The 143,143-nt window shown below is 43.0% G+C and overlaps 4 protein-coding genes across 16 annotated transcripts in view; 3 read left to right on the top strand and 1 right to left on the bottom strand.

Annotated features, from left to right (window-relative positions):
* Nucleotides 1-3,265: 3,265 nt before the first annotated feature.
* On the top strand, nt 3,266-118,040 carry CEMIP (cell migration inducing hyaluronidase 1). 2 transcript variants are annotated; one of them, XM_030497052.1, is made up of 29 exons: nt 3,266-6,424; nt 63,189-63,296; nt 66,217-66,369; nt 67,042-67,180; nt 67,957-68,193; nt 68,577-68,756; nt 72,770-72,840; nt 73,581-73,676; nt 74,304-74,425; nt 76,606-76,747; nt 77,555-77,746; nt 86,914-87,089; nt 87,670-87,879; nt 92,663-92,868; nt 96,113-96,182; nt 97,044-97,172; nt 97,750-97,835; nt 100,540-100,671; nt 102,665-102,700; nt 102,790-102,945; nt 104,460-104,640; nt 106,350-106,565; nt 107,468-107,679; nt 108,134-108,319; nt 109,005-109,209; nt 110,038-110,124; nt 110,421-110,578; nt 113,534-113,634; nt 114,552-118,040. In XM_030497052.1, the coding sequence occupies exons 2-29, from the start codon at nt 63,221-63,223 to the stop codon at nt 114,677-114,679; spliced, it is 4,083 nt and encodes a 1,360-aa protein (XP_030352912.1). In that variant the 5' UTR covers nt 3,266-6,424; nt 63,189-63,220; the 3' UTR covers nt 114,680-118,040. The 2 variants fall into 2 exon arrangements, with proteins under 2 accessions (XP_030352912.1, XP_030352914.1); XM_030497054.1 differs by lacking the exon at nt 3,266-6,424 and adding an exon at nt 59,783-59,865.
* On the top strand, nt 6,421-56,054 carry LOC115612586 (cell surface hyaluronidase-like). Of its 12 annotated transcripts, none has more exons than XR_003993087.1 (25): nt 6,421-6,895; nt 6,966-7,106; nt 7,227-7,788; nt 8,008-8,177; nt 8,651-8,839; nt 9,178-9,347; nt 10,144-10,353; nt 14,044-14,249; nt 15,842-15,911; nt 16,533-16,661; nt 17,681-17,766; nt 19,125-19,256; nt 19,377-19,412; nt 20,234-20,386; nt 22,231-22,408; nt 27,591-27,806; nt 35,372-35,580; nt 46,841-47,023; nt 47,621-47,734; nt 47,891-48,018; nt 48,956-49,169; nt 49,918-50,019; nt 52,068-52,228; nt 53,520-53,629; nt 55,704-56,054. XR_003993087.1 is itself a non-coding variant. In XM_030497047.1 (24 exons), coding segments are annotated over exons 1-24 (3,936 nt in total). In that variant the 5' UTR covers nt 6,421-6,648; the 3' UTR covers nt 55,878-56,054. The 12 variants fall into 12 exon arrangements, 7 of the variants coding, with proteins under 7 accessions (XP_030352907.1, XP_030352906.1, XP_030352904.1 ...); XR_003993086.1 differs by lacking the exons at nt 47,621-47,734; nt 47,891-48,018 and adding exons at nt 48,380-48,564; nt 55,591-55,651 and having other exon boundaries at nt 55,877-56,054; XR_003993085.1 differs by lacking the exons at nt 47,621-47,734; nt 47,891-48,018 and adding an exon at nt 48,380-48,564.
* Nucleotides 118,041-123,958: 5,918 nt separating the features above from the next.
* Nucleotides 123,959-133,125, bottom strand: MESD (mesoderm development LRP chaperone). Its single transcript, XM_030497056.1, has 3 exons — nt 132,737-133,125; nt 128,322-128,554; nt 123,959-127,429 (listed from the first exon to the last, which is right to left on the bottom strand). The coding sequence occupies exons 1-3, from the start codon at nt 132,893-132,895 to the stop codon at nt 127,165-127,167; spliced, it is 657 nt and encodes a 218-aa protein (XP_030352916.1). The 5' UTR covers nt 132,896-133,125; the 3' UTR covers nt 123,959-127,164.
* An 8,929-nt stretch (nt 133,126-142,054) lies between these two features.
* The window catches only part of TLNRD1 (talin rod domain containing 1), a 2,985-nt gene continuing 1,896 nt past the window's right edge, over nt 142,055-143,143 (top strand). Inside the window, exon 1 of the mRNA XM_030497055.1 lies at nt 142,055-143,143. This exon is cut by the window's right edge and continues 1,896 nt beyond it. The gene's annotated coding sequence lies outside the window, so the exon portion shown is untranslated.

Here is a 143,143-nt window from a genome sequence, read left to right on the forward strand (position 1 = left end):
TGCTGCAGCAGCGGGTGTCGGTGCCCCGAGGTCCGCGCTGTACGGTCCCGGGAGAGGGAAGGAGCGTGGCTGTTGTCTGAACAGCAGACGGAAGGGGAACGCGGCTCTGGTTTCCAGTTTGACCTCCAGACGCAGACAGATGGCATGATTTGGCTGTGGCTTTGGAGGTGACTGCATGCAATGGGCCCTTAATCTGTTTTCTTCTTCAGTTCCTCGGGCCTTTTTTTAGTTTAAGGGCTGCCTTTCAAGACAAGACATTGATCCAAAGTTTTGTTTATGCTAAATAACGTTTTACACAGCAGTTTATTCTAGAAAGCTTGCAGACCTACTTAAAGACTTAACATTACTTACATTTCAAGCCACTCAGATGCAGCGGTGCCATTAGGTGCACTTAGGGAGGCTTTGGGTCTGCCCCAAAGCCTTTTCCCTTTGGGTCTGCCCAAAGCCCTTTCCCTTTGGTTCACTGGATGGCAGGGGTGCATGCACTCCTCCTTGGCATGGAGCATCCATCCCCCAACACGTCTGTGCAGGAGGAGGGGGTAATATGGACCCCATATTGCTGGGGTCCTTCTGGATCTGGGTCCTTCCTCTTCTGTCCTTGTTTGCTCCCCTCACATCAGCCTATCTGTAATCTACTGGAAGAGCTCATTGATCTTTCAGGAGTTTTATGAACAGGGCTCTTGCAATGACTATTGATTGCTTGGAATGAAAGATGCAGTGAAGATGCAAAATGCTGCTTTTGCTATGGCACGTCCCTGAGTTATCTACTGCCATCTGGTCATACAAGTCACATTTTGTAGTTTCTAAGTAATACATTATATTTCAGGGATGAATTATAGCTATAAATTAATAGTAGAATACTTCACTAATACAATTACAATATACAAGCAACCCCTGGACCATAAGTCACAAGTACTTGAAGCTGATAACCTTGAAGCAAATAAAAATAAATACCTGAAGCTTCTCAAACATGCTGGGCTGGGATCCACCTCTAGGAAATAGAAGAACATTCCTTAAAATCTTGTTCTCTGCTTAGAAATGAAATGAAGGCTGCAGGCGCATTCCAGGGCTCCCAGGACGCGACCTCCAGCCTTTAGCTGTTACGTTACAACATTAACTGTTTCAAATATTTCTGACAAGGTGCAGTTAAGTTTGGGGTTCCTTGTCTCTTTTAATTATTAGAGCTTTCTCGTGTGTTTGCAGCCCTGCTTCTTGTCAAGTCCCAGCCTACTTATGTTGCCTTTAATTGTTTTATTGATCAATTCTCAGAGTGTAAATTGAACCTTCAGGGTCAGCCTGGATGAGGGAGAGCTGAGTATGGCTCCAGAGAGTCCCGATTCTCCCATACCAGCACCTTTCTTGTCCATAGGATGAAGCTGCTGTGGCCTTGGAGCAGCCACAGCTTCGCCCTGTTACAGCAGGCTGTTGGCTTTAATCAGCAGGCAGAGACCGGAGACATCACCTAGAAAGCAAAACTAAGCCTTTCATTTAAATCCGACCTATATCTGTTGGGAACCTGGAGGCTGTGCTGGGCTCTGGGGCTGAACCCACAAGGCAAATGGTCCAGAAGGAATGTAAACATTTTCTTGCTTAGTCTCCTATCAAAAAGACTTTTGTGGTCTTTGATAGGACAATTATTTTTCTTAATGTTTTTCAGAAAGTTTCTATGGAATAGTACATACTCTTCTGGTGACTGAGGTTTGTTAGGAATCTGTGTACTCTGAAGTGCCTGTATGAGTAACAAAGATAGTTTTTCTGAGGATTACAGGGAAAAAATAGTTTGAATTAAAAATAACAAATAGTCATTATTACGCTATAGCATTTAAACCCCATCTATTGCAAATCGATTGATTTGGCCTGTCAAAACATTCAGTGAGCTTGTCAAAGCAGTGTAAAGATCTGCACTGTATCCAGGGCTACAGCAGAACACTGGTAAATGTGTGTATTTATATATATATTTTAAAGAAAGCCACTGGGATTCTTCGCTGTTTATGTTTAATAGGTTTCACTGTATTTATGATTATTCCAGAACACAGCCTGAATCCCAACAGTTCTTTGTGGGATATGGATCATGAAAGACTGTTCCACAGTAAGAAAACCCTTCCTGAGACTGTGGGCTCCTCCAGCCCACTCAGGAGCTACTCTCTCCTGAGCCATGAGGGAAGGAAGAGCTTAACTCAGAACCTGGGCCAGAAACCGCATGAAAAGCAGCTGTCCTGTGACATGCTCCTTAAACTTTCCAGATATATTTTAATGGATACCTTTGGATCTAGCTTGGCCTGGAATCTCTTTCGATTTTATAACTGTGATCAGGAAGTTAACCTGCCCAAAACCCGTATTGGTCCTCTTAAGGTGGCCCAGCACAAGGTGAAGCCATTCTTGCTGCAGAGGGTGCTGCAGCTCCTCAGGAATATGGGAGTGTTGTCCGAAGCTCAGCAGTCCAAGGCCTTCTCTCTGCTCAAGAAGCGAATGCTTAACCCAAGGAAAACACCGTTGAAGCCTGAGGAGGAACAAAGTGGTAGGTATATAAAGAGGAGATGTGGTTTTGTCATCTCAAATGCTCTGTGGTGAAGGTTGAGTGGGGCCGTGGGGCCATGGGGCCAGGCTCTGTGCTGCCAGTGTGAGGGGTGGACGTCACTGGGTGCAATTGGGTATGTAGTTGTCCCGGATCGTGCCAGAAGCTGGCAGTCAGCGTTCGGGCTGAGCTAGAGCCAGCCTCATCCCAAAGCAGGAGTTCTGGGATGGGGCAGGTTGGAAGCAGTTGCTGCCTGCAGAAAAGGGGATGCTAGATGAAGGCTGGTACGGCGTTGTGTTAGACAGTCTGGGGGGGTCAGTACAGGCACTAAAAGCCCCGTTGTGGTATCATGTGTTCCAAAGCATGGCTGTGCTGCGGGCAGTAGTGGTGCGTTGTCCATGGCTTCTCCATCTCTGGATGGAAGCTGATGCATTCCATCCCCTGCTCCAGGCTAGGGCTCTCCTGTGGAAACACAGCTGCGGTGTGCTGAGCAGGTGAAGGGAATTTGAAAGAAGAAGTGGGGAATTGCGGGACCTGCCGCTGGGAAGAGAAGGAAAACTAAATCTGAGTCGTTAATTAACTAATGTGGGAGCGCCGGTAGGGGGCGTGGCCGTGAGGGGCGGGCAGCGGCTGTGCAAGGGCGACCCCTCCCGGACGGCTGCGGTACCGCAGGGGGAGCCCGCGGTGCGCCCGACGTTTCCCGTTGTCCCCGCGGGCAAGCGGGGTTGTGCTCCGGGAAGCGGGGTCCGGGCGGCATGGTCTGAGCTGGACCTGGCCCTGGCCCTGCTGCGGGCGCCCCGGAGTCATCCCATGAAGCTTCCAGCTCCGTGGGAATGGGCGTTGCTCAGGGGATGCTGACTCCGCTTCTCCTTCCTTTCTCTAAATAGCGAGAAGGAAACGGGAAACTGACCAGCGAGGGAGTGTGCCCGGGAAAATCATTTACAGAGGAGGACCCGTCCTCTCCCTGTGCATTCGTGTGCGAGAGCTGTGTCTCCGGGAAGGGGCGGCTGTGCTCGGGAGCCTGACCCCTCCGGAGCTGCCTTGTTTTCGGCTATTTTGCTTTAAAACAGAACCTCGCCAGTCATCGAGGTGACTGAGCGTTTTGGTCGTGTTTGTAGGCAAAGTACCACAGTCACTGAGACACGGGGTGGGCGAGGTCACCTCATGCCTGGCAGCTCCTTACAGAAACTGGCCCAATTTTGTTTGTTAGAAAGGTGAACTTCAGTTTGTTAACCCACAATAATGCCCAAAGGAGGGGTTCGGTTGGTTATTTTTGTGAGGGAGAGTTTAACAGCTGTATGTTTGAGGCAGGATTAGTCAGGATTTCCCACTTGCAGGTGTGAGGATGTTTGGGAATGTTCTTGCGCTGCGGACGCATCCTGTAACAGAGCGTGGTGGTGTGAGCTTCCAACAGCCAGTGTACACTTCAACCAGTGCTGCTGTGAAGCAAAAGTCATCTTGCAACATGCAATCTGGGAAAGAGTGATAGGAAAACAGTTTAGCTCCCGAGCACCACTCTAGTGATAGGTGCTTCTGTGTTTTCCTTAAAAAGAGACAGGAACCTTCAGAAAAGCAGGATGACTTGGCCAGTCTCATTTACTCTGAAATTTTCTTCCTCAGGCCACTGAACACGTAATACAATGGGAAATGGCACTGAAATAATTCACCTGAAAGTGGTTCTTTAAGAAAAAGAATCCAACCAGTGTATTTCAGTGGATTTTAAGTCTAAAGAGGGAAAATATCTTTGAAGGATTTAAACAGTGCTCATATCTCAAAATGTGGGGCTCTTGTTCAGGAAAGCCCCATGTAAAACAGAGCGGCTTTGGCTTCACTGATCATTTCATGAGGCCAGCACAATGTTTAGTGTGAACCAAAGCCTGTGTGATGTTTATTTCCACTATTGCTATGTCGGATTAATTGTTGCCTTTTATTTAGATTGCAAGTCCATGAAGTCTTTTGCATGGAGTAAATATTCTAAAGAAAAGTGTTTGAGATTTCTTGGGCCCTGGCAGACTTAAAATAAAGGTTTGAGTCCTTTTCTACCTCACATTTTGCACTTCTGGAACTATTGAATTCAGAAAACTTAGTGTCTTTTAAGACAAAATACTCCAATTTGTCTTGTCTTGCCTGAAATTTCCAGTGGTAGATAAAATTTTCTGCAAAAGATTTGAGCACAGCCTCCTATACCTCTGATAACAGCTTCGCTTTCCCATGACCTGCATACATATGTGTCATATTCAGATAAGAATGAGGCATGATGCTGAGTAAGGCTGCTTTTTTTGGAAGGAAAATGACAAAAGCTATTTGAGACAGGAATAGAAGTGCCAGCACTAAATGATGGATGAACAGCCGGCAGCTGAGGTGGCAGCTCTGATGTTTCCCTGTGTTTATGGAGTATTGAAATGAGGAAGGGTTATCTGATGTGTTTCTCTAGGCTGGATGCTTGTCTTCACATTCAGCGATGCTCTGGGTCACAGGACAGGGTGTAAGAGAGTGGAGGGGTTTTGTTTAACACAAGTGAACGTTGCTCCCTCTCTGGAGCTGTTGTGTGGAGCGTGGGGCATGGCCATGCCCCTCACCCACCTCCTCCTTCCAGTCTGTTCCCATATTTTGTCTGACAGCACTTGCTCCTTATTAACATGACTATAGGCTCTTTGTGCCCTCTGTCAGAAGAAATCCTTCACCAGAATAAATTTCAGAGGTGACAGATTGGAGCGGTTTGGCCAGATGATGGCACACAAATGTCTCTGAGATCGGTGCCTGTGGCTTTTCACCCCTTTGCCTTTGACGCTGGGCAGGAGCAGTGGCTGGCACTGTCACCTGTCCGCTTCTGGCTTATCCTCTCAGGATGTTGGTCTCTGGAGTTGAGATGAGAGGTTCTGTGTAGACTCTGGGAGGGAGAATGGCGGTTACCTGTCCTTATGTGTCACCTGGAAGCTCAGTTGTGCTGTATTTTAGAGCCTGTAAAAAATGTGCTATTCTGGTTCATGGAAAACAAATCAGAGTGTGGTGGTCCTTGTTTGGGCAGTGTCATGTCTTCTGAGACTGGAATCCAGACAGGAACTTGCAATAGGCAGGAACGCAGTCCCAGGTCATGGGAGTTGAAGCAGATGGGTTTCTTTGAGGCTGTTTCTTGTCAGAGCACCTTCCAAGGCTTCCCCTCTCTTTCACCACAGGCTCTGACAACAGGTTGATTTGGCAGGTTGATGGGATAGTGAAGTAGCAGACACCCCTCTGCTCACTCATTGTCAGGGAAACTTGCAGCTGCTGGGTTACAGCATTCTCCATAGATCTGCCAGACATAGGCAACACAGGGCAAAACACCCCCACGGGAAGGTGCCAGAGGGGCCAGCTGCCTCCCAAGATGGGCCAAGGCATGCCAAGCCCTGGTGACCACATCAGGGGCTGGGGCACCTCAGCCCCCTGCCCTTCCTGGGGGGCAGCTGGCACCCCAGCCCCATGCTTTGTTTGGGGCTTTGAACGCAGCCGGGGCTCCGAGGGTCTGCACAGAGCCCCCAGGCCGAGACTCGCCCCGCTGCCCGTCACCCCGGAGCGTCCGGTAGGGACCCCGAGGGCTCGGAGCCGGGGAAGACCTTTGGGTGCGGGCAGCGGGACTCCCTCGGGCATGGAGCCGCCGGTCTCAGATATACGTCCAGGCTGGAAGGATCGTCCCCGGCTGGGAGGAGCCAGCAGCTCCGCCGCTGTAAACAGTGCGGGCACCGCCAGCGGTTGGGAGATGGATATAAAAAGGGAGACGGAGGGGAGGCAGCCGGAGCGGAGGAGCGGGAGCTGCCTGCGCCTGCCTGCCCCTGCCCACCCCTGCCTCCGCCGCCGGGGCGCCCGGCAGCACGGTTGGGAGCTCCCGAGAGGCGGCGAACAAAGTTCGAGGCTCGGCGCTGCCGGGTATAGGTAAGCGGTCTTTGCAGTTCAAGTTTGAAACTCGCTGTTGCCTCTCGCCCATCTGCCGCTGGGGTTTTCTCCTCGCCGGCTCTCTGTTCGTGCTGCCGTTGTGGTTGCCTGATGCGTCCGGGGTTGTATGGAGCTGGGGAGGGGGGGTTGCTGGTTTTGATGGTGCTACGTTAAGTGGAGAGGAAAAAAAGAGGACAAAAATCGCAAAACACATCAAAAGCAAAATGTGCCTTTGCGCCGACCCCGTGCGAAGCCGCGGGAAGGAGCCGGCCCGGCGGCGCACGTGTTGCGGCGGGGATGTCCGCAGCTGCGGGCGGCAGGTAGCGGTTGCGGGGGCTCCCGGGACGCGGGAAGCCCCGGGCAGCAGCGGCTGCTCCTGCCCTCCGTGCCGGAACTGGACCTGGAGCTGGTCCCGGTCTCGGCGCCGCCGCGAGACGCGTCGGGGAGCAGCGAGCGACGGCAGCGCACCAGGTTGGTACCGCGCCCCTCCGCGCCTTTCCGCGCCCCGCCGCGCCCCGCCGCTGCCGCCCGTCTCTTGCAGGATCCTGCCCGGAGGCCGCCGCGCACCTCGCCCCCTGGCGACCCGGCTCCGACACCAGGCGCGCCGCCGTGGTGGGCCGGGGGGCGGCCCTGCGCCTGGAGAGCTCCGCTGCCTTCCACTCCCTCGTCATCCGCGACGGAGGTAAGCGGGGCCGCCGGAGCCCGGGCGGGCGGCCCGGCTGTGCCTGCCGGTGGGTGGCACCTCCCGGCCCCGGCCGTGCGCACCCTCAGCCCCTCTCCCTGCCTCTCCCCTCGCCCGCAGGGATGCTGGTGTTCGCCGACCGTCCCCGCGGGCCGCCCATCACCCTGCGCGCCCGCTACATCCTTATCCACGACGGCGGGGAGCTGCACATCGGCTCCGAGCGCTGCCCCTACGGCTCGCGGGCCACCATCTCGCTCTACGGGCGGGCCACCGACGGGGCGGCTGTGGAGGGCTTCGGGCAGAAGTTCCTGGGCGTGGGGCGCGGCGGCGTCCTGGAGCTGCACGGCCGGCGGCCCCGCTCCTGGACCCTCCTGGACAAAACGCTGTACCCCGGCGGGCTCCGCTACGGCCCCTATTCCTCCGAGAAGCGGTGGGGCAGCCGCGGGCTCAACCTCCGCATCTTGGACGCCGGCACGGCTCGGGTGCTGGCGGCGGCGCGCTTCGACACGCACCTGCGGCACGGCGAGTGCGGGCGGCTGCGCTCCTTCCTGGCCATGCAGCCCCCCGGCACGGTGGTGGCGGCCGCCGTGGGGGACTCTGCCTCCCGCAGCCTCACGCTGGAGACGCGGCTGCTGCTGCGGGACCGCCTGGGCAGCGCTCACATCGCCCGCCTGCGACACAGGTGAGGGGCGACGGGCGGGGGGCCGCGGGCCGGCGGCAACACCATGGACAGCTCCGGCGCGCCGGGGCCGACGCGCCCGTCCCGGGGGCTCGGAGCGGGTGGGGAGCGGGGGGAACCGGGGGAAAGAGGGAAGGACACACCGCCCTGCACCCCCCTTCTGCCAGAGCTCCTCGGGGATGGAGGGTTCGGGGTGCCACAGGCTCCTTCCCGCTCCCTCAGGCAGCCCTGGGCGCTGGTGGGGATCCTCGGAGGGGATCAGCCTTCCGCAGCAGAGGATAAACGGGAGTACCACGGGAGTGGAACCACGGGGTTAGCAGTAGCCCGAAGAGAATTCCTCACCTACGACGGGACCCGGTTTACCGTTACTGCTTTCAGTGGATGGATAAAAGGTTCGATCTGCCCTGACAATTGCTTGTCTTCTGTTGCTTTGCTCTGCTTTTTCTGGCTGCTGTGAATCCAAACAGTGCAATGCTAGTCATAGAATCATAAAATGATTTGGGTTGGAAGGGACCTTAAAGCTCATTTAGTTCCAACCCCCAGCCGTGGACAGGGATGCTTTCCACTAGACCAGGTTGCTCAAAGCCCCGTCCAGCCTGGCCTTGAACACTGCCAGGGATGGGACATATACTAATACCATAGTCTTGCTTGCATGGATGATGACCAAGCTAACACGTACGCAAAGTAGCTCTTGCAAAGTAAAGTTTTAGCTGCCTACAAAGAGGTGACACTGGCATATTTAATGGATAGAGCCCTTATATTACACCCAGTTACCTACATAAAAATTAAATTGATATGCTCTTCTGCTAATTGCATGATTGTGTCATATACAACTGTAAAAATTATTGATTGCTTCATTTTTCAGGGGTGCCTCATAATGGATTTAAAGTGGAAGCATCCAGTGGAATAATTCTCCATTTGGTGGATGAAGTTACCAGTTGGTTACCTGGTGACCGGATCGTTGTTGCCAGTACAGATTATTCTATGCATCAGGCTGAAGAGTTTAATCTCCTTCCTTGCCCTGAATGTAAAAGTAATCAAGTGAAAATTGATGGTATGAAATATTTTTATCAAGCTACTAATTTGTGGTAAATATTTGCATTGTCTTGTCTTTCACATTCTACATTTACTTGTCTTTTTAGCTAGATTTTGTCCCATAAACACGTGGGCACATATAAGACTATTATATTGGGACTTGAAAGCTTGACCAGAGGCATCGGTCCTTTGTAGAAGTCAGGGGAAGTGCTGATCTCCTCTGGGATCAGATACTAACAACTGGGCATGTCTCCAGACTTGGTGACTGCTTAAATGAAAAGTGTGCATTTGCTTAGAACAAGGCAGTAATGAAGATGCAGTGCTCACCCTGAATAAAGAGGTTTCTGATTTTCACAGGCAGCCCACTTTATCTTCACATTGGAGAAGTCATAGATGGCGTCGATATGAGGGCAGAGGTTGGCCTTCTGACTAGAAATATACTTATTCAAGGAGAAATGGAAGACTCCTGTTATGGACAAAATCAATGCCAGTTTTTCTCCTTCGATACATTTGGAGGACATATTAAAGTGAGTTGTTTTTAATGCACATGCCTGCAGGTGTTTTCAGATGGTTCCTTTCCTGGTTTGTAAAACAAGCAATATAATGCATGAAACTACCGTAGTGTTTGGAGGAAAAGTATACTGGTCTATGAAGAAGGGAATTTTGCAAAACTAGACTTGAAATGAGTCTGTACCATTTTCTTCACTGTGTATGCAAAAGCCTTTTCCGGGTTAGTGGGGATTCCTTAGTGGCATTACTGTCAGTAGGTCTGGTATGAAGTTAGATGATAGTTCATGAGATGTCACTGTGGGACTTGTGCTTCCTGCAGAGCCTCCTGCACCCCTCATGGCTCAGAGAAGTGCTGGGTCTCACCCTGTTGTGCTCTGTCTCCTTTTGATTGTCCCATGCTTTCTTGGTGGAGGTGCAAAGCCTTGCTGTTGCAGGGGCTTTGTGTAGAGTTACTTATCTGTCAGTGGAAATCAGGGAGCTGGGCAGGTCTGAACTCACTTGACAGAGATAAAGCTGCCAGGAAATAGAGCCTGGTGGTAATCGCTGCCCCTTTCTGTAGCTGGCAGGAGTCCCTTGTCATACACCGCTGTTGCTAAACACTGCATATGCTGCTTGGCAGCTGGTCCTTGGCAGCCCCATGCCTGTAGGTGTGCAGCCTCTGGCATGCTACTCTGAGCCAGAGCATGGAGCTGGCACCTCCTTCTGGGATCAGGCCCTGTGTTACTCTGCAAGCTTATTGCCTAATGAGAGAGAAAAAAGGTGGTCTTCTTTTTGCATGCGTTTCTATTGTAATGCCTACGTTTGTCTCAACAGATCCTAAGGAATTTTAGCTCCGTTCACTTGTCAGGAGTGGAATTGAAAAACATGGGGCAGCAAATCCTGGGCAGTTACCCTGTGCATTTTCACTTGGCTGAGGATGTGGATGAGAGAGGGGGATATGAACGCCCTACGTACCTTGATAACTTGGCTATCCACCACTGCTTCTCTAGGTGTGTTGCCATACATGGGACTCATGGCCTTCTGGTAGGAGACATATTTTATTAGTACTGAGTTCATTTATTTGCTTAGGCACTGCTAAACAGCAAGAGCCTTTCGTGATGCAAAGAGAAATCAGAACATTGAAACAAGGCATATTTTCCCCCAGAAATGTCCGGACTTGTCAACTTCATTTGACTGGTGTTCAGGTTAGGACTGTTGCTCTGGTAGTGCAGCTCTTTGAAATGAATTTCAGGTTCTTAGTATTGCCTAATTAATATTATTAAAGATGTGATGAGATATACTGAAATCTTTGCCATGGTTATTCTGGACAGATTGTGATGATAGGAACTTTCATTTAAAATTAAAGCAATGGACTTTAAACAGACCTGAGTGAAGCAATGGGCCTTTAATTTGCAAAGGAGATAAAAAGAGACAGGGATTGTTGAAGTCAGAGCAATGTGAAATGTATACAAAGATATTCACATGACAAAGGGAATGAAATACGAGAGGGACAGACCCAAATGTCTGCTTCAGTGCCAGAAAAACCCTCAGGAACTTGGCTCTGACATAGATCCTCGCAAGGGCATTGTGGAGAGAAACTCAAAAAAAACCCCTAAAAAGCCATACATGTCCCAGCTGGAAAAGACAGATTCCTGCTCCAGTCCCAACACATCCAGCTGGTGTGTGCTCTGCAGGACCTTGAACAGTGTTTTGGTGTCTGTGGGCATTTCCTCATTCACCTGATGTGTGCTCAGGCAGAGACACTCCCTGAACTGTCCATGACCTTCTGTGTTTTTCCTGAGAACTTCTTCTCAACCCAGAACATAAAACTGTGTAAGACACAAGTTAAAGGCGCTCAGGAGGGACCCTTGTGTGAAAGGGTCCCCCCAAAAAGATGTATTCACAAAAATGTGATGCTGGACTTGTGTAACTGGGACATGGATAACCCAGTCCCAGTTTTCGTGTATCCTAAATTGCGTTTGTATTGTCCAGATCACTGAAAATTATTGATGGCTTTCTTGTATACGTGATTTGCTCTGACTGTAGAGCCTGCTTTTGTGTGCAGAGCCTTTAGATGGCAGGAGACTTGTCCAGTGTCTGAGGTTGTAGTTTAACTCCCCCTCTCCTCCCATTGATATTAAACCTCTGGAATTAAAGGAATCTGCCAGGGATGAAAAATTAAGCCTTATGCTAACGCTGGTCCTGAGAAGAATGGTGTATGGTCTTGCACTTTATCAAAAGTGAGGTTGTCAACGGTTTATCTGGATGTGTGGGATGCAGTAGCTGTGAGATCAAGGATCCAAGTGTGAGATCCGGCCCCCCAGCATGTGACCACTGAGGGCTTTGAGTCCATGAATCAGTGAAAAGGTTTTCTAGCAAAGGTTAAATATGTGATCCTGTGGAATAATCATGTGGTTTTGATACAGCCATTAAGATAGAGAGTAATTAAAATGTAATAAAAACCTTGCTTTGAAATAAATTACAATAAATTGCAGTTCCAGAGAAGAGCATGTATATTAGAGAAAGGCAGTTAAATAACATAGATGGGTACCAGATTTAGCATCATATTATGAAACTTCAGCCCTTGAGGCAGCATAAACCAGATAGGTGGGTTTATCCCACTCCTATCCTGAGGGTTTAGAGGATGTAATTTTAGATGTACATTGCTGGAGTGCTGTGGTTTGTGCTGTGTTGTGTACAGGTCACGCATGCTGTCTGCAAGGCCCTTCTCCCATCTGCTGCTCCCATGTGCCAGGCTTGCGCCGTGGTGCAGCGGCTTGGGTTACCCACCGCGATGGGAAGCAGGCAGTGGCATGCCTCTCACTGCCCTGGCACATGTCGGACGTACACTCGCTACTGTAGTCCTTCATGTCTAACATTGCAGCACATAAAGGTCACATATTGTGTTGCTGCACTATTTATAATTCAGTGTGTAGAGTTACCTTAATCATCCAGTGTTGGACAGACTGGCTGGGTTGTCACCTGTGTTGAGGACAGTGTTTCATGCTGTCACGTACAGTAATATGCCACTGTCACAGTGCCACAGGTGGGCTTGTTTCCAAGCATGTAGTTCCTACCTGTGATATGCCAGAATTGATCAGTTATTGGGGTTTTGATGTAATAGCATGGACCCATGTCTTTCATTCAGATGTAAGTGATCTTTAAATTACGTTATTTCTGATTAGGAGAGCGATCAATACAGTTTCATGTATGCAAATTTTCAGACCTGTCATGCGGTTCCAAAGCTGTGACTAATCATATTAATTAATCCAAGCTAAAATCTGGTTTTGGATGCAAGACGGGTTTTTAATGCAGCTGGCTGAAGCACAGATTAGCCAAACATCAGCTAAATTCAGCAGAATGAAAATCTACAATTGAAATGCTCTCTGAAGCAGCAAGCAGTTTGCTGTTACAGTTTCTTTCCAAAAATAGTCTTCTGTGGCCTCCTTAGCAGCTTCTGCCTGTCTTTTGGAAGGGTTGAAGTAGCCAAGCTTGCTGTTCTTAGCAGCTGGCAAGGACACTTGCTTCTTTATCTAAATCCATTTCCTATCTGTATTTCCAAGCTGGTAGGGACAAGCTGGTAGGGACCCCTGTGTGCAGGGTCTCAGTGGATTTCCCAGACTGTATCAGTTAGTGGTTGGGTACCTGGCTATGTTATGCCTTATTTTTAACTCTTTTGAACACCTCATCAAGGCAGAAACAAGAGCAGCAGATTACAAGTTTGAGAAGTGACTGCCAGGAAAACAATGAAATCCAGCAGAGATATACCTATGGGAACTATACTGTTTGTGACTCCAGATGTTATGTACAGTTGCAGCCTATTAAGGGGAAATCCCAGGATATTAATCTGGATTTAATTCAAGTATCCCTTAAGTATACAGAAATAACCACGTAGGTTAATATTAGTTAATCTTGCAGTCTTACACAGACATAACTCTGACGTCAACAAGAATTTTGTATGCCTGAAGAGTGAATAAATATGCTGACAGGGATTATTTGAGTACAAAGTTAGGGTTCCAGTAAGATTTAGTAACAAATTGCTGGTATTTTAACTAGCCTGATTTAGTATTTACATTTAAAAGAAGGATTTCTGAATTTTTATCTTCATAAGACTGTACATCAAAGGAGGCTTGTGCTAAGTCCTCTTGGTCAAATTAGGGTCTAATGCAATATCCCTCTGCATGTCAATTAATATTAAATAGACTGAAACAGTAAAATACCATCTCTGCCCAAGCTGATCATTACAGGAATGAAGTGGCCCTGCACCTTCTGAGAGTGGAGAAAGAACAGAAATCTCGTTAATATAAATTACTTCACATGGTGCATTTTAAAGAATTTCTTATTTTATTTGAGAAGTGTTGCAGCTCATGAAAATGTCTACATTAGCCATCCTAACCTGTTGGTTTATCATGCAAGACACTTGTCTTTATGCAGATATTTACTCCATGACACTGAATCAAATATTATCTCTTAGAGCTGAAGGCAGTTTTAAATCCAGTATTTTGCAGTTTTCCTTTAATTATGCATATGGTCTTTCCCAGAATAATTTTAATAGCAGTTTCACTGTATAAGAAGATCAGTCCAAAATTATGAGTGTAGTCTGGGTTAGCTCCAGGACTGCTGCCCAAAACCACTCCATGAGCGTTTTGGGCATTTGTTGATAAGCAAAGCACATCAGTTATAGTTCCTGCTGTTGTTAGCATTGCGGTTGACGGCTTGTATACTTTTTCCCAGGTCAAAGACACCATTGGCTATGATACTCTGGGGCACTGTTTCTTCCTGGAAGACGGGACGGAGCAGCGCAATACCTTCTATCACAACTTGGGCCTCCTCACAAGGCCAGGGACGATCTTGCCTTCAGATCGCAGCGAGGTGATGTGCCTCGCCATCCGCAGCCATGTCTATGGGAATTATGTTCCTGTGCCGAGCACCGACTGCATGTAAGTGCTCCGGGAGCTGAAGTCAGGTTTTGTGCTTTATAGCTGGGTCCCAAAGAATGCTGGGGTGAAACTTTTGAAAGGGGCTGCTTGATATTAAATGAAAAATTGTAGCTTTTTCTACTGTTTCTCATTTTAAAGTCACTTAGCTACTTGACCATGCTTTGCTTGTGATGATATCTGTTAACACCTGCATGAATCCTAAGTGAGGAATATTTGCTGCTGGTTATTCCTGTCACTGTTTCCTAAGAATCATAAATATATTAGAGCTCTTTGCTCATTTCTGAACCCCTTTCAATTATTTTTAAGTTGGATGTTGAATGCTCCATGAAATCTGTCTGAAAAATGCAAGTTGCTTCAGCCCAGCCCTGGTACAGGCTGGCAAAAATATCACTTACTACAAAGGGAGTTTTTGCCTTGTTCCACCAGGGCTGAATTGAGGCTGGGGTATCTAGAATAAATTGGTCAATAGTACATGAGTACATTAATATCTAGAGTACCTCAGGAGATTTAATGAGAATGCAGAGATTAGCCTAAACTACAGTGAGTGTCATTTAACAATAAACAATATCCTGATGTAGCTGACCAAAGTTAGCTTCTATTTTGGAGACTGATAAGCTTGAACACAGGGACCTAGGCTAGTGTTTGCAAGCAAAAACCCAGTTTAGCCAAGGAAATTTGTATTTTCATGTTTTCTGGAAAAGGATGCAGTACCCAAACTCTTCTTATTCTAATTTATATAAATAATCCAACTTAATTACCATTATTGTCACTGAAATGCTAAGGTTGCTGGTATGGTTAATACAGGTTTATTTTGCGCCTATTTCGTGGTTCTATTAATACAAAGGAGTGTGGATTCTTGATTGCATAATGGTTAATGTGGATAAAACATGATTGAGGTCTTCTGCTTAGGATGATCAAATTAATTGGTGCAGTCATGAGAAAAGGTTTACAGTGTTTTTACATGTGGTCTTTATTATTGCAAAAGATGTTATCAAATAAAGCAAGTCAACAGGTGACAGTGTTTTCATAGCTATATCTGGCTTCTGTTTGTGCCACTGCTCATCTTCCCTCTGTAGCAAACACTCGTTATTTGAACAAACATCAAAATAATGTGTCCTTAATCTCCTACTTAACGAGCCATTTGTGGTTTGCATGGACATTTGTTTAGTTTTCCACATAGGAGCTTCATAAAATCCATAGAGAATCCCCTACCTCCTGCCATTGCCCCTGAAGTTCCAAAACACAAACCAGAAGTTTACTTTTCAGCCGTTTTACAAAGCTGCTTAACTTGAAAAAATAAAAAATTAATTAAAAAAAAGAAGACATTGGGCTTCCTTCAGCTGCATTTAACAGAGCATGGATTTTGTGTTAACAGTCTCATATAATTTACAGAAGGTTCAGCATGTGGCTCCAGAAATGAACGTATCTGGCATTACTAGATGATTTCTTTCCCTTAAAGAGTATCATTAAAAGGTTGTGTGGAGTTTTAAAGTCAGTGGGAGAGTTGTGGCTCAAGTCCAGTGCAGTGCTATGAAAATGTATCCCTTCCTGTTTGGTAACTGCTTAGGATCATTTTGATTTTGATTTTTCAGGGCTGTCAGCACATTCTGGATCGCAAATCCAAACAACAACTTAATAGCGAATGCAGCGGCAGGTGCTCAGGTAAAATCATTTAATGGCAAGAGCTATGCTTTGCCTCTGGTTCCCATGTATTCTACTTTTATAGATGTCATTAGCATGAGGACAATGACTGTTTAGTAAGCCATTGTAAAATTGGGATATGTACTTCTGCAGCCTTTGTCTCTATTAAGAACAAGTATTTGCCTACAATTCTCATACTGATATCTCTCACAACTGTGGCTGGGAATGGTATGTGATGTCTCTTAGCAAATGTTGATTTTTATTAGTAGTTAATAGTTAAAAGCCCAATAAAATTTTTATGTGTATTTATAAATATATACTCTCTCCTTTTTTTAATCTTTGATGTTTCTGCAAATCATGTTTGTTTAATGTGCCTGTATGGAGAAGGTTATGTTTTCTAATAAACCATCTGAGTTTCACCCACAATATATATGCATTTTTAAAACCCAAGGACCCACCGTGCATGCCAAAGGATTAGTTGGGAGGTTTAAGAGTGTGGGCTAGTGTGTCCACCGTGGGACTTGCATGTTTGGCAGGCTCAGGTCAGAAATCTGGCCAGCATAGTGGAAACCCTAAATCCTCAGGATAATCTGTGTCATTAACTGCAGTGTCCCATTTCTCAGACCTTCCTTTGTCTTTTAGGATGTCGGGATATGGTACATCTTCCACCGAGTTCCCACTGGACAGTCTGAGGGGCAATATCCAGAGGGACAGGCTGAATATACTCCCTTGGGAGTATTTCACAACAACAGAGTCCACTCCAATTTCAAGGCACGTGTATGGTTTTTATATGTTTCTATCAATATAATTGTATGGCCTGCAGCTGACTGTGTGTGGTGCTCTGAAATCAGGTGATCATGGGTGTATTATGTTTTCATAAAGGTCTTTTAACACTATATCAAGGCACAGTTAACTTTTGGGGGTGATGCTCTTTCTAATGATCAAAGAAGGAGCTGAGCAGAATGGGGGTCCTGTTTCAAGCGCTTCAGTTTGGTGCCTGTATTAGAGGGGATGAGCCCAGGTCATGGGTACACCTACTACTAAGTGAGATTTAAGGAATGACAAGCAGGGCACTGAGCACTGCTGTTGGCCACAGTGGTGCAAGGGCATAGGGGGATGAGCAGAAGTTGTTTATGCTGGGGCCTGCTCATCACCTTTGAAAAATAAGACCCAAAATTCAAGGGTAATTCCAAGGAAAACACTTTCTCCCCCAAATATACTGTTGACATGAAAATTTTACCTGTAAGCTATAAAGAGCATTTTAACTTATTTCTCAGGATTCTAGATTGAAATCAGTGCTGTTCTGTGTCATGTATATTTTACATTTTGGTCCACGACAGCTGCTGCTCTTGCCCTGAGCCTTGAGGTTGGCCACAGCAGCTCATGTTCTCTTTTGACTGTTGGGAGACTCGTCACTCTTTATTTAAAATTTTACTTCTTAACAACGCTCTTTTTCCAAGAAGTTATCAAGACCTTGGCAAAGTCCCTTATTGCTTTCTGCAAGGGAGAGAGTGGGAGTTCAGTGCCTTGCTTTGGGTCAGAAGACAGCCCACGAAGCTGATGCATAACATATGGCAGGGCAGGCTCTGTCCTGACTTCAGCATGCTACATCCTGTGCTAATGTCACGCTGAACGGTGCCAAGTGACACCGAAAGGGAAGAGAAAGCCCAGGCTGCAGGCACTCCCTGTGTTTTCATGCACTGACTGCCCATGTTCTTTGATAAAAATCTGGGATCTTGGGTTTCTGTTCAGTGGTCTGTTAAAATAATCAGAGTCGCGTGCATTTTCAGGCCGGTTTGTTTATTGGAAAAGGAGTAAAGACAACGAGAGCCAATGCTGAGGATCCCAGAGAGTATCTCACTGTCGATAATGCCAGGTAAGCACATGCTGCATGGCTCAGTATTTTGGATGGTTATATTGCTTCTTGGCTTCTACACTGTATTTAGCAGATCATTAGTGGCTCATTATGGCTGGAGCATCTGAAGAAAACACACAAGCTATCTCTGATGTGCAGAGGCAAATACTTCATAGCTATGCACTTAATTGTTTGTGTTATTGTGGACCAAAAAATGATACACATACACTTGAGGTCATGAGGACTAAGTAGTGAAGCATGTGGAAGGGGATCCAGATCCCATTAGTCCATTAGCGGGTTTGTAATCGCCAACATTTCTTATTAATTACTTAAAAGAACTTACATCTGAATGATGATGTAAGAGACTGCGGAGTCTGGTCTAGGATTAATGAGGAAAGTCAAGTAGCCTCAAAGCTTTTTGTCAGCTGCTTTAAAATCTCTGAGCTTCCTTTCACAGTGTGGAAGCAGGTAAATTAAGGCCATTTTCTCACTTACTGCAGCCCTATGGATCTGTGTGAGGAGGCTGTGGCAGAAATTGGGCTCTGCTCCTGGTTGAGCTTTGGCTTTTTTCCTCCTCCATCATCTCCTATCAATGCCACATATGATGCTCTCATATGGCTGAAAGGGTGACTTTGTGTCCCTTTGTGAGACTTCCCCGCCAGGGTCATCCCCTTGGGCACTGAGGAGACATGCTCCGTAGTACAGCAGCTGGAAGAAGTAGGAGGTAAGGGCAGACTCAGAAAAAGCAATGGTGATATTTTTCCAAACACAGCACAAATCTACCATTAACAGCCAGCGTGGCAAGAAATAGCCTGCAAGTAATTGAGAAGCTCCCAGTTCCCAGGGCGAATCCTATTTTTATATCATAGCTTCTCTTTCGGCAGATACAGAAGCATATGGAGGTCTGGTCTGTACATGCAAGGAAAGCAGCTTCAATTACTCCATTATCTTTGCTGAATGAGATTCTTGAAAGTGCCTAATTGATTTTCTAGCATCAACCCAGGGATTCTCAATGGGCCTTGTAAAGACAATTACAAAAGGACCCAAGTGACTTGGGAAGAATGTTTTCTATGCCTCTAAATCACACTGGATCAAATTAGGGAGTAGATGTGGGCCTGTTGAAGTCTAGTGAGAAATCACTTGTTGATTTCACTGGTGCCAGAATTTCACCTTTATCAATGCTTCTTGTTTTCTGCTTTGTACCAAAGCACAGAAATGAAATCAAGCTAATAGCCTGACTCTGATCCAGGGCATATCACCTCTTTAGGCCCATCACGCTGATATGTGGAAGCCAAACAAGGTCTGCCAGGCACAACCTCCTCTGTCTGAGGCTGATTCCTATGTCTCCTGTGCTGCATTAACTAAGCTCCTTGCTTCAGGTTTCGCCCACATCAAGATGCTGATCCTGAAAAGCCGCGAGTTCCTGCCGTGATTGATGGTCTTATTGCTTTTAAAAATAATGACCATGGGGCCTGGGCCAGGGGCGGTGACATTATTTTCTGCAACTCGGGGTAGGTTACTTTAACTACGTGTTATATCGTTCCCCTCCTGGCAGGCATAAATAGGTCTGTAGGCCAAACTCACTGCAGACATTCCTCATCATTTACACCTCTGTGTTTCTTCTGTCCCAGGTTTTCAGACAATGGAATTGGACTCACTCTGGCAAGGTAATTTCTTAAAATGGACCTTGTTCCCATTTTTCCCCTCAATGTAACAGGCTGAAGAATGGAAGCCGAGACACTCCCCTGGCAATTACTGTAAGACGCAAGAAACCTCACATTTCCCTCCCAGACCACATCAAGTCTTCCCTGGGCAGCCATTAATACAAGGGGCAATTTAGCCTTTCATTCTCTTTGCCTCAGCCTGTCTGGGGAATACATGGTAATTGCCGAATATTTCCTTTTGGGCGGTAGGTCCTGAACCAGTAGACTAAACATCTGGCTCTGCGTTCGGGGAGGCTTTTCTTCTGCTCTATTCCAGTAGAGCAGCATTGCCTGCAGCTCGTGTGCTGCTGGGACAGGGTGGCTGGGATGGTCCCATGTGGTGGCACAGCAGGTCTCCTGCTTTCTCTGCTGGTGTCTGCCATGCTCGTGACGCTCCTGTCTGCACCCCTCTTGGAAAAGACCTGCAAATACAAGGCATATCCAAAGCCCACCACAGGCAATGAGAGTCAGTGATATTTGGCTCTCGTTTCAGGGATATAGCTAAAAATTTATAAAGCAACTCAGTATGGAGCAATTATATATACATAGGGTAGAGCTAGTGTTACCCAGGCTAAGTTACCCCTATTACTGATGCCTGAGCGCTAAGCTACCTCAACACTAACTTTCTGGTTTCTAAAGAGATTTCAAAGCACCCTCATACCAGTGAATGTATTTTGTTTTTACAAATTAAGAAAGAAATTTAACTGTGTCTGTAGTGTAATTAAAAATGTTAATTCGTCGATTGTGCAGTGCTGCATAGTTACCTGGTGTTTCTTTGCTTCTAGTGATGGGACTTTCCCGACAGATGAAGGCTCCAGCCTGGAGGTGACACGCTCCATTTTTGTGGGAGAAAGCAGCAATTTTGGGTCACAGGGAGGCCAAAACAGCTACTGGGGAAAAGGAGCAAATGGGGAATACAGAACACTACCCAGAAACAAGTGAGTTTTTCTTCTGCCATTTCTTCTTGGCATTAGCATAAGCTAGAAGAAAAGCCTCAGGAATGACTGTGACTACCAATAAGTAATTTATACTGGGTGTTTAAATCATTGTACAGGCCAGAAATAATAAGCATCCAAATAAACTCACTCTTCAGGCCAACAGCTTGAGAGCATTCTTGCCTGAATGTGTTTGATTTAATCTTCTGTTTAATTTATTAGTGACTGGAGAATGGATTAGAGAATCTGAAAGATACCAAATGGCTTTTCTGTAGTGCTTCAGTAGCACAGCATCAAGCTGATGGCGCAGCTCCCATACACCAAGCCATCATCCCTCCTGCCAGTGTAGCTGGGCAAACATGGCTGATTTGACAAAGGAGAAACCTTTTGTCATTATTACATCTTACTTCTCTTTCAGTAACTGTATGTTATTTTGTATTTTGATAGCAGCACAGCCTCCTGTTTAGCAACCATGGTCCCTACCCACTTCCGCATAGCAAGTTGTGCTTCCCTAAGCCTAAATTCTACTCTCATCTGTGTTTTCGGTGATGCTCACCAATTATTAAACCCTCTATGAGGAATATAAAATTAATAATACTCAGCATACGTACCATGCACACAGCCCTGACTATAATGTCTCAGCTGTAAGTGACGCAGGAGTGGGATCTGTGAAGGACAGCAAGGATAATCAGAGCTATCTTCAGTTATAATCAGCGTTGTTATTTTAATTGCATTGCAAAAAAAGCTCCTTTTCAGTACAAACAAGTTCTAATCATATTGTTAAACAATGTACTCCTGGAAAGGAGTATGTCCAAATGTCTGATACCTATCATTGCATTACACCATAGTGCAAAATGGGATGTAAGGGTTGCACAAACCTAACTTCTGAGATAACAGCTCTCGAAATTGAAGACAAATTATATGGTCAAGAAACACTTTTTGTATCTGGTGTTTTCAACTGGCAAAGTGTTTCTGGATCTCTGGAGCCAACCAGTAAGGAAAACATCAGGGCTGGGGATGGAAATCTGAGCCTTGGTGACCCCCAGGCTGGAGAGAGCCTGTGCGCCCACTTTGTGTGTCTGAACAACTCTTTCTGGACTCAGTAGGCATTCACCTACCCTTCCAAGCTGCTACTAGCCAGCTTCATTACCATCTGTGGAGCTGGTGCAGGCTACCCTTTAATCAAACACAGCCAGGGCCAAACAAAACTTGGCACCTTCTCGAAACAAACGATGGAAAGGGCAGGTCCTTACCTGTGACTCCAGTGGTGTCTCCTTCAACACTGATGCCTTGACAACACATCCATGGACTGATACTTCAGAAATAGCTTTTCTGTATGAAATGCTGTGTACTAGGTCTTATGGACCTCATGTGAAATGTCTTGTATGGAGAGGAGAAACTGCTGCACCACTTGGCACTTGCTTCCAAGGAGACACTTGCCTCCAGGGAGTCTGACTGGTATAATTCTTTCAATTGTGCTGATATTTTCCTGAGAAACCTGCCTGCTCTGGAACAGGAACCTGATGGCAATGCTGCCACACAGCCTTCGGGTCTTCCTTCTAGGGATGAGCTCCAGGGTGGCTGGGAACAAGGTTTTTGAACTGCTTTACCCCAGATTACAAGTCTTAGGCAAGCTTATGAGTCTTTTTTTTGGCACTTGAGCCTTACCCTGTAGAGGATGTTCAGCAGAGTTTCATCTTTCATTAACTGTGTGATGAGCGAGCAGATCCCGGTTTTGTGAAAGAAAAGGTGGTTTAGCTACTTGTTAATATCTCTCTGCTTTCAGGAGGGCTCAGAGTTTGCCCAGGCTTTTCACACAGGACTGTGCTTGTTTTTAAATCTCACAGGACGTTCCCTATTCGTGGATTCCAGATTTATGATGGGCCTGTCAGGATGGTAAAATGCACTTTCAAGAAGTTCATTCCAACTGTTGACAGATACTCAAGTGCCATTGGGTTCTTCATGAAAAACTCCTGGCAGATAAGCCCCCAGAATAATGTGTCACAGATCCTGATGGAGAAGAGTGTAAGTAAGAAAAGCAGAAATATGTGCTGTTAGCTGTGCAAGTTTCTGAAGTTTTTAGAAGCGGTAAGAGGTCTATCCTAGAGCAGGGATTTCCAAGCAGTGGTCCATGTTACATTGGTGCATACTACCAGTTCATTTTGCAACACCTTTTTTTTCAAAATTAAGGTTACTTATAAGCCACTAAAATGTGATGGTATATTATGCTTGGGCGATATACATAAAATAATCTGCATTAGAGGAAGGTTTCACCTTGTAACCATAAGAGCCAGAACACCACTCTTAGCTGGTGCAGCATTACCAGCTCACATGTGCCGAGGACCTGTTGAGGTGTCCCTGGTTGAGAGGTACACAGTTGAGATGCCAGAAGACAGTAAGATGCAGTACAATTCTTATACAGAAATAGAAAATGCACTTAGAAGGAAAAACATGACCCAGTTTCTGGGGTCAGCAGTGAAATTCCTGTTGAGCACAACAGGCACTTCCCTTGAGGAGTGACAGCAGAAGGGGGCTCTGTATCTCTGCCTTGGTAGGAACTGTAGGATGCTGACCAATTCCAGTCCTTGTCCTGGATTCCTACAGGGATCATGGCCCTGGGAAATTATAGATTCCACCTGGCTCTCTGTGAGGGATCATAAACTCTCCTTAGATTTTTCAAACAAGGTCCATGCTTATTACGATGTTCATGAATTGTAGTAACTTTGGCTTGAGGTTTGGCTTTATCTTGAGGAAAATTTCCATTGCTGTAGGATTGACCAATATAACTCCCTCTGGTAAGCAGTTACTTTGTCTGTCCCCTCTCTGGTGCACTCAGACCAACAGTAGAAGAGTATTTCATGAAAGGATGTTGTTCACTGCTCCTCTAAAGAAAACACAGTTCCTGTGCATTTCAGTAAAGAGATCTTAGTTACGTTAGATGCTTTAGGGAGCTTTGAAGCAAGAATAAGGGCTTAATTCGATGTACCTTCTTTATGTCCTCCCTTGGGGACATGGTTATAAGATGGTCATGGGGAACATGAATGAGAAAATCAACCTGGAACCGCAGAGGGGAGCTTAGAGAAAAACATGTGATGAAGAAGTTTTATCAGTGGAATGGAAGAGAGTGGAAATTTTTCTCCAGTAATAGCCATAGAACTCTGTCCAACAGAATTGCTTCAGGTAGATGATATGTGTGAATATTAGCAAAGGAATAATTACATCTTGAATGGCTGAAATGTGTCTCTTTAATACAGTTGCATTGTTTGAAGCCAATGAGCCTGTTAAATATCCCAGCATTTTTTGTTTGAGAGGCAGTTCAGTACAGCAACACCTTTAAGATCTGAGGTTTTCAAAGTAAAAATGGTCAGAAGACTTACTGAATACTTCTGCAAAGCAAATTAGAATAGTAGAGTGTGAGCTTATTACAAAAAACCTAATGACATTATCCCAATAATTATTTATTTTATGTACATTTCCAAGAAATATCTGATTCTGAAGTTGGTATTTTGCCAACTTAAAACCCATTTATTATTGTAACCACCTGCATCTCAGCACTTTTCACTTTGATTCTGTTTCATTTGGATTGAACCCAGATGTGCTAAATCTGATTTCAGATTTGAAGGACCATGGTTAGTCTATTGTTTCATTGCTAATTGCTATATAGGACAATATGTCTTTGACTAGTTAGGGTAGAGGTTGTAGGCTGTTGTAATTAATTTTCTGTCTCCAGGCTTCATTTTATGACTTTTTAAAGTGTAGCTAGGTACTAATTCCCTAAAGGACAATCATTTTACAGTTGTTTTTTAGGAAGAAATTAAACATTACCACAAGTTATATAGGGATGACAAAACTATTAGTTATGCTGGAGGAATAATTGTATAATTAATCAGACTAATCAGCAGATTGGTTAGACAACAAAATAACAAAGGCAGTCAGTTCTTGTTTAATTCCAGCATAAAAATAACAGTCAAGGAGAACAGAAGACCTAAACATTATGCTCCACAAAAAGTATTCTAGCTGCCTTTCCATTGACAATCCTAAATCTCACGTATTAAGATATCTGTGCATTTATCAATAGCAACATTATTGGTAGGCTTGTTTGTTTGTTTTGAAAAAGGTGCTTTTAAAAAGTTAGTTCAAAGCAGTGGAAGCAACAGTTGGTCTTAATCCAGCTGAGGGCATGCCTGATGGGTTGGTGTTTTCTGTAGATCTTGTTACTGTCAGCCAGTAGGACTTGGTAGAGCTTAAAGGAGATACCCCTAGCCCAGAACTGAGCCATGCCCAAACAGGACACTTGTGCATCATTTCTTAAGAAGACATGACATATCTCTTTTTAGTCATAAAATAGCAGCCTATTCATCTTTCTGCCCTTTTGCTGCACAGCTCCCGTAGAGTGAGGTGAGGAGCAAGAGGTTGTACATGGCCTTTTGGTCTCCCATGAACAAGGCCACCTCAGCAGGTACTGAAGATTCACAAACTGTCCTATTCGTATTCATTGTTAATATTCTCTGTGGTTATTTTTTCCCTGCAACCAGGAGCTTAGAGTGGATTCAAGCCTTTTCTACTCCTAGCTGTGCCAACACTATGGTGTCTCTGAAATTACTTGTGCCAAAGAAATCCCAGCGGTCTCTGTTGGGTGGGTTTGTGGTCCCCGGGAGACCTCAGAGGGGCCAGCACTGTTTCCTGGCTATGCGATTCCCATGGGATTCCAGTCCTGCCTAGCTAAGAGATGTCCGCTTCCTAATGTTGCCTTTACTATGTTTAGCCTGTGTTGTCTTAGTGCTCGGTTTCTGCGTCAAAGCAGAAGTTTGCTAACAGTTCATGGTGGGAAAAAGATGACACTAATTTAGAGGGCAAGTCTGTTATCCCCTTAAAAAGAGGGCAGAAAGAAAACCCAAAACCAGCCCTAAAGAGACTCCTGACTGAAGGGAACTTGGCAGGGTGAGGACTTGCATTACTCCAGCAGAGTAAAAGCCATGCTAATGAGGGCAGAGTCCCCGGGTAGTAAAATAGAGGAAGATTCACACTGGATGAAAGTTTCTTTAAAATTATAACAGTGATACAGTGATGTAGCTTTTGTTGGCAGCTTGTGCCAACACTTGAATTTTACAAGAAGTTGCGATTTATTGTGATGTTTCCCAGTACATTAGTAATTTTTAATATAGATAGTGTTTTCCACTGCAGACTACACTGCAGGTGTGTTAGGTGTGCTGCCTTTCGACAAGTTGAGTTAGCATATTCCTAAGAGATTACGTACTCCTATAACCATCATCTCCCTGTCAGGCTTCAGACAGGTAATTCAAGTAACCTTTGTACCATACCACTCCCAGGTAGTCCACGCCTAACGAAAATTAAGTGTCTGAATAGTACTGTGGTAGCTAGACATGACCTGTCTCTGCACTCTCTTCTAGCTCATTCCTAGCTCCACATGGACATACCTGATGAGCTGAGCCTTTGTTCATGTGTGTTCACTTAGAAAAAAATGTATATTGCCACTGCTGTAACTGCAAACTCAGTGCACCTCCATCCCACAGTGTACCACAGTAAGGTAACCTTGAGATTTATGAAAGACGTGACACTGCTCATTAACACTTGCATTTTGTTTCTGATTTTCAGACTTTTCAGAGGAGAATGTTAGAGATCAGATTAGCTTTAGCACCAAAACTGTCTGCTGCTAGATGGAAACACTGAGTGTTAATCAAATGTAAACAGGACTGGCTGTGCTTTAGTTTGTTTTGAAGTACAGATGATGGTGTTCTTTGCAGTGAAGTGCCCTTTTTCATACTCAACTCCTAACTTTGTGCACTGTCACAAAGTATTTATAATGGAACTTTGATCTGCAGCACAGTGTTTACATTTTATTTAATATCTCTTCTTTTATAAATCAAAATAAAATAAAAAAAACACCCCAACTTTTGGGATCCTTCTACTTTGCCAAATAGCCCCTTGGGTAAAAATTTATGAGTAAGAAAAGGTTTTAAATAACTTAAAAATACACATTAGACTTCCAAGCACCGGAGCCTCTTTTAAATGAGACTGCTTCAGGTGTTTGTTTATGAGACTCATACTCAGACAAGAAGGTGGCAGAAAAATGGTTCTAGGCTCTAATTTAATTTTAAGTAATAAAGACTTTTATTCTGCAAGTAGTTGTTGCTGCAGTGGCCATTCTTCTTAAGCCAATGGGACTTTCCATCTATTTCAGAATCATAATGACCCTTGTATTCTCCTAAGCTGTTCTGTTTATTATTGTTAAAATGAAGCCTTTAAAGCCCTTCATAAACTTGCAGCCTAATCCTGCTGACCCTAATTCTCACTCATTTGCACAGTCCAATTAAAATGAGTTGGGCTAAATGGAACAAATCAGAGTCTTTTGAGTCGGCGTGGTCCAGTTGCTATTTATGCTGTCTGTTTTTACACACATTGCTGCAGGATTCAGAGTGCTTGACCTAGAATAATTATTTTCTTGATTACTTCTGAACTTAATCATCACACACTGTACTAATTTTATCTGCAGACATAAAATATTCCATGCTTTTTTGCTGAACATCTACATTTTCCTTGTTTTGCTGGATTTTGTATCAGGACAGATTCTTTTACTTAGCTACTGAAAAATCTTGATAACAGAGCTATGCATATTGATGATAATGCTGCTTCCTGTTATTTCCCTTCCCTAAAAAAATAAATTCTTCAGGGAAAATATTAAAATGTTTACAAGAGCCAATTCTGAGAATTACTGTCACTTTTATGAGTTTTATAAGGTTTTAGGAGGAACAATTAGAAAACAATGGCCCTCAGAATCACTTAGAACAGCCATTGAAAATATATGAGGAAATTCCCAAATACCTAGCAGTTTTTGTTTCAGCTGTGATAGTCCTCAGTAAGTTTCATAAGATTATGTACTTCCATACCCTTAGAGTCATCCCCTTCCTTTTGCCACTGCATGATTTATTGCTGTGTGATTTCAAGGAATACATAGTTGTGTGGGTGCATTTCAAAGAATCAAAAGTCTCATTTTTGCGGAAATACCTCCTGGGATTAAGAAACGAGGGGGAAAGCCAATACAGTTGGGGATTTTTCTAAATAGACAAGACAAAACAAAACTGTTTACTTTCTAGTTCTAGCTGTTTTTCTCTTTTGGCTGTTAAAACACTGCAAACCCAAGTCCTTACTTAGAACTAACCAGTTTCTTCTTATTTTCTCCTGCTAGGTTGGACTGAAAGTGTTTTTTGGCAGATCAGGCCAGTGGTTTGGAAACAATGACAATGATGGTGACAAAATGTCTATCTTCCATGATCTGGATGGCTCGGTGACAGGGTATCTGGACACTTTCATAGGCAGAGCGGACAACTACTTGCTGCGTCATCCCGGGTGTCTCACTGTCCCATGCTGGAACGGGGTGATGTGTACTGGGAAATTCGCACAGGTAATTGGGGGTGGCTGCAGGCATCATCACTGGGTGTGTTGGGTGGGTGTCCCCAGATAGTCTGCTGAGGGGTGACAGAGTGAAGCCTACTCAATACTCCATAAGGTGGGAGGTGAATAATAAATTGAGTGTAAGTTTACTCTTCTGTGTGTTATCTGCCTAATTCCAAGGACTCAGTAAAGCTCCTATTGTGCAGTTGCCTACAATCTCTGGCTGTAAGGAGCCTCGTCTCTTCCCATTGCCCACAGGCAGCTGCAAGTTGAAACTGAGTTGCGGAAAAGTGTTGTGTTTTCTAGTTCTTGCTTCCAGGCATTTGTCCACTGGACAAAATTTGTGGAACTCTAGTGAATAAGTCTGGTGAACCAAGTTTCAGTAATGGAAGATTTTACTTCTCTGATACATCCCACTGTGTTCAGGATGGTGAAATGGGTGGTTGAGACAGAAACTCACACTTATTTCCCATCCAGACATCACTGGCTGAGGGGTTGTCAGTATTAGATCAGGATGGTCTTCAACCTTTACAGCAGTTTCCTTCAGCACACTTGAGTTAGAGACCTTAACTGATATGTCGATACCTTGGTAGAAAGGGCTGCAAATCCTAAGTAACCTCTAGGTAGGGAAAGAAAGAAAGAAGAGAATGGTAAATAGAAAGAAAATGTGTCCTCAGAATCAGATAGTGCTTCGTTGTGTGTTGTTCAAATCTCAACACAACCTTTGCGTGTGGATAGAGCATACTGTAAATGTGTGACTCACCACAGCTTTCACAGCCACCTGTAAGAGACTGCAGATGGCTCTCCTTGCTCCTCCACTTCTAAAGGATATTAATGTGTTTACTGGAAAGGTATCTAGGCCTATTTTAAAGCTCCACTTACTTGGACATCTTGTCAGGTCTCCTCTTTGTGTTGAACAAGCCAAAGATTAAGACTATGTGTGGTGAGCACATACAGCACCGCATGGTTTGAAGTTGGAGAGTGAGTGGGAACTCTCATGCAAGGTGTGGCTTTAGGAAGGACCATTATGGCCCCTGAGAACAGCTCTGCACTGTCAAATAAAGTTTGCAGTGGGGTGCAGAATGGATTATGAAGTGATGTTCAAACAAGATCCAAGCTCATAAGGTACAGCAGGTGTTATTTATTTATTTAATAGGGAGCTTGGGAGCATGCTGCAAACTCTCATCCCATTGAGAGTCCACAGACATTGCACTGACACCGGCAGTGTGGCACAGGATGAAACTCTTCCTGAAGTCACTGAAGACTGGGCAGTGTTAAAATTGCCTCAATTGGAGCAGGCTGTCAGATTTCCCTTTTTAACATACAGTTTTGTGAGCATGGATTTACCATATTGGGAGATTTCTGAGGGTGCTTTCTCTGTGGCTCCTCAGTAATAATGTGTGGGCTTGCACTTTGAGTAGTCAGGCACAGCTCTCTGCTCTTCTTTCTCCACGGAACTTTCTGCGTGAAACTTTTGGAAACACAGTTATCTTTGAGACCTCTATGCATACATAATATTTGCACAATCAGATCCAGATAAGCATATCTTCTTAAGCTAAACAAAATGACAAGCATTTGCTTTAGTCGTACTGCAAAGAGCAGGAGTTGCTATTTAAGTGTCTGGACGCTGGATTTAAAACCCCTGGTTTCCTATTGACTGAGCAGGAACGGGATTGGGCTCCTGTGAAACACTCCCATTGAATTAGGGTTTTGTCCTTGGCACTTAATTTTGCTCTGTGTCTTTAGAGAAATGACCCTCTGTGCTCTGGCAACCTAACAGTTAAGTTCAGAATTGTCAACAAGTAGGCATTTATATTTTTATTTCTATTAATATCCTCCTGGTTATGGCACTCAACATGGTGAGGCCGTTTTTCCACCATAGAAAATTTCCTTGGCTAGGTTTAGGCAAGCATAAACATTTGCTTCCCTGGGATCTGTTACTTAGCATTTTTCAACTAATCAGCATCCAGCAGGATGAGTAAAGTTCATATTAAATGCTTTACTTTATGGGTTTTGGGTCGGGAAGTGTATGTATGTGCATGGTAGAAGAAACCGGTCCTGTGCAGCAGGGTTTGTTTTAATTTGGGGGGTATAATTGTTGGAGTATTTCAGCTTAACTCTGATTCTCAGCACCTTGACTAACTGGTGATTTGTTTGTGTGCTAAATTCTGAGTGTCATACTTCAGATTAAAAGCCTAAAGGAATGAATCTAGTTATGGAGAAAGATGGTTTGCTTTGATCTCAGCAACTCTATTACAAAATCTGTTTTTCTTTTCCTTTCCATGTAGCTCTGGTAGAACTTTTATTCTTCCCTAGCGCAAGCAGGTGAAAATATCCTTTCCGTTCAAGGAAACAGTGACTCCTACATTACTGCTGAACTGAGCCCAAGATAGTCAGCCTAGGGATGGCTTACTTGGCATGGAGAAATGAGATCCAAGTCCTACAGCTAACATTACAGGCAAATCCTTTCTGAGTAAAGTGCTTAGAATTCAGTTAATTTCTTTCTGCTTGTTTTCTTTCATTCACTTTTCATGCTCTTCTTCTCCTGGGTGTAATTTGCCCAGGAAAGGAAATACCTGGGGAAAACCAATTTCTCCGGCAGTGTTTCTAGTTCCACAACATCCTGGGTGACAGACTTTCGTGAGACTGCTTTAATCTGGCAGCTCAGGTTGACATTCCCACCTCTCTGCAGTTGGTTCATGACCCTTCCTCCTCACCGTCTCTAAGAAGCATCATGCCACCTTTCCCACATGGTGTCCAAGATCTTCCTTCAGCAGCGAGCAATAAGAAATGCCTCCTGCTTTGGCTCCAGTGTTGCCTTTCACTAGCAAAGAAGGGTTCTGGGACCAGCTCAAAATCATGAAATTTACACAGGCAAGAAATATGAGGTTTTTACTCCTCCCCTTTTGATTCTGGAGCCTGCAGAGTTGGTGTTGTCCAAACAAGACCAACCGTTTTGCTTTTTAATGACAGCTGAAACTCTCATGTTGTAATGTAAATAAAGTGAGGCTTTAAGGAAGAACAGTAGAGGAAGACTCACAAGAGTTGGCAGCACCACATCCGGCAATCTGCGTGAGTCACTCAGGCTCTGTCAGCAGGGCACTGAGGTCCTCGGTGTTCCATCAACCTGACTTTCAGCTGTTGCAATGGCCAATAATAAAAGAAAAATGTAGGAGAGGCTCATTCCATGTAGGTGGGTAAGATTTCCAACAGCACTGAGATGGAGACTCCTCAACACCCACATTACTTGTTAAAATGCAAATGAGATTCCTAAGCCATTTCTGATTTTTATGTAAATTGTAAGACAAGTGCCTTGGCTCCCACCGGGCAATTGAAGCTGTGCACTTACCGCTTCCTTGCAGACTTCACAGCAGCTCATCAGGAGAGGCTGCGAAACTTCTCTTTTTTGGTATTAGTCCTTATTAAAATAAGCAGAGTTTTTGGCAGTAGGTGCTGTTTTCTTTTACAAGCTTAAAAAGGTGTTAGACATAAGAGACTGCCACATAGATAAATTAGTGTCAGTTTTGAATTAACGAAAGATTGATGCTTTGCTATTTTAAAATACTTTAGGAAATGCTGATTTTTCACCAGTTCACTTAGTCACCTCCATACTGCAGGTGGCTGAAATGAAATTATTCCACTCCTCTTAACTCTGTTCTTGCAGTGAATGTTTGCAATTGCACTGATCCTGCATCTCCAAGTTATATATGTTCAGCTGGTATTTTGTACATACTGCCTGTTCAGCTGGTTTTGTTACTGATGCTTCTAAATGTAAAGCAAGCAAGAGATGCAGTTGGTAGCGAATGGTGCTTTTCTAACCACAGGCAAAAACGTACAATCCCAGGGTATCTGTGATGCCTGAAGATTGTCAGCACCTCACAGACTGGGAAGAAGGAAAAGCCTGCAGGATATTTTTCAGCTAATGGTGTCTGTATTTGGACAAAGAGATCCAATTTTGATCTCTGATATACACCAATGGAAAATCAAAGTAATTTTGCTGATGTTGGGGACATCCTAGCATGTCCTAGCATGTCTTAGAGAAAGAAAGATAACTTTTTTTTCTTTCTGAAAGAATTTTAAAGTCTTGCCTCAGAAAATTCATAGATAAAATGCTTTTTTCTGGGTATTCACCTTTTTTGAACAGTCAAACAATCAGAAGGGGTGAAAGTATATTTCGAGCTTCTCATTTTTTAAGGTATTTTGCCACAGCTTAATAGCTGACAGCACAGCAGGACAAAAACAATGTTGAAGAAACTAGAAAGCAAAGCAGACTTCTTCTCAGAAACCAACACATTCTGTTCCAATACTTTGCATGTTGCTTATCTTCATAGTCCAGTTGAATAGCAGATCTCCCATGAATTGTAAAAGAACTTATCTTCTCATTTTCACAATCTACTTGGGAAAATTGCCATATAAGCACAGGAAATCTGACACGTCTTTTTAACATGAAGTGTTAAGCAGCTAAAATGACAACTGTGTCCATTAAACCATCCAGGAAAGTAGAAGGCTTGCATTTTATAACATTTTAACTAGCTTTTCTTCTCTTACTACATTAAGCTGTCACCACTTCTCATATTTTAAAGTATCTTCGTGACCCACTTTCTTCTCTTAAATATTTTGATAGAGCTAACCCAAAATTATGGAGGTGTTGCTAAGGAATTTTTCATTCTAAAAAAAAAAAAAAAAAATCTCTTCTTACTCTCCTTTTTGCTTTTCACCAGTGTTTTGCCCCTGCAGAAGTGGATACAAGGAAGAAAAGTGGTAAAGTTTTCCATGTTCAGTTCAAGTGAGTAAAGGTGTCACAGAGTAAAGGCTGAAGAAGAAAGAAGACATGTTGTAGCATCCCAAGAGAAGATAGAGCACTATTCTGAGAGTCTCTTCGTGTAGATCTAGCCATTCATGTAGATCTAGGCATTTACCTACTGTAGGCTGCTTTAGTGATAAACATTTTGCAAGAACCACCAGATACACTACTGTATTTCTGTGAGACAGAAAATCACATCCTTGGTGGCTTGCAATTCTGGAAGGCATTCACTCAGTGGCCACTGTTGGTCATTGCAAGAGACAAAATCAGTTTACAAATATTTCCATCAACACAGAAGTGGCATTATTCCTTGTTCTGGTAATTACTGTTTCATTCTCAAAACAGCTGCCACCATCATCCTTAATGTCAGACCTGTGACTTGGTCCCTAGGCCAAAGGAAAATGTTACCAAAAATCTCTGACATGCTTTCCTCATCATCTTGTTGAAGCATACTGCACACTCTTTCAGCGCTTTCTTGAACTCAACAATCATAGTGAGCAGCTTAGGCCATGCATAGCACTCACACTCTCTGTTTTTTAATTTTACACAAATACCTTAAAGTATATAGGAATCTTTGTTTCTTGGTAGTCTGTAATTTAGGAACTTTTGGGGCTCATTGAATGCATTTTTTTCCTTTCTTGGCTTATTTTAACATTGCTGTATTTAATTTGTAGTAAGTGCATACCAGCTACCACCTTAACATTCTGTGCTTGCTGGAAACACATATTAGAAGGAAATCATGTCAAAGTTTACAGTGATAGGACAGAAACTCTTGCCTCTTATCGAGAAAGACACAAGTGGGCCGTTATTTTGCAGTATCAGAGTTTATTTCAACCATTCTTTGTCAGAAAATGCTGTTTTGATTGAGAACAATTAATACATTGATGGGATTTCAAGTCTGAAGGTACCTTATTGATCGCCTGTTCTGACCTCAGCACTTCACCATCCAGGTGGGGACAAATGAGATTGAAATCTGGTTTATTGTACTGCATGTTACTGACTTTCCAATCGTGGTTTGACTATAAAGGGAAAAAAGGTTTTCCTCCTTGGTTTCATAGATAAAAAAGGTCTTTTATCAGATTGTAAAAATAATTTATTCTTCCTTTATCCAGCAAGAATGAGCAAATGGGCTGCTGCTCAGAGACTGTTTGGAGTGAATTACTATCAGTAGTTTTAGCCATCAGGAAGAATTTGTTTAATGAAATTCTGGGATCCACTTTAATCTTCAAGGGTCTGCAAATACCAATCAGGATAGGTTCTCATAATTAAAACGCAATGGTGTAAAAGGAGGAATGGACTGAATATCCAAGAAATATTTACAATCACCTTTGAATTACTTCTTTGACATGAGACCCAGATTTTTAACTTGAGCATTCAGCATAAGGCTGCTGAATTCAGGGGCGAGGTGAGGGTTAGGCAGAGATGGCCTCTCTTTTGGAGGTCCTGAAGAGCTCAAACTCACCACCAAGAGCAGGCACAAGCACAGTCCTTCTGGGCAGGAAACCGGAACTGAGAGCTGAACTGGCTGCAAACCCCAACTAAAATAAGCTCATACATAAACCAGTGAGAAATAGTCTGGGTTTGCAGGGTTTTTGGTCTGCATAGACAAGAGGAAGAGAAGCAGATGTGGAGATGTGAGGGGCCACGGTCTCACAGCCCTGCGTTAGAAGGTGGATATTCTGGTAGATGGAGTCTCGCCCCCTCTGCTAGTCTTGCCTGCGCTTGTATCCCTGCCTGCAGTATTAAAATCTGTTAAGAGACTACTGCCTCCGTTTCGATCTGCTCAAAGACAGAAACAGTTTCAAAATAATTTTGCTGGATGGATACTCATGTAGAAGCTTAGACACTTCTGGGCTAACACGTTTTTTTATGTTGGATATTTTAAGTTCTTGATGCAATGAGTGCAATTCTATACTGTGGGAGAGGGAAGGAAGCAAGATTATAAGTGTCCTCACTTGTCCTCGATGCATTCGAAACCCTTCAGGGAATATGACAAGCTGTCCTCTATAACCCTGCATGCCAAGATGGATTCTTATGACTAGCTGTGTGTCCTCCTTTTGCACTGGAAATTCATGCAGGTGGAAGCAGGTGAACATCACACGTTCAGCCTTAACTGATGTTTACCATATGAACTGGCCTTCGTTTGAGTGAGGACAGAAAAAGCATACAACTGGAGTATAGTTTTGTAATTGGTGTGTAGAGTTGAACTACAGGCCAAGGGCATCTGTTGGTCCCTGCACAGAACAGCTATCTGCTGAAGCCTGTGGAACATGGTATTTAGTCTATAAGGTCATATAGTCAGGCCATTGAGTTCTAGCACCTGAAATTCCAGCCCAGTCTGCTACTCGAGAGCAAAGATGTGGATTCCATTAGATAACTGGACCTAATCCAAAGCCTATTGAAATAACTTATGAGTTTTCTGTATTTTCAATGGAATAAGCCTGTTTTGAAAGTGCAGTTATTTGAATTAATAAAGAAGTTAATTTGCGATACTTCCCTGATTACCCTTCTCCCTTAAGATTTTAAATAGTGAACATTTTTATGGCACTATCCAATTCATGTCTCCCTTCATGGTGTCCCCGGGAATGGCTGCAGATGCTATTTCTGGTTTACCTTTTTATTTGAACTGGAAATGTTTCAGTGACTTTCCAAATGTTCTGAGTTCTTCATTGGCAAAAACTATTTACAGGCAAATGATGATCAAATGCACATGTTATGGCTGGGCCTGGCTGGTTTAATGGATATGTTTGTCATTTTCTTTTCACCCTCAGCTTTATATTCAGGCCAGACGCCCTGAGAATCTGACCTTATCCATTGCCAGAGCAGCATACCATTCCCATCCCTTGCGGTTGCAAGGCGTGAACAGAGGAGCACCATACCAGCAGTACCAGCCTGTCGTCATGCTTGAGCAGGCTTATATCATCCAGTGGGATGGCAGAGCACCTGAGGATATTATCCTGTACCCCATCAACTTCAACAGGTATGTTGTTAGAGATTACTCTGTTTTCAAAAGGACTGGAGCTTTAACAACTTCTCAGGTTGTTCACAAGTGACCTTTCAAATGTCAGCAATTTCTGAGAGCATGGAAGCAAACTGTTAATAGCTGGCACTTACTGATGCAATGAGGTTCCTCTGCTTTCACTTTATTCAGCTTTTTTTGATGTGCAGAGACGTTTCTCTTTCCAGAAAATTTTGAAGCAGAATCCAAGTAAGTCCTGGCCTGCTGTCCCTGAAATCTCTCCAGAAGAGCTCTGGCTCTTGTTCATTTGTTTGTACTAGTTACTGCACACATAATTTATCTCCCGTATATATAAAGTGCAGAAATACATCAGAATCTGCACAGAACTTTGCATCTTCTGTAATCCAAACAGCACTGCAGTCACTGTTTCTTTTTACATAACGTTTAAAAATCTTAGGACTCAGTACAGCCAAATTGAGTCTGTGTTGTATTTATTTCCGATGTTTTCTTCTAGCATTATGTAAAAGCAGAGTATATCCATTTCAGGTACTACTTTTCTCCCTTCCAATCTGTTTCATTTTGCATAATTTCATTTATGGTTTTTAGTACTATTCTTCTTATTACTTGCGTTTTGCACTGGTACAACTGTTAGGGGGGAGTCCTACAATCCAGGCAGCTTAGCAGTGACAGGCATCGCCGTGGTTTGCACAGAGAGATGAGCACCACAAAACCCCGTGCCATCACCTTGGGTTCTGCAGTTTATGTGACTCCTCAGTTAGTGATAAAACCACAACGCAATAAAAGGACAGAGGTGTGCAAATGCAATCTCCCATGATTACACACAACCCAGCCACGCACAGGCTCTGGTTTGCAAAGCAGGTTTTAGATAGTTGACATGAAAGAAGCCAGAGGCACTGAGGACGTGAAGCAGCATGTACCGCTGGTAAATCTGGCGGGTTCCCAAGCCCATCTGGTATTATCCACCAAACCCCACACCCATCTGCTGCTCCTGCAGCAGAGCGGCACTGCTGTGGTTTTAGCTTAGGATAGTTTTGGCAAAAGCTTGAGCTCTATTTGGTTCCCCTGAAATTTGGGGAAAAATACTGTCCTGAGTTCCCATTATGAAACCTCATAGGAATGCAGCTGAGAAGGGCAATGCTTCCTCTGTACACATGCCCATCATAGTCAGTGACATATACCTGGTCCTCTTGATTTAAAGATGTAGTAGCTATGGGGGCATGACCAAGTCACTGGATGATCAGTGTTTGGGCATTCCTGTCACAGAGGAATTATTAGAACTAAATCACTTTTTTCTGTATTAATATATCTTTGTGCACTTTAAGGAAGAGGAAACCCCATTAGTCTCTCACAGGCAAGCTGAGCTTTGCAATTATTATCTGTCTTAAAATAATTAGCTATTTCCTGGCAAATGCAGAGCTAAGTCTTTTGCTGGGTAACTCTATCACTGTGCCACTTAATACTTGCCAAAGCTTTGGCCCGTGGTCTTCAAACACAGATTCAAATCTGAAGGCAGCACTGGGTCTTTGGTAAAACTTGAAGCCTAACTTGAAGTTAGGCTCTTATTCAAGCAGCAACTTAACTACATTTTACTATTGAAAACCACAATGTGGTTGCGGTTCTTTTTGTCTTGTGTGAAACCAGTTATGTGAACAGGGCAAAGGTTTATAGATTTTTCTGATCCAGAAACAGTTGGCAAGGTATGTGTTTTGAAGAACTATAAACAAGAAATATATTGTAACAAAGGAAAACCACAGTTTAACTTAATTTCATTTAGATCATCTTGCTAAGAAATAATTGGGAATGAAACATGTGGCTGCTCTGTGTACACCTCAAGTATGCTGGATGCTAGCTAATGCAAGACTTCAGGCTGATGCAATAGCAATAGTGAAATATCCAGACTATGCAAAAACATGGAGAAGTGAGATTTCTGTGGAAGGGAAAAGGAACTGAGGTGAAAAACAGGATTTGGAAGTTGAAGGAAAATGAGTGGCTGCCTAAGCAGTTCCACGTATGACCTTTATTAAACATCGCATTCCAGTTGTTTCTGGAATGGAAGATATCTCAGATTGTAGAGTCCAGTGTAATCAGAGTTAGAATATCAGGGAAGACTTTTACCTGTCTCAAGTGGCTTTATGTTTTGTTTGTTCTTTTTAAATCCCAAACACTGAATAATCTGCCAAAAAATGAGCTTTTAGCATAGTAATGTCTGTGCAGAATATGTGACACAAACGCAAATATGTTAGATGAACTTTAATTGCAATATTCTGGGATTAATAATTTCAGGCATAACCCAAGTGAACAATTAAACTATTTTTAGTCTGGTCATTGTAAAATGATGGATAGATATATCCGGGATACCGGCTTTCCAGCTAGACAGCCCTCACGCTTCTGGAGCGATTTGCTGTACGCTGGCTAAAGGAAGGTCAGAGGGGAAATAAGGAATTTGACAGGGAGATGTGTACCAGGATTTGGATTTCTGTAGAGGTCAGGCATAGCACTGATGTTGAATACTTGCACAATTAACACTTTCCCTGCCTCTGAAGCACTGTAGAAAAACCCAATAGAACTCATGCCAGTTCAGACATCTATCTACTAACGGACTGGAATGTCCAGATTCCTGGGGTGGACAGGAGCTGGGCAGGGTGAATTCACATGACTCAGCTGAATTTGGCAGTGCTGCTTTCTTTGAGCTATGAATCTTCTCCAGTGAGTTCATAGGCACTGCTTGGGTGGATTTACTCAGCAGAGGAGGACACCAGTTGGAGCACCATCACTGAGCAGATCTTTTTCTTTGTTATGGGCACCTGAAGGGTTGCTGCAGTACTTGTGTCTTGCTCTCACTGATTCAAACTGGGTTTAGAGTAATTCTTCAGTTTCTTCACTTCCACCAAAATATGTAGCTAAACTAAAGTTGCTCTGTCTCCACATGCTGCCGTCTGCAGCCATGTGATGCAAATGAGCTGTTTAACACACCCCAATTTCCCTTCCTAAGAGAGATGTACTTGTTTGCATTCGTCTGGGTAACTGTGTTGCTAGCTGATTAATGGGCAAATATAAAGTCGTGGTGGAGACCCGCAGGCTGTGTTTTCAGGCTGCTGGGGAACATCGCTGTCTCAGCAGAAATGCCTTTTTAAGCTATAGATAGGGTCGTCTGTCTAATGGCTGGGAGTTTCCCTATGAGGATGGGGAGGTGGCTGGGTATTGATGCTTCTGGAAAGAGGTAATGCAGGACAAGTAACTTCTGAATGTTTTGGCAAGAGAACAGAAGGAGAGCTCCAGCTGGAATTTTAATGATCAGGAATGAAGAGTGCTTCAGAACCAGTCCAGATCTGCTGAGGATTGTTCTCATGAAGTATGTGCAAAACTTTCAGGAGTAGAGCCCTCAGACCCTTTCTCCATGGGCTTCATCTCTTGGTTGGAGCAGTTTCTGCCCCCTCAGAGCTGTTTGTATGTTTTCTTGGTTGTTTTGGTTTTTTTCCTGCTTCACAGAAGTATGAGAATTATCTGTAAGACTGATTTAAAGGCTTTCCTCAAAATTACCCCCCTGAAGCACAAAGGTGTGCAGAGAGCATCAAGCTTGTAACAAGAGTGGGAAAAGGCTGGTAAGCCAGGAGGAGAAAATGGAAAACATTATTTAGTTGCAAGTTAAGTGCCTCCTTTCAGGTGCTGGAAAACAGTACAAAGATCGGCCCTTCATACAGTAGGCAAAGTCAGAAATGAAGTTCTTCAATTTAATGACCTAGGCTTTGTGCCTGTGCAAATTTTCTAATCACAGAAGAAGCTAAGGCAAATACTATTATCACAGGCACAGTGCTGTTCAGTAAATCAGCCAGGCTTCTTTGTGCTATCAGCACATCTAAAGATAAGAATTAAATCTCCTCAAAGCACATATCTGGAGTATAGTGTAATAAGTTGTGTTGTTGAAGGAGCCTGAAAAGCAGTGGCAATTAGACTGAACATTCCTTGTTTTTAATGAGCACAGGAAAATATCTCTATACTTGGTCTGTTGAGGCTCAGAGGGAAGGGTTTTCCCTTATTAGAGCTCTCTGCTGTGGTTCAACAGAGAGAATTCAGGGAAATGTGAGCAGCTGATAGTATAAAGTGGATATTTTTTTGTACATAGATTGCCACAGTCCTGCAAGCAGGGGCTTTCCTTTGTACTGCACCTCTCCTGACAGATGCTGCCTCCAAGGACTGTGCAGGGCAGCATTCCCCAGGCTCTCTGCATCCTCTTAGCTTCAACTGGAGGGGTATAGTGAGGCTCATGATATTGATGTTCTTTGATGTCTTGTTGCAGGATTTGGATCCTTGTAAGACCCTTAAAAAAATAAAATGGCAGGGGAGGGCCAAATTTCTTGCCAACAGTGAGCAAAAGGGCAGATGTCTGTGTGTGCTCAGGCACGTGTCCAGCCTTTCCCCTGCCATGGTGTTTGTGCAGGGATGGGCAGAGGTGCACTGCTCAGCTCCTCTATTTGCTAGGCTGGAGCTTTGCGCTAGGGTTTGTTGTCATATTCACCAGTGAATAATCTTAATTACTTGAAAATTCAAGAGCCTGGAATGAGCTTGTGTCTAAATTCTTCACCAGAAGTAGTGGAGCCTTTGGACGCTGGGTGATAGGAAGCCTCCAGGATGCTGCAGCCCATCCAAAGGTGGAGTTTTCAGTGCAAGCAAACTTACACAGCTTGTGTGTGTACTGAAACTCTGGGGGACTCATTATATTTGTATTTGTCAGGGTTGTGTAGGTAGGTGTTTTTCCTACAGCTTCTTATTCAATGCCAGTCTGATTCATACTTTCAGCTACTTGACATTTTTGCGATTAAATTCCTTAGTGGTGATAAGGTCTGGAGGAAAACAAATAACGAGACAAGGCTAGAATGTGCTTATTGCAGACTTGCCCAGTTTATGGATAGTTCCTAAATTGTTTCTTTTTCAGATTAGTTCTAAATGAGCTTTTCCACTTGCTTTCCAGATTGATAAATGCACAGGAAGGCAAAATTAGCGTTTCAAAGTGGAGCTAACAGTTTAGGGCTGTGACTGCTTTCTTGTTCTTGTACATACATGAGTTCTGACCTCGATCCCCTAGATCTGGATGTAATACAACTAACACCAGCACTATTTCCAACAATAATAAGAGCTACTTGGGTTTCATAGCCCGCCCCTCCTGATAACATCTGTAACTCAGAGTTAATCATCCACACAATACAGAAGTCAGCAGATATATTTGAATTCCCTTCTGTCTATTTAAATCCCTTACTCACAGGTCAACCCGTGGATGAAAGCCATGAGATAGTTTGTTTAAAATTGGAAAGAAGCTAAACTGTTTGCTAGAACACCAGTTTGTGAGAACACCAGTTTGCAGATTGAACCATTTTAGTACAGCTGGGCCAAAGCAGCTGCTGACATTGCCGTGTTCGAGTGATCCTGAAGCCCTGTCTTTGTCCCCCCACCTGCATCCCTTGCTGCTCTCTGTTCTGTGTCTTGTGCCTGCAGCTGGCTCAGTGGCAGGGATTAACAAGGTGACTGAGAGAGTCCTTCCTGAGCTGATCATTTTACAGCATGAATTAGAGCAATCTGAGCACCAGACAGCCTCCAGGTGACCGGGCAAACCAGACTGCTTGTCACTTTGAAGACTGGCACATGAAACCTGAAGGTTCTTCCTTGCTTCCACTCTTTTCCTAGCCCATGGAGTGGGGCTTGGGGCTTCTCAGGACCACCAGGCTCTCCTGACCTGACATGCATCTGAGGCACAGCTGCAGGAAAATACAAAATACACAACAGTCAGCAACAGAGCACTTGGAAATACATTTTAAAAGCTACAAATTGAATTTGGATGTGTTTCCTCTGTGAAAGCATGTAGGGTGGGAAAAAAGATGATAAGATGATGTACTATATTTAAATGCAGGATGTTCTTATTTTTGCTTGCATACAATTGTCTGTGAGCCAAGTGGTGGCTGAGTCAGACCCTGGTTTCATAAGTATCAGCTGAAATGTACCTCAGGGCAGGATCCCTTCTGTAGTTTGTTGAGCTTCACAAAAAGCAAAAATCATTCTTTATTGCCTAAGGAGGCATGTGGGTAAAACCAAAAATTTTAATTTCTGTTAAGAGATGCTCTATGCTTTTGAATTTTTAATGACATTTCCAAAATGGCAACATTTAGGAAGGGCATTTAAATCCCAATACGCACAACTCTATTCAGCTAAACACATACCTAATTTGTTGCTATCCCTCTAGCAAGTGGTCTTCCAGAACAGTTTATCCTTAATAACAAGGTCCTGGAAAAAATGGCTGGATTTTTGCCCGGTAGCCGTGTTTGACATCGCAGGGGGGCTGGATGTGTTTAAAGGACTTGAGCTGAAGGTACAAAATTAAAAATCAATCTAGAAAAAGTGAAGCAGCGAGCATCAGCATCAGGGAGCCGGTGGGAAATGTATGTTCAAGGAAAAAAGCTTAAACTGGGAGAAAGTGGTAAGGATATCGCCAGGTTCTTTATAATCCTTCCTCCACTCTTCTCAGTACTTATGAGATGTGTGGGTATTTCTTGCTCCATTTTCCCCACCTGTGACGCTGGTTGGAGAAGAGGTGGCTTGTCCTGTAAACAAGTTTTATGCCAGAGGATATTCAGCCTTGTCCTGCGTAGGTTGTTGTGAGGTTGGAAGACATTTTTGGAGAGAAAAACCAGCTGTATCCTGACTAAGAGCAAGGGGCATTGACCTCCTGTGATTTGTTCTTAGGACGGGTTGGAGGCTGAATGGTGGCTTTGCCTTTTTTGTCTTTTGAAGTTCAAAATTCAGCCTGTGAGAGATAAACTTACCAAAGCAGCACATGGGGATTTCTACTTGGTTCCCATGTTATGAACAGGGAAGTTTCAAATTCCTAGTTGTCTCACTCCCTTTGAAACTTCAGCTCATGTAGATGTTGACCAAAATATCAGAGGAGTTGTTTTTAAATAGGAGTAATAACAGTTGGGGGAGACTGACTCACTGAATGGAACTCTCTTGGTTTTTTGAGCTCTAGGAAAAAATAAGTAATTTTTAGTTGTACTCTATGGCATTCCCTCTTTAGCTCACCCCAGATTTTCATCAGTGAGATCAGGATTTGGACTGTGCACTTCCATGGTCATCAGCTATGTGACACACCATGTCAATAAACATGGTGAAACTGTTTTCTAGAATAACGTTCATCATCTTAGAGGTTCCCTTTGCTAAAATACAGCCAGGATTGACACCAGCATAACCACCAACCACAGCACTAGATCATACCCATTTGCCCATGACTGATACTCCATCCAGTGTAGTCAAGGGGTATGTTCTCAACATTGAACAAGTGTTATTTGTCCTCTCTCAGGCAGTGATAGTCCCAGACATGCACTATTTCTGTGTTTACTGCAGCCAAATCTCATCTCCAAGTTATATGACTCATTTTACATCCCACTACTTGCAAAAGTCTCTCCCCCTTTGCCTGCTTGATCACGTTTCTTGAGTGGCTTTGCCTTTGGGAGTGTGGGGTTGAACTGGGGGGTTGTTCTGAGGGTTGTAAATGAGGTATGTACGTGTGTACGTGCAGATCTGTATCTACCACATGTCCAAGAACAGGAAACTTCTTGCCTGCTTTTTTGCCTTTCCCTCATCCTTTTATTGCTTTTGCTTATCCCAGGAAGCCTGCTCATTGCCAAAACATAAGGATACTTTTTTTAACACTTTGATATTTTTGCTTCACCTGAAAGAGCCAGAACTGCAAATGCGAATATCCCGGTGAAAAAAGAAAGGCTTCTTGGGTTCGTTTCATTCAGCCATTTCCAAAAGAAAATAAACAGGCTAAATACATTCATAAAAATGCATGAAATGTACTGTGGGGATTTTTGAATGACAGTAACAGAGGGGCAGAAGTGTCAGGTTTTATACATACTAGTGCCGGCAGACTCTCCACAACTTTCCAAGCGATGTTTGAAACTGTTAGGACCTGCTAAACACTGAGGTTTTTCTGGTGCATATTTAGCTTTTCTCTTTCAAAAGCCTTTTTTAATTTTTTATTTTTTGTAAAAACACATAGGAAAATGTTGGCCTGATTAAGAACAAGAATGAAAAAAAAGAAAAGAAAGAAGAATGTTCCTTGCTTATAAAATGAATTGAACTTTATCACCAGAAAAGGCTGTGAACACAGTTACTTAGTTTTGGGGTGAGAATATCTTAAATAGCTCAAGTTTGTTTCCTACATGTTAATATGACTCACTTAACTGACAGCTAATTCCAGAGTCAGACTTTGCACCTGAGAATATTTTTATTTGTTTCTCTTGCAAGAAGCTCTTAAGAATGAAAGTTAAAAAAAGAAAGTGCTGTGTATTGCTACACTGGTCAGCATTTTGTTTATCGATAGTCTGGCTTCTACCCTTGTGTTTTAAATTATTTTTCCCCTTTTTTTGGTCTGGTCTTTATGCATAAGAGCATCTAAAGCTGCAGGTGTTCCCTCAGCATTCAGGCAGTGGTCTGAAATTACTCTGAATTCATAACTTGGGATCTAATATGAATTTGGAGTATTTTCTTCTTGCTAGTGCTGTGTGTGTCCCTAAGCCCCTGAGGCACCTGCAAAGATCCCAGCTGATGTGCTGGTACTGAGAGCAGCAGAACAAGGACTTAATGTCCTACAGGATATTTAGGCTGGTTCAAATTTGTCTTATTCTGCCTGCAAATATTCACCCCAGAGTACCAGCTTGTAAATAAGATAGAATTGAGATGTTTAAGCAGAGAAATAAAGCAGAAGCCACAGTTTTCTGACCACCCTGAAAAAGAAGGCTTCCTGATCCAGCCAGGAGGTCCTTGGTGGCCAGCGCAGTGGCTGAGGAAGGCACACGCACATCTGTTTTCCTTTGAATCCAATGTCCAGTTTGTCCCATGGCTGATTACAGCATGTTGTCTGAGGCTGCATTTCTCCCTCGGTTTTGGAAATGGCTGGAGAACAGGCATCTAACCCCCATCCGCGGGCCAGCTGCAAGGCAGTCCTGTGGACTGTCCTGCAGTAGTGCTGCTATCTCTTGCTTTGCTGCTTTACTTTCCCTGGAGATGGTGGAGCCCAGTTGTGTCACACAGATAGGTATCTGGAAGGGTTTACAGTGGATTTTGTACAAGCTGAAGAAATGGAACTGAAGCAAAGATCTAAATAGGAAGCTGTTAAAACACCACTAAACTAAAGAGAAAATAACCACCTTATTCTTTCCTATATTTACATAAAGGATAACTTCTAATACCTTCCCTTCTCCTGGCTCCTCCCAAGCCCTTTGTTGTGGGAATGCACTTACTTCCACCCTTTACTCCACAAACTCCAATGTGTATGCTTTTCATTTGATCTTTTCAATCTTGGTGTGATTTATTTCAGCATTTCACTCAGCCTGCTCACATGCACACAAGGCTCTAACACTCGTATTGCCAAATGCCTTGGCAACTCAAGACAGTTGCAGCTGTGGGTTTTTTCACACTTTTTTATCCCTTTCACCCTCCAGTTTCCTTTTCCAGTGCCTTTCTTATTCCCCGGAGAGGTGGCAGTCAGTGTAGCACAACACCAAAGCTGGTTCCCAGCATCTGAGGGAGATGACAAGCCTTTTTTGTGATGGTGACTTCAGGGGATGAAATGTGCTAATGCAATGCAAATCACCCGTATGAAACAGCCAAACGTCTTGGGACTCCATCCTAAAAATATTCCACAAATACGGCTCTGGTGCGTTTCTTTCATTTCCTCTAGTCGGAGGCCAAATAATCTGAAAATATATCCGTTTTCTAGCTGTCCTGTGTTATGACACAGCTGGAGTTGGTTAAAATCTAGAGGGCAGTATCTGGCTGAAGCTGATGGGTCTTTGTGTGGCTTTGATTTATTATTCTAGAACAGCCTGTCCCTCTTCCATCCTGTAGATAGTTTTGCTTTGTTTTAATGAGAAAACCAGAAAAAGGCTGAAATAGCTTTGCTTTTGTGTTCTCCATGTGTAATGCAAAGTAGAGGTCTAGGAATGCAGATTCCCAGATTTCTCCAAATCAAAGTGGTTTCCCTCATATATGGCTCTGCAGGCAGGGATGGGTGGTGGGTCATTTCGGGGGAGCCCTTGGAGAAACTTCATCTTCCTGAGCTTTGTAGGACCCAAAAAGACAGCTGATGAAGGTGCTATTTGTCTTTGTCTAAGTCAAATTGATATTCTCACATTTTAGCCAGGAAGCTAGGTAGTTAAAAGAATACATTTAAAGCCTGAATGCTTTTGGTAATATAAGGAAAGCAAGCTAACCACAGTACTGGCAGGCTCCTTGGTGTGGCACACTGAGCCACTTCAGAGAGTGAAAAGGGGAAAAAAAAGAACTTAATTATCTTGGTATTCAGTTTTTCTTTTCAAGTGTAAACTTCTTATGGCTTTCTGCTTTGCACAGTGCAAGGACACCCCACAGACAGGAAAAAGTGTTGAGATCTTTAGCGGAAGATGCTTTCCATTGGTATCTGAATTGCATCATAGCTGTACCCTTCGGCTCTGAGTAACAAAGGTTTCTAGTTTGGAGCCAGTTTTTCCTCTCCGTGAGGGTGGCAACGTGAATCATAGGATAAAGGAAAGCCACGGGGGCAATTTTTTTATGAATGTGCATGCCAAAATTGTGGTAGACAAGAGTTAAAAGACAATTTAACTTTACCCTTAGTTATTATAAACTGACATTGAAGACAGAGCTGGGGAGAGGGAGATTTTAATGGAAACCATAATAATAAACTTTGCTGTAAAGTGGAGGAAGCAGGTCTCTTTAGACCGTGGCTCTGGTTCAACTTGGAGATTACTTTCTAATTCCTGAATCTGTGCCCCTGGTGAAATGTCTGCTGGATGCTGGTTCCCTCTCCTGCAGCAGCTCCAGATGAACTAAAACAAGCCCCGGCTGCCTCAGGAGACTTGAGTGGGTATGTGACTGGTTGTACCTCAGCTTCATGGGGCAAGGAAGAGAAAATCTCTGTATTTAAGCCATCCTGGCACCTGACTCAAAGTCCTCTGAGGTCAGCTGGGGTCCCTGGATCAGACCTTCATAATAAGCAGTCGTCGTTTCCAGACAAAGCAAAAAAATCTGATTTTCTTTGGCTTTGAGGATTTGTTATGTGTTTTTTTATAAAGCAGGAAGAGAACCTCAAAGGGCATTTCTTTGTTTCCCCCTGAAAATTGTGCTCTTGGCTGCAGACCATCTCTCCTATACTCAAGCCCTTAAGTGCATTTTATTCTCTCTTCCCCCTGCCTCCCCTTTTTGCCGGCAGAGGAGACTGGCTGCATGTTGCCCTCTGCTATCCCAGGGAAGCCGTTTTCCAGGTGGTGGCGGATATCTACCAGCGAAGGACAGGGATGGTGCATAGCGTAAAGCGCTACCTGGCTGCTCCTTCACGAGCCAGCGCTCTCAATGGGACCGACGAGCAGCTCTTCTACTTTGACAGAGCATCAGGGTGAGCCCTGCATTACCCCTGAGTGGGCAGCAAACCCTCAGGGTCTTTCTCTTACCAGCCCCAGCATCTCCTTTCCCTGTCTGGTAGTTAAAATTCAGGCCCATCCGTCTTGCGTGGTCTTCTTACTGATTTCAGGTCAAAATGGATTTACAGGCTGGAGCACCTGGAATAGGTCCATGTCTGTATCACTGAGCAGTGATTTGCATTGCTGTTAACAAAAATGGCTGATTTCTTGGCTGGATTTAGCTCCTTTGAGGCACCTCTGCTGCTCAGATTGCTGCAGGTATGGGTGTGGTGTAAACAGTTGTTCAAATCCATTGTACCCCAAAAGGCCATGAAAACAAGCCCTCTTGTGATTACTGCAGCTCCAACACTGAGGGAGTTTGGGATGTTTCAACTTCTTTGTATTCCCATGAAGAGAGATTTCTAAAATCATCACATTCTAAAAGTTAGATTTTGTGATCAAAGGAGAGCACCATGGTGCATCTCTTATTTTGAAGGCATGAAGAGAGTCCTAGACATCTTGCACTGTCTTTATAAGACTCTAAGACACCTTTGGTTAAAAAAACATATTACGAAACACTGTTTCTCCATCAGCTAAAATAGGGAGGAAAAAAGTGCTTTGTGGTCTAACCATGGGTCCCATGATGCTTCACCTGACTAAGTAGCTGCTTCAGGAATCAATCCACAACTGCCAGATTTGAAAATAAGGTGGGATATATTTATTCATTCAACCATAACACATGAGCAATCGAATCCCGGAATGCCTTCCCTGCTAACCAGGCTCCTTGCTGATGGCCAAGTCTCTCTCATCATGGGAATTGTGAAATAACAATTTGCTAATTAATCCTCCTTTCCTTTTTTTAGGGCGATGGGGAAGGAGAAGTTGCCCAAATTCTGAAAACAGGTTGTTTACTACTGAATAGCAGGAAAATAGTTATACCTGTGGGTCTGTGGGGGAAGAGTCATTAGCTGCCAGCAGCCACCTGGACCTGGTACATGCAGATTGATGGGTCTAAACTGACTTAATTCTGGCTGTATCAGCCTTTTGGTTCTCTCTTTAATTCAGCAGTGATTTTTTTCAGCCTTTCAGAGTACAGAAGTTGCAGGATTGGCTTTTTCTTTTCCTGTTATTGTTTTTTAGACTTTATTTCATAATGAATGGGATGTTCCCCCTTCTCTTTTTTAACCCCACATGCTGGGTCCTTGGAAAGGAACCAAGCTTACTCATTCTTTCTTCCAGACAAGTAGAAACAAATATTTAGTTTTAAAAGAAATAGAATGAAAAATCCCTTTAAACCTCATGTATCTGTTTGATCGTGGAGCTGAACTGAGCTGTTTATATCATTTCCTCAGCCTGAATTGCAGAATCAACACGATTGAAAACATACTGAGAACAGCTAGAAGGAAAAATGAACTCCAAAGGCCAGAAGACCTGGCTGCCTCCAAGCTTTTGTTGTGCATGCCTAGGGCTAAGCTTTGCCTGCGGGCCAAGACTGTGCAACAGCAAAGAGCTGAAAGGGAGATGCTGATATTTCCAGGCAAGCCTGTCTCCTGCACAACAGCCTGAGCACTGCAGTTGCTCTTTCTCTGGTGGATGCCACCATGCCTGGGTCAGTGTGGGGTGCCTGTGGATGGAGAGAGTGTCTGCCCCACTTGAAGCTTGCCTGGTGAAGGCAGCTGGCTTCAGCATATGGACTGCAAGTGCTGCAGGTCTTGTCATGGCAGGATGAGAGGAGAGCTCAACCTGCATCCTTGCAGGACACATTTTGCAATAGGTGTTCCATGTTACAGCAGTCTAAGACAGGGTTGGATTTTGATGTTGGGAAATGTGAGGAATAATGGAATTTAGCAAGTACAGATCCTGCCTCCACTCAGCTTGTCCTGTAAGCACACAGTGGCTCTGATCCCTCTGTTTGCTCTTGTTTGTAGGTACCTATTTGTTCATCTGCAAGCCCATGAAGCTCGGGAAGGACACAGCTACTGCTCTCAGAAAGGCTGTGAACGTATTAAAATCATGGCACATATGTACCCGGGGGACTCCTGGAGCTGTGACCCAAACCCTTTCCTGGAGAGGCCAGCAGCCACCCAGCGCCCCGTGTCCCAGCACCCAGCTGAGCCATGCAGGGTGTGTGGGGCCCCGCAGGTACCTGCTGTGTGAAAGCGCATCCGAGGTTATGCAGTGGATGTGCAGCCACATGAGGTCAATTCATTTTTACAGCATGTAAGGAAAAACCATAGGGAATTCCCACGCATGAATCTGCCCAGTATCACTAACCTGTGCAGAGGGAAGGGGTTTGCTCTGAATTTCAGCAGCTTTTTGTATTATGCTTCAAAGATAGCCTCAAAGAAATTGTCCAACTGGAAGCATGTGAATGCACATTCATGGAGCCTTTTCCCTCCCACTTCTTTCTTTTAAACAAGAAATACAAGGGCTCTTTAGAGGGCTCAGGCTGGATTAGCTTTGGATTCCAAAGTACAACATTGCTGATTTCAAACTGGGAAATAATTCTGGTTAATAAGAATAACTGGAAAATTAGAGCCAGATTCTCTCCTCATTTACTGTAAATTCACCCCACTCTAAGTCCTGTAAAATTGTTTCAGACTCATACAAGAGTTGCACTTGTATGAGTTATTATATTTGGACAAAATATATGCGATTTGTATTCAACTTTTAAACTTACTTAGTGGCAGGGTGACCATCAGAGGTCCCTTCCAACCAGCATTGCCATGATCCTTTGATAAATGGTGTCTTAATAAGCGCTTGTGAACCAGGATCACAGTTTAAAGTTTTGCAATCATTTCTATATGAGCACTGGTACCTGGTGTCATTTTGTTGGTGAAAACCAGTTATCAATCCAGTTGTTATATTTCTGTCTCTGGTGTAATTGCAGCTTGCTATCACTAGCACACCCTCAGTCAAGTATATAAGGATCCAGATCCAGTCTCTCAGCAGGATGGACATACAAAACCACTTGACATCCGCATTCATTAAGGTATATTGTGTTTTACTGCATTTGAAATGGTGATTAATCAGGGGAAGCTTTATCTCCAAGGGAAGGTACTGCAAAATCTTGCTGAGCCTTGGAGGAAGGAAATGGGAAGTTCCCTTGGAGGAGGCAAATGCATTGTTCCCCTTACAATTAACTCTACTAAAGTCACTGGGAGTTCGTATTCTATTCAGATGAGGATTTGAACTCTTAGGGAAAAAAAAGGTCTTTTATCACCTCAGAAGAAGAATTAACACCACCACTCTAATGCAGAGGAAGAGGGGGGGGAAAAGCACAGAAGTTGTTATTGACAAAGGATGTGGGGAAAAAAAAAGAAGTTTGTTTTTCTGATTGCTAGCATTATACTGAAAGATAAAAATAACTATATTTCACTACTGAAGGGTTGTGGAGCTGTCAGGCTGTCCCTACACACGACTTACATGTCTATCTAGATGGTGAAGGGTGACTGAAATCATTCTTGCAAGGATATTGTCCAGGCTTACATGCTGGTGTGATATTGAATTATAATTAATGCTAACAAATGCCAAGCAAAGCTGGGACAACATTCTTAAGGAGTCTGAGCAGCCAAGATTTCTCGCCACATGCACTGGCTGCATCCTCAAAAATGTATTCAAAACCATTAGGTGTTACTGGAAGCAGCATCTCACCTGCAGTGAGGTGCAGAGACCTGTGTGTGTACAGCAGTCATGGGACAGGCGCAGTATCCTCAAAGGTGCTTTGCCTTTTCTAAAGCTTTAATGCAAAATATTGTTTTTCAAAGGAAGTTTTATTTCTGGGCAATAAATAATGGCAAATTAGGCAATAGGCAAATGATGAAGATTAACATCTAAAGGAAAAGGGGTCACAGGAACCTTGTGCTGGTTCCTTGGTGGGTCTGCAGAATGTGGACAGGGGCAATACACACAGCGGAGCTGTTGCTTTTGCCACCAGCTCACATTTAGGTCAGTTTGCAATGGTGGTTCCTCTCTGCTGCATGTGCATGCAGACTTTGACACACTTCCCATGCTTACGAGCATGAGACAGACAGGACCAGGCATTTAGTCTGTCTTTGCTCCTCCTCACTCCCCTTTGCCCACCCATGGCCCAGATATTCATGTTTTCCTTACCCTTGGCACCCTGTTGCGTTCAGCATCCGCTGACATCTTGCAGAAGCCACTTTTTTAACACTTGGTTCCCTCATTCATTCTGGCCCTGTATTCCCTGGAGGCATAAACATGTCTCAGATGGGATATGTCTCATGAGGGGAAGTATCTGAGCTCCCTCGTGTCTTTGGGCTTTGGACAACTATGTGCATTACAGTGGTGTGTGGTGTATCCTGGGCTCCGCTTTCTGACAGCCTGATCTTGGTATGCTGTTGCTCTCCTTGGTGGAGGATGTGTCCTCCCAGGCTAAGCTGTCCCCCACGATGATGGGAAGTCAGTGCTGGGCACCTCAGAGAGTCTTTGCCTTTCTAAAAGCAAATATTGTTGGGCACATCCTGAGAGGTGTAACTTCCAGAAGGAGCCCTTGCTGAAGGACAGGAAGAGAGTAAGAGCCACTTTTGCTACAACTTCTTTGAGGCACTGAGACAGCACTACCGAGAAGGAGGATTTTGGGTTTAGTATGTGCATTTCCAGGGAAAAAGTCCATGTGTTGCTTCTATTCCCCCATCTGCTGTCTCATCACCTCTCCCTTGCTCCGTGGTCAAATCTGCTTTGCCAAGTGACGGTAATTTTCCCCACATGGAAAGAAAGTGTTTATAGACTGAACTAAGCATTTTACCCCCCGGATTTTCTGCTTCCCAAATGTATCTTCCTAATACACAAAAGATGACTTCATTCCTCCTGGTTTTGTACCCCACTAAGAACATTTGCTTCCTTCTGCCACTGACCATTTATCAGTGCTGTCACTTCATCTGTACTAATTATACATTTAAAATTATAGGGTGTTCACCCTTGATACTTTCCTTGCTTGTAACTCCTTATGGAGAAGCAGGGTCAGTCTGCAGCTCCCCAGTGTGCCTCCATAAAACTAGCCTCTCTTTTTTATTGCAGATAAATGACACCGTTTTCCTGTTCAATAGCCATGGGATATTCTTTGTGGTGGTAGATGCATGTTCAGGAGCAGTCGTGAGTAGGCGGCACTTTGACACAGTTACTGGTGAAAACGCTGCCAGTGCAATAACTGACTACGTTCAAACATCTATAAAAGAGAGGTAAGCAAACCGCTGAGAGCCCAGTTCATGTAGCAACCCATGGCTGATAGACAGAGGAAGGAAAATGACATACTTTCACAACCAAACCTGTGCTCTGAAGGAATCTGGCACAGATTAAATATGTACAAATCCCAAATATAACCCAGATAATAAGAGAAGCAGGGTGTCTCTCCCAGGATTGCACAGATTAGAGCAGACAGAAACAGGTTTTCTGGAAAACTGGCAATTCCTTCTAAATTAACCATTCATTTTCCAGCATGGAGTAGATAAGGTCCTTGCAATGACATTTGCAATCCTGTGCTCCTGTCCTGGTGTCCAACAATTTCCTGGCAGTCGAATGATTCAGTTTTCCATTTCTGAAACCGAGTCGATTTTTGTTTACTCTTACTGATTGTTTTTGCCTCTTGTGACAGATGAAAATCATAGGTGTGCCAGATTTTCCAATAGGACTTTTCTTGGGTGAGCCAATGAATAGACCTGCCTGCCTGCAGGCTCTGTTACCTTGCATGTGTCCTGGCAATGGTCTGGATCATCTCCGCTTGTGTCTGTCCCACATTCCTTGTGGTTTTATGTGTTGCCACATAAACATGGAACAACAGAGATTTATAGATAAATTCTTGGCTGCTTGCAGAAGCAGGTCAAATAACCAGAAAACAGACTTACAGCCCAAAACAGTTCTGAGCAGTTCATGACCAAAGATTTGAAGACTCCTGAGTTATTACATCTGTATTTATGCACATGAGTATGTACATGTATCAAACATGCGTGAAGTGACATATATCCATATGATGCCTGTACATTCGCTTTGATTTTCTGGTAGGATGTGTATTTTGCAAGTCTAGGCATTCGGCTAAATGCAACCAGTTGTGCCAGTAATTCATTGCAGGTACAATTCACTGGGGGCTGACAGCACATCTGTGAGGACCAAAGCTGGATGGAAGCTTGATTGAAAACCAGACCCAGAATACAGATGGTTTCAGAGTCTGAGGACTGCACAGCAACTGAATTTCTTCTGCTGCTGAGTGTCCCTCTCCCATAAAGGAATGCACTTGCAAAGAGTCACTTGTGCTTGTTTTGATTCCATGAGAAGCACAGGTTTAATTCAGGAACATTTAAACAGAGGCTTAAAGTTAGGAAAGCTTACGAGGGATCGAAATCAGAGGGATTTAAACATGTTCTTAAAGTTAAGCAAGCTCTTAAGTAGTTTTCTGAATTGGAGCTTAAAGGTCTTGCAGATTCTTAATGAAATAATATTTTGCAATCATGTGGTAATTACTGTCCTTCTTTTCAGATCACTTGTTCTCGTGTGCTCTAGAGATATTGCAGATGTGATGGGGAGCTCTGAAATGACTATTTTTACCAGGTTAGGTTCAGCAAAGCCTATTGTCTTCCATAAGGAAGGTAAATGTATTTATTCTACCATGTTTCTTTTGCTTAATAACTACCAGTGTGTTTCCCTACCAAAACTGTACACATCCTTATATACTGCTTATTGATAGACTTCCTAGCACAATATCCCAGCTGTAACCTAGTAAAAACCTCTTGGCTTAGGGATGGTGAGAAGTAGGAGAGTTATTTCAGGGTTTTGACTCTACGTCACCAGTGAGAAGCTGCATGCTGCAAATTTTTCATCCTAAAGGGAACTTGTTTTTCTAACCAGAAAAAGAAAAAAGAATCATTTGATAAAGATTCGAGCTCTAAAATTCAGCTGCTTTGCAAGAAAAAACAATCATAAACTGAAAGATTGATGAGAAAGAAAATGGCCTGAAGTGAAATGGGAGCTTTTTTTTTAATAGAAGGAAGGTGAAATCATCAGTTTTGGAAAGTTCTTATTGCAGTTTCACCTTGGGTTGCTGCAAGAAATACACTGGTATCATTAGCCCAGGAAATCCATGCTGGGTTTCCTACTGGAAGACTGGGGGCTATTGAGTCCAGGTTTGGATAAATAATTTGAGTGATAAGGAAATCAAGAAAACAACCAGCCAGCTTGATTCAGATTCAATTTGCAATCTCTCAAGCAGAGATCAGCTGGAGAATTCGCATATTTCCAGCTTCTTTTTTTTTTCTTGGGGCTTTGGGGAGGTTTTTTTTCCCCTACTGCTTTACTGAAATTTATATCGATTTCTGGTTCAAGTTTCAAAGTTCATCGCTATGAGCATTCTGGGGGAGGACAGCGTAGTCTTTAAAGCAGAGACAGTGATTTCACTTTGGTGCCTGTTTGATTCCCAAAAAGCTGCTTTTTCTTTCATCCTTTTAAAGGCAAAATTTTGAGGTTTTCTCCTTTTTTTGTTTTTGTCCTGTAACCTCATTGCTTCATTCTTTCATCAAAGCTCTGAATACTTTTGAAAGGAATTTTTTGATTAAAAACCAATCTTGTTTGTTTTGTCAAACTTTGTTCCCTGAACCGCCTTTGCTGCTCACATGGGCACAGCACTTCCAAGTCATTTTGGGAGCCCGGTTCAGCCTCCAGCCCTGAATGTTCCTGGGACACAAAAAGCAGCAAGCAGGACCACCGCCCTCCCGGGGACATGCTAGTTGGTGGCTACCTCCTTGCTCTGACACGTTGGCAGCACGCTGGTGCCTCTGCTGCTGGCTGGTCACGTGCAGCCCCTGTTTTGTTTTTCCTAAGGGCAAGGGTGTTCACCCATGTGTCTTGCCCTTATTTCCAGTCTGACTAATTACATTCTGCTTCATGAGCTTTCTCCTGCTGATTCAGGTATGCACACTATTTGACTTCACAGCTCCAAAAGCAATTGCATGCAGGACTGATCCGCGCTGGGGGGACTGCGTTCCAGGGCAGGATGGAGCATTTCTCCCAAGTGCATATTGCTTCTGCCAAGGATAATGCAAAAAAACCCCCAATCCACTTGACCCCAGCAGGATCAGGATTTAGGGTCTTGTTGCCTGGTTTTGCAAAACTTTATTTAAATTAGAAGTGTTTAGAGGAATAGTCTCAATCCAACCAGCTGCAAATAGCCTTGGGAGTCTTTGCAATGAAAAACATTATATAAACACAGGACATTATTATTAAAATAGAAGAATACATAATGCCTTTGTACTTTGTGACAGCAGAGGACCAGAGCAGAGGCGACATGGGGGATAGTTTAGGCATAACAGGAAGAAACTGATGTAAACCAATAAAAGAAGGATTCAAAATGCCTAACCATTTTCAGGTAGTGAAATATGAAAAAGTACCAGTCATTTAAAAATAAAGAGTAAAGCAATATTCTTGCCAACTGACATTTGGGAACCCATCTTAGCTTATTGAAATAAATTATGCAGTGAGGTTGTGGCTTCAGTGAGGCTCATTCCCTCTTTCATCGCCCTTTTTCTCTCCTAAATGTTTTGTTATTTTAATCCAGGAAAAAAAGAAGGCCTGAGAAGTTCCCATCCTGTGTGGAGGGAGCCTGTGCTGTGCTGCTAGTAAGTGAACGAACCTACCCAGAGAATCACAATCTTTGTGTCTGTTTTTCAGGGAGTTTTGCCATGCTTGGCTATAAAGGACAAGCCAAACCCTCCTGGATTAAAGTCCTTAATCATGCTGGTTATCGTAAAGCTGCTTCTTTACAGCATTATGTTCCCTTGAAGCTGAAAGAATATCAATGTCCAGCTAACGCTGATGAGTCGCTAAAATTTGCTTTTTCTCAGACTCGCTTGGAGCACATCTCTACAGAGGCCGCAGCATCCCAGGATTAGCATCACTGGGGAACACCAGCCAGGCAAAGCCTGCTGCTGCCACCAAAGCTGCTCTTGTTTTCATGGGATTGTACCAAACCAATGGTGTTCACTTGTATATATTATAACTAATAAATATAGTCTCATCTTTCCCGCTGTGGTAGAGCTTTATTTTCCAAACAGTGCCTCACAGGGCAGAACAGGAAAAGCCTGTGGGCTGCCCTTCCCAAGGAGAAGTGTTTCAACATATCTATGATTTGGTATCAAAAGGTAAGTTTAAAAGGCAAGAGCCTGCTCTCCAGTATCACAGAGACTGTAAATTGGATTTGGCGTGGAAGCTTTAGCAACATCCAGGGAAACAGATGAACTTCACCAGAGGTAGGGAATTCTCCCTTCACTCCTGTTTTCCCTCCGTTAATGTCTGCTTTTAAAACACCTAAGTGTCCATCTGCCATGGCATCTTAGGTGAACTGAGTAACATCTGCTTGGTGAGCATGCAGTGATCTTACGGTAATATCTTCTAATTGAAGTGAATAAATAGGGTGCGCCGAGGAATTATAAATGTGTTTCTGTCTGTAGCTAATGACTGGTGAAATGATGTTTGTCCAACTGATGTGAACATTTAATTAAAGACCTACATGAATAAAACCCAGGATAAAGTATGTATGTGCTGCATAGGGTTAAGTCTTGTGCTCCTTTCAGACAATGCTCGTATTGACTTTCTGCTCCCATTGAGGAATGAAATACTGCCAGTAGTAGAGGTTAATTCTCTTTGATTTTTTGTTTATGCTGCTGCTTTATGAAGTAAAGACAAAAATAGAGCTTTGTATGCAAACTGAGAAACAGCTGATGACCTCACTGACAGTTTAAGTACAAATTTACCTGGAAATGATGATGCGTTTTGGTTTGAACATGATGTTACTTGGTGACAGCAGTGAAGGGGCAGGCAATTTCAGACTATCCATGTCTTTGCCACACGGGTTACTCAAACAGGTAGGTGAAGGCTTTGTTACTATGTCCTGTCGTTTCTTTGAAGTTCTCAGAAATGGCCAAACAAGTTGCTACAGGGAAAGGTTAGTATTTTGTTGGCCAGACTTTTGCTCCCTGGTGAGTTAGTCGCTCTGGCATCCGCACACGGGCCAGCTGATATTGTGCCTCTGAGAGGGGACTGAACTCCTTGGCTGGGACGCTTGCCTCCATCAGACATGTACCGCCCAGTGGTCCTTGGATGTGGGGTGAGAGGACACCTGGAAAGTTTACAGGCAGAGAAGGAGACCGTGGCTCCATCCCCACACCAGGTAGGAGAGGTGTGAGTTTGGTCTGGCCAGGGGATTCCTGGCTTGCTAGAAAGTGTGAGGAAATCACCGATGCTGCTCAGTAAAGGTAAGATAAAGGGTGATGCACAGGACATCATGGGCCTGTGCTGGCCCCCATGGGCAGCGATAGGGACTGATGTACTCTGTGGAGATGAGAAGTGGTATAAGAGCCTGAGCGGCTCATGCTGACCCTCTATGGAGCTCCCTGAAGTCCTTTTGAACTCCTGTTAGTACCTAATTGCCATGATTTCTGAGGCTGTGCGGGGAAGAGAAGCAAGATGTTTTTGGCTTGTGAGCATAACCCCAACATTGGAACAAGTACTTACAGAGCAAGCTTTCAGCCTCTTGGAGATTTATTTGATAATCTGTGACAGGTCCAGACCCTGGATCCCAATAGAACTTTGCAGAGTTCTAACCCCAGGCTGAGACTAAACAATTGGCAAAGGAAGAGCCTGGTGAAGGAAGGAATGTGCCTACATGTCTGAAAAATCTCTATTCCTCCTCCTGCCTCAGAAGGAGAGCAAATGGCAAATGTCCTGGAGAGGAAGGCGTGGCGCCGTGGCGAGCCAGATGCAAACAGTAAAGTACCACAAAAGCAAGAAGAAAAATATTTACATCCTGATGCAGTTATTTGGGTAGTTAAAAGCAGCAGTTTGAAGAGGATTCAGGATGCTGTGATCATCTTCAGCCACTGCACACAGTTTCCTTTCCTTGGGAGGGAAAAAAGGCTTCAAAACCAGGGACGCTCTGCAGAGGGTACAGTTCCTCCACGGACCCTTGGGACATTCAAGACCATGTTTTCAAAGTCTATCACTAACCTGTCATGCACCAGAAGTCTGTGTGGGTGAAGCTGTGGGGGTAAGTGTCGCATGGGCTTTGTGTTCATTGGATATCCTGAGCAGGAGGATCCCCATGGACTGTGTTTGTCCACATGGACCTGCAGTTAACCCAGGCATGTTCAGTACATCTAATGCATGCAGGATATATGTGTGTCCTGGTTACCCCGAGAGCATTTCTGCAGTGGGGACACAGGAGCTCTGGCACCCCCTGAAAGCATTAGCTTGGCTATACATGGAGTTACTGTGAGCAGGAACAGCAAAGTCAGCGTACCCTGAACCTCAGCTGGTGGGTCTCAGCTTCCCACCACTTTGATGCTTTGAAAACTTCATGTGGTGGATGAGGGTTTAATTCAGTGAAATGCTGAGCACTTCGAAAGCATGTGAAACTGTGAGTCAGTCAGCCTCGGATGGGTGGAGTGATGTGAATTGCAAATGATTTTGTTTTAGCTGAGCCAAAAATCGCTTCCTTTCCTTTTCCAGGTCTGTAAGCCCCTGCCAAAAACTCCAAAAGTTAAATCTGAAAAAAGCATAGCTTTAAAATAACTCTTTTTCCCTGTCTTTTAATTCTGTCTCAAAATAGTGTGCCAATATCACAACAACTTTGCAAACACCTTAGTTTTCTTCAATTTATTCATTGTAAAAATTTCCTCTAACTCCTGCTCCTCTTTCAGAATCTGTTTTTGTGGACATCAGGAATCGAGGAACTTGCAGTGATGTTTATATACAGAATACGTGAGCAGAACTTTCTTCTTTGCAGGGAAAGATATTAGATAAATTTACAAGAAACCAAGGTTCACTGGGAGAAAAGTCAGAGTGCTGCTTTTGACTCCAGTATTGATTTCATTGAGAAGTCTGTTCCTGGGTTTAACCCTCCTCTACTTGCTAGTAAAAAAGAGCAGCTAATGGCTGGGTGGCAAGAACAAAATCAAGAGGCCACACTGCTGTCATGTGCAGGGACTGGGAGAGCATTTTCACTAGTGATCCCTAGAAATATATCTGTTTATGTGTAAGGCCGTCTGAAGGCTTTATCTATGCTTGTGGCTGAGTGCATGGAGGCTCCCCCTGCACCGAAATGTCGCTGTAGCGAGAGCTGGTATCTCCTCGGGTCAGAAAGGCAAACGTGCTCCTCAAATCCATCTTCCCAGCTGGGGCTAAAAAGCAGAATTCCCTGAGCGGGGTGAAAGGACAGTCGCTGCTATGCAATGTCAGCAAGAAGGTAGTAGAGGCGCTAATTAAACAGCTCCTCTCTCAGTTAGGAATCAGCTTCCAAACTGATGTTGGCTTCTTTACATATGAATGAGGAAACATTGCGGCAAGGCTTCAGACCCAGCCAACAAACCACTAAAACCTCAGCATCTGCTGTGGCAGTGTGAGGGTCCAGGTTTGCCCACCCAGAGCAGGAGGGGTACACCACAGCTCTGGCACTGACCCGTTGGGGTCCCCTGGAGCATCTTGCCTTGAAAAGATGGTCCCTGGGGAACACAGATTTTATGCACAGGTTGTCTCAAGTACCTGTGCAAATCAGGCTAAATGACACCTTTTCCATGTGAGCTTTTCCTGTTCCTCTCTGGGGATGGCTCTGGACTCCTGCCTTGCCCTTGCACAGGTCTGTGGTTTCTCTTTGTGGGCAGTGGCAGCAGTAGTAGCCATCAGGTTTCTTGCTCCTGCTTGACATCTTTTTAAGGGGAGATCATATAGGTACTGCTCTTCTCCCATCCTTGCCATGTTTGTAATGGATGGTCAATGCTCCCATTTATGCCTCATTAGATGTACCAGAAAGGATCCTTGTCTTCAGCAGACACTGAAGGTACATCCTCCAAAGTGTGTCAAGCCAGTCTGACAAAGCACTTTAAAATATCCAGTATTGGGAGTTACTTTTTTAGAGGTGAGCAGGGTGGCAAGTTGAGGTTGGAGCCTGGTGTGTGTTTCTTGATGGCTGATTCTGCCACCCCGGAGAGCTCTGCTCTGGCCTCGGGATTTGGGGTCTCCATGTGACCCCAAGATGATGCTTGGGACAATCCAGTTTCCTCAGAGCATTTCTTGACTGTTTTGCTGTCAGGATTGTTTGCTCTGCATTAAAACTGCAGGGAGGGCAGCGGAGTCTGTGCACTTTCTAGTACAGTATCGCTGCTGACACCTGCAGTAGCAGCGAACTGAGAACTAATGGTTTCCTGCATCTACTTTTAGCACTGTCTGCTGCTATTGTTCACTTTTTGGAAAGATCCAGCAGCTGGGAATCATTTCAGAAAGTCTGCCTTGCCAGATCCGGGGATGAGTCCCACTTGCCATTGCCAGGCAGCTTTTAATGGCTAGATGAAAAAGCTTTTCTCACCCAAGAGAGGAGTCACAGATGGTATTTGAGAAATGTTGGAGATGATAGACTTAGGAGGACACTTGTATGGCCCTTTCGCTCTCAGAGTGCCTGAATCTGCAGGGAGGTTTGTTGACATTGGTGATTACATCAGAGCTGAAGTCAGCCACGTGGCGCCTGTTCAAATGAGAGGTAGCATATTGCTGTATCCCCACGCGGCTCTGAGTGCTGAGCTAACACACGGCTGGCTGGCAGCAGAGAACCACTCCAGAGTCCTCTCCAGCAGGGGACATTAATGAAAAGAGTCACTATCTCTTCCTCCTCTTCTATTTAACAGTAAAATCAAACATGTCACTGTTTGTGTCTAATATTTGGGAAAGATGCTTAATTGAGAGCCTTTGAAGGAAAATTCCTGAGATTATCCCCCAAGCAGAATTTTTCCAGTAGTGTGTTAGTCAGAGCTGAATCAGAGGAGTCGGATCCTCTTTGACCTGTCGGCTTTCAGCCTTTCCAACCCAAGTGCCAGTTAATACTAACACCAGAGTGAACCTGGGCTCGCTGTGAGCTGAATCAAACACCCTCCCTCAATCACAAAGTAAGCAGGATATTCTTTGGACTGTGGCAAATCAGACACTACAAAAACACTGGAGCCTGGCACACAGCTGACGCCTCCAAAAATGACATGACTTTCCAGTGTCTGATTACTTGTTTTGATCTCTGCTGATGAGGATGGATGTAATCAGGGAAACAGTCCCCAGTGAGCAACCAGCGATGTAATACCAGAAGCCATTTTGCACAACCTGATGGTAAGTACTGTGCAGTTCTTGGCTCTAAAGAAAGCAAAAGCTGTGAAATTTCTTAAGCTAATTTCCTACCTGTTTGCTGTCAGAAACAACATCATGAACTGGACAGAGCAGAGATGCTCCTCTGAGTTTTTAATGGGCCAGAACAAGGAAATTGCTTTGCTACCTACAAAGTAAATGTGTGCCATCACTGGCAAAAAATCAGTCCCTTCTTTTTATTTCTGTCTACACTTGCATCAGCTGAATGTATTTTTACAATCAATGCCTTATCAGTGGGAATCGGGGTTTGCGCAACACTAACATACAGCCGTGCCCATGCTATAAGAAACATTGTTTATCTGCAATGACCATCCTGTGCTATTACCACTTGTTTAGTTTTTCCTTTATTAGTTAAAGCAGAATCTAGTGATTGGGTTTGCAGATTAGGTTGTGCAATAATCCCTAATAAATCTTGACATTTTAATGGTGACTGCTGTACTTTGGGCGTACCTGCAGTAATGTTCCTTTAAAAGAACGCTGCCTTATCAAATGTTGATGGTTAATGCTGTTAAAATGTCAGACACGTGCATCCTGGGTCTGGCACAAATTCCATGGCGACGGTATTGCGCTCTGATAATGTATAGCATTTAAAGTTATAGCATTACTAAGTGCATTCCTCTTTTCTACTGTTCTGTAACAGCATTTCAGCACCTGATAGACTGTACCAAGCCTTCAGTCTATGCTATTTCCAGAGCTCAGAGCTGTCAAATACACTATACCAAAACAAGCAAACATTTTCCTGCTGGAATATTTCTTGACAAATCTGGTTCTAATGCTATTTTTAATACAATCATTGGATTACATGTGGTCTGAACGTATCATTGTACTTCGAGCTGTATCACCTTTATGAAAAGTACAGACATGTGTTTTGCATATACACACTCTAAAATTTGCTCCAGATTAAATTCTGGTTTCTTGCATATCTTTTTCTCATGTTTTTGTTTGGTTTATATTAACAAGTGACATGAAAAATGTGTGGGTTTTCATCCTAAAAATATTGGGGCACCATGGAGTTTTTTCAAACGCTGTTTTTGCGTCTAGCTAAAGCTGTGATGCCTACATTTATGCTATTTCATCATGGTGATATAACATGACAGCTACAAACAAATTTCTTCGATATTCCTCAGATACTGGTTTACATGATAAAACCTAATGGCTCCAAGGACTACGCGTGAATTTTAAACAGTGTCTTATAAATACAGAAGTGTGTGTCCTTGCCTCAGTGTGAACACACCTCAATAAATTGCCATGAGTGCAGGGCAGAGCTGCAGAATCAATCACTGGAGACTGGAAAGAATCACATTAATTCTAACTTTGACTTTCATGACACTGCTTGTTTGTTTTTGATGGGGGTTGGCTACTGAGGAAATAAAAACAACATTAGGTAGACTGGTTTCAAAAACAGCTTTTGGTTTTGCAAGAAAATTCTGGGCTGGCACACCAAATAGTGTTTTCTTGGATCTGAAATCTAAGAAACTGCATGCTTCAGATTGGAAGTGTGAGTACAGTTTATCTCAGGGGTGCACAAAATACCATTGCTAAAAATGTGTGGGGACTATGGAGGGAGAGAGGTGCCATTGGAAGGTTACTTTGTGAGAATTTGTCACTCTGCAAACGCCTCCTCTGTTGTGTTTCATTACTTTCTTGCACATGTGAATACGCAGCCCTAGAGAGTCTTGACACTGGATGTGTTTATACTGCATTCCTAAGGCGTTTTCGGTTACATCTGGTGGTTGCTTTCTGAGTGTCTATTTGGATTCCCAAGTGGGTTTATCCTAAAGCAAACAAAGGGTGCGGAGCTGCCCGAGGTTTCTTGCTCTGCTTGGGCTGGTCTTGAAGCGGCGTGAAGGTGTTCTCAACTATACAGCTGAATTGGATTGGAAGTGGCATAAAGCTGGATATAACCTTTTTTTGTGCATGGTTTTTGCATGAGCTGGAAAAAAAAAGTGACATTTTCTTGCTATTCTTTTTTCACAGCTATCCATCCAGAGAATTAAACATCCTGAAGAATGGCTCTACCTACCTCCAAGTATCTGGCTGAAAATGTCATTTTTCTTCTGTTTGTGATCTCTTCTGTAAGCACAGGTAAGTTTTTCTGCCATGGGGAAAAAGACATGGTTTATAGCACTATTTTTAAATAAAGACATTGCTGGTTTAGAAAGAGCAGCTTTTCACTCTTCATAGAAGAAGAATCAAGGACAGAGTGAGAAAACTCAGGAGGAAAGCAGTTTTCTGATGTACCAGTACTCACTATCGAGGGCAGCTGGAGTGGCAAAGACTGACACTTTTGAGCAGGTGAAAGTACTCTCAGGAATCCCTCAGACTCTGCCACGTGTTCTTAAACCCAAATCCAACAAAGTGCCACAAAGAAATAACAAAAGAAACTTCAGGTCCTAATAGCTGTGGCTGTGGGAGATGAAGTTGAGCATTTTGCAGCATTGCCCAAGGCCATAGGTGGATAGCAAAAAGCTCTGGGGTGGGACATCCCTGCACCTTGGGTTTTGCCTCTGCCAAGTAACCCTTTTCCTAAGTAAAGGGGAAAAGGGAAACTGGATATACATACTCAAAACACAGCTAATTTGGGGGGGGTGTATTTTTTAAAACAAAGAGACCATGTCTTGCCCCATACACTGCAGCTGCATGAAGCAACATTTCATTGCTGTGCTCAGGCCCTTATGGTCAAGAAGCAAAACATGCAGTTAATCCCTTGTGCTGGGTAGAAGTTGCTCTCATTTAAAAAATGCCAATGAGAGTAACAATCAAGCTGGCAAGGTACCTGGACCAGAAGATGCTCAGCCGTCCAGTGTCCTTTGTGCAGCAGGGGGTGGGTGATGTGCACGGCTCCTTCTCTCTGGTACAAATTAGTTAATGAAATTGGGAATTTGGTTCCTTTGTTCTGATTGTGTTGGCTTTTGTTGATTGTCATCCCAAACATCAGTGTAAATTTCTCTTGATTTCCCCTTAGGCTTCGCTGCCTACCTCTCTGTTTCTAAATAATGAATTTGGGGGGCACAAGTAATCTTTTGAGACTGCAGGAGGCTCTTTTGGACACTAGTATAGCCAAGTAAATGGAAAAACGAACAAGCTTTTAGCCTGTCCACTTAATCTAGATGAGAAATTATATCTGTACATTTGAATCAATTCTTCTGGTTTTATTTAGCTTCTCATCATGTGCAAATTTTTCTATTATCCTTATTCTTATGGGAATAGCAGCTCATTTTTTTTTTTATATGTTTTACAGTTATATTTGAACATCTACTTACAGTGCAAGTTCCATTTCTTGCCTGAAATAGTGTCTTCTGGTAGGAACCCAGAAACTCATTATTTTCCTCAATTAATGTAAATCAGAAAAAGTGCCTCTGACATTACTGATATACTGTCAGCTTCCAGCTGGCACAAGTGGTATCAAAATCAGGTCCTGGATGTTTGTCAGTATTTGACTTGCTACCTGGTAGATTATTAGCCCTTTCTGATTTGATCATTCATGTATATGGGAAAAGCTTGCAGAGAGCCAAGGCATATGTTGCCCATGTGAAATCTCCCTTGCTTATGTTGAGTAGATAGTATTTAATGGGTCTCTGGAGACATTAAGGAAGTGGCTTGTCCAATTCTGTTGTTTTCTTAAGACATGAAATTGGTGGAGGAATCTGAGAGACAACGTGGGTGAATAGATTTTACTCCTGTTACTGTGGAATTACAGATGTCCCTCAAGTATCACAGTGGCACTTGTCAACTAAACCAGCACTGGGAACAGTTTCCTTGCATGGATTCACATCATTGTCCTTTCCATTATCTGAATGCATTAGTGTCTACTGGGCAAAACCTACCCAAATTTACCATACTAAGAGCTAGAGACATAACCCTGCTGAAGTTCAGGTGTTTATCTCATGTCTGTTGTCTCCAATTTGTGGATCCTGTAGTTTTCCGATGGTGTTTTGTTTTTAAAGGATTAAAAATTGGAGAGCTGGTGAGAACTACCAACCCCTTCTGATTGCAAAGGGCTTATTGTTCAAACTCCCACTGACCTCAGCTTCCTAGGATTAGAAAGGTTTCTACCCTCAGAAAATATGCATCACACATGGGACTCCCATACTCGCTGTTTTGTTGATTAGAGCAAGATGTGAGGCTCACATATCGAGTGAGATTGTATCAGGGAAATATTTTATCTTAAGTAAATACTTACAACATGAGACTTGGGGTTGGTATGAGAGCCATTTAGACTAACACGTCATGGCAGTCCATAATCACATTTGTGTGTGGATACTGGTGAGGTGTGAACCTAATACAAATGAATCCTTATTGCTTCTGCCTGGAAAAGCTCACAAACCCATAGTCTTTCTTGTGAGACTCCTGTTGCTCTCTGTTACTGGGTGGACTGGCAATTCCTTAGTGTTTGGTGTTTTCTTGTTAGTTTGAGCATTTTTACTTCCCAGTGAAAACACAGTATGCAAATATATTTTAACATCTTTACATTAAACAAAGCTTTTTAAACTTTGCAGGTATTTGGGGGACATTTTAACAGGTAATAGTTGTTTTATCCTTTCATCAACATCTTCCCTGGGCTTGTGAAAGGCTTTGTGTCTGGATAGTATGAACGGAGCTGAATGTCACTGCAGGAAGGGCTGAGTTACAGCTTTTCTAGCTAGTTTTCTGGAGACTGCATCCCTTGCAAGGCTCCTTTGCATTGGGTAGCAGGTTTTTCCATTCTTCCAGAAAACAGCAAATCATGCAGCTTAAACTGTTGTTTGTTTTCTTTTGGTTGCAACCCACATGTTCTCTGCTGCGCTGAGATATTGCTGTGTTCCCGGAAGTCACCAAAGTGGGGTACCAAGAATGCACTGTAAATACACTGTATGATATATATGAATGTATGATAAGTATTACACGTATGTATGTATGATATGTATGAATGTACTGTAATGATACTGCAAAGATGCCCAGATATGGAGCTTTCTGTCTTGCACTGAGCAAGTCGTAATTGTCTTCACTTTCCATCTTTACACAGCAGAAGCAGATGTCACATGTCCTGATAAGGATCCTGAGCTAGAAAACTGGAACCCAGGACACAATGAAGAAAACCGCATTGAGATCCGTAATGGCAGGAAGCTCCTTCTCTCTTCTTCTGCGACTGTCCACTCTATCCACATCACTGATGGAGGTAAAATGTGCTAGTAGCAAGGCTGGGTGAAGTGTTCTTCCCACAGTGGCTATTTAAATCACTCTGTCTCATGCTGAGAGAGTTTCCTGCTTCTTGCTGAGAACAGGGTGGCTAGTGGACAGACAGAGCTTTAATTCAGTACAAGGGTGGGTGGTAGCTGAGATCCTATCAGTTCTTTAGCCATTATAATCAACTTATTTGCTGTCATTTCTTTAGAAAAGTAGCTTAGTATACTCATTACTTCTACTTCTGTGATTTGCTTCAAAAACATTTTTTTTTACTGAATTGTTGTCCCGATAACATCATACTGCAATAGTTGTGTTCTCAGGGTCTCAGGACAGGGCAGATACATATATGCCTCTTTGTCTCTAAGGACATAGTGTCGCTGGTGGCTGCTAGCATGAATAGCTTTTATTCATCTTAACTCTGAATTTCTGTCTCAGTTTTGAATGAGACCTTTTCCACACAAATCTTAATTGTGTTCTTCAAGAATTGGACCGAATACAAAACATGTAATGTCTTTAAGATTTCTATTGAGAGCTGTTTTGGGGAGGATGGGCAGAAGTTTTCAAAAATTGAGATGAGAGCCAAGCACTGAGTTTAGCAGAATGGTATCACCACCTCTGATGAGCTCCTGTGTGTTAAAGCAATGTCATAACCTTTTCTACTTAGGAAAACTGGTCATTAAAGATGATGTGCAGCCTATCATTTTGCGTACTAGACATATACTCATTGAAAATGATGGAGAATTATATATTGGCAGTGAGATGTGCCCTTACCAAAGCAATGTGGTTATCATCTTATATGGGCGGTACGTATGCACAATAAAATATTGTCTTAGATCTTTCTAGGATCTGTCTTCCACAACAGGGAACAAAAATGTTCCTTAAAATTATATTTTCTCATATATACTTATCATCAGTGCTTCGTGGAAAGTTCAGTAGATTTTTAAACAATTTAAATGGCCTGTAAAAAATTGATGCAGTTTTGGTTCTGGTTTTCAAATCCTACTATGAGAATTGGGCATGCCAGGAAATCAGCATGCACCCTGCCACCACTCAAGCTGTTTTTCCAGAATGGGCTTAAAACCCAAGTAGTTCTTTTAATCTGAAAATTCTCCTTCCTAAACATCTTTTCTTTCTGCATGAGAGTGGTGAAACAAAGGATAATGCATTTATGTCTTGCAGATTGCTACAGGATCTCTCAGAATTTCAAAGATGCCAAACTCATACTTAACAACCACTAGCCCTCCTAGCTCCTGGTTAGGGTCCTAACTTCCTCCAGCATTCAAAAACACAAATGTGTTGTTCAGGCTGGGCTTCAGGCCTCCTCTGACCTGGGTATAACAAATATAACATGTATAATTGGCATTCCAGATTGCTGCTGATCTCCAGTAGTTGCTAGTATTATTTCAAATAATTTATTTTCTGTACAGTGTGGGCAGTTGCTGATTCTTACAGTAGTTGAAAGAAATGCATTGCAAATCATGACACTATTCCCCTTGGGCCATAGCAGAACAAGGAGAGGGGTTCCTTGGCTGTCACATACAAACCCAAACCTCATTCCTTTCCTCCCTTCCTGCTGCAGAGCGGATGACGGCAGCCAGCCAAATCCCTACTTTGGGAAGAAGTATCTTGGAGTAAGTAAGGGTGGCACTCTTGAGATCCACGGGAAGAAAAAGCTGTCCTGGACTTTCTTAAACAAGACTCTTCATCCTGGTGGCATGGAAGAAGGTGGATATTACTTTGAAAGGAGCTGGGGCCATCGGGGTGTCATTGTCCATGTTATTGATCCAAAGACGGGGGCAGTTGTCCATTCAGATCGGTGAGTGACTTTTCAACTGTCTAGATGTGATGATCTTTGGGAACAGGTCGGGGACAGCAGCATCTCAGCAAGCTCAGAAACATGCAGTTTAGTATCTTGTTCAAATGAGTGTTATTGCATGTATATACAATTCTTTCTAGATCACTAATCTCCAAAACCAAAGACTGAGTAGTGTTACTATCTTGCTATTCTGCTAACTAGAGTTTAATCAATTTGGCTTAACAGAAACCCCTAATATACCCTGTTAGACAAGTGCTTTTGCAACGAGATATCATTACTGTAAACAATGCAAAAGAGTTATTTCTTTCTATCACTTGCTTTTCTGTACATAAAGCTGGATGTTCACTGAATTAAATGCTTTTTGGGTGTTTTTATCACTTTAGGTTTGACACCTACAGAGCAAAAGAGGAAAGCATACGTCTTGCCCAGTATTTGGGCCGAGTTGCAAATGGCATGATCGTGTCAGTTGCAGTGAACGATGAAGGATCTAGAAACTTAGATGACACGGCCAGGAAAGCAATGACCAAACTGGGCAGCAGGCATTTCCTCCACCTTGGGTTTAGGTATGTGCCAGTCCTGCCAGTTCTCCCAGCACAGAGGCTTTATTATGCTCCTGAGATGTCCAAATAATTCCGCTCTCGCAAAGGCACAAAGTTCTTTCACATGGGAAGAAAAAAAAAAAGGAAAGAGGGAAACTTCTCAATGTGAAGTTTTAGCAGTTAATTAGATAGTTTCAGATGCACGCACGGTCTATATTGGGTATTTTTATTAGCAGATTGAGGAATAGCATATGATTCACATTTAAAAAGATGTTTTTCCAAGATGTGTTCCCATAAGTTACTTATTCCAATTTATTTTCAGGCCATCCCCCAAAGATTTAAGAAGCGTATCAATGCACAGTGGATTGGATGGACTGAACATTAAGGAGGGTAGAATAATAGCTGTGTAGCCCTAGCTAAATACATATAGACATACATAAAGCGTATGTTTCAGCTTGTCTAAATAAGTATTCTAATAATACTTGTGCAGCACAGAAATTTAGCAAGCATGAATTTATGCTGTGGGCTGTAAATACTTCTGAGGCCAATACGGTGTCTGTGTTGGCACACACACTGTTGAGAATATTTGCTATTTACCCAACTGTAGCCATTATATTTATTGTGTATATCTGGATTTATGTAGGCTCTTTATTTAAGAGGCACTAAGGAGGTCACTGCAGAACAGGAAGAAAAAATCTGCCTTGTAGGGAGAAGCAATTGGATACAGCAGTCTGTGGGAAGAGAGAAGTGTCAGCTGGGCATGTGCAGATGGAGTAAGATTTGGGGTGCTCAGTGAAGTGGTTGTGTTAAATATTATAGGGATTCCTTTGCATTAGATAACTCATTTCAAAGAATCAACCAAGGCTGCAGAAATAGTCTCCAAAACCAGGCTGCCTCCATCAGTGCAATGCTTTCTCTCAAATACCCAGACCCATATTAGAGCCCAGTAAGCTTCTGGGTTTCTTTTGAAAGACTGAAATTAGGGAAACAGAAAAAGATTTTTGACCATTATACTATTTTTTCCAATTGTGCAACAGGAAGGAATTGATGGGTTTGGCATATGTTTATAAAAGTAAATGGCATTGATGTTTGTAGGCTGCTGTGGTATTTTAATGCTAGTTTCTCACTTCTTTGCCATAAATGCTTATAATGGGAATACCATAGAAATTCATCCATGGAAGTGTGATTTTCCACACTGCTATTGTTTGTAGTCAAAAAGCTAATCCTTACCATGCTGTTATTTGCAATACCACAATATTTCCTTATATAAATAGGGACATTGCGGTTACCAAATTGTAGTAGTTATTGGTAAATACTGCCTCCCGCCAGCACACTGGTATATGGAAAAATACCTGCAACTTGGTGCATTATTTAAAAGACTGCATTTTTAGGAGTGTTCTCAGGATTTAAGTTCATCAATTTGCAAAAAAAAAAACATTGGATAGCAGCTGAGACCAGATTTACAAAGATAGTTGATGAACAGAGTTGAAGACAGGAAGCTTTGTCAGATGTATCCAAGCTTTTCTCCTTGAGCAAATCGAACTTCCACTTCCCTTTAGTGTAACAAGATTTCGACACATTGGTTTATGTTTCAGACACATCTATAACTATGAATAAGGATGTATATACCTGACAGGTGCTTTTTAGAATTTATCTTAAAAAACAAGTGGTCGGGATGAGAAAATTACACACACACGTACATGTGTTAAAGGCAAGCTCTGGCAGAAGAGAGTGGATGGGTTTTTCTAACATGCCTGTGTGTGTGCTCTCACCACTCAGTGCTCAGCACCCAGGGTTTGCTGGCTGGTCCTGCAGAATTCTACTTGTCAGATCTTTGCAGGTCCCTGCTGATGGCTGGGGCTGACTATGGGCATCACTGAGACAAGGGCAGTGTAAGCCCCAGGCAAAAATTTGGCTTAGGAAGTATCTGTTTCACATTTTGTGAGGTGCCACTTGTTTCAGGCTATTCAGCCATAGACTGGGCCGTTTTCTGGCTTGGGTGGTGGTTATATAGACAATCTCCATATCTATCTCTAGTTGCTCCATATTCAACCAGATTGTAAAGTTGTGCAACTCCCACTTCCTGTAGCAAAGCTGATAAGCAATGCTGATTTACCCCAAAATGTTTCTGTGCTCCCGGCATCTGTTTGCTGAGTCCAGAACATTAGGAATGAAAGGAAAATCTTGCATTCCTCCTTTATTGTTTTCCTTTTCAAAAGTGAGTTTACTCTTTAAGTGTGAACTACTTTTTTTTCTTTAACTAATTAATTAAAAGAAAGACTTTCTGCACTTGACATAGTTGTTCTCCTTGGAATCCCACTCAAATATCACTGATTTGGCTCTGGACTTACTGATCCCTTCATTTCATATAGCCCAAACAGATTTCATGTGTCCTTCTGTTTCAGGGTTGAGCGACTTTAAAACTATTTTTTAGTGGTTAAATAACTGGGAGAAACAAGTATTTTAACATATGAAATGGGATAAAACCTTGAGTTGCAAAACTAGATAGCTTCTTTTTTAGATTATTTTTTTAGATTATTTTTGGACCATCATCTTTTCATCCTTTTTTTTTTTTTTTTTTTTTGTCATTTGCTTTGAGTTTTGTGACCAAAAAATAAAATCTATATTTCCTGCTGAGTGATAGTGCTCCCATCCCCCTTCTCTCCCTGGACGGAGTTTACAGCCCAGCAGTGCCTTCGGCAATTGGCGCACAGGCAAGTTTTCCAGCAGGAGCATCTGGCTCACTGGCAGGCTCCTCCCGAGGCAGTTGTGCTGGCAGCTTCCACTGATGCTGTCCTGTGCTTGGGCCAAGGACGCGTCACTGGGATTGCCTCCCCTACAGGAGTGTGCCCAGTGCATGTGTGGGGCCTCAGCATGGCATGGAATGCACCACTGCTCACCCAGAACCTGCTCCTGCTGCCCCCAGAGCTGCAAACCCCAGCAAAGCCCAGCTCATGGCAGTGGTGATTTGTGTGTGTCTTAGTGGTTATCTGTCAATGTCTGTATATGTTTTCTTCTGAAGCCCCAGAATGGTTTATAACTCCGCTTTTACCACTAGATGGTAAATATAAGGTGACCTGCAAGACTCAAGGGTGAATCATGATGCAATTGAAATCACAGGGTATTTATACCTATGGAGAGATATGATTTAATATATGGGACTGTTTGCTAAATTTAGGGTGGGGGTGACAGTCTCCCTACAACCCTAAAAGCATATTTTTTATTCTTTTAGTCGTTAAGAGCAGATATGCCTGAAGTACTTCTATTTTAAGGATAAAACTCCCTCCTGACCCCTATTAATTGGGTTCACCTCCAAGGTTGGGAGGCCCTTTAGTCTCTGTCTCCATTGCCTCCATGACCTCATCCATCCATGTGGTTATTCTCTGGTGTTGCTGATAGCTATTGAACCTACTCAACCAATAACCATCAGGCAGTAATGACCCTACTTCTGACATGGGATCAGATTTGAACATGCAATTCAGACTCATAAACCTTTATCTCTGTTCAATGTTCAAAATAAGGAAACTAGATATGCAGAGACTATATCTAGGTATTTTTTATTGTCCTTTGCCAGCCATTCTGTCTATTAGAAATTCTCATGGGTCATTCCAAAGACAATTGTGACATACAAGGTTTCAACATGAGCTAAATTTATTTAAGCAGAAGAGGTTTCTTTTCATATTCTTTAGTGTACATGTGCACACACCCCCCAAAGATTTTCAGGCTCCCCAGGGAGTTGCCAGTGTGTCTTGGGTCTGTCACAGACAAGCCTCTTTAAACATTGTTTTAAAAGAGAAACACACTTGTTATAGGAGTGTACTAAGCAGGGATTTGTCTTCAAATGTCCTTCTCTTTTGATGTATTTACTGAACAAATACAGTCTGTTAAGATATTTTTAATTTTAACTGAGCTGCCTATCATGCTAATAAGACTGGTTTGAATCTGTTGCCCCTGAGAAATGCAAAAACATTGGGCCATAAAAAAATATGCATCTCATACATGACATAACTTGATCATTTACCATTTTCATTTTCCAGGCACCCATGGAGTTTTATTACTGTTAAAGGAAATCCCTCCTCTTCTGTTGAAGACCACATTGAATATCAAGGTAATTAATGCACAAAATGCTGGCTTGACATTATCTCTGGAAGGTACTGGACTTATGGCTGAGATAATTTGGTCAATAGTGTTTTCACTTGATGCTGCATTACACTGAAGCTGTGGGCAATTGGTGGTTAGGCATATTTAATTGAATAGTCTCCCTATATATTCTTCCCATTAATGTAGCTGAAGCAGCTGAGTGTGTGTGTGTATAACCTAGATTAATCCAAACCCTGAGACAAAGGGTGAGATCCTGCACCAGTGTAAATCCATGCAACTCCTAAGAGCTCAGATACTGCCTCTTTTAGACACAAGGCTATGGAACAAACCCAGTCCACACCAGCTGAAAATTTAATCAGTGTCTCCTGCATTGATAGCCTCAAAAACTCCTGCAAAACCATTTTCTTGCAAGCTGAAGCCTTTTGAGTCTGTGTCTTTTCCTGACATTTTCAAGAGCAGCTAACAGCATGGCTTGCTACATCATCAAATAAAAATAGCAATAAATTACTAATCATTGTTTTTGTATCCTCTCTTGATTTTTGAAGGTTTTTCCTCCTGATTGTCCAAGCAGTTATAGAAGTATCTGAAGCCTCACTCTAAGATCAGTATTTTTTTTCTGGAAGCTGTGCAGGGCTAATTCAGGATAATGTAGCCAAAATATGCCAACACACACATGGACCACTGCCTTTCAGTTCTGACTTTTATTGATTGCATTCAGGAATTTTACCAATGTTTGTTTTTGTACAGGTCACAAAGGGTCAGCTGTGGCCAAAGTATTCAAACTATTCAAAGCTGAGAACGGAGAACATTTTAATGTCTCTTCAACTAGTGAGTGGGTTCAAGGTAAGAGGCCTGTGTGCCATCTATCTCAGTTGCAGAGACTTGACAAATAGGGTGAATCATCCTTTTTATTGAAATACTTTTCCATTTGGGAAGAGCGGACTTGCTAGCTGCTATTTATGTCGCAGCTAACCCAAGTAAAGAACATGCACGGATTCTTTTCCCAGTTGTCTCCAGGACTCTCTGAATAACTAGATCCTTTTTCCTTTACTGCACTTGGTATGAAATTCCATCATTATGATCTAAGAGATCACAAACAACCTCTTACTTCTTTTGACTGCATAGTCATCATGTCCATGTTACAGACAACATACAGTAACCGGTTGTAACTTGATATGAAGATCAGACAAGGCAGCTAAGGAGGACACAGATCCAAAATCCATTCCTATTAATAATCATCATACTGCATACTCCCCTTATGTAGCTTTTAATAACTCCACTCTCCCTTAGCTTGTTATACTTCACAGTATCATTTAAAGTGTCTGACAGACTGGCAGGAAGAGGCAGGAAGCAGATCACCAGGGAAGAAACTCGGGAATGATATCTGAGATCATATTATGCTTCATGCATTTTTGCTGCATTCATTAAGCTTGACTTTCAAATTACTTTCTTGTTTGCACTTGTCTCCAGATGTAGAATGGACAGAGTGGTTTGAGAAGCCTGATAAAGCAAGATCTAAGGACATGGAGAAGCTTTCTGACTTCAAAGCTGCTCATCCTGATAAAATCTGTAGGCAACCCATTGACATACAGGTAGGCTTGCTTACCACTCACTTTAGAGGGGCAAGTCCTCTTTGGACTGACACTGAACCCCAAAGTAATTGTGCTTGTCAGTAATTTTTGTTTCTAAATAAAAGACACCAATTATTTTACTGCTCTAATACATAACCAACAAGATCTGGTATGTGGTCTTGTATCATTCTGAGACAAAAGCTTAAAGAATTGAGCTCCTTTCAGTAAATTCTGGCTTCTGGCATGAAAAGGCATACAGATGGGGTCACGGACAGCACAGATGCTATCATGAAATACGTGGTTCCCTGATGGAAGATTAAAAGGAAAAAAAACACATGAAAATTTCAAAGTTTTTAAATGATCCTGGAATGGACCCTCCCTAAAAAAATTAATCACAGAATGTAATGAGATGGTAAAGCTACCAGCTGTCAGTGAGCTTGCAGCTATTTCTTGGAGTGAATTGTTTTGCCTCTGTGGAAAAAAATCTGAATTCTGTTTGGGGCTAAACACTATAATTATGCCATCAGGCCAGCAAACTGAGTAGAAATCATATACCTTTCCTGGGACTGCAAAAGCCTCTTTAAGGAAAAAAACCCTCAAAACCAAAAGAACAAATACCAAATGTGGTTTTTTGCATATGTTCACCATATACTTTATATGTCTACTTGGTAAAAGAACTTTAGCAGAAGTATTTCCTAGCAAAAGACAATAAAATACTTCATATCTGTAGAGCCTGCATACTCTGAACCAGCAGAGTTGTCCTTATTCACAAGAATGCAGCTATTGAAGTAAATGGGAATGCTGACAATATGAGTGAAAGTTTCCAGAGCCAGATGTCATAAAACATGTCCCCTTGAACAAAAAGGAAAAACCTGCTCTATAATTTTCTGCCAGGTCTTAGCAAATCCACATTAATTTCTGCTTCAATATATGTATATTAGAAGTGACAACTTGGTTCAAAACAGGGGTCATATGTTTATTATAACACAGTCCCTTCTAGCACGCGTATTAAAAGAGAAACAAGAAAGATAGTCTCCTTTTCAAGAAACAAACCTTTTTTTCCTCTTCTGTTAAATCACAGTTACTTTTTTTCCCCATGTATATTAAAAGCAAGACAGCTTATTTTGGTTTATCCTGCGGATCTTAGGGCAAATCCTTAGGTAGTGTAATCTGGTGTTGCTCATTGCTTTCATAAAGTTACACTGATTACAGTTACAGCTGGCCTGCTCCAGCTATGCTACATACAAGAAAATTGAAGACATGATGATATTAACAGAAGTGCTGCACAGCCAGAGGCACATTCCTTCAGCTGATGGTGCTAATCCTGTACATGGCAGTGGGGTGTATGCATTAATAAGAAAGGTCTACATGAGTGAGAGAATAAGGATAAGACCCTTCGTTGAAAGACAGCTTATCTGCTGGTGCCTTGTGAAAATGCACATGATATTTGGATTGCCCGATGCAATGCATCACATTTTTGTGAAAGGGTCAAGAGAACTGCAAGCCATAGAGCTGGACTGTGAAATTCAGCATGACCCTGAGGAGTGAAATGGATCCAGCAGGAACACAAGCAAGGCTACATATTGCACTGCTTCTTGGCAGGATACAGCCTTCTTTCTCAAGCTCTACAGAGTGGCACTTGTATGTGAGAAAAAGCCACCTCTTCTTTTTCCCTTTAGAGCAATGGGTAGTACAGCAGCTTGGTATTTTTTTCCTTAGAGAGACTGATCCATGCAAAGAAATAAGACCCCTACCTCCTCCTTCTGCAAGGTTCAGACATAGCCTAGCCACAAGAAATGAGTGCAGTGAAGAGGCTTGAAATCATGAGTTCATTTCGGTGCAAGCATCTGTGTTCAGTGTTTTCATCTGCCCCCAAACTAGTAACAAGAGAAAATCTAGGGCACTGAGGCAGATGCTAGTGAAGCTCAGAATACTCCTCCCAAAAAAGCACATGGTCTTAATATAGATGCAGAAGAAAGGCATGCACCTAGCAATAATCTGTGCAGTTTGCAGATAAAATAGCTGTGTTTGAGCACCAGCTGGAGCGTGGCTGGATAGCACACATAACAAACACAATGTTTTGTTACACAACTGTTGTGCATCACCCAAAACAAAGCAAAGGCCTCTGACGGCACTGATGTTTTGATGAAATCCCTTCACCTCAAGGTATCACCTGTTCTGTTTTTCTATTCTTATTCCAGGCAATGACACTTGATGGAGCTGATTTAACAACTGAAGTGTTCTACAAGAGTGGCCATGATTACAGGTTTCTGTGCCATGGGAAGGACCAGACGGGCGAGGGCTGTCAGAACTACAGAGTACGGTTCCTGTGTGGCAGATCTGGTATGTGCCCCACGTCTGAAAGCCAGACCAGGGAAAAGCAGAAATACTGTCTTCTGATGACTGGCTCTTGTTTGGTGCAAGAACAACTTGAGTAAAGCTAAAATGGGCTGGGCTATTGACATGAACACAGATAAATCTTCAGCAAGATTTATCTCAGGAAAAATTCCTGAGCACTAACAGAGGCAACAGGGTGGTGTCTGAAAAACCCAGCAAGGCTATGGCAAATACTTGGCAAGTCCCTTCCTGTAATACCTTGTCTTTTGCTAAAGCACTTTTGGATGAGGTAGGATTAGTCAATCGGAGTGTGCAAAGACAACAGGTTTTGAAAGTAATATTTTATTTTGTAGTTATTAATTCCAACACTGCTGTCCCTAACCGGGTCATTAGACAGGTCATGAGGATTCTTTGGCGGGAAAAGAAGGTGTGGAAGACTGTTGTTTTGCTGGAAAAAACAGTCATTACGTTAAAGACCACTTGGTTGCTGTAAATAACAGTCCCCAGCACCCACAAGTGCTGCTGCTGAGTGGGTGTGGTGAAAACGAGCCACTAAGAGCTACATTTAAATTTAGTCCTGGGATTAGTGGAAAATCCACCTGCCTGTAACTGAAGGAAAACACTTTCTTGTTTGCTTACTTTCCAAGCCAAAGCCAGTAAGAGCCATGTTTGGAAGAGTTAAGTATTTTTTGATGCATGAGGAAATCATTGGTTTTGGTGGCATTCCAGGCAAAAGGAGGAAAAAAAAAAAGGGCACAAACATTTTCTGATAAGATTAACTGAATTCTCCACCCTTCCATTTTGGCTTTTCAGTGAAACCAAAGCTTACGGTAACCATTGACACCAATGTGAACAGCACGGTCCTGAATCTGGTGGATGACGTGAGCTCATGGGAACCCGGAGACAGGCTGGTGGTTGCAAGCACTGACTATTCCATGTACCAGGCGGAGGAGTTCCAAGTGCTGCCATGCAAAGCCTGCAGACCCACCCAGGTCAAGGTAGCAGGTAAGGTGCTTCATCTTAACATGCTGGTGGTGCAGTTCACAAATTCTGTTGTTTGTGCTAAGGTGACTCCATTAAGAACTGCAGAGAGCTGAAACACACCTGAATTTGATGGCTAGTTTTTAGATGCTTTGGGTAAACATATGCCTCTCATGCTTGAGAGCTGTCTAACTTGATTCTGATTCCTTTCTGCCTTCACTTTACATAGCTGACTCCAGTTTTCATCCTCCAGCACGCTATTGAATGGAGGTATTTATTTAAGAGAGACAAATACAGGTCATGTATTTGAAATGTGCAATTTTACATAACTATATTTGAAAATGTATCACTTCCTAGAAAGCAGGAGATGAGCACAGCTGATCCGAAGAGTGAGCTAGGGCAAGAGCAGACCGTGAGAGACTGTAAGGCTATGAACTAATGTGCAGCTGGCTGTTTTCCTAAGAAAGTTACACTTAACAAGAACTGTAATCTTTCAATTTAGAAATACTGTTTTGTACTACTGAAGCTACTGTTTCTCATTTGCTGTGTCTCCAGACGGCATTGCTTAGAGGTGATGTATTAACCAAACATTTCTGGAGTCATGAGGCCAGGGAGTTGTGAGCTCTCATAAACAAAGAGTTGCACTTGCAGAACCAGGTTAGGTGACACGCTCAAATCCAGAACAAATTGCCTTTGATGAAAACGCATTGTAGTCTAATCATTGTAAAATGGCCTTCAGATACTAAGTCCAGTTAAGTAGCATAGCCATGACGAAGTACAGATTGTTACTGATAAGAGCATAAAAGTGAAATCCAGAGTGGGAGAGACATCTCCACTTGAGTCGTGGTCTGTTCCTTCTAGATTTATGTTTTGGCACACGGATAAGCAGAGTATGGAAGTACCACACGAACTACCTCTACTAGGAAGAGATGAGGAATTTTTAATTTCTATAATTTACAAAAGCAAAAGTTATTTTACAATATAGAAGTATGTAATAGCTGAGGCTGTATTTTAAAGGCAGCATCTGCCTGGTGGTAAATCATACATGTTACATTATCTTTTTCTTACACACTAGCAGTTGCTATAGGCAGAGGTTTTGTCTGTATTTACAGTAAGATCTTTCTGAGAAACCATGAGGGTATTTGGAACATCCTGTGCATCAGGGAGTTTGCTTAGTTCTGTGAAATGAACTACATCATTATCTCTGATGCAACATCTTCTGGAAGGTACGGATATACTTCCTTTGGCTTCCTTTGGCAACTGCCTCCCACAGAGCTCTAGCCATTCATTGTTGTTTGGCCTAGAAGAGAGATGTTCATCAAGCCAAGAAAAATGTTGTTCACAGTTCGAATGTATCATAGTCGTATGACTTAAAATGTCTAGCACTTTCAAAGAAGACACATTTCCGAGCTGAATATTTTTCTTGAGCAACTTTTGAGCTATTGGAAAAACTGTGCCAGACTAGCATGATACAAATCACATCATGAAGATGATCTTGGAAGATCGTCAGTAAAAATAAAGATGACATAGGAATATTTCTCTTGGGCTTCCCATAATTTACTGGATCTGTGAAATTCATGTAATTACATTTATCTTCTACAACAATGGCAACTAAGTTAGTTTAAGGAAATGAATAAAGGGTTAAAAACAACAAAGAAGTTCATGTGAATTTTAAGTAAAGAAGCAGTGGAAACACTTGTTAAAGTAATTGTGCTTTTAGTCTCCGATTACTCTTTAGGAGAATTAGGACATTCCTTTTATTACCACAAATGATATGAACACTGGGGCCAAAGCCTGCCCTTACTTATATCCAGGCAACTCCATTGACGTCAATGGGATTTCACTGATTATATAAATCAAGGCAAAATCTAGTCCAAGAATAAAAATTACATCCAACTTTCTTGTAACAAAAGCACATTCACACTAGAAAACAAAATAATCTGCCTGATTCTAAGTTCAGCCTAGATGAAATAAAACCTGGGCGGGGCTGAGATTGTTCCCTGGCTTTAGAAACCAGATGGTCCCTGAGCTGCTCTTTCCCCAACCATTGTGTAAGTTCATCCATTGCCCTGTGCCATGACATGCAGTTAGCCAGAATAAGGACCGCTAATGAGCTGTGGGGTGGGTGTTCTCTATGCCTCCTCCCCTCTGCGATGCCTGTAGCTGCCCATAGCCTGCACAGCTCTGAAACTTACTGGGATTCAACTAATTACCTGTGAGACTTCTTTTAAATCATAGAATCACAGAATGGTTTGGGTTGGAAAGGACCTTAAGATCATCTAGTTCCAACGGCTTGCCATGGGCAGGGACACCTCACCCTAGACCAGGTTGCTCAAGGCCCCGTCCAACCTGGCCTTGTGCACTGTCGGGGATGGAGCATTCACAACTTGCTTGGGCAGCCTGTTCCTGTGCCTCACTACCCTCACAGTAAAGAATTTCTTCCTTATATCTAACTTAAATCTCCTTGTTTAAGTTTGAACACGTTTAAGGTCTCCACGCAGCCTTCTCTTCTCCAGGCTGAACAGCCCCAACTTTCTCAGGCTGTCTTCATATGGAAGGTGCTCAAGCCCCTTTATCATCCTCGTGGCCTCCTCTGGACTTGCTTCAACAGCTTCATGTCCTTCTTATGTTGGGGACTCGAGAACTGTACACAGTGCTCCACGTGGGGTCTCACAAGAGCAGAGTAGAGGGGCAGGATCACCTCCTTTGACCTGCTGGTCACACTTCTTTTGATAGGGCTTTATTTGTCCCAGTGTCTCATCATCCACTGTGTTAAGGGGGATCGGCCAACATAGAGCCAGCACAAAAAAAGAGCTGGCAAAAGCAGTGGGCTTGCTTCTAGCCTTAGCATAGGTGAGCAGCCCCTGCACAACCTGTGCTTCTTATGGCTGCCTTAGGCTCTTAATTGCATGCAGATGTTCAACATAAATGCTTGCCTTTTACTATGTGAGATACGCTTTGCTCCTTTTGAGAAAAGACTTTCACACAGATGCATTTATATGTGGGGTCTCAGAGGAATGTAATTTGTAGTAAGTGGCGTCTTTATTTTCTCTAAGAGTTTTAGTTTAAGAGCTGAAAACTCCAGAAGTCTGCCCTTTGAAAGGCAAATGATAAAATCATTCCTACCCATGATGATTTATTTCCTTTTAATCTTTTCTCTTCCCCCCCCCTTTTTTTTTTAACAAAACTTAAATGTCAGATCTGAACTACTTAAGAGTCTCTGTTTTAAAAAAGGCAGAAAACCCCTGCTTTGCAGACAGACAATTTGGTGTTGCACCCACTTGGCATACTAAGGTTTGATTATAATTGATGCTCTCATCATTTAGTAATATTTTAATAGACACAGTTTAGCGTATTGTGCCAACTGAATCAAACTCATTCATTAGCTCATGTCCTATTTATATTTGAGACTTTCTGCTGAAAACTTACAGTTTCTCTACATTCTAGGAATGGATTGATTAGAGGCTGGTCTTTTCAAAACAGCTTAAGAGCGTTAATACTGAATTGCCGTCAGGTTTTAGTAGGATTTAGTTGTCTAACTGTGGACTTCTGCAAATCTCGGCATAGAAAGTGGTGGAGGGCACCCAGGCACTGACCTTGTGCCCTCCTTCACTGGAGTAATTACACTGATGTCAAAACTGTGGCTCCCATGAGTAAGCCTGGTTTGCATGAGGATTCAGCTCTGCAGGTCCTGCTCCCCATCAAATGGCCGCTCACTGAAATGGAACTTTTTTTCTCCACTTGCCTCCTTTGTTTTTCACTTGTCATTTTTGTGCCTAGATTATTTTCTCTGTGGGAACAGATTAAAACTGTTTGATCTTCCAACTTCACAAGGTTTGGGGAGGGACAACAGTATAGGGCAGAGGGAGGGAGGAGGAAGGAAGGAAGGGTTGTGTTGCTATGATAGAATTGGATTGTAGGAAAGATCAAGTATTTTGTGTAGTTTCCCTGGGAAACAAGTCTTATCTTCATCTTGGTTGCTCTGTATGAAGTTACTACTAATGCTGATAAGTTTCACCATGGAACAAAAATGATGAAATGCTCTTTTGTGCTCTTATATGCTTTTGATAAAGCATGAAAAACCTGTTTGTGCCTCACATAATTACTCCAGTTATCCCACATACTGGTGAATCTATGATTACAAGCACACATATCTTAAATCCTGCTTATTGGATTACAAATACTAGAGAGATATGGAGTTTACAGTGATCTTGTTCATGCAGAGAACTTTGAATAAAAAATGTAAATCCATAGCTGTCTAAACTTCACAGCCTGTGTTGGCATTCATCTTGTGCTATAAGGATGGGAGAAGTTACTCTGCTATCAAAATTCAGATACTCTTAGAGATTTAGGGGGTTCTGTTTAGAAGTTGGCATCATTTTGGCTGGAACTTGCCAGAAGCTCTTTGTTTTGAAGGCAACCCTGGTGCTTGAGGGCTGGGCAGGAAATACTGTGATATGGCCCTTTCAAACAGTCTTTCTGAGCTCTTCTACCTCTGGATATTGCCTGGAAGCAGAGTTGACAGAAACATACTCAAGGTGGCACAGCGGTTCAGAAGGGTTGAGTTTGGGCCTAATTTAAGTAAGGATTTGATCTGTTTGTCCACCAAACCTGCCTAATCTTCCCATCCCAGCTGCAAGAACTTAAATATCAGCATAAGAAGAGGAAAAACCTGGAAGTTTGGAGAGGGAAAACCTAGCATTTACAGAAGACTGTCAGTAGATTGCCAAGTAGCTGCTGCAGAAAGAGGGTGTGAGATGGACAGGAGTGGCCTTAGGAAAGAGTGTGACACTGCCATTGGGATAAAACACTAAGAGACCTCTCAGTGCTCAGTTAAAGCCAGCATGAGCAGATGCACTTTCCCCAGTCCACATCAATCTTCCTGTTGCACCAATCTGCAGCAGTTAAGATCCACTCGTTTCAGCCTTGAAACCAAACAGCTACAGAGGCTTTGATCCAACAGAGTATTTAATCATTCACTTAACAATATCCATGTTAAATCAAGGCTTTCGCACTCCTACAACGGAGGATGTATTTCCAACCTTTGCAGGATACCATGCAGGATCTTGAAGGAGAAAAGCGATGGAGGGCTATAATTGGATGAGTTACCCAGCAGGAAACTGTCCCAAGAAGACTTAGTTAGCTCTGAACTCCTTATAAAGTTTCACCCTTTCTGCTGTATGTTTGGTTGTTTTTGGTTTTTTTTACTGGAAACTTAGTTTTCCATGTGAAAGGAATACAATGAATATTTGTTCGTTAAGACATCAGGTTGTACTGCATGACTCAAGAAGCTGGTCAACTCACCCAGATCATGCTGTGTTGCATTACAGGCTTGCGGCTTAGGGGTGCAATAGCAAAGCTCATCAAGGTAATTCAGAATAATGAGGATTTGACAGGATGCCTGTGTGAACATTTGTTGGTTATTAAATATAAGCAATAGGGGCATTACCACCAGTGATGAAAAATGTTTGGCAAAAATGCTAAATCTGACAGAGGCCTGAGCTGGCATATACAATGAATTGCAGTGATTTGAAAGGTGCCCTGAAGGATTCAGTCACTGGTTACATGGGTTGAACAGACAAGTTTGTGATTAGCATTTCCTTTAAAAACGCTTGTTTAGGAAACATTAAAAGACCATGAGAGAGGTGGTCTTGGCCTTAGAGAGCCCAAAGATGAACAAAAGACTCTTTAGAGAAAAAAATCCAGGAACATCTTAGCTCCACTTTATCTTCACCAAAGCCAGACCTTCAAGTGCCTGTTTCGCTTCTGAAAGGGAGATTTAGCAGTTTGTCGTTTAGAGCCAAGGCATTTAGGAATGCATAAGTGTGCCTGGGAGGGTTGTCAGACATCTGTGTAACTCGCCAGAGCTAAGCATACGTCCACATCTGTATCAGCTGAAATAGTTTTAAAACTCCACCCTCCCTAGGTTTGATAAGCCCTGAGACCCAGGTTTTATGGCTAGGTTCATATGGTATGTTGTCCTGGAGCTTTGTACAGTTTGGAGAGAGTGCTTTGAATTGCTTCGTTAACATAAGCATGCCCTTGATTAGTGGATCATCTATGTTTATTTTAATGCATACTTTCTTTCAATAATTACCTTGTGCTTACCAACAAGTGGTGACTTTAATTGTCACTGTCTTGAGTAATAAGCATGGAAATGTGCTCGTATTTTCTGAATCAAGATTTTTACCAGGCAAGGCCACACATTAAAGAAGCTGTTCCTCATGAATTTGCATATTGCCACCTGGAGGCACTGGTATTACAAATAAAGCAGCAAACTCAGAGCATTTTCCCTAGTCCATCACACAGGCCTGTTACAGAGAGACGTAATCCACGTCGCTGCAAGGCTTTGTTGGGTTTAGATTATAACATGGCACGAGCCTGGCTTGCTGGCAGGGCAACATCTGCCCATGACGGATGCAGCAAGACCAAGCCCAAAGGAGGACACAGTGAATCAGTGACCCCTGGGTTTGTTAGCTGTTGGGCAATCACAGCCATTGGCTTTGATGCTGAAGCAGCAGACGCATTCCTCCCACATTGAAAGCACAGTGTTGCCTTTTTAGTATCAAAACACTTCAGTGGGGGTTTGAAAACCCCTGGCTTCAGCTTGCCCATTGTCACTGCTCAGGCTCTCAGACACCGTGGCTGCTCTCTGGGAAGGCTCCCTGTGCTGGCTTCAGGTCTGTGGCTCTGCAGAGTGAGACACTCCTGTCCCCATGTGAACTCCCTGAACTCATCACAGAGAAGCCTCTTTTGTTGGGTTTTTTTTTCATGCCCGTCGCTAAACATGCCCCAGCAGCTCATTGGAAGCGCCACGTGTCTATAAATGCACATCGTGGTACTCTCAGCCCCATGGGAAGTCCCCGTTGCTGGAGTGCTGTTTCCCAGCAGCATTTACAGCACCTAACGGCTCCCATGCCAGGGCCTGTCTCCCATGACCCGTTTCAGGAGCACAGCCCCATTGTCATGGGGAGCTTGAATTTCTGGCTGCCTTGAGGAGAGGTTTGTTGTTCAAAACTCTGTTAAAGGAGCTATTATTCAAAATCCACTTTTACGTTGGAAGGGAATTGGTTTCCATCTCTCCTTTTATCTCCAAACAAGCCAAGTCAGCAAAAGCACAAAGTGAAAAACATGCGCCCAAGATGTTATATTTAGAAATTGGTTAGTCTGTATTTAACATTCCTGTCAGTGCTTACCCTATTTTGCATGTCTGGACTGGTGTTAGATTAAATTAAATACATGCAAGCATGACATTTATTATTCTAAAGCTCAGTGCATGAATAACAAAACTGCCTATCCAATTTCACTGCCACAAATCCTAGAGATGTGGCTTCCAGTAGGGTGTTCTTATGATTATCTGAATGTCTTCCTGCATTTCAGTAAATCAAGGAAAGGTCAGCTCGGGGGGAAACTGAAAAATAACAGCTTAAAACCAGTTTCATAACAAGAGGCTATGCTCCTTAACAGACTCGTTGAATATGTGGAGGGCACTCAACGGCAGTGGCTTTTTTAACCCATGTGAATAAGGGAAGCAAAGCTGCTTTTTGGATGGTCTGGGGTCTGGTTTTGACCACACACCCAATGAGGCTCACTGGCTTCAGGGCAGAAACACAGGGAAGACCAGGACTTTCTAGGGAGGTGATTGCAAGATGGGTGAGGAGCAAAACCGTGGCCCCTTGCAGCCCCTCATTTCTGGGGCTGAGCAGGGAGCTTGGAGGAGCCTTGTCTTCCCCCGCAGCCAAAAAGCTGTGTCAAAATGTTCTGTCATCACCACTCCCCTAGTTAGCAGAGAGTGTTCTTTCACATAATCACATAACTTTGAAGGCGGAGGTGCCGAGGCAGAGGGCACATGTAATGGTGTGAACCCCGTCCCACAACACAGCGCTCTTGGAGCAAGGCAGAGCACTCACCCTTCCCAAATCCCAATATTACCATTGAACTGCACTGCTCCCAGCTGCAGGAGAAGAGGGAATGAATGGTGTGTGCTTATCTTTGTTATAAAGTCAAAGCATCATGTTTTGGTTAAACACAAAACTGTTTCAATGTTCAAAAATCCCCCCCTTGACTTGGCACCTCTGCTTAAGCATAAAGTGCTTCACAGCAATAGCCAAGCTTCAGGCTTGCCATTTGTTTCTAATTACAGGTTTGAACGATTCCGTTGAAATGAAATACATGCAAGTGTAGCATTCCTTAAAGTTCAGTGTTTACTTAAAGAGTTTATTACTTATTTTTACTGGAATAATACAGAATGTAGTCAGTAAGATGAACCTTTTTCCAACTGCATTCTCTGCAGAAAGCCACGGAAGGAAGGAGGGAGTATGAATATGTTTGAATGAAACTACAGCAAAGAGATGATTTTGCTTTCTAGACATCCACACTGCCTGGACTTCACCCCTTCTTGGTCAGGCCAGGGAAAGCTTTCTGTGCTTTTAACTGTTCCGTGAGCCAGGTGTGTGTGCAGAGGATGGTATGAGTGACTTGGCCTAGCAAAGCAAGGTGTAGCATGGGGCAGATGGAGGATCCACCAACTCCGACTACAGCAGGGCAGAGTGAAGCAAGTTGGAGACATGCGGGTGGATCTGAAATTAAGAGATTTAGGAGGGCAGGCAGTGGTAGGCTTTGCAGCCCACAAGCTGGATGAGGGGTTGCAGTTGTGTCCCAAGCCTCAATTTCCACAAGAGTCTCTGCCCAGACCTCTCCCTGCTTAAATTAACATCCATGGCATTAGCAGGGTCGGTCTGATGCTCGTCTGTGAGTGGTGCTGTGAGATCTGAGCAGCTCCCATTGTTTCACTATGGGAAGTGCTGTGCTAACCTTGGGGATTTAGACTTTTCAGTAGCTACATCATCAGTTTTCTGTGTGCTACATGTTCATACACAGCTGGCTGTGATCATTCGAGGTCTTTTTACTTTGGATTACAGTCCCTTTTCAAGGTAGGAAATGTGGTTTGCCTGACAGGCTGTTGGTTTAACTCCCTGGGTAAATGAAGCAACTTTAAACCAAAACATCCCACCTCCTCTGTTGCAAGTATCTCAGCAAGACCTTGGGTGATACTTGTGCTCCAGCCTTCTCTCCTTTAAGGAGTCAATCAATTACTCCTTTCGTTATCACACCAACCCCACCACAGGAAGCACAAGGGGAAACCAGCAGCATTGTCAGAGTAACCCTGAAACTGGATCTTGTTCCTTTAGGAAAAGCAACATACCTCCACATTGGTGAAGTGATTGATGGTGTTGACATGAGGGCAGAAGTGGGGCTGCTGAGCCGCAACATTGTGGTGATGGGTGAGATGGAGGGGCAGTGCTATGAGTACAGCAGCAAGTTATGCTCCTTCTTTGATTTCGACACCTTTGGGGGACACATCAAGGTAAGGCTGGAGCCCTCTCCTTGCGCTTTCCTCCTCCCAGCCACACCTTCACATACCGAGGAAGCCAGGATGCAGGAAGGGAGAAATCCCTTATGTCAGCCACTGAGCAAACAGCCTCTCCCCACAGTACCTCAGATCAGCCCCACTGCTGCTGCCTGTCCTTTGGCTTTGAAGTGCACCTCATGCCCCTGCAGACGTTGCTCAGCCAGACAGGCTGGTGCTCAACCCACCTGAGATACAGTCTCCATATCCCAATCCCAGTTTTCCCCAGATTCTGGTGGTGCTCAGCCTGGGAGTTTGATTTGAGCCCTGCTGACTGAAACTCATGAAAAATATTAAACACAAGTCGTTTTCCTTCTAAAATTAAGTTAAATGTAGCCATTGCAGCAGTGGGGAGATCACACCATGGTCCCTTTAGCCATCGTAACCCTCTTTCCCTCACCCTGCAGCCATACACTTCCTTCCACAGGGTAAATTGTTCTGGCAGGTACAGTGCAACCCTTCCTATTCTTGTATTCGCCCTCCTTCTTACCTTCAACGGTCTTTCGTGTTTTTTGACTGATGTTCTGTTGTTCTCCAGATTGGTCTTGGTTTTAAGGCCACCCATATTGAAGGTCTGGAACTGAAATATATGGGCCAGCAGACAATGGGACATTACCCAATTCATTTCCATATGGCTGGAGATGTGGATGAGAAAGGAGGCTACAATCCTCCGACGTATGTGAAGGATGTCTCCATCCACCATACCTTTTCCCGCTGTATCACAGTCCATGGATCCAATGGTTTACTGGTAAGAAGCCCCAATGTCTATCTTACAGATCTAAGCACCAGTTAAAAAATTTCCTCATAGTATGACTACAGCTTAATTATTGCAGGATGATGTGTTTTATTGTTTGAGCTCATGTCTGCCTCTTCCCACTGTGGATATGTATTCCAGGCGTATTTCAACCTGCATTCAAAAGGAGGAGGCCAGTGTGGCACTGTAGGCTGTGTGTGACTCAGAGCAGGCAGAGCTTTTGTCTGTGTGCAGTGATGTTGCAGACCAGCCCCTCTGTAATGAGTAGTTGGATCTATCTATAGACAGAGAGCTTGCTATTTAAAGATGATAATCAGAAGGTTTAAGCGTGCTTCATCTTTCCTGTAATAAAGGTTTGTGTTTGCAATTCTATTCATAACACCCAGCACTCGCAGAGCTCTGATTTGTCAGAGTTGCCCTCCAAAGCAAGAAATCCATTGGAAGGGAAAGTCACAGGCATAACTAAAATGCACTGAAGTTGGAGAGAGGGCATTGAAATTGCAGCTCCAGAAGCACAGCAGCTTTTTATCTGCTATTTATGAAGCTGAGGTTTTGTTTTGACCTTTATCCTTCTAAGTTTACAACACGATCCTAAAAACCTAGCAAGTGAACACAGCTTCTAAAGAAAAAAGGTATTCCACCATATGAATTACATAAGGCATTCAGGGACATATGGCATCTTCCCAATTCGATGTCGCCAGTACAGGGGCTTCGTATGCAATTAATGTGCAGGGTGGAAGGGCAACATTGCATGATTCATTTGTCACACCATCATGGGCTATTGCTAATGACACCATAAACACATGCTCTGGCTGCACAGAGGTTGCACAGCTGTTGGTGAGCTGCAGACCAGCTAAAGCCCTGCTTCTGGATCTAATGTGAGATCTTCATTCTCTATTGATTAATACTTGCCAAACCAAATACAGAGCCTGGCATTTTTCTTATCCGTCAGACGGACGGGTTCATAGGGAGTATTTGGAAATAGTTCTGTCTCGTGTGCTTTCTCTAAGTGATAACTGTGCCATGGAGGATTCATGGGCTAGGGATCCATGTGCTCAGGCTTTTCCAGCCAAGGTGGCATGATGAAATTTAGACAGGCTGATGTAGGTGATGAAAGCAGCTTGATCCTCCTGCTGTTACTCCACAGCCACAATTCCCTAAATGACTATGCTTTGCCTCCATAAAAAGGCACCCAAGAAAAATCTTAAAATTTGGGACATATAATCTGAAACATTAGTCAAGAATTGAATCCCTGTGGATTATGGTTTACCAAAATGTGTGAATACTAAACTGTACTCATAATACTTTACCTCTTTGGGGTTTTTTATATTACTTTAACTGTATGATTATTTCTGATAGTTGAAAAGAAAGCCCCAGTGGAATAAAGCAACCCGAACAAGTTTTTTCAGTTGCATCACAGAAGATGTGCTCCAAAGGTTGCATCACTTAAATATTGTTTCATTGCTCCATGATAGACACATGCGGTTAGCAGCTCCATGTCTCTGTTCATCAGGTGATCCCACCACAATCTCCTCATCCACCTTCTGACTCTAATTTCCTTCCTTTCCTCTTCCTTCTGCCCCAGATATATTCACAGACACCCACATTGGTCTCTGATGATTACAATAGTTATTCTGTACATTTCCTAGCTGCCTATTATCTTCTTACTTGGGCAGTACTACCTGTTTCTACACGCATGAGCACCATTTGTGCAAACAGACAAGCTCTATCTTTCGCAGGTAACATTGATTCCCTCTGAGGTCAGGCAGAACCAAAGCATACTTCGCTGAGGGAATATTTACCTTGATGATGTGCACAAACCACACTTTGGAAATAGCTATACAAAAAAATCTAGCTGGGCTATTAAATCTCATCATAGCACAGCACTTGATGTCCTTAACATGAAACCATTGGTTTCAGAGGGGCTTATTGCAGGGCTGTGGTTGAGTACCTGTGCAAATGCTTTAATAAATGGGAGAGGGGCATCAGTTATTTTTAACTGTTATTAAAGCAGGCTGGTAATTTGCATACAAGCTTCCCTGCTTCCTTTGCTGTCACTTTTCTCGTGTTGCTTCAGAGATATTTATACTGAAAACACTAACAGAAAACACTGTCCAGTTATTCTTGATGACAGAAATGTTTTCCTGTAGGTCTGTACAGTGTGCTAAAAGTCACTATCTCAACGTTAGCTCACTTCCATTGATGGGCTATTCTGCACTTGTCTGCAAATTCATATTCAGTGGAAGGCACAGAGGGCCCTTCTGGAAACAAATCTGTAGAAATGCTTTTCTCACCATAATTATTGTTTGAAAATGCAATAATTACCCCATGTTTTCTTTAATATATTGGCCATAAAGCCATCTAGTTACGCCACTGCAATCCCAGGGATGAAACTTTGCTCTGATTCCCACTCTCTCCACTGGATCCCAGTGTGCAAGAGAAAATAGAAACAGCCATTGGGGAGGGAAATTAAGTGGAGGTCAAAAAAACAGTCTGGCAGAATTCAGGGGAGAGGTGTACTTCATGGAATATGAGGTTGTGTTGTCTAACTGCTTCAGTGGTATCTGTTGTTATTAATCCAGTTATACTACACAGCAAATGTTTTACCGAATGGGCATTATCTGGCCATAAATCACTCATGGTTAAAGTAAGATTATGGACTATTAGGAAGGTTAGAAAAATTAGATCCATTTGAAATGTGATTTTGGAACAAGCATCTCATTTGCTATCCAAACATTTCAGTAGTGGGCTTGTGCATGAGAACACGCACAGGAAAGTAAGACAGAGCTGACTGAGAGATGAGAGACGGGGAAAGTAATTTATCAAAGGGAGAGTGACAAATGCATTAGGGACCAGGTCCCTGGCTGATAACTCCATGTTGTTCTGTGGGCTTTCAAGAATGAGGTAGGAGAACACTGGGCATTTGCTGGCTCTGAGCCCCTCTACCAGTGCGTGCCTCTCTCTCTGCTTCACTCCTCTCACTGTACCAGGAGATGCGTTCCCCTGCAGTGTTACTCACACAGAGGTGGGCTCAAGTTTGGTCACTACAGGTTTTCATGTCCCACTCCTGGTGCAGTGCTGTGCTGGCTGGAAAGATAAATGGCCATATAAAGTGGATAACATTTCTCTAGGGAAACTGTTTCCATCATCTGGATGTCACAGCACCATTACTTACGTGTCTTTCCAGTATTACTGTTATGTGAGAGGAAGCTAATTGGTTTCGGTGGCAGTTTCTGTGCAATTCTGACATCTGTGTGCTTAAAAGACTTCCTCTACATGTTGGAAAACTTCCTCTGAAGATAGCTCACTCTCCTGAAATGTTCTTCTATCCTGTAAACCTTTATCATTACAGGGCTGGGACAGCTCATTTGTCCAAGAAGGGACAGTTCGGTCTAGTCCATACGTTTTACACCTAAATAAAAAAGCCTAAACCTTGCAAAAGTTATCATCTAATTAGATCAGTGAAGTTAGCAGTAACTTTCAGTGAGATAGCTTAAAGGAATGCACCACTTTGCAGGTCATTTTAGCTGTGTTTAATTTACTGTGATGACTCATATTCAGAGATTTGAGTATTTACACTGGAGCATGGATGATACATAATAGATGTGTGTGCAGATGTAAGCTTGTAATAGATTTGGCAAGCAAAGTGTTCCTTCTTATGTGAAAACATATTTGTAATCATTTCAACACTAGTCCTGGGATTTTATTTGAAATTGGTGCTCCTTGCCTTGAGAATGAGGCATGAAGATGACTCAGGAGTCTCAGGCCAGTTTACAAAGGTGATTCAGGCACTTGAGCACCCAGGTCTTACAATGACACGGTAAAGAATAGGTCTTCTATCCAGTTTAAGATTGTCTTTTACCCCTTAGTAGTTGTTTCATCAGAAGCACTTGTAGGAACACATGGGGGTCAGGCTAGCCTTTACCAGGAAGGTTTCCTAAGTCCAAGGTGGTTGACAGGTGATTGCTGATGGGAAGAGCAAGGAGTGCCAGCCATTCACCTGGCCAGTGGAGACCAGAAATTAATTTTCCATATCCCAGACATATTCACTAACTGACTTGCTGGACACGGTATGTCCAAGGGCTGTTGTTTCCCAGCCAGTCCTAGCCGTATGCTTTGAATTCACATATCTGCTCCTGAAATTGTTTTCTCAGATCTTTCAGTGGTGTGATGGGTATTGTTCTGCCCAACAGTGTCTCAATGTTAACAACATTCAAACCAAAACCAGAGCAGCATTAACACCAGCTGATTTGTCTCAGGGTCAAGTAAAGCTTCTGTCAACAAGTTGGAGAAAAGGATCAGGTCAAACCTAAAACAAACCAGCCTGTCTGGAAAACAACCTGCCACCTTTGTGATAGCCTGAAAAAATATTTTTTCAGCTCAGCTGCATTTTTTAAATGCACTTTATGTGCTGCCCATGTAACTCCACATGAAGATGAATGAGCCCAGATGTGATTTGAACATCTAATGTCCTCCATTCACCCCCCACCCTGTGTTTTTTCCAGCGTCATGCTAAGGCAGTCTCTGATTTCACAGGCAAACATAAGAATGGAATGAGCATTTCCTAGGTGATGACAAATTCTAATTATGTGTTGGAATTATTGCTTAGACTATAAGCTCTTAAGAGCAGAGGGTGATCTTGCTTTTGGTTTTCCTTATACACCCTGAGTTCAAGAGGGTACTGCAGTTCCTATGTGCCATTGCTGTAAAGTTTCTTATTATTATGCAGTGGCTGAAGCATGAAACCTGAACACTGACCTTTGTTTTATACATGCAGGTGAAGGATGCTGTGGGTTATGATGCACTGGGCCATTGCTTCTTTACGGAGGATGGACCAGAAGAGCGCAACACATTTGATCACTGCCTGGGGCTGCTTGTTAAACCTAGCACTCTGCTCCCCTCTGACCGAGACAGCAGGATGTGCAAGCTGATCACAGAGGGTGCTTACCCAGGGTACATCCCTAAACCCAGGCAGGACTGTAGGTGAGTGGGAGCCTTCTTTTTCTTCTTTCTATTCTTTGCAGGTTTTAGCCATAAAAGATGGCATTATGTGTATTTGATTATGTGGTCCTCATCTGCAGAGGTCTGGGCTGCATGTCCCAAAGGTTGGGAGAGCACTCTGTTTGCGATCTTTATACTTGTGCCATTCAGATGCCTACACACCTAGGGTGTAATTTTCATTTTTACTATAAAGTCAATTGAGAGTGTTCCTACCTCAGATATTGAAAATCTTTTTCAAAGGACTTGGTGATGCCATGTGCCTTATGGACACTTGATCCCAACGACTCAGCAAAAAGTTGTTGAGTTCAGAGTGGGCTGAGTTCTCACATTTGTGCTCATCTCAAATGGTAGCTGATTTTGAAAAATACTGCTGTTAATTCAGAAGTCATTATTTGTGAAGAATGGCTCCTGTTTAATGCTACAGCAGTGGTGTTACACATTCATATGGCACAGTCTGTCCAACTGTGGAGTGAAGCCAAGATGATGTAATAAATGCAGTTTAGCACAGAATTGGAATTTAATAAAAGATCAAAGACTGTATACACCCATTGGATCTCTAATAGTTTGTCTATACATGAGCTCATTAAAATGTGTCCGTGAGAGCTTCTCAAAACTTCTGTTTGCCACAAACACTGTATTAAGCTTGAAAAATGCTAAATGCCTTTCATCTTCCTTTTTTCAAGATCCTTTCCTCTAAGCATCCTTGCAGATCTGCCAGCTGAAGTTTAGATGAGGATTATAGAAGCATTTGCAATAAGAAGGGATTTTACAAGTTCTTTTTGCAGTTCTGTTGCCTTGTAGAAAAAAAATCAGGTGAAACACAGAAGAAAAAACAACCAGCTTGGCCACACAGTTAAGCATTAGAATTCTTTTAGAGGAATTAATGGGTTCTTCATTAGCAGTAATTTTTAAGCACAGGTTAGAGAATGCCAGTCACAAAAACTGTAGTTGTAGATGACCCTGTCATAAGGTGGGGTATAGACTCACTGAGCTCCTGAAGGCCATTCTAGCCCTTCTTTCCATGATTTTCCAGCTGGTTTTCTGCCCAAAAATCAAGGTGCACAACTTGGAACATTATTCATTGCTAATTAATAGCTGCTCAGGGAGCCTACTCATTTTGATCCATATCAGGCAATTAATTAGGTTTCTTTTTCTTCCCACATCTCCCCGACTCTTCTTGGGAGACCACTAAACTCTTACAGTAAAACCTGTGTGCTTAGCAGCTAGGCAAGCAGATCCCCAGCTGTAGTCCAGGGGGTATAGCAAATGGTGTGGAGCAGATCTGTGGAACCACATTGTTTTCAGAGTGTTTTCCTTTAAAAGCTGGACATCAAACTTGCCTTTACGAGTTTAAAATTGATGGTGGATCAACTTGAGGACAAGACCCCTGTGCAACAGAATGGGAGGTCTTCGACGGTGAAGATTTGTCTTGAGACCCCAGAGCGTTGGTGCTGTGTTGAAGCTGCTGGGAGACAGGACCACTTCTGCTCATAGTCCAGATTTTTCTCCAGGAATTTTTTCTCCATAAACCACCCAAACCCCTAAAGAGCTAAATTTCTGATGGACAAAAAGTTAGTGAAAAATTCTTTGGAGCCAGACTTCCATCCTGAAAATTAGACAGTTAGAAGCTGATTGATGCCTAACAGCAAAATGTCTTCGGGGGATTTCTTTTATTTGGAAATACTCTCAATCTGCTGAGCCTGTATCAGTATCACCCTTCTGTCCTCAGAACAAACTGGGATTTTGTCCAAAGAAACATATTTTTAGCTTTGTAGTTTGGCAAAGGAAAGAGATGAATTCATGCAATGCTCTTTTTCACATCTGTGTTTGTTTATAAATTACACTTAACGTCTCCATTCATAAAACAAGAGTTAATTGGCCACTGTGTTCATTTTCCACTGATAATCCGTTTAATAGTCAGAGGGAGAGATTTTGTGTCATCTTGAAGACTGTTACATGAAAAATGAATGATAGGCAGAGGTCTAATGAAAAGGTCCTACAGTACTTTGATCTGCCATGTCTTGCTATTTAAAGGAATTTGAGGTCTGATCAGAAAAATAGCTTGTTTTGCACTGAGCTCATGCAAGTGCATGAGTAAACTAACACTATCCGTGGTGCAGCAGCCAGGGCACCCAGTGCACGGATGATGGATGAGCACCGGCTGCAGCCCTGTCAGCTTGGAAGAGGCAGAAAGGAAGCCACTGGCAGAAATTAAGACTATAGGATTGCGCCAAATGACACAGTAACCTGCTCGATCCACATGGCTCTGGGGAGCAGGATTGGGCTGAAAGACAGGTCATTGTGGAAATATGTCCATGCCCTTGCCTACGCAGCAGGAGGTAGTCTATAAATAATCTCAAATTGTTTCTTTCTAGGCCAGTTGCATGCCAAAAATAGAAAAAATTTGCTATGTTTTCATAATAAAATCACACAAACACAACTTCATCTTAGGCCAGCAAAATCAGTTGGCCTAAAGCTCCCATGAAGTCTTTCATAGCAAGGTTAAAACAGACGTGTGGGTTGCTTTGGTTCATCCGCTGCAGGAGGACAAATCTCACCCAGGACATTCAGGGAGCCAGCCTGCTGGTTGTAAGTGCTGGCTGTTCTCCTCCTGGAGTTCATGTGCCTGTCGGTTAACGAACGCTGTATGTCACAGGATGGACATTGATGGATTGATCTTTCGTCCTTGATGGGAATCTTTACATTAAGAGTCTTTTATGTGCATTAGACAAACTTGAGTCTTTTTGTTCCAAAAGCAATGCATAGGAGGGTGGTAAATAAAGTTAATGAATCACAGCAGCTCAGGAAAAGTCAGGTACTGGGTTGCACTTGGAAAGCCTTTAAGAGGCAATTGGTTGGGTCCCTTGATTAAAGGAGTTTCTGAGGGCTTATTTGAGGGCAAAGTTCTTTCTGTGACTTGTGCAACAACATATTTACCTTATCATAAAACATGATTGACATCTGACAGCTTCATAGCAGGATTGGAATTGCAGTTGAAATTCCTCATTTAATGCTCTGGGTTTTAAAAGATAAGGCCATGCTCTCTGTCAAACTGCGGAGGATACATGGTATGAGAAGAGAAAGGAAAAACAACATTCCCTTTGACCCACAGGCAGGACCTCTTATCTGAGGAGGTATCTGTCCTGTACAAGGGGAGTTGATCAGTGACTCTGGTGTGTGCTCAAAGTGTCATCTTTATGTTATGTTTTGTTTTCCTGACCTGCAGTGCCGTATCCACCTTCTGGATAGCCAACCCGCACAACAACCTGATAAACTGTGCGGCTGCTGGATCTGAAGTGAGTGCAGAAGTTTCTTATTTGGTAACAACCCAGACCGGTTACAGCCCTGCAAAGCTCTTGTTGGAATAAAACCTGCTTCTGTGACACAGGCATTTTTGAAACTGCTCAATTGAGACATATATTAATGTGGCTGGTGCCTGCAGTAAAAAACAACACTTCTCCTTTTGCTCCATACTTCTTGTCACTTGCTGTTTCTAGAGCTGGATGGCTTTAACAAAAGTTCCCAGCCTTTGCACAGTGTGCAGCCTGAATAAATGAAATAAATGTGACTGTGGAATCCCAGTGAAGTCTTTGGCAATGATTTTGCTGATGGCAGTACGGTAATGGTGCCCTGAAATGTCAGTCAGCACTAATGGTAATTCCACAGGAATTCTTGGTCACATCAGGAGCCTTTGTTTTCCTACTAAGACAAATAAACAAGCAAACTAAGCCTTAAACAAAGAGAGGTGATTTTTCCAAAGCTTACAAACCCGAATACCTGGATTCAGGCTTCTAGATACATTTTTAGGCAACTAAATAAAAATTATCTGATTTTTTAAGATCCTATGCAGTGATAGGAGGACATCAGTGTGTGTGTGTGTGTGTGTGCGCATGTGTTAAGGATTTCAAAAGTCTCGCTTATAGCTTCAATATAGATGTCAAAGCTTAAGGCCTCTTGAAGATGTGGGACTGTGAATGTGAATTTATGTGCATGTCAAACTCTTTGCTGCATATAGTTATACAGGTCAATGCTGCTAGCTGTGATTTGTCCTGATATCTTCTGGCTTGCGTCTTGTGGCTTGACTGACAAATCCTTGGGCTAATGTAGACCAGCAAAGAAGTTCAAGCAAAGTCTCAAATGTCCATTCTCTTTCTCAGGAAACAGGCTTTTGGTTTGTTCTGCACCACGTGCCGACAGGGCCCTCAGCGGGCATGTATTCCCCTGGCTACTCGGAGCACATGCCGATGGGGAAATTCTCCAACAATCGCGCACATTCCAACTACCGGGTGAGTCTGCACGCAATGGGAACACTGCCCTCGAAATAAACACCATCTTCTCGCTTCAGCTCTTTGGGTCTGCAAGCTATTAATGCTTGTGCTTTCTGTTTCACTGAAAGTTACTGCAGGCTTGTTTGTGTCTGCAGATAAAGCAGCTTGTGTGCTGGCGCTGAAGCTCTCAGAGTCGGCCAGCACCCGCTTCACTTGGCTCTTGGGCATTCAAAGAGGTTCTTCCCTCTGCTCAGGCTGCTCCTCTGCTTCTGTACTCCTAAAATAGTGCCTCCAGGAGCATCTATTGGCAGCTTGTCTAATTATAGACCTCAACTGCCAATGTTAGCAATTAACTGAACAGCTTCTGGAGGGATAAATACAGGCCACTGTGTCTAATTGCCTTCACTTTAGTTATTTACCCATAGCATGCCATGTTGTGGGGCTGTGTGGTACTGTTATGGAGTGCTTTAAGCTCCAGAAGCAGTTATTAGGCTCATGAGAGTGACTTCAGTTTAGAACAATTGGAGGTAGAGCCTGGAGATGGAAAGAACTGTAGAATATATAAATATACTGTAATATTGCATTTCTCTTTTAGGCTGGAATGATCATCGATAATGGTGTTAAAACTACTCCAGCCTCCGCCAAGGACAAGAGACCTATCCTGACACTGATTTCTGGAAGGTAAAGTGTTTTGCACAGTTTGGTTTGGAAAAGGCTTCTCTATAGCACTGACTGAAAGCTGTGAAATTGCCCCCAGGAAAGCTGACAAGAATCATGGCAATGCCTATTCTTATTCAGGAAAGGTCTTCACTTAGATTTACCACTTTCTAACTTGATTTTCTCCATTCCCATTCCTAAGGAACCTGCAGCATCCACATGCTTCCAGTTTGTCCTTGCTCTTTAGCTCTGGCTGAGCTGGCGTGGATGTTACATCTGCTCTAGGGTGTTCCATTGACTTTCGTCCTGCTGGGACAGAACTTGCTGCAAGAACTTCTAGGAATAAGAAATTAAAGTATTTCCTGGGAATGGTGTTGATTTTCTTTATTCTTTTAGGACCTGCTTGAACAGGGAGTGCTTATGTGATGCAGCTCACACTTTGATTTCAAATTTCTGTCTAGTTCCAAGTCTGCCACTGCAATAATAATTATAGTTAAAAACACAGAGCGATGCTTCATCCCTGGTGCTGTTCACGGCTTCTGTGTGGCATTATGGGGTCATTTAGAAATATTGGAATCCTCTCTATAGAGTGTATCATATCAGCAGACCTACCATGGTCCAGTGGCTTCTGAGAATCCCCCCTCCTCCCCTGAAGCTGACCCCAGGGAGGAGACTGATGGAAGCAGAGGGCTTCTTGTGGGCAAGTGTAATAGCATAAGGACTGCACTTGCACCCTTTTATCTCATTAGAGGTTGTCTCTGGCTTTTAACTTAGTTGCCAATTCCAGGGAGAGAAAAGGACTTTAATATTCTCAAGTTTCATAGTTTTCTTTCCTGGCAGACCAATAACCTCCAGTTGCACCCAACCTGCATTCCCCCACAACTGGGTTTCTTGACAGAAGAAACCACGTAGGGAAGAGAAACCCGCTGAAAACCACTGTTCAGCTGGGGAGAATGGCAGCTTTTTCCTTTCCTCTTTTCCATCTCTGGGGTGTGGGTTACCCAGATTGCTGTAGTCATGCACTGAGCAAGCACTGCAGTGGTGGGATCAGTCCTCCTCCCCAGGAGAACCCAGCCAGCAGCTCAGATATCAGTTGTTCCATGATCAGGGCACATCACCCCTGTGCTAAAAGGTGTTCAAAGTGAATAGTATTTACATTATGTTAATGCTCAATTAGTTCAAATTGTTAATTCAATTATAAAAGTAACTGCTAAAAAAATAACTTATTAAGAGCAGCCAGCTCTGCAAGGCCCTCTAAATTCTCTTGGGAGCCTGATGCTGCTTTTCCATATAGCTTGGGAAACTGCCTTCTGCCACAGGCACAGTGAGTGATTACAAAAGGCAATTTGTCCCTTGCCATACAAGGGCAGGAATGACCCTGGGAAGCCAAGCAATTCATAATGCAGTCATGTTTATGCTCAGGGATTACCCACCAGCACACACTGCATCTTAGATTATTTATATCGTTTTCCACTTTTCATGTGTCAAGACTGGAAGACTGAATAAATGATTATAGCTGCACTGGCTGGGGCAAACTTGGAGGTTGGCTGGACAGTTACGGAGTTGGAGAGATTATTCTGCATTCTGTATTAAATGTCTGCATCAAATTCTGTACCCTGTAGTGTTCCTCCAGTTATACATGGATGTGAATGAAACTGGAATACATCTCAAAATATCTGTATTTAACAATGTCTGGGGAATTCACAAGGGCTGATACTAAATCTTTCTCTGAAAGCAAATTCACAGTGATGAAACTGCCAAAGCAATATTCATTTACTGGAACACTATCAGCCTGATGCTCAGTTTTAGATTGATATGATGGCTTATTAAGCAAAGCAAAGTGCTATTGAATATCTGTTAGTGATCTGACAGCTTGGCCTTGCTACTCATTGGTGAGGCATGAATTTTAATCTCTGGACCATCCGCTCCTGGCACTGAGTTGGATACTCATCTGTCAGGTTTTCTAAGCTATGTAGTATGATGGAAGATGCTCCTTCAGTCGCAAAAGGGAGAGCTGTGCCTCAGGACGTGCTGAGCTCAGACATCTGAGCTCAGCATCACCATAGTGAGCCAGACCCTTGCTCAGAACCTGTGGCCCGAGCAGTGGCTGACAGGCAGCAGCTGAGGGCACGCATTGCTGCAGTTTCCACTTGTGTCTGCTTTTTTTCCTACATCAGGCCAATATTTCATCATACTTGAGAACTTCAGAGTTAATAAATCTTGTATGTGTGTCCTGGGTAATGTATAGTGGGAATAGTGAAGGACGTATGCTCCTGATGTTTGAATTCCTTTCCACTGCAAGGAAAATTTGGCAGTGGTATTCGTTGCCACAGTACAGCCAAGGTTAGGAGATAAGAATGCTCAAAAGGGAAAACAAAAGGATATTTTTATAAATAACAGGAATATGCTAAAGGATAACAGGGATTAAAAAAAAAACTTAGACTTTTGAGAGCAATAGTAAACTTTCCATGCTTTCAGCAATATATGAGCAATACAATAATGGAAAGGTGAAAGGAAACTTGGAGCGGGTCTTTACAACTGCCTCGCCTGGACCGTCCTTCCCTTGGCAGTTGGGTCTGGCCATCACTGCTGGGCTAGACACGCTACTTGGATGGACCGTTGTCCCAGAGCTGCTCCAGAGTTAGCATAAACCAGATGTTTAGTTGGGCCGTGCACCGAGCAAGGCTCCCTTCCCTTGCCAACCCTTCTTCTCTCCTTCTGGTTATAGATACAGCCCACACAAAGATGCTGATCCTTTGAAGCCCAGGGAACCTGCAATAATTGAGCACTTTATTGCCTACAAGAACCAGGATCATGGGGCCTGGCTGCGGGGTGGAGATGTGTGGCTGGACGACTGCCAGTGAGTTTTGCCTTATTTCAACTCTCAGAGTTCAGCCTGGTGTTTATGATGAGCATAGCTGTGGTTCAAGCTATTTATATCACTTTGCACCTTTCATATGGCTAAGATTGAAATACAGATGAAACGTTAAGTAAACACAGGCATTATTTTACACAAACAAAACCTGCTTTGTCTCAACTGAAGATCCTTCAGATTGTTTCTTTGCATGATGCTGACCAGCATTCAAAAATAGTCACATACACACACAGATGCAAATAACTAAAAATAAAACCAATTTTTTTTTTTTTTTTTTTTTTTTGACATGGAAATGAGGTGCTTTGAAAAGAAAGCAGCAAAATCCATCACCTTCTCTGGCTCGGCCTGGTCACAGATCAGTTTTATGTGGCTTACTCTTATGCTGAATAAGCAAGTACTGACAAAGTAGACATAAAACTATGCATCACAGCAGCAAGGGAGAGAGTCTGGGCAAGTGCCTGTTTTGCTCTTTGAAGACCATTTCCTGTGCTGGTCAGAACAGATATTTGTTTTCCACTTGAAAACACATGATCTTCTACAGTTTCTTTTGCTGAGCCAGGCTCTTGGTATCAACCTCAATGAAGAAGGAGGAAAAGGAAAAAGCTACTTTACGAGGCATATTGTGATAACCTTAGTAGAAATAGCTGTCATGCTGTTATCTGGTGTCCAATTCCTGGCCAGAGCTGCCTTACCTTCGAGTGACCCAAGCCTCTTAAAGCAACCAGCAGCATAAGCTGGCTCTAGCAACCAGTTGGGTTTGCGAGAATGAGGCTGTAGAAGAACACTCAGAAATGCAATACTGAGTAATACATTTTGTGCTTTTTATGAACTTGTAAGCAGAAGTATCTAGCCCAGTCCGTGGCCAGCAAGTGTTGTCTTTGCAGGTCACACTCATGTCATTAAGACATTTACATTGCTCATGGGGCAAATGCAGCACATGGAGGTTGCTAAAAGACCAACTACTTCATCAGTTTCCAGCAGGAAACCTGTAAACGTATGTGAATTCGAGGAAGCACCCATCAAACTGTAATTGTCTTTATAGCCATAGGAGCTTCCATTCCTATTGCTACTAAAAGACTTATGTATTACATTAGCAAACCAAATGTTAATGTGGCATGCAGTATAGGAACTACGGTGTGTGCTGATGCGGCTGGGAAAGGCAAGGGGAGGCGATAGCCTGGGAAGGGCTGCCACCTACAGACAGAAGCAGGACAAAGCTGTGTTTGCTCTGCTGCAGGTCTCCCCTGGTGTTTTTGTTTGTCAGTGATGTAGGTGTTAAGAGAGACACCGATGTGAAGATACCATCAAGAATGACTCAAATTATCCTATTAATTATAGCCTTCCTGTAAGCAGGAGTCATGGACCAACAGTTGTGATTTATCTCATCTAAAAGCTTGGATTTTTAGCAAAATAGAAAGACATTTTAATTTTTTTTTTTAATTTTCTTTTTTTTTTTAATAAGTAAGATCTGATCTCTATGTTCTGTTAATGAAAGAGAAGTCAAGTTTCTCTGTTTTTATAACAGTTCCCCTTGTAAAGGTTTTTTATAGAAGTGGTATGTGATACATGAATACAGTGGAGCACAGAGGTGTGTATAAGGCAAAGCACTATTAAATAATAAAAGCTAGCTGGATTGAGAGATAAGCATAATATTTTTGTCTAATGGTCATTAGACACAGGGAAAAAGCTTTATGAGACTATGTAAACTATGTAAACTATGCCCAGTAGTCACTGGCTTAACCTCAGCAGCAATCAGGCATATGTCTGCTGCTTCATGTGATCTGCATATACTGCAAGATGTACCAAAAGAGATCTTCCACAACTGGACAGAGAACAAACCTGGAAAAGCCTGAGTTCCCCATGAGCACTGCTCAGTAATTCAGCCCTGCTGTCCTCCACCCCACTGGTTTGGTTATTTTAGTTTGACATGATAAACCAAACCCAAACCTCTTCTGAAGCATCTCTCTCTTCTTTGAAGGTTTGCTGACAACGGCATTGGCCTGACCTTAGCGAGGTAAGTGTGGTGCAGGATGTGCTGCAGCCTGGGGCACGGCTGGTGGGATGGTGTGAGCAGCGCCTTCACCTCCAGCCCTTCCCTCATAGTGGTGGGACTTTCCCTCATGATGATGGCTCAAAGCAAGAAATCAAGAACAGCCTGTTTGTTGGCGAGAGTGGAAACCTGGGCACCGAGATGATGGACAACGAGATCTGGGGACCTGGGGGTCTGGATCACAGAGGAAGGACCCTGCCCATTGGCCCGTAAGTTCAGCTCAGCACATCAAAGCACACACTATTCTCACTCTCAGTGCAAGCTCCAGCCCAGTGTGGTTTCTTCAGCGCTCTTCAGTTTAATAACCATTACACAGAAAGGATTTGGTTTCATGTCTCCTGATCCCAAAATCCTCACTGTGCAGCTGCTGCTGGCAGGTACATACTTGCAGGCTGCCAAGACAGCGTGAAACTCTGCTTTCCTTCCCTCTCCCCTTTACAAACAGTTGAGAAGACAGCAAGAGGACTGTGTGCTAGCTGGGCACTTCTGTATATGTGGTCAGCAGTGGTCGAGCAATGTGGCAGTCTCCAGGCAGGTCAGCTGCCAGGAAAGGACATAGAAGCCCTTCCCTGAGTTTGAACTGCCCCAGATGTGGTCACAGATGGCCTCAGAGCTGCCATTAGTATTGCTGCTGTGCTTACAGGAATTCGATGCCTTTGTTAAACAGTTTTGAAATGGCCAGTTAACTTCGTGTGTGGCCTCTTCCTACAGTTTAGTCCTACAGATTGGGTTGCAAGTGCTATAATGTTTTGTTGTTGTTCCTAAAAACACAGTTATCCTAATAGCAGCCCTACAATGAACAACCAGCCACACTGATTTTTTTCCTGCCGTATTATATGCCTCAGCTTCACTTGTCAGTGATGCAGCAGGCTTATTATTAACTACAGTAATAATGAAAACCCAATCTGCTACAGGTTTTCTTCTAATATTCTTTATGATGTATCTCATCTTGGGTGTTGGGTATAGAAACACAGAGAGACAGAACAAATGCACAGGAGGAGGCAGATCTTGTCTAAGGGAAGACATGCGTATGAGGAAGGGATCAAATTTATCATAAGTGAAGTATGAAACATCTTCGGCTCTTAAGGAGTTTAAGCATCTTGTTCACTTAATGTGCAAAATGGTGTCTTCTCTACCTTGCAAATGATATCAGAAAAGGCTGTTAATAAAGGTTCATTAGTCTGCCCCTTCACCTCTTTTCAACCCTATAGATTGTAAGACCTTTTCTTGTTTTCAAATCCATTTTTTTATTGCAGCTGAGCTGCGCTGTTTCTTTCCAAGTTCATTTGAAAGATGTGATGGGACTTCCTTTAGCCCTGCCATTACTCAGCCCAAGGAGTCTGAGCAGCTCTGATGAGTTTCAGGTTTCACTGCTGCAGAACTCATTTCTGATAGCAGACACGAATTTATTCAATTTTAGGTCAGTGCTTTGGCATTGCCGTAAGTTCCTTCCCTGGAGAAGCATAGAACAAATAAAGATGATCTGTTCAGACATGAGAGAACTTGAGCTGAACTTGCAAGGATAAGAGGACTTCACAGACCTAAAAAGGAGGGAAATCCCTCCTCTTCCAAAACATGAACTCAGGAGTCATCCTAAGGGATGTGAAAAATGAAAGCAGCTGAGAAACAAGTGCTGTGGGACTGTACATGTCTAGAATGCAATCTCATCCTCATGCTATTGTGTCATGACCATGTCTCTCTGTCTCCTCCAAATGTGTTTTAGAGATTTTCCCATTCGAGGGATTCAGTTCTACGATGGACCCATCAATGTCCAGAACTGCACATTCCGCAAATTCGCTGCCCTGGATGGGCGGCACACCAGTGCCCTGGCCTTCCGCCTCAACAACGCCTGGCAGAGCTGCCCCAACAACAATGTCACTGACATTCATTTTGAAGATGTCCCTGTGAGTTATCCTTCTCAGAAAGGCCTTTTGCCCTTGGCATGGAAATGGGGTTGTGGGCAAAAAAGGGAGTAGCAGCCTTTAGGAGAAAACACGAGATCTTTATGAGGTTTCTCATTGTCTTTGGCAGAAGTTTAACAAAGAGGGTGGCAGCTAAGAAAGAGAAAATTGAGTGGATGAAATAACAGGAAAATCCAATTCTCTGACAGGTTTGCAGTAAACCAGAAGCAGGCATCAGTTTCAAACAAAATAATAGTGATGTTCAAGTGAAAATAATTTCCATTTCTGTATGTCTCAGAAACTGTGAAACAAGGAGAAGAATCTGCCCCTGTATTTTTAACAGCAGTATAATATTAAAGCAAAAACAGAATGAAGTCTGTTGTGGAAGGTCTAACTCACCTAGAAGCAGAAAATACTGATTTTGGGAAACAGCCAATGAAACTGAGCCGATGCAGGGTAATTCTGCAGCCCTGCACACCAGGGTAATTCCATGGACTCCTGTTCTGCAGACTTAAATGAGAGCAGAGCCCAGCCAAAAAGGGTCTTCCAGGCTTTGAATTACAGCATGAACTTCTGGGTGCTGGTCTGAACCTGTCCTGGGGTCTGTGCTTTTGAGTTATTTTTGTGTTTGATTGCCCAGATATGTCCTAACTGGTTTGCTGACGTTCACCTCTAGCAGCTGTTAAATCCAACTGCCAAACATTGCAAATAAATAAAGTGGTTGGGCTTGAAATGATTTGGGCTGCTTAACTTTCAAAAAATTAGCAGACTTGCTCAGATGTCAGGAAAAGTGCTGACTAGCGATCCTTGTGCAAAATGGGATGGGAAAAGCAAAATTCCCCTAGAAGTGTTGGTTGGTCGCTCTTTCGCATTGCACCAGGCAGGGTGGTGACATGACATTTATTTATGCTGGATAAAAATATCACACAGAAGTCGCCAGAGCAGCCATTTCCCAGGGGAGGTTACTGATTATTCCCAGGGTCAGTATGACTTTATGTGGCTTTGGAACCTTAAAAACATATTGGGAGACAATGAGTGAAGTGGCTCTAGTGAAATCTCTTCTGAACCTTCCTCTAGAATTTTAAAACAAACCTCATAGCTGAGACTGAAATTCTGTTTGTTTTAGCCTTTCCCACATGGTCAGCAGGGAAATCTATGTCTGCTCTGTCTGACAAATCAAGCACACCTTTTAAGTGTGTGACCCAGCTCTACACTTAAGGCTTAATGAAGAGACAATGTGCAGGCAGAGACAATCCTGATATGCCTGTACCAAATGGCACTGATGTTCCAGCTAACTAACAAGACCAGCTCAGCTGAAAATGATTTTGGTGCTTCTACCTTTAGATGGTCAGTTTCAGAAGCTCATAGTTTTATTACTACACAAGTGCTATCTCAGAGGACCTACAACCCCAGCCTTCATCTGGAGTCATGGGGCTGAGCCATTGAACATCAAGCCTACAATGTCTCAAAGCTGAGCATCCAGAATCTCGCCATTTAAAGAATGGTGATGTTAGTGCATACACAGATTTCTTCATGCACAAGTTGACCCACAAACCCAACACTATTTCTCGTCCAAGGTACTTTCCAGTGTCAAATAAAGTCAGAAAATGGGTCCTTTGAGCCACTCTAGTGACCACAGCCATTGTTTGCTTTGTACTCTAAGTGATGAATTCCTTTGTGGATATATAAATGCATTTCGCTATTTTGTTTAGATTACCTCAAGGGTCTTCTTTGGAGAACCTGGCCCCTGGTTCAATGATCTGGATATGGATGGTGATAAAACATCAGTTTTTCATGATGTGGATGGCTCTGTATCAGAATATCCAGGCTCATACCTGATAAAAGAAGATAACTGGTTAATCAAGCACCCAGACTGCATTGACGTGCCTGACTGGAGAGGTTCCATCTGCAGTGGACACTTTGCACAGGTAAAGCTGCTTATCTTGCAGTATCATTATCACTTTGTTTTATTTTAAATTTCTTGGCACTGTAAAGCTTGACCTTTAGAAATGGCCTTTCTTCAGGGTGCTCAGTGTTTATTTGTCTGCATATCTGCACAGGTGGTTTTGAACATGAGGATACTGTGGTAAATTTTCAGATGCTTTGGTCTTGACTGCTCACAGCTCTCACAACTTCTGCCTGAAGTCCCCTAAGAGCTCCATGCGCATTAACAGATTAATATTCATAAATCTATGGGCTGTCGGCTGGTAATTTTCCCTTGATTTAAGGAGGGAAGTGTTGCCCACAGTGTGATGGGAAATGTGCTGAGCAGTCAAAATTAGACTTTGGCTGTCATGATCTTTCATCCTGTTGTGTAACCACCAAACCATTCTTCCTACCACACAGCCTCCGAGTGCTGCTGCCTTGAGAGACTCCTCACTTTCCCCTGAGTAGTGCCTGTTTTTGTCTTGGGTGTTGCAACTGTTGGGTTTTTTGCCTGTGTAGTGCCACTAAAGCCAATTTCTAACCACTGAGCTGGTTTTCATGATTCTGAAATCCAAACAGAAGGGTCTTTGTTCAGCAGAAGTCAGATGTCTGAGGTAGATAATGTCCCGCTGCTGAGGGTTGCCACTAACACTGTGAAATACTTCAGCCCTACTGCAGGCCTGTTTGACTGGCCCACACTCTTGAACTCAGTGGATGAGGTAAAGATCCTTCTTGTTTTTCTGAAAACAGTTTACTTTGTTGAAAAGGAAGCCTGAGAAACTGAATATAAGTGTTTGGCATGCAGGTCACTGCTGAAGTCACAGGCCTTGCACCAGTTCACATCTATTGAGTAGCTGCGCCTTTAATGCTTTGCTGTAGTTCATTAAACCCTTTTTTCATCTAGATATACATCCAAGCCTACAAGCCAGCCAACCTGAAAATGAAAATAATTAAAAATGACTACCACAATCACCCACTCTATTTGGAAGGGGCTTTGAGCAAAAGCACTCATTACCAGCAGTATCAGCCAGTTATAACTCTGAGGAAAGGCTACACCATCCACTGGGACAAGACAGCCCCTGAAGAGCTGGCCATATGGCTCATCAACTTCAACAAGTGAGTGATCTGACCGAATTCCAACATTCCAGCCCAGTAATGTAACTGCACATTTTTAATGAGTGAGGTTATCACCTCATGAGCTCTTCCAGAATGAACATGCTTGTTCCAGGAAGTCCATGGAGTTCACCATCTTTCGATTTGACATCCCAGATTCCTGTTTCCTCCCCTGGGAAGTCCTGCAAGATAACATGGTTCGTTTTTAGAAGCCTAGAGCTAATTCATTCCTGGTGCATGGAAGTCACAGGTGTAGGAGTCAGAGGCAGGTCCGACCCATAGTTGTTATGTCTAATTTACATTGCATAGATTCATCCCAAGCCATTAAAATTTTAACTGGCCAGGAAAAAAGTTAAGTTACATTTCAGAGTGAATTATGTAGTTTGGCTTCTAGCATGCCCAGGAAAATAATAGTCATGTGTGGACTTGTTATAATGTGGGTCTTTGCTATTTTTAGGAACGACTGGATCCAAGTAGGGTTTTGCTATCCTAAAGGGACGACATTTTCCATTCTCTCAGACATCCACAATCGTCTCTTGAAGAAAACATACAAAACTGGAACCTTCTACAGAACCTCTCAAATGGAGAAACTGGAGCACAGATACCCTAGCAAAGGATATTACTACTGGGATGAGGACACTGGGTAAGGAGGCAGGCCTTGCCAATCTGCACACTGTTTTGGGAAAGCTGCTGGAATCGTGAGCTGTTTGTCTAATGCCATTAATAGGGATCACAACAAAACCAGAAAGTCTTTCTGGGAATGTGACCAGTGCTTAATTTTCCTGGGACTCCCATGGCTGCCAGTCATTCACAGACTCTGCTGCAGTGCCAGTTACTGGGGGAAACGCTTTGCCAAGTGAATAAGAATTAGAGAAAAAAAAAGACAAAAGCAAAGTGCTTGAAAAGCAAAGACCATGAAACTGAGCTGGAGACACACCCAACCTGTTCTGTTTTGAACAGCAATGCTTTATAAACACCATGACAGGGATGCACAGAATCTAAGAACTTTAAAAGAAAAGAATAAAAATAATGGGAAAGAAAGACCTAAAATACAAAGCATTTACTTCTGCATAAATGTATCATTATAAAGGGAGTTCAGGTTTCATTTCTGTCTTAAGTTCCCTGACCTCCCCAAACCATTTCTGAGATGTGTATCCCCTTTTACTTGCATGTGGTACATTGAGCACTATAAAATGAGAACGTTGGCACTGAGGGTTTGCAATGCACATTATTGCAAAGCATTAGTAAGAAGTCACCAAAACTGGGAGTTGGTAATTTTTTGCACAGAAGTCTCAAGGATGCTGCTCACTTTTCTCTCCTACTTGCAGGCTGCTGTTTCTAAAACTCAAAGCTCAAAATGAAAAGGAGAAATTTGCTTTCTGCTCTGTCAAGGGCTGTGAACGAATAAGGATCAAAGCTGTAATCCCAAAGACAGCTGGCATCAGCGACTGTGAAGCTATGGCCTATCCCAAGTACATTGAGACACCAATAGTAGAAGTGCCAATGCCTAAGAAGCTCTCTAGTGCACAGCTGGTAAAGTAGTTGATTTCTTATTACAGAATTATTGCCAGTGTAAGTCTGTAGTTCTGGCACATGTTGTGCCCACAGATAGAGAAGGACTTTGTACCAGGTTCAGTATATTCTGTGCCTAACTTTCTGAAATGGTTCAGGCATGTGAAATAATATGAAAAAGATTCTTGCATGTGCAGAGACCACAGGTCCTCAAAGGACAGAACCACCCAAGACTTTGGTTGAAGTTGGATAGTTAGTCTTTTGAGGCTCTGTTGTGATGTGCTGGTCAAAAGCACGGGTCAAAAGTCATGAGCTGGAAGACAGGTTGGTCCAGAGAATGTGATTCTGGAGAGATACAAAGGTCCTTGCCTGATCTCCAGCTCCTCCAGGTTATAAGAACAGCAGTGTCACAGAGGGGACAGCATAGCTGAGTGTTTCATTCATGTAATGCACAACACTGCTTCCTATATCCAGTCCAGTCTGGTTTTGGGGGAGGGAGTAGGATATTTATCTCGTTTGGGTTCTTTTTCTTTCACTTGTCACCCTTGAAGCAGGAATGTACAGCAAAGCCTCAGAGAGTTATGTGTTAGCTCTTCAAAGTGAGAATCACTTATACACTGCCACTTGGTGAAACAATTTAAATGCTGACAGCATGAGCAGAGAGGTTACTGTGGTGCCCAGTCTCATTAGCAATGTAATTTGGCAAGTCAGGGCTTATTATGTAGCTTTCTTGTTGATTGAATTTCAAGGTTTAAAATGCTTTCTGAAATGCAGCATTCAGGTAATGGACAGTAATGGACATCCTCACCAGAAAAAACTCTTTTCTGTCTTTTTTTTTTTTGTAAACAGAAGACTAAGGACCACCTACTAGAAGTGAAAATAGAAACTTATAAGAAACAGTACTTCCATCTAAAGGATGACTTTGCATACATTGAGGTGAGCAGGTCCTCTCAGTGAACTTTATGGGACAAAGTTCTAAGATACTTGCTTTATTGTTGTGGAAAAGTTGCTTATGAAGTTACCATGGATAGTTAGATCACTTCTGCTTTGCATTTTGCTGTTATTTCCTGTTACTATTAAAAATGCAGGACAGCTTGACCTCAAAGCTCTGGAATTCTGCCCTTTGATATAAAGAGCAGTCGTGTGTCGTAAGACTATCACTGTTTCTTACAGGTGGTTGTTTGCAGTTGTGTTACTATGATAGATCAGGAATATTTTTTTCCCCTGCACAGGTTGACGGTGTCAGGTTTTTCCTCACTGACGAAGGTATCCAACTGGTGGTGATTGATGGGCATCGTGGAAAAGTTGTTGATCGAGTAACATTCAAAAACTCAATTCTACAAGGAATTCCAGCACAGATAGAAAATTATGTCAACAACATCAAAGATCAGTGAGTAAATAATCTGGTGTTACTAAGGTGCAGTGTACAAGAATGCTGTACAACACTCATCTTTTTCCTATTTTTTGTCACCCAGCATGGGCCAGACTGGCCAGGCTAACAATGTCCTTTTGTACCTGCCAACTCCAATAGAGTCCACATGTGAGTAGGACAATCAGGATGCAGACTCTGTGATTTAGGAACTGATCAAGTCCCAGATAAACCACAGAGCTACGTTTGATTAATAAACTGCAGACCTACATTTATGTTGTGGGTTACAGACAAACTGCAGACTTAAATTCACAAAGTGCTTATCAGTACAGATGTGCGCAGTTTACATATTTCTATTGCCTGCATGCTCTCTCAAATCACAGAAAATTCCACTAATAAAATATATTCCTCTTTGCGCATGTTCCCTGTCCAGACCTAAGGGCTGGATGCTTTTATTATTTAAGTCTGGGCAGCCAGAAATACAGAGTTTTGCAAGTGGATGGTAAGTAGCCAACACACGTTGCTGCATCCTGGAGAAAAGTGGCTTCATGTGTTGGAATGAGAACAACATCAGAAGCCCTTTAATCAAAGGTGTTGTTCTCTTATTTGTTTGTGGAGTGCTATTGGGAAATGAATATATTTCATTGTTATTAGATCTGGTTTTATACATAACGTAATGCAAATATGATTGCTTTTATCTGAAATAGCTGTGGGCAAATCAAGAGGATATTGCTCTGGCATTTGTTCTAGAGACTTGGGGAAGTTTCAGCAGAGTGCCATGCAGGTGGACACAGATGTGTTTCTTCGTCTTAAGTAATTCTGAAGATTGCAAAACCCACACTGAGTAGATACTGCAGGGAAGCGTGGTAGTTGCTCAGTTTTCTTTCATTAAAAAAAATCAAAGGGCTTTTCAGAGAGGCCATCCTCCTCCTTTGCAAAAAGTTCTATCTCAACCCTGGCTAAATCCAGCTCTTGGCTTCTTTCTTACTTTAGAAGATTGAATTGTAATTAGTGTTTAGGTGTATTCAGGTCTTTCTGAGCCTCATTGTCTTCTCTGGATTAGTGTTAGAACAGGATTAGGGTTAGGACCGGAAATTGACCCAGCACCTCTCAGGTCTCACTCAGCTGTGTCTTTGCAAGGATTGAACCCCCAAATTATTGTTTTTTAACCGAAAGCTTTCCCAGCCCAATCCCTGCAGGCCTTTCCAATTTGATCAGGGATGTGCTTCAGCTACAGCCATGGAACATCTTTCATCCATTTGCTGGATGAGAATGTTGTTCAGATTCAGATGTGAGGACAGTACAACCAGCAGCCTCTTGTCACCTTTCCCACTGCCATGAGAAGCATGGATTGTACAGAGATGATTCTGACAGAGGGGAAGGGACCCCACCAGCCTCCCATGAAGAGACTGCTAAAGCAACTTTCACGTGTATGGATTTGGGAATGTGAGGTGTTTCTAGCAAGGACGGGCCTCTTCAGTCATTTAAACAGCTCTCGGTGGGCCAAATCCCTTGTTTAATTTTTTTTTTGTTTGTTTGTTTTAATAAATCCATTATTCTGATGAGTTTCCCAGGAATAAGAGAACAAAACATCTGGTGAATTTATTATAAACTTCCATAAGCAGGAAAGGCTTAATAGAAAACAGTGATTTTAGTGAACTGAAGGAATCAAAAAGAGGTGATTCAGGATTTGCAGAGTAGTCAAAACCAGCCTGCCACTATTGTAACCACTGGAGCATTTTAACACCTCGGGTTTATTCTAGGAAAAGTCCTGATGACTCTTAACTCTTTTGCTTCTCTTCTTCCTCTGCCGCCACCCGTTGCTATTTTCCCCTGAACAGTTCCAGTTCCAGCTGAGGTGTTAAGAGGTAACTGCTGTGTTCAGTAGCTCAGGGCTTGAGCTCTGCAGGAGTTCTTGCCTAATTAAATATAGTGACTTGTGTCCACTGTGAAGCTGGAAAGCAGACTCAGCAAGGCTCTCATTCTGTAAGATTGCAAATGCCATTTGTGTCAGGGAGGTTTCATTCATGGAAACCCTGCAAGGGGGAATGAAATGATTTCATCTAAGCAAGTGTTTGCTCAGTTACTGTCATGCAGCTTTAACTAGGAGGTGAACAAAGACGACATCCCAGCCCCACTGAACTTAACAGCAAAACTTCCACTGTACTCACTGGAGTGTAGCTCTTCCTCCACGGCCTTTGAGCTAATCATTGGAGGTGTTTGTGCACCTTGTAGGAAGTAATGGGTTTAACTTCACTGAGTGTCCTGTGTTTCCCACCAAAAAACTCTCACTACATGATTATCTCTTCATTTTTAAATTGGGTTTTTATTCTATCCATCTAGAATTAAGCCTAGGCAGTTACTGAGTCTTACCCAAGCAATTACAGATTTGCATTAGCCTAACGTGCTACCCCATGGTTTTTGTTTATCACTTGGTATTTGTAGTTCCCCAAGAATTTTGTGGTGAAATACCGTACATGTAAGTAAGGCAGTAATAGTAGTAGTAGTAATAATAAAATAATAAAAATAATAAAGTTTTAAACAAAAGCCCACTGAAAATGAAGGAAAGGCATCAGGTCAGCAGAAGTCACAAAGAAGTTAATTTCTTCATGTTTAATCTGCTGATGATGAAAGAACAAGAGATTATTTGAGAGCATCCCATGGACAGCATCCCATGGAGAGCATGTTCCTTTCTGAGCAAAGCAGAATGGAACTGCTGGTTGGAAAAGTTTAAATCATCCTAGAAAACACTGGGATTTTTTTCCTTTTTTTTTAAAAAAGGGAATTCTGTCTGCTTTCTAATGGGTTTATATGACTAAACTGTTGGAGAGCATTGTCAAAAGCCACTAAAGCAGAAACCGCTGCAGTTCGTGGGTATCTGAGTCACACAGGCAGGAGTTACCAGTCCTCAAGGCAGACAAGCAAGGAACATGTTGTGACTTTTCATCTGTTTATAAATGGCTTTGTTTCTTTCAGCTCCATAGTTCTGGTGACATCTAAAGGAAGATTCATTTCAAGAGGACCATGGACTAAAATACTGGAGAAACTTGGAGCAGAAGAGGGGTTTAGGTTAAAAGGTAACCACTTTTCAGAACTGCAGTTCTAAACCCCTTTGATCTATTCCCCTCTCATGGTTTCACTAAAGGGACCTCTTCTTTGCTTCTAAACTTTGCCTTGCTTGTTTCTATCAGCATGTGCTCAAACATCCTGGGACCAGTCATTTATTTATTCGGTAAGGTTGTATCCACTGCCGCTTTGGATAACACCGCTCAGTTTAATACTGTAGATGGAAAAAGTGCTCTGGCAGTTGTTCTTAGAAGTAAAGAATTCAGGGGTTTGATTTTCCAGATTTATTTTCAACAAAAAGGCATTGTAACAAGAGAAATATTGGACTTTTTTTCCTACTAAATGCCCCAGAACAGGATTTTTTACTTGTCTGATTTTTAGCTGGTTTTCTCTTGAAACAAAATTCTGACTTGATGGCACAAAGCATATCAATTTCAAAGCATCACATGTTGCACTAGAATATTGCTTTATGTGCATGTTCCTCTGATCAGCTCTTAACTGTGAGCTTTTGGTAAGCTGTCCTCTTGTGTCTGTGTGTGTTTTACTTGCTAACATAGGTCTTGCTTGTTGTCCTGTTCCTTATCATCCCCCCAGCTTTCCCAGGCAGGTTTTGAGTATAACCACAATGCAAATAATGATAGCTTCAATAGATAGCTCAAGCTGCCTGCTAGGAACGGTTTTTTCCTTCTGTCTTCTGCTATGTACCACATATTATTAATTAATGGAAGCGTATAACATGTAAATAAAATTTTAATTAAGCTTCATTAGGAAAGTATGATACCTGGAGAGTGCATAGCTGGCAAAGTTTGTGTGCACGTGTGTGCTCTTGTGCACATGCACCCTCCCAGCTACCGGCTGTAGCAACGCACATGGGTAGTTTTCTCATGCAGCCCTGACACGCTTCTAATCCATTTGCTCTCATTTGCAGAAAAAATGGCTTTTGTTGGCTTCAAAGGCAGCTTCCGCCCTGTATGGGTGAAGCTGGTCACTAATGAGGACTCAGCTAAAATCTATCAAGCACTGCCAATTCCTGTGGTGAAGAAAATGAAATTATGAGGACACACTTCTCTGCCTTCTGGCTGCCAGCACTGCCCCGTCGGATGGACTACTGACTGCTCGCCACAGGCACCGCGCCAGCCTGCTCCAGAGGTGTAGCATTTTGTTGTCGTTTTTGCTGTTCAAAAAGAAACCTTACTGTAGCTAGAGTGGCCACATGTGACGGACAAGCCTTCCTCTGTGATCACCAGCTCCTCGCCAGTTGACTTGCTCACCAATGCCATGTCGACTCTCATCTTACTAAGCAAGGTGACAGACTAATTCATGTGCTGCCTCTTGAAGGGGGAGGTCTAGGCCTGAAGGCCATCAAGGATTATTTTTTTTACCAGCCTTTAAGTTGTCCAAACACTTTTTTTCCCATAGTGTAACTAGCTGCTCATAAACATGGAATGCTAATTCAAAGGTTGGTTGAAAAATCTAAGATAGAAAGAGTGTATTTGAATGAATACCTAGTGCTGGGAAACATAACTGGACAGTAAGAATTTATCCTAAATCTTCTATGATGTTTGGTCACGCTCTTTGGGATCTGTGTTGTAAATGCTAGCCCATGGCACATAGTTGGGGAAGAGGTGAGAGAGGAGCGGATAAAACATGCCAGTGGAGACTGATGAAACCACATATTTCTGCTTGCTCAGAAAATCATGTTTTTTAATAGTGGTTGCTCAAATAAGATGTTTTCCTTCAACAAGCAGCAGGAAAGCAAAGTCAATTGGCACATGTATTTTCTCAGCCTTTCCCATACAGTCCCCACATATAACAATGTTCAGGCTCAGTCTGGAGAGTTTATGGTAGCCAGTCAAAGCCATCCTGTTCAAGGCTTCCAGTTTTTGACTGGGAATACTGGGACTTACCTTATTCAGCCTTAGATAGGGTGAGCAACCCTCACCTTTCCAGGGAGGTCAGAGGGAATGGAACCAGACCATTCTGCTGTGTGTTGCTTTCTGATCGTGTCCTCAGGCTTATGAGCATGAGTGTCTTGGTCCTCCTCGAAAAGTTACGTGAGATCTGGATGGAAGGTGACAGAGGTCTTACCAGGTAGCTGAAGAATCAGAGTGGGAATCCCCATACACTAGTTGGATGTCTTGTACCTCCTTTCCCCCTTCTTCAAAGCAGTACCTGGGTAATGAAGGCAGATTAGCATGAATCAGGACTCCCATGGGGACATCTCTTGAAGCTGGAATTTATATGTTATTTTGTAAAACATTGTAAGCACTTCTGGTGTTCAGTGATATTTCTCTCTGTTGCTCAGAAATGCCATGGAGGCGTTTCTGAGGGCTGTGGCTATTGTAAGAAATCCAAGTGTGGGGGTAAAAGACAGGATGATGAGCTTTTCAAAGCACACAGAATATCAGTTTTGCCAATAGTATCTGGGTTTGTTTTCCCACTTTGTCTCTGCCTGTCCCCATTGGTACAGAAATCATTCTTGTTGCTGTTGGTTACTTCATTTTGCTCTGGTTTAATTAATTCATGTAATTAAGTTGCTTTTTTTCCGCAGTATCCAAAACACTATCTTGCAGCTAGGATCAAAGAGCAAGGATTTTGTGTCATTCCAAAGGCTGGGCAGGTATTGCACTTTGTAAAGCTGGTTTGGATCAATTGCTCTGAAAGTCAAAGCAACCCTGAGCAAAATTGAGACAGTACTGTAGGTTACCTTACCCTCCAGCCTCTCCTGGGTTTTGAAACTGGAAATGTTCTTTTCAGCCTTATTCTATAGTTGTTCTGAACTCAATGAATGTCACTTGTGTTGTATTTAAAAGAAGAGCCAAGCTTTCCCTCCCTTCCTTCTCAACAAGAGAAGGCTCTTCAGGCATTTGTGCCATTTCCAGAATGAATGAGCAACACTTGTAAAAGTCAAGTAAAGTGAGTTGTTTTTTTCGTCCAAAGGTAAACAGAGCCAGATCCCTGAAGTTGAGCAAATAGACTAAAAACAAGTCCCTTGAGTATGTTAGTCTGGGTTATCTAAACCTCTTCACTGTCCTGAGGCATATCTGTTGATACCATTGCACTGGTGTTAGTGGAACACACTTGCTCCCAGAAGATGGACCAAAGCAGGAATATTTCTTTCATGAGTGCTTGAAAAAAGCGCTGTGTGGGCAGGAAAGCCAGACTCAGAATGTACCTGGGTTGCGATTTGGCTTTGTATGACACGTAGGGTAGGGTTTGCCCCCTGTGGTGTCCAGCTTCAGTGGGCCACCAGCCGTTTCTCTTCTCCTGCTCCCTGGAAGCACATTAATTCACTGGGAGGATCGTACCAGGTGGGTCTATCCCCTAGGCAGGTTTGTGCAGCTTCTGTGAGCATGCTGCCTTCGTGAAGTGTAGCTTCTGATTTTACTGTTTTGGGAATTCTCAGGGTGAAATCATAAGACTTGGCTCTAGGAAAAGCTTTTTTCCTTTTCTTTCATAAAAAAATCTCATCTTATTGAAAGAAGAAAACTTTTAAGTAGCTTGTTCTATCATGCAAAGCTTGTCATATGGGGCCTGTTGTTGGAGCTAGGGTGGGTTTCACGCTGTGAATATGGAGTACGGGATCACTGCAGTCTGTAAGCCTGAGGGACAATAGAGCATCGTAGTGGGGCTGCCACGGCTGGGAAACACAAAGGGCTTCCATTGGCCTTTACAGGATGAAGTCAGTGTGTTGCTCTGAAGACAGAACGAAGCCTACCACCATCACCAGTCAGCAATAGTTTTGTGCCATAGGATTACTCTTTAATCTTTGACTGTTCTAGAAATTGCACACGCACATTTTGACTAGTGAATTACCTGACTGCTTGTTCTCTGTACACCTTGTACAGTCCTTGCACAAGCTGCAGTTCCCCTCTTTGTAAGGTTTTATTACTGCAGATGTTTCTATGTTTGCCTTCGCAATTGCCATTGGTAGAATGGGGGTTTTTTTGTTTGCATTTTGTTTGTTTGGATGTTTGTTTGGATGTTTGGGGGTTTTGCCTCTGTTTGAATGCTTATTTTACCTGTCGCCGAAACAGCTGGTCCTTTTTCGGAGTTAGATGTTTGTACATTTTCTTGTAGACTTTCCAATGAAAAAAAAAGATATATTTTCTATTAATTTATTACAATGGCACTAAGACAACTAAATTGCAGACATATGAAGCATTTTTACTGGAGTTTAGCACTGTCCAGGTTGTTAAGGAGGTTGGCAATATGTCTTTTCTGATAATCTGCTTTGCACTTGAAAGCTCTCTATGTCCGCAGACCGTGGTAATGCATTGACTGTCTGGGCTATGATGACAAGAGCTCTTGGGACGTTGATTCCAACAGATTGTGGCTTACAACTGAAATAACACGTAGTTGTTTGGAGTACACAATGTTTATCAAAATAAATATTCAATGCAAATTTCTTATTTTATTTTTGTCTCTTGCCTCTTTCGTGTCTCTCTGTACATTGAACTGTCCTTTGCTGGATGCACACACAGGACTTAGTACAGCATCTTAAAGGCACGCAGCTCCCTGCTTGTTGCAAAAGACAAAATCCAAGAGCCCAAACCACCCCTGTGTGCACTTGCTGGCCTGTCTGCAGAGACCACAGCACATGGCACTGCCTGCCCAGTCACACTAGCAGGATCTGAGACAGGGAGAGGGGAAGGGAAGGAGGTGGGAGCGGGAAAGGGAGGACCTGCAGTGGGAAGACATGGGAAAGGGCTGTGTTTGCAGCAGGTGAGGGCTATAGTACATTAAAACAAAATCTTGTTCCCCTGTTCACAAAACTTTTCATTGAATAGAGTAAAAATGGAGTAAAAATATATATGGAAATAATATATAAAACGTACATATTTTTTGTAGTGGGCAGCTATTAAAGCTTATGAGAATCTCACTATCAGTTCAAGTATGACTTTGACTGTATATTTTCCACCCTGGGATGGTGCCATCTGGGCAGACTCTGCTATAAAACTTTTTGGAGGCTCCAAAACTAGAATGGGAACTTTGGGTGGCAGAATCAGCCTTTTCTAACATCCAAGGACATGTTTTTTAATCAGATATCAAAATAGTAGTTGTTAGTACATCAGAGGAGATAACCCACATAGCACCTTCAAGCCAGAAAACTAGAAATGCACCCTGTTTGTGTGTACTTGTGTATAAGGAGGGGTGTGTGTGTGTGTGGATGTGTATGTGTGTGTATGGGGACGAGGGGTCTATGTGTGGAGATTTCTGCTTGTGTATGTGTGTGCGTACATAAGGGTAGGGGGGTGTGGATATCTCTGTATTTTTGTGTGTGTGTGTGTATTTGTGCATATCTGTGTAACTGGGGGAGTGTGTGTGTATATTTATGTAAGCGTGTGTCTATGTGTATATATATTTATATGTATAAGGGGTATGTGTGTGTGTATTTGTGTGTGGATGTCTGTGTATATACAGCCATTAGAACTAGCTTAACTACAACTTATACATAAGCATATACAATTCATTACATTAGTTCTAAAATTACCACGTAATTTTTAGTTAGACACATATATTTAAGTATAGACCAGATACATTCCAGCCATTAATATATAAAATACACTGTACATTAAATGTATTAGCTTCTCTATGCCAATATGCTTAATTTGTTACTAAAGATTAAAAGAATAAATTATAACATTTTAAAATGTATCATTTAGATAATTCATTAAAGAGATAATAGAAATAATTAAATTGGTAATATAATATAATATATACTATACATCATATCATGTATCATAATCATATCTCATCTATATCATATATCATATATAACATAATGTAACATAACGTAATATAACAATGTAATGTAATGTAACACGACGTAACGTGACGTAACGTGACGTTACTGCTAGCGATAAGGGCTCAGCCCGTGCCCCGTTGCCTGTCCCCGCGCGCCCCCTAGCGGTGATGGTTTGGTGGTGTTTTTGAGTTCATTTGTTTTCGCTGCTGTTTCGGGCCAAGGCAAAGTCGGGCACGGTCTGAATCACATCCAGAGAAAAGCCAGGGGTCCTGGCTCTTCTCCTTCCAGCAGTGCGGTCACAGGCCCAGCTGGGTGTCACACCCGTGCTCAGTGTCTGCTGAGCAGCCACTAACTGAGGGGTCACAGCTTCTGCTCACAGCTACAAGGGGCAGGGATGTTCCCTCCTCTTCCAGAGCTTCAGTTCTCCCAAATCTGATGGACAACAAGGCACAGTTTGTCCAATTCTCCAAATGAGGCTGGTTTTATGCCACCATGGCAGATTGTTGCACCAGCCAGGCCATCCCCTCCACCAGAAGCTGAAGTTGTTGTGACGTGTCCAAGCTCTTGCAGTCCCAAAGGGCCATTCCAGCAGCCAGGTTGGAGACTGTTGTGTCACCCCACCTTCTTTCTGACCAAAGGATGGGGGAGGGAGGTGTAGAAACCACTACTGCAGCTACACCCTTCCTTCCTCTTATGTGTCATCTTCACAAAACACACCCCTGCAGTGATCCCTTAGCCATGGAGCTGAACCCAGCACGTGCACTCACTGTACAGCCTTAAAAACAGAAGCTGAGGGAGAGCTCCATCACTTTGCAATAGAATAATTTGCAGTTTATGAGTTTGAGCCTCAGCTGGAGTCAGTATTTCAGCAGTCAGGACACACTAAGGGGCCTGTTATGAGGAAGCAGTGACAGGACTTACTTAATGGGAAATTGTTCTGGAAAAAAGCCCCTTACAGACAAGTATCTCTGCTCCTTTGGCAACGGGTGTAATGTGAGATCATGATGAAATTCCCAGCACAACCGTAACCTCATCCCATCTTCTATAGTCTTAGTGCTGAATGAGTAGTACTGGGTAATGTTTCTTAAAGCACAGGTGCTTCACCTAAAACCCAAGGGTCTGTCACTCGATAGTGACACCACAGGAAATTAATGCAGCTGGTTTTACTTTTGTTTCTGCTTTCCTGTAGTATCCATCTCCAGCATCCAGCTGGCACCTATCTGTCATTTGGATATCTCTTCCCTGTTACACAGCTAAAGTTGATTTTCTCATCCCAGGAAGTGAGGCTGTCCCAGCTTATCACTACTGACAGGAATAATAATGTGGCTGAAATATATTTCAGGCCTTACTTGGACTATCAGAGGGTTGAGCAATATGGCTTAAATTGTGCTGCTGTCTAGGAACAAGTGTTGGAGAGGGTAGGATGGAAAATGGCCTTTCCCTGGTTAGGTTACACAGCTCTTGAGAGCACAACGAAACACTGTCTCACACATTAAATGAAAGAAAGTTAGTTTTTTCAAAATCTTCTACTCAACTAAGTGCCAAAACACTTACATACATGCTTCTGCTTCCATTAAGCTCCCTGGCAACTCCATCCTGTTGTAACTGCAATTAGCTAAAGTTTACTCAGTTATCAACATGTTTATGGCACCAGAAAGACAGCAGATGTCTGTCAGGGGCTGAGAAGTTGCAGGGTATGGCTGTGGATACAATTGGCAGGATGAATAATTAATAAAATAGTCATACAAAAAAATCTTGTGTAATTCAATTTAAAGTATGCACTATTTTGGATTGGATTTCAGTTTAGATGAGGGGATGAAAACTGATTATATTTTACAAAAGAAGTTGAATGAAATAAAACTGTACTGAGGACAAGTTAAAAAAATAAAACCAAACATGCAGGATTGCAGCCATGGGTCTGTGAAATGATAAGTAATATTCACATGAATATACATATTAAACCTTTATTTTATTTATTTGACTTAGCAAGTGCTGTATTTTTTTGAATATTTTTTTCATGTATAACTCAAGTGTTCCTCGTTACAAAGGCAGCTCTATGTAAGTTACACCAAGAGCCAGGTTACTCCATGGTGCTGTTCAGTGAACAGCTGATTCTCATTGCTAAGGAACAGCCTTGCACCTTGCAAGCAAAGGCTGGGTTCTTGCTGTTCACGCCTTTCCAAAGCCCTCAGAGGCCCATGGGCATGTAACACCACCATCAGTGACAGCACCTGAATCCATTTAAATATTAACGAGTCAATGAGTGCTCAATGCTCTGGTCTGTGGGCTTCACAGAGCCAGTGAGCACGTCACCAGCACAGCAAACCAGCCTATTTTCAGACCCTGCTGACAGTTTCCTTTAAAAGCAGTAGATATTATAGGCAGTAAAGATGGGCCCACAGTTTTATTTGGCACAATAATTCTGGGATGAGAAAGAAGAAACATTCTGCTTCTGAGAAGTGTCATAAAGTAACATATTCTGTCCCCATTTTCTTCCATGTTCAGGCCAAGGATGCTGCCAATAGGATTATTATTACAGCCTCAGCAGGTACCAAGACACCTGAACGCTAGAAACGTTGACACAGGTCACCTCTGTGCTGATGTTTCAGAGCCAGGACATGCAGAAGCAGCCTAACAGGATGAATTGTAGTCCTTCACAAGATGAGAAGACTGCCATCACATAGCGAGGGGTGCAAGGGATCAGTGGGTGAGTAGGGGCCTGTAGAACAAGGATGGTCCTCTTTGTAACATTCTGCATAACAAGACTGTGTGATGCAGGAACATGTATTTATTTGGTAGCCTTTGCCAGTAACACTGGGAAGAGGCTGAAGCTCCTTTAATTGTCCCATTTCTCCGTCTCAAAATACAAATGTCTACGTAATAAATAGAAAAAAATATAGCCCTATTTTTTTGAGAAATTATTTATTATAATTATCACTGTTAATTTAAATGATGGGTAATGGATCTGTTGTTTTTTTCCTATTACACAAATCCATTAATACAATGCCACTGATTGATTGATTGATAACTGAATGCAGCTGGCACCAGTACCAACAGTGAAAATACCAGTCTATTAAGTAGCATCACTCAGGAAAGAAACAAAGCATTTACCAGCAATCTTTGGATAAAGGCTGGTAAAGTGCTGCATAATGCTTGATTGTACATCAGCTTAAAATACCAATCAAAACCTATGCTGCACAGAGCTCTTCTGCTGGAGATCGATGGTGTGTGCACCCCCCCTCATACTGCCTGACTTCTCTACTGCAGGAGGAACCCCACCACCACCAGAAAATTCAAGTAAGTAAGTAAGTGAGTGAAGTGGAGTGTTTTTTTTCCTTCATGAATACAAACAGTTCTAACTATCCTGGCAGTTTGGTATTCCCTGAATTCAGTGGGGCTTGTCCCTGCTAAAATGGCACAGTATGAATGATGGGACATAGTGATGTGCAAAAATAGTTTACTTATAATAAGAAATAGCAAAGAAAAGTATATCACCAGACATAGTAGGATGGCAATCAATCTTAAGAATGAGAAACTTGAGAGTAGCAATGAAACAGGTTTTTATAAAACCAGGAGCATCCCATTATTCAGGCACAGGCTCTTTGAATTCCTATAAACGTCCAATTCAATTAAAAAAAACAACTCTCAAAAAGGCAAAACCAAATACTGTGACTCTTTGAATAGAAAAGGAAATGAGCCAGAAATAAAGACTGGAAATAATTCCTAAGCCTTAGTATAAGCCCCACAAGAACAGTGGCCATAATTCAGACAAAAGTAGCCTGTTCCCTATCTTAAAATGATATATTTAAATGTACAATTTCCTTTTAATGAGAAAACTGGAAGAGTTCAAAGAGTTCAGAAGCAGTGACAGGAGCATAGTCTCTTTTTGAAGTCAAGGCCAACCCGGCTGTTCAGAGAAGAGAAAAGCTTTGATCACTCAGGTGAAGATCAGAAATCTTCTTGTGGTGTGTGTGCCCTAACAGACTTAAAGACGGAGTTTAAAAACTGGGTAATAACTGGTGATAAATGCAGCAACAAAGCTGAAGACAAACTGAAAGAAGCTGCAAAATGGAAACCATGAACTGTCCTGCTAGCAAGTGATGCATACGGAGAGAGACCACGCAGCAGATGGAGGTAAGACTGTTAATAGGTGTGGTATTACAGGAAACTTCATTGCACCTTCACAGGTAAACGTTAGCAACACAATAATGACGGCACCTGGAATTCTCATCCTTTTAAATTATTGTGGATACTGCTTGCATTGCCTAATTAGGGAGATTTAGTAGTTGGTGAGGATGTTTTGTTAGAAATTCAACTGCCAACATAGAATCATAGAAACATTCATTCATTTACTGCATATGGTGCTCCTCTTGGGTCTTCTGGGCGCCGGTCCACACTTAAAATGCCCAATTTCCTACTTATTTGGTTGATGAAATTAAGGTCTCAAGAACAGGGGATGCACTTGTACTCCGTGAGGTAGGAATTTAAACTGATTTTTTTTCCCCTGTAAAACAGGGAATACAGTATACATTTATCTTTCAAAAACCCCAACAGAAAAACCCCAACAACATAAAACGCACAACATCTTTGTTCCGGTATTTTATTACATAAAAAAAGTTGATTGTCCATTGGAAATTTTTCACAAAGTGCAACCACATCTTGTGTAGTACCATTGCCAAACTGTTTTTTCTGAGGACAGCTGGGTTAAAAACAGAACAGTAACTTAGAAAACTTAGTTATGGCACTAGAACAGAGAAACCACCAAGCTGAGTGGAGAAAGGCAGCAGGCATTTAGCTGTCATGAAAGCAGATTATTTTCCACATACCTCTGCTTAATACTGAAAAAATAAGGAAATAGAAAAGCTATAATCACCACCCTCCTTGGTGAAATTAGCTTTAAAGGCAGTATCTGAACTGCCTGTATGTAGAGCCAAAAATCTGTTACTGGAAGGCTGATGAGACTCAAACGCAGAATCCAACATCTGCTGTGGCACTTACAGAACGTTAATGACCTGAAGTGACTTTATGAAGGTATTTATTTTTACATGTACACATATAAAAGTGATATTATGTTCAGGTCTCTTAAAACATTACCAGGTAACATCTGCTAATGTAACACTGTAACGGGACAAGTCCTAGGGGCTCAAAGGTTTCCAGTTCCAAAAGGGAACATAAGTGGTTTTGGAGTAGTTATGAACTGCGATAGCAAAGAAAGTCTGGCTGGGTGAAGAAGTTCCTGCCAGGTTGCCACATTATACTTGCTAACATATTTAGCTGTTTGTTGAGTGTAAAGCATGAAAAAGGGAGAAAAATGGAAGACAAAAAGAAAAGGCTACTTGAAGGCAGTATTTTGTGTTTTATATCCAAAAGCACTCTCAAGTCATTACTCCCATTAAAAAAAAAAAAAAAAAATAAAGAAAACCTAAAAAACCAAAACACAGTTTAAAATTTAAAGTGAGCTAAATGGCACAAAACGTGCCTACATTTGGCACAGGCAACTTAACAATTCAAAACCACCAAACAAAAAACCCAGTCAAGTAGCTGGCTGAATTTCAAAATTACCCCCTTCCTTTTAACTATGAAGGGAAAGGGCTCCAATCTGCTGTAAATGTGGATTTATGAACAACTAAAACAAGTATCTATTCTCAAAAGCTGGGCCATAACTAGATAGTGTAATTTTTTTCTCCTCGTTGGCTGAGTTGCCTTTGTATGTAGGTTTAAATTGCTTCATTGTTTAGCTCAAGAAGAACTCGCTTTGATCAAAAAAAATCAGGTTTATGTTTCCTAAGATTAGGAAAACTACAGGAACTGCATTTCCACATATTTCTGCTCATAATCTAAATTGTCATCTCTATACCATAGATTTAAGTTGAAAAAAGAAAAACACGCATTAATATTTTGTATTTATTGGTTCATCTGACCTCTGTTCGTCTCTTAAGATGAGAAGCAATATTCCTTAAAAAAAGGGAGGTGCAAACCCAGAACACTTGACAAAGTGATAAATGAGTAATGAACAAGAAATGGACTGCACACCTTGCTGCAATGTGATATCCAAACACCTACAGAGACTCTTCTCAACTCTGCTACACATTTGGATTAATAGTAGAATATAAAAGTAATACAGTTAATTCTGAAGAAACACATTATTTCATTTTCCACTCAAATAGGCACAGACCTGTTTAATCAAGTGTGGCCAGAAAGGTTTCTTTAATCCTAAATTCATACAAATATAATTAAAATTAAATAAACCCGATCACCTGGAACCTTCATCAACATCATTTAGTTCTTATGTACAGAAACCAAAGATGGATTAGTGTCTCTCCTGAATACCTAACTAAATGCATTAATTATTTAAAAGGTTTTACTACTCAGTGAAACAGTAAGTTTAGTCACATCTTTTATTTTAGGACAAGCACTCAATAGGTCAGTTTCCCACTTTTGATACCGAAGTATTCCACAAGATTAACCATTATGGTTCAATTAGGACCTTTTATCCAAAACATTTGGATTTTAGCACCTTAAATAAAGAGTCAAAGTAACATCTTAGTAGTATTGAATGAAGACAGTTAATACTGTGCTCATCCTCTGGAAAATTATGTGGACCATACATACAAGGTGCATTTAGTCCCTAATAGGTAGTAAGGCAGAAGGGAAACAATTCTAAGTAATGAATTTGACAGAATACAATCTGAATAATAATAAAAACATTCCCAAGTATACAAAGTATGTCAAGGAGAAATTGTATTTGCTCCCATACATCAAACTTCGGAGCATTTAAATCAATGCTTTTTTTTTCCCCCACAATCAACCATGTCAGTCAGCAATCTGTACCCAAACAAAAAATAATAATCTGGTTATTAAACACAAGGAAGGGATATGTCTAACTCAAAGTTGAGCTCTGCACTGCAACTAGTGCCTTTTCAAAGATTTAAGCAAACCCTTAAACCAATAAAACAAATTAATTTCAGAGGTAAAGCTATTTCTTCTAGCTCACTGTCTAGATAATAGGGCATACATAACATCCGCTTCCAGAGGCACAGTTCTTTGGCAGCAGCAGCAGCAACCTGAATGCTATGAATCCAACTTTCCCTTTGCCCTGACACGGCTCATGCAGGTGCTGTAATTCCATTAACAGCCCAGCATCACTTTGAAGAATCTCCTTTCTGCGCTGATTTGGAGTGAATTAGCTGAGTTCTCTGCCTAGCTTCTATCCTGCTTCTAAGAACTTCCACGGATTTCTTGGGACGAACAGAGCAGGTTTTGTTTATTTTAAAGAAACAGGCAGTCTAACCAGATACGTCCTAAACCCTGCAGTTTCAGGCATCTTTGGCCAATGTACCACTATTCTTTGCAATTTTATGCAGTTTTCCAACTGACTAGCAAACTGACTTCCAAGAGAATCTTTTAGCATTGCATTCTGCTATCCATCGGCAGTTACAAATCAATGACTAACTCACACAGCCAAGATGTATGTGGATACTAAAGATGAGTATCAGTGTATTCTGAGAATGTGTTTCTTCTTTTCCACTTAAGTCTGCAATGTTAGACACACAGATTTGTATGTTAATTTTAACACAAAAGCATACAAAATTACAAACTAAAGTATTAAACATTACCTTTCCTGTAACTAAACAAATGGCCAACATTAATAAGTAAACTGGTGAATTTCAACATAAAAGTCTTTTAACCTCAGTAACCTCTGCTTCCTTCCTTCCCCCTCAATAAACCCAGGAATCGCATGGAAATTTAGCTTCCCTTCAAGGAACAGTATTCAGTCTTGTTAACACATCCATCATAGATCCTCCCTCTGTTTGGTTGCTCGGTTGTCCTCTTTGATGCTGTTAGATTTCTTGTCTGCGTCTTTTTTCTTCTTTGCTTTTTCAGGTTTGGTTTTGTTTTTCATTTTCTCATTTTCTTCTCCTCCTTTTCCAGGATAAACCTGACCTTCCAGAGTAACATCCGCACACCTTTCTTGATTTATCAGGAAGTCTTTGATCTCCCAGGCGTAACCACCATCACGCAGCATAAAGATGGCTCGGTTTGAGCCAACAATAAACCTAGAGGAAAGATACAATTTTTTCTCAGTTAGCTGTGTGCTTTTCAAGCACTACAACATGTTGCTTAATTCAGAACACCTCCACAACCAAGGCATATATTTAAGAGCAAGAATCATAGAATCACACAATGATTTGGGTTGGAAAGACCTTAAAATCATCTAGTTCCAACCTCCCTTGCCATGGGAAGGGATGCCTCACACTTCACCATGTTGCCCAAGGCTCTGTCCAACCTGGCCTTGGAACACTGCCAGGGATGGAGCATTTAGAAGCTGATTTTGTTGTTGCCTGGGGATGGGGACAAGAGAACAATTTTCTAGTATATGTAAGAATAAAATGTATTAAGTTTGCAAATAACCAAGGAGGAGTAAGAATACAAAGAAAACTTAAGAACTAATTTGGCACTATGTAAAATCCACTAATGGGCATTATATTTACTTTATACACTTACTACAGCCCTTCTCAGCCTCAATACAAGAGACACAATATTCCCCTGTTTCAAAGCGATCCTCTCTCTTTCCGAGAGAAACACCACATTTTTTAGCCAGAGGAACAAAAAGCCTTTTGTGGTGACAAGTCTTCCAAGTGTGATGTTTTCCATCAAGCACATAAAGGCAAACTGCTGCAGCTAAAATTGATAAATAGCTGAAATGTAATAAGGTAAAAACAAAGGAGGCTACACATACATCATTTGTAAGTGTTAAAAAGATTTGTGCACCATGCCAGAATTTTTATAGCATGACTTATAACAAATTGGCATAGAAACTGATACAGAAATAGTGACAGATGATGGAGGTGGGAAGGGCACAGCGTGAACAGCTGAGAAGATTCTCAGGAGTAAAGAAACAAGGGTGCTGTAAAAGGACAAACTTCATCCTTGTGCACAACAGCTTACCTTTGCACGTCATAGTTTGCATTGAAGAGGCTGCCCTGCCACAAGCTAGTGATTTCTTCTGTCTCCTTTTCTGTAGGATTTCCTGACACTGTGACAAACATCATCAAAGTCTTCCCCTTCTTCGTCAGCTTCAGGATACTTTCAGGCTTGCCCGGATCAATTTTTGAGAAATCTATTGGTGCTGGAGGCCTCTTGTGTTCAGGAAGATCTCCCTCTTCAATGTCATCATCTTTCTGTTTTGAAAAGGAAAAGGAGCCTTTAAACTAAACTGTTCCACAAAGCTGTTCTGTTTTGAAATTTCCCATTGTTTAGAGAATGCTGCTTTGACAAAGTGTTTTTTAGTTTAATGATGGAGATTCTCAAACCAAAACAAATAGTAAGTTTTGTTTCAGGATACTTCACGAGAAGTGTTCCTTCCATTTATAACCCTCCCCTTAAAACAAGGCACATTTTCATACTGACAGGTAGATTCTCCTTTTACCATATACTGAGTAATATTTCAGCCTCAAGGTTAATTCAGTACAATTCCACCAAGGTACTTCATAAAATAGCACTTTTCTTCACAGTTTCACAGAAATTTATTAAGCGTACATGATGAACAGAGAAAGCTGCACTAAAAAGCCTCATACACACATAAAGAAGTGTTCACCTGCACACTGCATTCAGAGGTCAAAACTCACCTCTAGGACTCACGCAATCACTTGAGAATTCAATTCGTCTGACTTGGTTTTTTTAAACAAATAAAACCCACAAAAATTCAGAATTTCAAGGCTCATGCCATAGGAAAACTTCTATTAAAGGCCTCATGACTTTTCTAATGCACAGCTGCAGCTCACAGTCTGACAACATAATCACCAGGAGTAAATTACTCCTAGAATAAAGAAAAAACCCTCTTAATGCCTCTGCTGAGGTTGACAGGCATTTAAATATTTGGAAAGGCAGAATTCAAACAGCTGCCCCTTAAAACAGCTCATGAGAGAGAGGAGTGAATAGAGTGACAGCTTACATTGAGCCAGACCTTGATTTCTTCAACAGTATTGGTATCATATTAAAAAGTTAATAAAGAACAGAAAACCCTGGAAATCCTACACTGGCATCTACCCAAGCACTAGTAAATCAGGAGGAATTAAGGCAGATATTTTAGGTGTTGTTTTGACTTTAAGCATTTTGTGAATATATGCAGCACTCCATCAGGAACATGAACTGCAGCAGCATCTAAAGATAGCTCCCTTCAGAAGCCAAGCTTTATTTTTTAGATCTCAGTATGCACTACCTTCTCATCTCTGCACATGCCTATATACAAACTCAACATCATCCTTTTACAACATCCCACTACAGGGAGCATCCCATACCCTTTAAAGGTAAGGTTCCATGCAAGTGACCTCTCTTCTTCTCCCATTTCAATTACGTAGTTTGCTGTCTTTCTGACAAAGGAGTTTAAAAATTAGTTACCACAGAATAAAAGTTGTAGAGGCCTTATATTTTATCCTTTCTTTCCTTACTAATTATATTTGTTTCAATTTTGCAAGGCTGAAGCATGCTTTCAAACAGTTCACATCTCTTTGAAAATTCCAAAGGAGAGCCCCAGGGAAGTCCCACTGCCCTCACTAAGTGGGAACAATAGTAACCTTGGAGGAAGCTGGGAAATGCTCATATTGGTAAAGCGCAGTGAAAATACAAGATCTTATATGATTGAAAAATGTTCTTCAGAAGTAAAGCAAACCAGTCCTAATTTAGAACAGTTTGGCTACTGCAAAACCAGCTTATTTCACAGTTTTGAAAGGGAAAGGCAGAATTGTTTCCATATAGTCATTACGCAATACAGAAACTGACTTTGGATTTAGTGACAGCACAGCCTAACATATATTACCTATTTCGCCCTTAACTGCTCAACTAAAGCTGTACTGTTGCAGTTTGAATAGATGTATCATAAAAAGCAGCCAAAAGCTCCCCTACACCCCACTCCTTCTCCTGATCCTGTACAAACTATCATGCAGTTTTGTATTTATAAATCTATCTATGAAGCAAAAGACTGGAAGTGTAAGCTTTTGCTTTGAAATGTCTAGCAGATTCATTCCTTTAAGCTGTAACATGAGGCTTCAGAGGCAAAGCATTACACAACACAGTAATAACTACGTATTTCCTATGTATTCCTTCCATTTCTCCTCCTCTCAGCTCCCATTCTCATGCATTTCTCATCAATGCCCTGAATTTTTATTTTTAAAAATATTAGCAACATATGTCACCTAATTGCTTGGCCTATTCAATAATCTCAGCTCAGAGTCAAGCCTCAGAAACCCTGAGCTTATAACAATAATGAACTATTTAAAGAATATGACATTTCAGTAACAGAAAGACCGCATTCTCAGTTCTGCTTCCAGCTCCTCTGGACCCAAGGCTTCTGGAGAGTCCCTTTCCATGAGGGAAACCCCTAGGCAGTTTCTTTCAAGCTCTAGTTGTGCAACTGAGCTGCTGAAGTAACCTCAGTTCCCCATCCTCATTTTCTGCTACGTCACTTTTCCAGTTCACCGGGCAACCATGCACATGGTTGCACCAGCACAGTGCAAGTGGCAGCACAAGAGCCTGAAAAGAGGTGGCTGCTTGTTCTGGGAAGGCTGCTGGAGCCACAGCCTCAGCCTCAGAAGGCTTGTGGCTGACCCCAAGGATGTTACCGCCACCATCCTCCAGTGCTTTTGACTAATTGCCAGGGAAATAAAAAGTATTACGAGTCATCTCGGTTGCAGTTAATGACACTTGATTCTGTACAGATCTGTGCTCTGTGCCCCTTGCACCCAAGCATAATTACTGCTCTTATCCAAATTCATAACGGCCCCTTTGTTTCTCATCCCACCCCATCAAGTTCACTTGTGCCTTTCTTCTCTATCCTCCAGCCACCACCCCCTCAAGCCTTTCATGTTCCTTATATGTGAGCTGACTACCAGCAGGCAAAATGCCATGCAGCTGACCATCCCAAAGACCCAACAACCGCTAATTGTTGTGCCGCTGCTTCAGTAACTTTTTTCTCCTGGGGCTGTGGCTGGCTGTGAATTCCCTCAGTGGCAATGCCAACCCGAGCAGCAAAGTCCCCAGATGTTCAGCTACAACTGCACGCAATGTGACTACAAGCATTTGTGCAGCACATGGTGAAATGGATCAGGGACCTGCTCCAGCTCAAGAGGAAAAACCCTGAACAGCCTCCTGCCTGCCTGCCACATGGCTAGAACACACAAGCCAGAGTCACGACAGCATTAACTTGAGTCTCCCTTTCATCCAGGCATCTAATCCAGAGATGTTAATCTTCTAAGATTTTTCCTACAATGCCAAGTTTCGTTGAAGTTGGCCAACTTTGTCATTTAAGCCTTGGATTTTTTAGCAGCTGGGACCACCTGGTCCTTGGCTGATAACCACCAATGGAAAGGTGAATTTCAAGATTTTACATAATTTTACTTTAAATTTTAACTCAATTTTCTAAGAATCTCCTTTCCTAAAGGGAGATACACAGGAACAGTCCATGCGATGAACAGGACCATAACCTGCCAACCAGGCCCAAGGCAGACATCCTTACTTCTCACAAAAGTTATTTTATCTATATTACACATACAAAACCTATTTCTCCACCTTGACTTACAGCTGCAAATGGTGTTACAGGAGACAGGAGCTTTTACTCCACTATTTCCTCCAGGATTTGTGCAAAACATTCTGGGGAACAGCCTCATGGGAAAGAATAGAAGACACTGATGAGTGCTCTGGGATTTATCAGAACATGATAGAATACAAAAATAGTGAAAAGAACCTAACAGTGGCATGACAACCTTATAGAGAAGAGTGATGGGGAACTGTCAAAAGAAAGTTAAGGCAGCAGGGTGATGGGGACAAAGGGAGGCAACAGAGCTATAATTAGGAGTCGTTATCATGAAGAGTGGCAAGGAAGAAACACCAACCAACTATATATCCACTCTGTAAACACGAAGTATTTCTTCTGCTGTCCATCCTTTGGTCACAAAACATATACCCCTTAATACCCCGACACAGCAGACACTCAAGTCAAACCAGGCTGTGGCACGCATGGACAGCGTGTGCTCGGGAAGGGGCAGCAGGGCAGGCTGCGGGCTCCCGTGGCCACGGCAGCTCTCCCAGGAGCCGCTTCTGTGCCTGCTCGCCCCGATGTTGTAACCTCCCCACGCAGGAACCCGCAGCCTCAGCGGAAGGAACCAGCACCCGCCACCCCAACGCCACCAGGCCCGGGATCCCCGCACCCGCTCCACGCCAGAGCCGCAGCCAAGCCCGGGGGAGGGCGGCCGAGACCAAACCTCCCGCCTTGCCCCGAGCCGGGAGCGCGGCCCCGGTCCCCCTCACTCCCCGCGCCGCCCACAGACGCGGGGTCCCCTTTGCACACCCCCGGCCCCTCCCCGCACCTCCCACTGCTCCAGCAGCCGAGCCATGTCCGCATCGTTGTAGTCCCGAATGTCCTTCTTCTTGGCCGGCCCTGCCCGCCGCTTCCCCTCCTGCTCGCCGGCTGCCGCGCACAGCCACAGCGCTAGGCCCAACACTGCCCAGCCAGCGGCCGCCGCCATCTTCCCCCGGACCTCGCAGCCGCCGCGGGAAGGCGGCCCCGGCTGCCTTAAAGGGGCGGGGGCAGCGGCGGCTCGGGCCGCGGGGAGGAGGCGGAGCTGGAAGGGGCGAGAGGGCAGCGGCGGAGGCGGTGCGGGCCAGGCCGGGGCTACGGGTGGGGCGGGTGCTCCCCGCAGCGTGCCCGAGAGCCGGGAGCGAGCCGGGACGGAAAGGATGGGGACGCCCTCCTCTTCCATCCTCCTCTTCCTCCTCCTCCGGCTGCTCCTCGCGATGCCGCACCGGGGCACAATGGGCCGTTTGAGGAGGTCGGGGCCGCGCTGGGTGTAGGCCCCGCAGACCTTGGCCCAGACGGTTGAGTGAGGACATTGGAGGATGGCTTTAAATAACCCCGTGTATGGACCAGCTCCTGGAATATGAACTACGTGATGTTTTGTTGTTGCTTTTTTTAAAGTGGGACGACAAACGGGATAAAAACTGGGCCCGTAGCAGCATCTTATTTCAACTACTAACTCAGTTTTTTAAAAGAAAGCTTTTAAAAATGAAGCTGTTCATTACTAAAATACAACTCCAGAACATATGCCAAGAACAGTTAAGAGATACGGCTTTTTCTTTGTACATATTACCTTTCCGTTATCCAAGCCAAACGACACAGGCTGATGTCTGCATGGCCTTATTTCACTCTTCAGTCTTCATTTTTTTCCCCCTCATGGAAGCTGTTTTAATTATAAATAGCACCATCTTCTCTTTTGCCTTTTAGACTTGGACTGCCAAGAAGTTTGAGCTTGGGAATTTAAGGAAGCACTACAGTAACTGCTGCTGGTATATACTAGTTGTGGTCAGGCTGATAAGTGAGCAGGGTGCTTTTCTGTTCAAGTGGAAGCATTGGAGGGAGAGCAGGTTCAGAGCACAGCAATTAATTCTATAGAGTGAGCACTTCAACCCCAATTCTGTTCCTTGTATAGTCCTATGATAAACCAAAACCTTACAAGCACAGCATACAAATGCAAACCAAAAGCAGTCAGTGGGCAGGGGTGTGGGTTTGAGAGGCTCTCTGAAGCCTGAACTAAGTTCAAATGATGAGACACTGAAGGGCTACATAGCTTGTGAGTGTTAGGGTGACATGCCCCATGAAGCAGCAGGTTGCCAAGCGCACGTGTAGCATGAGAAACGGCGGAGGAGGATGTGGGATCCACGATTTCAGCACCCTCATAAACAACGTGCCTGGCCTGCAACCTCCATAGTGAGGGTTATCGTTTGATACCATTTCAGGCACTGCCAGTGTGCCTGAGAAACAGGAAGCAGCCCATAGCTATTCATGGAGCTTGTTATATGCACAGTAACTGAAACAGGGGTTTAGTCAAGTATCTTTCACAAAGCTTTCCAGTAAGTCACTACTAAGCACCTCTGCTCAGTGATTTCTCATTAAATATAATGAACATCAGGTATACTGTATCACCTTGCCCTGATTAATGAGGTTTTACTGAAATATATTTCTGGTAACTTCTGTTATTACTGGCATGTGTGTACATTCACTGGAAAAAAAAGACTAAAGATTCAATTTTGGAAAACTGGACTTACAGTATAAAATATTTTCACTGAGTTTCTACTGGGAAATATTTTCTTCCATCCTTTTTTCTCTTATTAGAACAAACCAAGCCAAGGTTGACTTTAATATCTGGTGCTACGTTCAGATGTGGATCTCAAAAGTAATCCAATTCCCTTTGGTAAGTGAACAGGTCGTTCACTATATCCAGCACTGCACCAAACAACACTATACATTTCCTTGTCATGCATATAAAAGCTTTAATTTGAAAGGGAGATACTTCTCATGCTTAGCTCCAACCTTGCAACTGTCTTTGTTCAGGCAGAATTCTGTGTCCAGCAAGAAGTTGTTCAAAGCCTGTTCTTTGTGGAGTCAGCTGCAGGACAAACACCTACCCAGCCTCTATTCTGCTGTTCTTTCCCATGCAAGAAACAAAACCAAAGCAGCTAGAAACACCTATCACTGATAGGGGCAAATTAAATTGCCTTTTCTTTTTATTGAAGCACACTGTTTTGTTCAGAGTATCTACAGAATGATACAAATATGCTTTTTACAGCTTAAGCATTTTCACATTCCTTAACAGTTTATATAGTCCTAGCAGCTAACACTGCTACGATTACAATACAGAACATATCTGAGGATAGTCAGCTACATGCACTGTCGATTGCAAAACTAAGGTGTTTAAAACTTCATCTGGTAGCTTAAAATCCCATCTAGTCATGCCAGGGAATGTCTCGAACTGTGGCTGTTACTTGGGCAACTTCCACATTTTATTAGTGGTACTTTCAATAATAAAATTACACCTTATCAGAAAGGCAAATCTACCTCCCCCTGTTAATGTAAACTGTTTTCATTATTGAGTAGGGTTGGGTCAAGCTGAAATATGAGAGGATTCAGGATGTTCTAAATTTCTGTTAAGGAAATTTGGGATTTTGGGATTCTCTTCCCCCCCTTTTTCTTTCCCCCTTGATATAACCTGCATTTTTGGAACTATATTTCTTCAGAATGTATTTCCTGTACCATTATTTCCTATGAGCTGAAAGAAGAACGTAGGTATATTTTTAGCTGCCAAAACCTCTCTCAAGTATTTGCTGGTGGCGGGGTTTTGGGTGCAGTTTTCTATTTTGAAGTAGACTCTCATTCATCACGTTTTACTTCTCTTTGCAAATATAGTACAGCAGGTTCTTAAAGCTTGTCCCTTGACATTCCTTGGAATGAAACCTTGGAAAGAACAAAGAATTTGACTTTGTCAAGGAAAGGGCAGTGCCTTCTTGGAAGGACATACAGACAATTAAAAGATTAAACTAATAAAGTCAGAAGATGAGCCCTAAGCATGCAGAAGGGAGAATGAACATGCACGGGCTACCTGCTATCAACACATGCTGCGTCTGGAAGAACTGATTCATTTTGAGAACTCTACTAATCCAAGGGGATGTTTAATAGTGGCTCACATGACTGAGGTGTTGCGAAAGGCAGCCTTTTAGGGATTACTTTGCATATCTAAAATGACTGAGGTCTGGTGTACAGCTGTGCTCTTTATACATACAGCCCAACAGGCATTAGAACCGCTTTTGCATTTACTGGTTTATTAAGGGACCAGGACAACATTGTGTTAAACACCACAGAAGACTTGTAGCAGATCCCAGAAAACTTGAAGCAAGTTTTGAGATGATGCAGTGGAGTATTCTTACCCTGTTTAAAAACATCGTCATACATTCTACAGAATATCAGGATATTCTGAGTTATTTTCAGTAAAACATTCAAAATTAATGTTTTCATAGGTCAAATTATCTTAAGTACCGTAAATGTCCCCCTGCAGAGACAGTCTCATGAGCTCTTGTGCAAAGACAGTGCATGCGTGAATTCAGACCTCTGAATGCCGTCACATTCAGAGAACACCTGAACATGTTATCTTTATAAAACAGAGTATTTCTGTATCTCAAGAAAGACAAAATATGCTTTTTAATACTGTTACTGGCAGTATAGGAAGCAAAATATGCTGTCATCTAGAGCATGATCATTTGAATGATTCAGAATAATTTCAGTCCTCAAATTAATTGCATGCATAAAACAAGCACACTCACTTGCCATCTATAAAAAGCATGCAGATTTTTGTCCCAGAACTAATCAGACCTTGAATTCCTGGGTCCAATTTGAAAAATTCAAGTCTTTGATTCAAAATTTTCCCAAATTAGGGGTTAATTATTGTGATGTGGACATGAAATTCTGGTTCAGGTACTAACCTTGACATTCAGATTCCAAATTCAGTTTTGACCACAAAATAAATCTTTACCCTAACTGTATGCTATCCTGTGCATGTGCATTTTATAAATGAAAGCTTACTGACTGAATGGAGGTGTTTGACAGACAACATGTCAGCTTTGTACCATTACCTGTGTGCTCAGGCTTGGGGAAGGGGTACGATGCTTGACTGTCTGGTCGGCTGCAATAAAGCTCTACACTGTAATTGTTAAATTCAGAAACACCACAGAATGTTCCTCTTAATACTCATCTTACTGCAAGATTTGCTACAAATCTGTGCTGGTTAAAACTTATCTTCTGCTTACACAATTTAAAGTTGCCCTATTAAGAATTACATTAAATCAATGTCAAAGGAGGTTTACACGGTTCCCACAGGAATTCCGTTTATAGTCTAATTTCCACAATCTAAGTGAAATTAATTTTGTAGTCCCACTTTAATTTTAGGTTTACAGGTCAGTTTTGACACCTACATCTAATGTAAGTAATACATTACATGACCTTCTGATGAATTAAAGGTGCTAGGCTTACTTAAACTGGTAATGATCAGCAGCTCTCCACATAGAACACACAATGAGTGTAGGATCAGAGACTCCTATGAAACATCTGTTAAATTTCTCTCATGCTATATATTTAAAAGAAAAGCAGGGGGAGGAGGAACCAAACCCTTCTCTGGAGTATTGCAGCTGCAGGACAGAACACCGACCAGAAGTGCAGCTCAGGAAGGGTGGGCCCTTGCACATTTTGTTCAAAATACTGAGTTCTCCTTTGATATCAAAAAAACCCAGACCTAAGAGCCTGAAGGGAGGGTCTTGGATTCCTGTTTATGCTGGACCACTCTAATCAACAGCATTTACCACTCTGACAGTAACTGCTTCTCAATTTCAAGCCAACTGACCTGCAAACCTGTGCCTGGCCCTTCTTGCCTGTTCGGGGAGGGGAAATGGACACAAGGAGCTACGTTGCACTCAACGCCCTCCTAGGCACTAGCCCTGTGAAACACAAGGTATAGAATGGACATCCAGATGTGTAGATGGTAGGTAAGAACATGAAGCAGAAAGCCACTACTGGCTGTATCAACATAAAATACAGCAGACCCTTCCATTCTGTGCAAGAGGAATTCTGTAGCTGTGTTTTCCTTTCCATAAAAGCGTGTCTGTTTTCCATGTCAATGTATTAAATATCCATGGTAACTGCAGGGGACAACCAATCGATTATATATGGTAAGTGGTGAAAACAACAGTACAATAAATGGTGACTAAAAGGACAACAAACCCACTTCTGCTGTATTATCTTTCAGCTGAGCAACTGGAGCTGGCCAGTATTTGAGACATAACAGACATATTTACATTACTGGTATCTATGTAATAAATTTTTTCTTACCTTTGATGCTGTGTTTTTGATTATGCCATATAAGAAATGAAACCTGTCAAAACACCGAGGTTAAGCCTGTCTGTGAAAGCCCTCCTGTTATTCTAAAAGCTACTTATTTTTAAACAAAGTTATTTTCAAAGAATCAAAAATAAACCTTGTGTCTGTGTTTGCATTTTGCTGTCTTTTTTTTGCCACACACAGCCCAGTCTCAGGTTGCATCCCTAGCTATTCACCCATGATTACCTCTGCAGACCTGAGACAGAGCCAGAGCTCACAGTTTCAGTCTCTCATGAAGTAATGCCTGTAAGTATTGACCACGAAACACTTACTTAGCACCAAACCATTTAAGACAAAATAGATCTTAAAAACAATAAATCAGTCAACACACTTGCCTTTCCTTCTGTCTGACTGACCATTCTCTTGCTGCAGAGAGGGTGGCCCAGCTTCTTCCAGCCCCTTCTGCAAAGTCTGCCTCTATGTTATTTCTTCCACCAGTCTGTGCCAACTTTATCCTCCTCTGAGTTTTAGTTCTCAGCCTGACAAAGCAGCTGCATCCCTCGGAATTGGAGCTATCATTCTGTAATTACCACCTCATGGGTTTAGCCACATAGAACTGACACAGGGGAACCACTGAATTGCCTTTTATTCCTTCATCAGTGAGCTCCCTATTAAGTTAGATTGATACGTCTACACAGGAAAGTAATATGAAGTAGTATAACCCATTCCATAGTAAGTTTCTCTCACAAACCTGGCCACATACGGAGTTCATAAAATTATTACAACTTGGTATTCTTCAGCTATTACTCAACACTGGCTATGCTGGCAAAAATCAATTCCTTCTTCACAATAAAACCCCCAGATTTTATGAAGCAATAAAAGGGCCAAGTCCTGTCAGGTGATTCAGGGAAAAAGACTTCAGCCTCTAGTTTCTCTTGTACTAAGCACAATGCAAAATAAAGATCAATGTGACGAAAGAAGAGCTCATACAAGTAAGCCAATCTTCTGTACACTACTAAGCCACATTAAAAAGCCTTTTAATCCCTTGTATCTGACAATGCCTGCTGGTTTGAGCCCAGAGTTGGTTCATTCAGACTCCGTCAGTGAAATCTTTTTAAAGCCAAGCACGGCCAGCTGATTTTCATGTCTTCTAAGCCTCTGCACCAATTCACAGAGCTGCCCAAGTCCTGCAGGTCACCTTTGGACTCAGCAGCCGTGAAGTAAATGGGTATGCACACATTCCCCTTGAAAGAGATGGGAAAAAGACTTATGAAAGAAATACCCACCCCAAACATCACTAAGCAAAAGTTTCCTCCTAAATCACACAGATAACAGCAACTAGAACTTTAAAGCATGTAACTAGCTGATCCTCCATTCTTCCCAATAGAATCTGCCTTCAAAGCTGCCTTTTAGAGTAAGATTCTGTGTTTATGGTCAAATAATAAGGATGGTAAACGCAGACAGACAGTGATCTTGTACCCAGGCAAGGTGGGTGTATGTATAAGGCACCAACGCAGTCTGCAGGAAGGCTCCAACAGGCAGCTGCTACAAGAAATGCCTCCTCATCCATGGAAAAATGACCAATTAAAGTGGTATTTTCTACACTATGTTTTCAAACAGTAAAAGTCAGGTCACTCTTCATCATGCCTTTTGTATGCAGAAGAGCTGAACAGGCAGGGCAACGAAAATGACATTTGGCAGGACTAGAACTGGGTGATCTTTAAGGTCCCTTCCAACCCAAAGAATTGTATGATTCTAAGACTGCCCTGGAGACTGTCCACAAGGCAACACCTACTACATGACTACCGTGATGACTGGTCTCGCCATTTGCTAATGGTGAGGCTGATAAGAACCGGATCAGTCTTGTGGATGGATTGAAGGAACTCAAAGAATATTTGCTGTGTATTATAGCAGTTACTAAGAGCTTCGGTGGCCCTGTCAGCTGCTAGGAGCTGCCATGGGTTAAGGCCTAGCTGGTGATGGCAGCTGGGAGGAAGGCTGGTGGAAGAGCCACAGCAGGAACTGTCCAAACCCAGGATCTCTCCACTTTGTCCTTGGGGAATGGCACGAATCACACAGAGCATCATGGCGGGTGGCAAAATCTAAAAATGGAAAACTTTATTAGGTCATTTAACACCTCTTCTAGCCAGGGGTGAGACCTACGTTCTCCAAAATGAAATCTTTCAAACCCTAATTAAATGTAGTCAATCCTCATTAAAAATAAACTAGGTTAATGTTTATGAGAGGCATTCCTCGTGCTACATAATATCTCGGCGCCTCATTTTAGGACATAACTGGAAATACTTTGAAACACAATTCCATCGGCTTCTCCTGCCCATTGATTTTTATTTTTCTGAGCACTCTGAAATCATCCCTATTTATAGTTTGGAAAACAAGTTTCTGGCAGTGAGCCAAAATTGTTTAGGCCCAGATCACGACCTTCCTGTAAACTGCAATGATCTGACTCAAGTCAACACAATTTCCCTCACACGGTTCCTTTGAGGAGGGGTGGGTGGAGAAGTGCCATATTTTTGACACACCCAAAGACCAGTATCTGCCCCTTTCCTCAAGCCTGGCTTCATGGCAAGGGTTCCCCCCGCCCTCCAGAAGTGCACATCCTGTTAACCCTCTGCTCTCACATCTGTATTTGTCCCGCTCACGTCCCGCTTTACAAGCCTGTAGAGAAGGGCAAGGGTTCCTCTAGCTAATGGCTGAGAACATGTACAAATAAACTTGTCTGAAGCTTTTTAGATGGGCTTCGCTGGTGCCAGGACATTGTTGGACCAGGCCTGCAAGTGAGGAGTCTGGTCCAATTTTCATTTATTTCAAGGTTGTTTTTATAGTACATAGTATGGATGTAGCAGGACGTTAATGGAACTGCGAACCGGGACAAGTGTATTCCTGGATTTCTGTAGCCTGCTAAACGCACTGTAAATGCCTAAAATTAAGAGGCTAACTTTAAAAGGGAAGGCTGGCTGGAAGGAGCAGGAGAATGTTATTTAAGCTGCAGCAAAATATGTTACAAATGTAAGGTGCGGTTTCAACATGGACTCTGATTAACAGGATTACGTTGATGGAGATACTGCGAAACAGGAGAGAATCTGATGTGTGGGACATAAATATCCTCATCACCATCATCTCCCAAACTATATACTCTCTTTGGTAGCATCCCAAGCAGCATTAAACCCATCTTCTTATAACTTGTTCCAGCCCAATTAGTAATTTTATTATTGTTCAATGGCATTTAATGCCTCTGATTTACTGAGAGTAACATCTAGCTTTTTATAGAACCATCTAACAAAGTTCTTGGTGTGCTGTGGCGTGGAAGCGGGCCAGAGGAGAACAGTCCTCGCAGCGGCTCTCCGTGCACAGCTGGTGTCCGTAGGTTTACATTTTCCCTGCTAAATTCTAACAAATGGTAACCAGCCTTCAAAAGCAATGACAGAAACACGAGAGAAACGTGCCAGGTTCATTCCCATTGGCTCAAAAAATGGGTCAAGACCAGTGCTGAGGGAAATATGTAAATAAAGATGTAGTAACAGCCCGTACCGTGTTTACAGCACCATTAGGTCGGGGTTTAACTAAACGGGAGCGATCCCAGGCTGGGGAAGGCCCGCGGGCTTCACCACAGCGGAGTCGCCGTCGCTCCGTTCCACCCGCTGACAGCCGCGCTCTCCTCGACCCCGGGGCATCGAACTTACCGGCGGGTCAGCGGCACCGGGACGGCTCCTCAGCCCCCTTCACTCCCGCATCTGCTCCGTGCCCGGTGTCCGGCCGCGGCACGGCGCTGCTGTCCCCCGGCCCGGCGGGGCGGAGCGAGGGGCGGCGGGCGTGGAGCGGGGCGGCGGGGGGAGGGCAGGATTTAAACGAAGGGCGGTGACACCGCACAAAAGATTTCGATAGGCTTAAGTGAGGTTACAGCGAAGGCAACAGGGAGGGGGGAGCCTCCCCCAGAGCCATGCAGCGTCTGGCTGGCGGAGCCGCCGCAGCCGCCTCTTCCCAATAGTTTGAACGGCTGAGAAAGGGAATTTAAACGAAGATTTCCTCCTTTCCCCTTCTTTTTCCTTTTTTTTCTTTTTTTTTCCTGGGAGTTGGCGACTCGGCCGAACATGGCAGGAGCAGCGCAAGGCCGGGCGGGTCGCAGCATCCGCGGCTGCAACCCGGAGCCACCACCCTTGTTTGCGGGAAGAGCCTAAGTTGGCGCGGCGGCGGCAGCGGACGACACAGCGGGAGCCGGGCCGAGGGGCATGGGCCGCGGCGGCGGGGAGCGAGCTCGCAGCGGCCGCGTGAATGACCGAGGCAGGAAGGAGTGAGGCAGCGGCAAAGGAAGGGGAACGGATCCCGCCCGCCCCCAGCACCCGGATCCGGTGGATCTTTTTTTTTTTTTTTTTCCGTGCTTTTCTCCCTTCTCTTTCTATTCCCCCCCAACCCCGGCCCGGCTCCCCGCGGCGGCTCCTCTCCTCCTCCCTTCTCCTCCTGTTCCTCGGTCCGGCCCGCGGCGGGGCTGTGGCGGGCTGTGGCGTTCGGGGCGGGCCACACCCTCCGCGGCGCTTCCTGCGAGCCGGCGGCGCGGGGCCGCGGCGGGCGCCGGGGGCGGCACATGGTGCGCAGCCGCCACCGCCCCTCGGCCCTGCGAGCTGCGCCCGGCCCGCGCTGCCGCCCGGGGGAGCCGGGGCACGGTAACGACTCGGAGGGGTGAGCCCCGAGCAGTGAGGGGTTCCGGCCCGTGAGGGGAACTTTGAGCAGGAGGTGGTGGAAGGGAGCGGAGCCGACGTGCGAAAGGGGAGGAGGAGAAAAAAGAAGAAAAAAAAAAAAAAATAGTATTTTTTTTAGCTAAATGATGCCGGAGCGGGGCCCCGGGGATCCCGGCAAGCGCCGGCCCGCCGCGGGAGCGCCCTAGGAGCGGAGGCTGGCGCCCGAGCGGGGCGGGCGCCCCGGCGGAGCTCGCTCCCCTCAGCAGCGGCGGCCCCGGCGCCCAGAGCCCCTTCTTGCCTCCCGGCGATTAATGGAATGATGTTGCGGAAAAGGCAGAGCGATCCTGCCGGGCTCAGTCGGGACTGCGCGGGCGGCAGAGGCG

Source organism: Strigops habroptila, chromosome 9 (assembly GCF_004027225.2).
Source record: "Strigops habroptila isolate Jane chromosome 9, bStrHab1.2.pri, whole genome shotgun sequence".
NCBI lineage: Eukaryota > Metazoa > Chordata > Aves > Psittaciformes > Psittacidae > Strigops > Strigops habroptila.

What these genes read in the sequence shown, in the direction of transcription:
- LOC115612586 (XM_030497044.1), top strand. Translation starts at nt 6,649, where the DNA reads ATGTGCCTTTGCGCCGACCCCGTGCGAAGCCGCGGGAAGGAGCCGGCC. An exon ending in CATTTGGAGGACATATTAAA is followed by an intron (nt 9,348 to 10,143) that starts GTGAGTTGTTTT and finishes TTGTCTCAACAG; the next exon opens with ATCCTAAGGAATTTTAGCTC. An exon ending in GTGCCGAGCACCGACTGCAT is followed by an intron (nt 14,250 to 15,841) that starts GTAAGTGCTCCG and finishes TTGATTTTTCAG; the next exon opens with GGCTGTCAGCACATTCTGGA.
- CEMIP (XM_030497052.1), top strand. Translation starts at nt 63,221, where the DNA reads ATGGCTCTACCTACCTCCAAGTATCTGGCTGAAAATGTCATTTTTCTT. An exon ending in AACTAGTGAGTGGGTTCAAG is followed by an intron (nt 73,677 to 74,303) that starts GTAAGAGGCCTG and finishes ACTTGTCTCCAG; the next exon opens with ATGTAGAATGGACAGAGTGG. An exon ending in CTGACACTGATTTCTGGAAG is followed by an intron (nt 97,836 to 100,539) that starts GTAAAGTGTTTT and finishes TTCTGGTTATAG; the next exon opens with ATACAGCCCACACAAAGATG.
- MESD (XM_030497056.1), bottom strand. Translation starts at nt 132,895, where the DNA reads ATGGCGGCGGCCGCTGGCTGGGCAGTGTTGGGCCTAGCGCTGTGGCTG. An exon ending in GGCTGCTGGAGCAGTGGGAG is followed by an intron (nt 128,555 to 132,736) that starts GTGCGGGGAGGG and finishes TTTTCAAAACAG; the next exon opens with AAAGATGATGACATTGAAGA. An exon ending in GCAAACTATGACGTGCAAAG is followed by an intron (nt 127,430 to 128,321) that starts GTAAGCTGTTGT and finishes TCTTTCCTCTAG; the next exon opens with GTTTATTGTTGGCTCAAACC.